The sequence below is a fragment of the Felis catus genome, chromosome C1 (genome assembly GCF_018350175.1).
Source record: "Felis catus isolate Fca126 chromosome C1, F.catus_Fca126_mat1.0, whole genome shotgun sequence".
Classification (NCBI taxonomy): Eukaryota; Metazoa; Chordata; class Mammalia; order Carnivora; family Felidae; genus Felis; species Felis catus.
The window spans coordinates 141744990-141862778 of NC_058375.1; the positions used below are offsets into that span (position 1 = coordinate 141744990).

At 38.7% G+C, this 117789-nt stretch overlaps 2 protein-coding genes across 8 annotated transcripts; both read right to left on the minus strand.

Annotated features, from left to right (window-relative positions):
* Positions 1–53216: 53216 nt before the first annotated feature.
* RBM43 (RNA binding motif protein 43) lies at positions 53217–64239 on the minus strand. Of its 2 annotated transcripts, none has more exons than XM_011285285.4 (4): positions 64072–64239; positions 57941–58157; positions 55163–55251; positions 53217–54380 (listed from the first exon to the last, which is right to left on the minus strand). In XM_011285285.4, exons 1-4 carry the CDS (start codon positions 64237–64239, stop codon positions 53631–53633), a joined length of 1224 nt encoding a protein of 407 aa, XP_011283587.2. In that variant the 3' UTR covers positions 53217–53630. The 2 variants fall into 2 exon arrangements, with proteins under 2 accessions (XP_011283587.2, XP_019693657.2); XM_019838098.3 differs by lacking the exon at positions 64072–64239 and adding an exon at positions 60662–61456.
* Positions 64240–64523: 284 nt separating this feature from the next.
* Positions 64524–87954, minus strand: NMI (N-myc and STAT interactor). 6 transcript variants are annotated; one of them, XM_045033762.1, is made up of 10 exons: positions 87769–87954; positions 87099–87166; positions 81705–81793; positions 80896–80991; positions 78074–78236; positions 74130–74236; positions 73844–74042; positions 71156–71262; positions 70253–70406; positions 64524–64674 (listed from the first exon to the last, which is right to left on the minus strand). In XM_045033762.1, exons 3-10 carry the CDS (start codon positions 81786–81788, stop codon positions 64526–64528), a joined length of 1059 nt encoding a protein of 352 aa, XP_044889697.1. In that variant the 5' UTR covers positions 81789–81793; positions 87099–87166; positions 87769–87954; the 3' UTR covers positions 64524–64525. The 6 variants fall into 6 exon arrangements, with proteins under 6 accessions (XP_044889697.1, XP_044889698.1, XP_044889699.1 ...); XM_045033763.1 differs by having other exon boundaries at positions 87095–87166; XM_045033764.1 differs by lacking the exons at positions 87099–87166; positions 87769–87954 and adding an exon at positions 83609–83662.
* Positions 87955–117789: the final 29835 nt, after the last annotated feature.

Sequence of the window (117789 nt, forward strand, 5' to 3'; positions counted from 1 at the left end):
CGTTATTCCTCCAATGCCAAAGACTGGCAATGCTTTCTTGGGCATTTCTTTTTCTTCAGTGATTTTACTCCACAGAATTGCTCATGACTACAGACATCACTCCTTAATTAAGCCCCAGTAGAACTGAGTTTAAGCGATCACCTGAGAAAATACATTCCACCATTACTCAAGAATGCAGTTTGCCACTGCTGGGCATGAATTGTTTAGCTCTATTAAATATGTAAGTTTCCCCAAAGTTCTGTGCCATTTTTTGCCTTCGTAAATGCACATGTGTCCTTAGTAGTTAGCATTTGAATATGAATAGAGAAATTCATGATTTGGTGGTGTTTTCAAAGATGGACACTCACATTTTTGTTTTTTAAAATTGCACTACCAGATGCAAATTTAGCAATCATTAAGCAGACTCTTCTCATTTAACTAAAAAAAAAGGAGACTCAGGCCTTTTCATTTGTTCAAACCATGCAGCCATCTAGGGTAGAACAAGGGCCCAAATCCAACTTCCCTACTTCCTTATGCCTCCGTTCAAAGGAACAGAGGAAGTACATGATAAGAAATGCAGATTCTCCCAGAAAACATGTCCTTGCAGGTGACTCCTAGGGGCCTGTCAAAAGCTGCCAAAGAAACCAGTCATCTTTCCATCTGAAAGGAAGGGGACAACTTAAAAAATGAAAGATTCAGCGGCACCTGGGTGGCTCAGTCAGTAAGTGTCTGACTCTTGATTTCAGCTCAGGTCATGATCTCACAGTTCATGGTATAAAGCCCCGTGTCAGGCTCCATGCTGACAGTGAAGAGCCTGCTTGGGATTCTCTCTCGCCCTTTCTCTCTGCCCCAGCCCTGCTCACATGCTCATGAGAGCTCTCTCTCTCGCTCGCTCTCTCTCTCTCTCTCTCTCTCTCTCAAAATAAGTAAAATTAAAAAAAAAAACATTTAAAACCATGAAAGATTCATGAAAGACTCCTGCTCAAGTCCCAGCCCCCCATAAAATTAAGGTTTTTTTTTAGTTTTATAGGCATATATTACTTTAAAGAGAATGTGAAACATAAACTCCAAGTATGTAAGTCTGATAAATCAGGAGGCATAGCTTATTTTGAAAAAATACATATATATTTTTTGAAATCTTTGCTTTACTAAGCTTTTCACTACAGTTTTCTCTGAAATAATGACCTCCCTTATGATTAATAAATATTCTATTCAGGTGCAACTTTCAGGGCCATTTCTACTGCATTAAGCAAAGTACGCCTCTGTACTGTTGACTCCCCTGCATTTTAACTTCCTAATTGTAATTAGGAGCACAACACAAAGTGAGAGACCCCCATAGAGAGTGGTGAGCTGGTGCCAGCACACAGCAGCTCACAAGAAGCCATCATGGGCATCTCTGTCCAACTCCGCTCCCAGTGGTTAGGGAATCTGATAGTTGATCCTAAGTGGACAGATGCAGGAGGACATGGGGAAGGCACAAAGACAAACTTGTTTAGGTTCTACCAGTTGCTTAGAACAAAAAATAAAGGATCACACAGAAAAGGCCCAGGGCTTTTATGGGATTCGCCTGGATCCTGGGCCTGAATGGCTTAACCCTCTACAAAGAAAAAGGAAAGGAAAGGACATCCCACTTTGGAACTGAAGTTTAGGGAAGCCATTCCAATGTCTCCAGTTCTACGCCCAGGCAACGCACAGTACCAACAGGGCAGTGATGGTGATACAGGGGAGCCAAGACTGCAGGACACTGGATGCTGGGGCTCAGTGTCCCCATGCACACCCATAAAAGAAGGGTGACTAGGGCAGTCTCATAACTATCTTCCAGAAGTAAGAAAGTCTGTACGAATATATGGGAGAGGATCGATGGTAGGATCAACTAGGAAAAAATGGCACATCTTTATCCCTGAGCTGGTGTTATCAGGAGTTGTATCTGTTAAGTAGAACATAAAAGATGGGAATACATAAATGAATGCTGCTTCTTTGGCCTAACCATCCCAGACCTGTCCTCCTAACAATCAAATTTCGTTCAGCCTGAATGATTTCATCCAAAGCCTTCATGACAGAGCAAATAACTGAATCAAAAAACATGCATTGTCCACCGCCCACCTAGGGGTCACACAGAGACTATTTGTGGATGGGAGTAATCGCTGGGCTCACAGCATGTTAATGACAATATTAAACGAGGTTCATTATTTCACTGTAGCAAGGAATAGAAAGGATTTGTAATTAGCAGAGTCCATATTACAACCTCAATTGGTGCTTATGTGGGGAATAGCGCATTTAGGGTCTATTTAGCATCATTATATTCCTTAGGGGCTCCTTTGTGATCTTTATCCACCCAACCCATGGGTAAGGGTGGTATGAACCTACTGAGCATGACAATGGTCCATTTGTTATCCCTTGCTAAACATAACTGGCCTTGCATTAATTAAAGACCCAGCATGTGAGTTATCTAACATCCAAATCTATGGCCAAACCATCCTATTATTGTCCTAATGCAACTATGCCTTCCCAAAATTCAGAGGACACACACGAACAAGAACAGGTTAAAATCATGAGTGTATTCAAACTGACTTTCCAGCTGGACCAAAGAATTATAATTAGTCACGTACATGTGTGTGTGTGTAATACATCTGAATAGTCCATTTCATTCATGTAACCAAATATTTATTTTCTTATAACCCAATTCCTGAGGTATGAATAAAAGCTTTAACTGAGAAGAATTTGTTTATCTTTTCATTTTTGATATCTTTGGCTCTATTTGTATCATTGCGGTTAATGAAAATATTTGGGACAGGAAACATTTTTAAATTTTATGAGGTTTATTGGTCCAGTATTTTTTAAAAAATTATTATCTAATACATTTTATGTTAGGTTAATGGTGAAATATTTTGGCATTAAGAACAAAAGGAATTTTGCCTAAGGCTTTCCTCATTTGCAAAATGAACTAAAACATAAATCCCAACATTCTTCTTATTCTATTATCCCATTATGGGCTCAATCAGCCAATAAAAAGTACCCAGCTGAGTATAGGGATTGGGGTCCTATCTTAATTTATTCAGTTTGAGTCCTTCCAATTAATCACCTCAGCTCGATAATTTCCAACTCTTATTTCATCTTATCCTAGATAGATCCAGCCTAAATGACTGTTTTGGAAAAAAGTGGCTGTTCTACCAGTCCACTAAGAAATTTTCACTACAAGATAAAAGGCAAGCAGATTGAATATGGGCTTTACACAATTCCAACAGAATCTGTTGTGCCCTGCAATAATTTAGTTTTACACCTGAGCCCCATCTAGGCAGGATCAATCACCAGTCACTGAACAAAATACCAAAGTCTCTCACTCTCTATATACATACATTGCAATTCGTTTGGATCAATTTTTTTAATTTTTATATTATTATTTTTTAAATAACACATGTTTATTGCAGATAATTCAGAAAGCATACAGAAGCAAAAAGAAAATGAAATCACTCATATTTCCCTTCTACTTCTCAGGGATTTTGTGAACATTGTGCTCTTTAATTTTTCAGTTCTCCCTGTGTATGTGTGTGTGTGTGTGTGTGTGTAATATTGTAGAGAGTGAGCATTAGAATACCTTGTCCACGTTACTCACTTTAGTAACCACAAGAACCTACTTATCTCCATCATGAAGGCCATATCTGGTCTCTGTCTTAGAAAGTTTTGGGCTTAGAATCCTATTTTGAGCTCTTGATCTTTGTTGCTTCTCATGTCCCATAAATGTTACTGACTTTCTTGCCTGGATTCTGACCACCTTATTTCTAACCTCTCTCTAGGCTTCTAGTTAACGTTTTGTTTCAACCTGTGAGACCTATCAAGCTTGCCTTCCCCCCCTGGACATCTGGTCCTCTTTTGGTATCACCCTCTGCCTCTGTTCCACCCTTTCCTCTGGTCTCCAAACTTCCAACCCCTCTGGGGCTTCCTGTCTACATTCTCTTTCATTCCATTTGGACATCTTTGTCTCTTGCTAGATCACCTAGCATTGCTATTTTCTTTATTGGACCTTCCCAAATCCGTCTTCCTAACATTCTGATGACAGCCCTGTTGATCTATCATACCCCTCCACTAAAAGAAACCCACTTCTGACTCTTGATATGTCTAGATAGTTTATTAAGGACTCTGTGCATTCAGCAATTGAAGCCTAAGAAGATTTCCTACCCCTGTCTTTCTGAGCTCAAAATGGTATCACTTTTGTAGAACAGTATTTTAAAGCAGTTACCTGCACATTCAATTATGCTAAACTTTATGCAGTTGTAAAACAAGCATAATTTTCATTCTTGGAAAGCAAAGCACAGATGCACATGTTCATCCCAAATAGGAATGACTGCTGAATGATTAACAAGTTCAGGGAGTTGTGATAATATCCTTCAATGTCAATGATGTTACAACAACTCACTGGACTTAGAAATAAAATAATTTTCAATAAGGCACTCTCAACCTTGTTCTGACATTGACCCCCTGGTCCTCTCATCCTGAATTCATGCCCCAGCTGCTTCCCCAACTCCAACACTAACAATTACCATTATGGGAGAAGTTCGCATTTTTGCATTTTATCACTATATAAACTTACCCATGACTATCTGTAAGCTTTTATTGCTTTCTCCTGGCTGAATATTGCTACTTTAAACTCACAAGATAAAGTTGTGAAAAATCTAGAAAGTGCAAAATTTGGACCTCTCAAAAGTTCTGATTTCGTCTCTGATCCTTAACTGCTCTGTTAACATTATTCAGAATGCCCAAAGCAGTAAGCAAGGAAAAGTAAACAAGGCAGGAGACTTTCAACTGAAAGGCAAAAGGTACAGGCAGGCAGACCGACAGAGCACTAGCCATAACCCCTCTTCCTGTTTAAGGAATCCCTCCAGCAATGCTCTCCCCCCTCATACATCAAATCTTCTCTCCCTAATGGGTCATTTCCATCACCCTGCAACTTGAAACGTAGAGTGATGATTTCAACTTCCATTCTCCCTGTAACAACTCTCCACTTTCAAAACAAATCCCCAACACACACACACACACACACACACACACACACACACACTCCGGTTAAAACTGTTCAGTGCACATCTAGCTAGTTGTAAGATAAAAAGAGTCAGGAGAGGATATGAAGATTTATTCTACGTTGCTATCCTTCTCTTCTTGATGACAAAATATACAATAAGTTGGGAAATCATACTAAAGAAAAAGAGTGAAAACCATATGTGAAATACCTCCCTTCCTACTGTAATCCCAAGGGGAGGGTGGGTGTCTGAAAGCATCTCCCCATAAGTGTAAGGGTGATTTTGGATGCAGGGGACTGCCAACCACTTCTATGGTGAGCAGGAGACCCAGGAGGATGCCAGGAGGGCCTAGGAAATGGGTCAGCAGGGAGAAGGAGAAGGAACAAGGTAAGGCAGGGTTAGGCAAGCATCACTTCTGGTTTCCTAAGCAGCAAGTCTGAGGAAGTGAGGATTTCTAGTTTTTTTGTTAACTTATAGTAGTCACTTGAAAGTATCTGGTGAGATGATTGAGATTGTTAGCCCCAAAAGAGACCAGCCAAAAGAATGAAGAGCTCTCTCCAGGCATCCTCGTGAGAGCGACATGATCTGTAAACCCTGTTTGGCAATCCCTGATGCACTGCCCTGATGCCCAGGGAACACAGGGCAACCTGGAAGTCCAACTACTTCCTTAAGATGTTGGCAATCCCCTCCATCCAAAATCACCCCTACACTTATGGGGAGATGCTTTCAGGCACCCACCCTCCCCTTGGGATTACAGTAGGAAGTAGGAAGGGAGGTATTTCACATATGGTTTTCACTCTTTTTCTTTAGTATGATTTCCCAACTTATTGTATATTTGGTCATCAAGAAGAGAAGGATAGCAACGTAGAATAAATCTTCATAACCTCTCCTGACTCTTTTTATCTTAAGGAAGTAGTTGGACTTCCAGGTCATTCTGTGTTCCCTAGGCATCAGGGCAGTGCATCAGGGATTGCCAAGCAGGGTTTAAAGATCATGTCACTCTCACGAGGATGCCTGGAGAGAGCTATTCATTCTTTTGTGGGGCGCCTGGGTGGCTCAGTCGGTTGAGCATCAGACTTCAGCTCAGGTCATGATCTCACACTCCGTGAGTTCGAGCCCTGCGTCGGGCTCCATGCTGACAGCTCAGAGACTGGAGCCTGCTTTGGATTCTGTGTCTCCCTCTCTCTCTGCCCCTCCCCTGCTCCTGCTCTGTCTCTCTCTGTCTCAAAAATAAATTAAAAAAAAAAACATTAAAAAAAAAAGCTAATCTAACTTTTGGATGATTATCCAAAATGCTTCATTGTGGGAGCAGACTAGGTGGGCTCCAAGCAGATGCAGCGGATCCACACGTGCCTCTGCGGGAGGGCTGTTGTGCTGATGGGCAAGAACACCATGATGCACAAGGCCATCTCAGGGCATCTGGAGAACAACTCAGCTCTGGAGAAACTGTTGCCTCACATCCAGGGGGATGTGGGCTTTGTAAGATCCAAGGAGGATCCAAGAAGATCAGAGACATGCTGCTGGCCAATAAGGTGCCAGCACCTACGGGAAAGACCAAAAGGGAAGCATTGCTGCCTCCTCGGGATTCCCTGCAATATGCTACAAAAGGCACTAGCTGGACACAGATGACATACATGACACACAAAGGAGCCAATGTTGGACGTCATCCATATCTAGACACTCAACTATGGACATCAATAGCTGGACTGCATTGGCATCTGGGTGAGAAATGAGACTGAGGGAGTGAACCAACCTCCATGCTGCCACACCATATACTATCCACATAAGCAAACTCCCTCTCTCCCCTCCACAGCCAGCTAATGGAACCTTGAGCCCAGTGAAACAGAAGTAGGACTGTAAGCAGGGGAAAGAGAAGACCAGAGAGTGAGCAGGGGCAGCTGAGAAAATAATACACAAACCTGACTGAATATTTACACAAAAGAAACATTTAAAATGCAGTTGACTAGAATACATAAAGGTGACAAGGTTGTTTTCCACTGCCAAGTGAGAACAGTGGCTTAAAAAGGAATGAAGTTCTATTAAAGAAATAAAACTTTGGGTTTTTTCTCCCCACCTAATTTGTAATCATTTGTGTAACTTCTGATGTCATATATCCACAGAAATCAGAAGGAAGAGAGCTGAGCCATTAAGAAGATGACTGAGAAATTAGATAATGAAGAAGATGAGATCACAATGACCATATCAGGCAGAGGGAATTAGCCCAATTTAAGATGAATTTTCTAGGTCCTTAGGTGAGGCCAAGAGCATGCTTTTATTTTTTCCTAGGGAAGTATACCTTTACACAGGAACACAGACTTCCAGAACATGATAAAAGGACAAGGAGGGTTTGATGCCTGCTTCCAACGTCTCAAATCCAATGGGAAAGAAAGGGAGTACCTCTGGCCTAAGAGGGGAGATAAATCTTTCTCAACACTCTAGGGAGGACATAATGATGATTGAGAAGTCAAGATGGGGGAGTAGGTGCAGCATGGCAGCCTCAGGTTCTCAGGAAACTGAATTTTTCATTGCCAGTCCAGCCAAAGGGCAGTCTTTCCATCAGCGGAACCCGGCAGATACAACGCAGCAGCACTGGTCAAGTATGCATCCTACCGTCCAATGCTGCTCAGAGAGAGAACATCAAGCCTCTCTTGCCATAAGGCAGCTGAGTTTAGTGTGACTTAGGAGGAGCGGTCAGGCAAACAGGGGGCATCCTAAACACACTGCGGGAAACCAGCTCCCCTAAGCAGATTGGGGATGGTCAGGCAGGCAGAAGCTAAAGTTTCTTAAGACATGGGGGGTTGAGGGAGCTTTTAAAATGCAAGATTACAAAAATTTGGATCAGGTCATGATCTCACGGTTCATGAGTTCGAGCCCTGCGTCAGGCTCACTGCTGTCAGGGCAGAGCCCTCTTTGGATCCTCTGTCTCCCTCTCTCTCTGCCCCTCTCCCGTTCCCACTCTCTCAAAAATAAATAAACATTTATTAAATAAATAAATAAATAAATAAATAAATAAATAAAATGCAAGACTCAAAGCCTATCATACTACCTTGCTTCAAAAATCAAAGTGAATTTTTTTAAGTAACTTGTACCATCTGACTTTATATTTAGGGCCTCTGGGCTTCTATTACAATGTAGAGAATGATCTGGAAGTTAAGAAATTAATAATAATCTCAAGTCTTTTTTTCATGTTTATTTACTTATTTTGAGAGAGAGAGAGAGAGACAGAGAGACAGAGAGCAAGCAGGGAAGGGGCAGAGAGAGATGGAGATAGAAAATCCCAAGCAGGCTCCATGCTATCAGTGCAGAACCCCACACGGGATTCAAACTTACCAATGGTGAGATCATGACCTGAGCCGAAACATAGAGTCAGACACTTAATTGACTGAGCCACCCGGCACCCCATCAATTCCTAATAGAACTTGCTTAGAAGGGCATCAGCCCCATGGAGATTTTCTTTTTAGACCAAGACTCCCTGCACTCTCTGCTCAATTTTTTAATGCTTCTTTACTGCATATTACAAAACTCTATCATAGTATGAAAGTACTGTTGAGGAAATGAGGCTCTTTGTGCCAATAGATATTTACATACAGAAATGAAACATTTTAAAATTTCTTCTAATTTATTTATAAAGATATTTCTGCCACTAATAAACCCAGTGTATACATCAAAATTCAAATGATAACATTTAGCCAAGTGTGTGGTCTGAACAAAGAAAGAAGCTCTAGAGATACTGAGAAGCCAAACAAATATCAGCATGAGGAATCTTAATATTTGTATTTTTTGTATGACTCCCCACTGCAGTTACAAAAGGGTTGAAAGATAACAAATTACTGAATCCTATTTTAAAATGACTTAGAATCTTAATCTCCATTGTAACTTGCCAAAATTTCTAAGAAGATATTTAACTACACTCCCACTTGGCCTCATTAAATTTCATATAAATGTGTTTACCATCACAATTATAACTTTGAAAATATTGCCTTACAAATATTTTATCAACAAGAAGTACTAGCACTCCCCCACCCACTGACTATGAGAGAGAACAAAACTGTCTTCCTCAAGTTGGATAGAAGAAAATTTTCCTTATATACCCACAAGTTTTGACATGTGGGGAATTTATCTTGAGTCATTCTGAATGGGAGCTTCTAAATTCTGAGAAGCCTGTGAAGGATGGTAGTTCCTCCTGAGCTTTTAGTATTGAAACCCAGCCTGTTATTTTGTGATACAAATCTTCATAATCTATAGATGATTCAGCTAATATATATGGAAAAGCTACAGAGATACTGGATTAAAAAAGATGTTTGTTAGAAATTGGATTTCCTCCTATAGTTAAGAACTTTAAAATATGATACCATTCTACTTTCCAACACACATGTAAAACCATCAGTAATTGTCTTTCTTATCTCATTTTGCATTTCAGGATTTAAAAGGACTTGAACTCCTCATGGTGTTAACTTACATGAAAATGAGAAAGGGGCATTATGACTTCTTTTAAGAGATAATACCTGTCTCTGCTCTACACCGAAATCTTTGAGCCATATTTCAAAGACTAAGTCAATGGTACATAAATATATGAATAGTCTTATGGCTGTAAATCGCTTTCTACCTCTAGAATCTTAAAAAAAAAAAGAAAGAAAGAAAGAAAGAAAGAAACATAATGATAATGGTTCAGAGGAAAATAAAATGTATGCCTGTTGAAGTGTTTTTTAAATCATTTCCAGAAATAACTGGCAAAATAATGCCTCTAAATGTTTAAACCAAATTAAATTGCCTACAAATGATCGGAAATCATGGTTGCCATGGTTTCTGGTGCCCAGAATATGGTGTATGGACTAAATAGTGCCTCGCAGCAAAAATGCCTGTGTATGAAGTACAAGCCACAAAAAAACTAATTATAGTGTTCTCAGGCATTTGAAATCTTTTAAAAATAACAATAATAATGATTAATAATAATTTTTTTAACTGTCAGCTGATCTTACCTGCTAGTGTGACAGCAATCACTTTTCCCTGTTCTCAGTTGTCAGGCTTATCCCTGCACTACAACCCAAACCCTCCACAGACGTCTAGGAGAGAACAAAATGGCCTTGTGATTATGATGAAGAAAGTCACACGCAGCCTCTGGTCCTACAGGTATTTTTTTTTAAGTTTAATATTTATGTATTCTGTATACCCAATGTGGGGCTAGAACTCACAACCTCAAGATCAAAACTCACATGCTCCACCAACCAAGCCAGTCAAGCGCCCCCTTACAGGTATTCTTCATGCTCAATGAGAAGCTTTAGGTTTGTTAAAAGTTGTTTAAAGTCACTTTCCCAAAAAATCTAAAACTTTATGGTGCAATTAATTTTTGTTCCAGTTTTTGTTTTCACTAAAGCAGATCTCTGTTTTCTCTTCCATTATTTCCTCCATCCCACTCCAATATGGAGCTTCTGTAGACTTCAAATCAGTCAGTGGATCAGTCAACATTTATTGAGCAATACTATGTCAGACACTATTCAGACACAGAGGTTACGAAGATAAATTAAGACATAATCTCTTCCTTTACAAAAGAGGTTGGCTTGTCAGTCCCTTGTTTACACTGACAAACAGTTATTTCTAATATCATGTAGTAAAGCTATGGTGAAAATATGGACCATATAGCATGCACAGAAGAGAACACCCTGGGGAATCAGGAAGAGCCAGGTATCTCCATAGGGTTTACCCTTGAGTGACAAGACAGTCAGAAGTGGGAATTAGCCAAGTGCCAGGGGAGCAGGAGAGAATTCTACTTAGAAGGAGAACAGAAGTCTTGACTTTGTGCATCCAAGGAATTATAACACTAAATGTCACAACAGAGCACAGTACGTCAGGTGAGGGGTAGCAAGAAATTAATTTGCAGCAATATGGGCAAAGAGCCTAGATCTTTATGTGTTAGCTGAGTTTAGGAGTGTGGACTTTATTCTGGAGGTAATACGGAATCACTGAATGTCTTTTAAGTAGTAGAGTCATGTGGTCTGATATGTCTTTTGGATAGATGTCTTTGGAGGACAGATTTGAGAGAAACAAAAATAAAACCAGAGAGGCCATTAGGGAAGCTATTTGTAATGGTTGATTTTATGTGTCAACTTGACTAGGCCATAAAGTGCCCAGAGAGTTGGTCAAATGGTTTTCTGGGTGTTTCTGTGAGGGCGTTTCAGGGTAAAAGTAACATTTAAATTGGTAGACTTGAGGAAAGCAGATTATTTCCATATTGTGTGAGGGCTTCATCAGTCAGTTGAAGGTCTGAAGAGGATAAAAAGGCCAATCCTTCCTTGAGCAGGAGAGAATTCTCCAGCCTACTTCCTTTGAACTTTATCTGCAACATTGCTTCATCCTACTTGACTGCCTCTGAACTAAAATATTGGCTCTTCCTACGTCTCCCACACCACCAGATACTGGGCTTACCAGCCTCTATAATGGCATAAGCCAATTCTTTATAATAAATCTATCTACCTACCTAGCTAGCTATCCATCCATCTTCTATTGGAGACATATAGGTACAGATGTACTTTATGTATATAAAATTCTATTTCTGTGGAGAACGCAAATACACTCTTGTTGTGGCTAAGAACCAAATAATGGGGACTCAAACTGGAGTAGTGATAATAAAGCTGGAAGTGAAAATGATTTAAGAAGGAAAGGTTGTCAGTGCTGGGTCTCCAGTGCCTGGAACAGTATCTGGTGCCCGGTCACAGTGGACGCTCGTAAGTATTCCTGCCTGTTTCTAATGCATCTGCTTCATTTTTCTCCCCACTACATTTATGATTTGGGGGGACATGGATGTGTCATACACCCCACAGGGCCTCTGTTTCCTCCTCTGTGGGCAACATGATCCCCTTTGGCTCTGACAGTCTGGGGTGCCTGTGGTCAAAGACAGGGCTGATGGCGAAAGGAGGCTCAGAAAGGGGTACCACCTGAGAAGGCCGTAGGGAAAAAGCGGTCGGCAGTGATGGTGGCTGAGGCGGAATGTTCCTGGAAGAACTGCTTGGGAGGTCAGGGTGGTGTGCAGCTGGCTCTGGAGCCAGACAGCAGGTTTCATTTCCAGTTCTAGTATTTCCTGGCTGCACCATCTTGGGCTGGTTACTGAGCCATGTGGGGCCTCAGTTTCCTCATCTGTACAATGGGGGCAGCAGTTAGTTGTACCTGCCTCACAGGGCTTTGAAACTGACATGAGTTGGGGCACCTGGGTGGCTCAGTGGGCTGAGTATCTGACTTCAGCTCAGGTCACGATCTCACAGTTCGTGAGTTCGAGTCCTGCGTTGGGCTCTGTGCTGACAGCTCAGAGCCTGGAGCCTGCTTCGGATTCTGTGTCTCCCTCTCTCTCTGCCCCTCCCCTGCTTGCTCTCTGTCTCTCTGTCTCTCTCTCAAAAATAAACAAACATGAAAAGAAAAAAAAAAAAAGAAGGAAAATCAGTGGTACTAGAGATAAAAATGTGGAGGTTTTATAGGAGGACAGAAGTCAAGGACATTACTAACAGAGGTAAAGAAGGAGGTGAGAACCCAGGCAGGTACAAGTAGTTAGTATGAAACATGTTAAGTTTGGGCACCAGAGTTGGATATATGATTCCAGAGCTCAAATGAGTTTTGAGGCCAGAAATGCAGATTTGGAAGGCATTCTCTATCATTTAGAACTACACACGAGACTAAGATCACCCAGGGAAAGGATGAGCAAAGAGAAAAGCAGTGAGCCAGAGGCATAACTTTGGAAAACACCCATAGTTAATGGATGGGCAAAGAAATTAGACCACAGAGAGTCTTATAAGAGAAATGTCAAGAACTGTGAAGACTCAGATTTTATCTAACTTGCAAACTAACATGTTAGCCTGCCACAGTTTCATGGGTGCTGGCAGAAGACAATGAGACTCCTAGGGTCAGCGATAAAGGACTTTATTACTGACAACAGCAGCAATAGACAGAATTAACAGCATGTTCTTGCACTGGTCTCCCCAGTACCAATTCCCACAGTGTGGTGCTATACTACACTTCTTTCTCCCCTAAGAAAAAGGTTGAAGAAAGGAAAGGGCCTGATCAAGTTGTGAAAAAAGTCATTATAGACACTGAAGCTAGAAAAACTGACAAAGGGAATAAGCGCACTCCAAGATGACCAGAGTCACTTCCTTCCACATACCACACCAAAGCCATGACATGCACCAAGCAAAGCGGTGACCTGTCAAACTATTAGTGGCTCTAGATCATTGAGAACAAACCAAAATCAAACCATTATGGGAAGACATCCTACATTTAGTTATAGCAACATCAAGGAATGGTGATAAATCTTAACCAGGAAAATTAAAGCTCTTATTTCCCTACAAATCAAATTATTTTCCCCACACTGAGATAACACCTCACGCCAGTCAGAGTGGCTAAAATGAACAAATCAGGAGACTATAGATGCTGGCAAGGGTGTGGAGAAACAGGAACGCTCCTGGACTGTTGGTGGGAATGCAAACTGGTGCAGCCGCTCTGGAAAACAGTGTGGAGGTTCCTCACAAAATTAAAAATAGTTCTACCCTATGACCCAGCAATAGCACTGATAGGAATTTACCCAAGGGATACAGGAGTGCTGATGCATAGGGGCACTTGTACCCCAACGTTTATAGCAGCACTCTCAACAATAGCCAAATTATGGAAAGAGCCTAAATGTCCATCAATTGATGAATGGATAAAGAAGTTGTTGGGGCACCTGGGTGGCTCAATCAGTTAAGCATCTGACTTCAGCCCAATCATGATTTCACAGTCCATGAGTTCGAGCCCCACGTCAGGCTCTGTGCTGACAGCTCAGAGCCTGGAATCTGCTTCAGATTCTGTGTCTCCCTCTCTCTCTGCCCCTCCCCCACTCGTACTCCATCTCTCTCAAAAATAAAAAACATAAAAAAAAAAGTTGTGGTTTATATATACAATGGAATACTACTTGGCAATGAGAAAGAATGAAATCTGGCCTTTTGTAACAACGTGGGTGGAACTGGAGAGTGTTATGCTAAGTGAAGTAGGTCACACAGAGAAAAACAGATACTATGTTTTCTCTCTTATGTGGATCCTGAGAAACTTAACAGAAGACCATAAGGGAGGGGAAGGGGGAAAAAAAAGTTACAGAGAGGGAAGAAAGCAAACCATAAGAGACTTAAAAACTGAGAATAAACTGAGGGTGGATACGGGGTGGGAGGGAGGGGAAGTGGGTGATGGGCATCGGGGAGGGCACCTGTTGGGATGAGCACTGGGTGTTATATGGAAACCAATTTGACAATAAATTTCATATAAAAAAAACTCTTATTTCCCTCACTTATAACTCACAGTATTCCCAAGCTCAAGTTCAACAATATATTCTCATCGTGGACAAAACAAACAAAGGATCAAATCTCTGTTGAGGAAAGCTAGTCATCAGGTATTTTGAGTTCAGTGGTGCGAATCACTGCTCTGTGAAGAACTGGCATAATCTTTCTTAGGCAAGTGGTTCTCTGGAAAAGTACTTACAAACTTGTTTGGGAGTTTCAAGCATGCTTTAACCCCGTAAGTACCTTTAATTACTTGAGCATATGTGTTTTATGGTTCACTAAGGAAGTTATAATCTCTGGACACTGGTTTATAAATTTGGGGCACCTCAAAGACCTTACTTTGTTGCAAAATAGGGCACCTCCATGGAGATCTAAACAGTTTTTTAAAAAACAGATGCCTAGGAGAAACAGAATCTAATTGTGAGTATATATAACATATGTATACTCCATTTATTTGTACATATGTATTTTTAATTATGTGAATTGTATTTATATCTTTTCAACAATGTAATAGTTATTAAGACAGAAAAATCACTCGAATACCATTTGGATCAGTTGTTATACAAACATGTGGTATATAAAGAAATAACTCATATTTTCATACCTCTTGTGAAAGAATGTAACCAGCCACACAAATCAATTTTAACAGTAGTTCCAACACCCGACACTTCAATTATGGGATTTTTACACGCATACAAGTCTCCCGTGATCCTTTTATGCCTATGCTTCATAATGGATTTATCCATCTCTCAAAACCTAGATCAGGATCCACCTGCCCTAACATCACACCCCACTCATCATTCCCACCCTAAGAGGGCTTGTCACTCTCTCCAGGAATGATCATAAGTCTGTCTATCATTGTTCTTACAATACTGTATGGTCATTTATTTGCTCAAGCATTTGTCTTCCCAACAGTCTTTCTAGCAGGCTGGGACTCTTATTATATAACTCTGAATGCAGAATCATTTTCAATCTTAATAATGCAAGTAAAGAAATTCCAGTGAAAAGGAGTTCTGACATGACAAAAAACAAAAAACAACAACAACAAAAAATGCTTTTAATGAGGTTTTTTCCTCCAATCATCATCATTGTTCCCTCTTATCTTGCCTCACTTTAAAATCTGTTTTTTGGGGGGGCGCCTGGGTGACTCAGTCGGTTGAGCGGCCGACTTCAGCTCAGGTCATGATCTCGCGGTCCGTGAGTTCGAGCCCTGCATCGTGCTCTGTGCTGACCGCTCAGAGCCTGGAGCCTGTTTCGATTCTGTGTCTCCCTCTCTCTGACCCTCCCCCATTCATGCTCTGTCTCTCTCTGTCTCAAAAATAAATAAACGTTAAAAAAAAATTTTTTTTTCTAAATCTGTTTTTTTTTGGGGGGGGGGGGGGGCGCCTGGGTGGCTCAGTCAGTTAAGCATCCGACTTCGGCTAAAGTCATGATCTTGCAGTCCGTGAGTTCGAGCCCCGCATCAGGCTCTGTGCTGACCGCTCAGAGCCTGGCCTGTTTCAGATTCTGTGTCTCCCTCTCTCTCTGACCCTCCCCCATTCATGCTCTGTCTCTCTCTCTCTCTCAAAAATAAATAAACGTTAAAAAAAAAGAAAAGAAAAACTAAATCTGTTTTTTTTGTTCATGTGTTTGGGATGGCATATCCCATAAATGCAAGCAAACAAGCATTAGATACTACAACCATATGCCAAGAGAAATAGATTAGAAGCTCAGGAATGGGTCCATTCACTTTGAAAATATAGTGAGACCATCAGTTAATTCAGTAGGACAGGTTGCTGCACATTCTGGGCCACAGAATTGGTAGCCAATCCAGACCTCCCAGAAGCAGGTAGGGAGGCCTCCTGTGTTTGTCTCAATGTGATTTCAGAAGCTTTGAAAAAAGACTGGAAAACCCAACAACCCACTGAATCACAAGTAAGAGGCTGATAGTCTGGAGGCAAAGGCAGAAAAGTCTTAGAAGTAATTAAGGTCTTTGTCAAAAAAGAAAAAAATAACTTATTGAATTTTTACTATCATTTCTTATAAGTCATTCAATTCCCATTAATACATATCAATTCTTACTAAACATTCTGTTAGATGCATATTGACTTACCTGTTAATAAGTAACTGAGTGTTAAAATGTAGAACAAGACTGGGGAACCTGGGGATCAGGTCACGATCTCACAGGTTCTTGAGTCTGAGCCCTGCTGTCAGCACAGAGCCCACTTCAGATCCTCTGTGCCCCTCTCTCTCTGCCCCTCCCCATCTCATGCTCTCTCTCTCTTTCTCAAAAATAAACATTTTAAAAACTGTTAAAGGAGCGTCTGGGTGACTCAGTCAGTTAAGCATCTGATTGTGCCTCAGGTCATGATCTTACGGTCATGAATTCGAACCCTGCTTACAGTGAGTTCGAGTCCCACCTTCGGGTGAGCCTCGCTTCTCTCTCTCCCTCTTTCTCTCTGCCCCTCATGGGATTCTCCCTTTCTCTCTGCTCCTCGCTCGCTTGCACCCTCTCTCTCTCGAAAAACAAATAAAATAAATTAAAATTTTAAATTTAAAAAAATTTTGATTGTAAAACAAGACTTCATACATAAAACAAAATAACAGTATCAGGCAGTAACTAATCAATGCTAAAACTGAACAGACTGAATATACAATATGGGATGACCACATGTCCAGAACAATCCAGGATTGTTCTGGTTTATGTCTTTTGTCCGTTCGTATGATAAATTATATGGTCCAGTGTCATTCACAAGCAAGGATCTTCCCCCTTTAAAGTAATAATATGCATTGTTAGTTCTTTACTAGGATAGAAGGAAAAGTAAGCCATCATTTTTTGCCTTTGGAAATGACACCTAGTAATCTGACATCATAGAAACTTTCCTGGGTTTTGTTTTGTTTTATTTTCTGTCTGTTGATCTGTCATTAGAATCTGGTGACTGATGACTAATTACTTTGGTTTTGTAAATACAGTTCAATCTTTTGAAGTAATCGGTGATATTCATGTCAATATTCATGTCTCACACTTAAAAAAGACAAAAAAGTACCTTGAGGCAAAAAGTAGAAATGAAAACAAGGGAATTTTACTGTGTAGTTTAGTCTTTTCTGTAATGTTTTAATTTTTTCCCATGTCAATGTACTGTCTTTATGGTAAAAGTAATAGTGTTTGCGGTTTTTTGTTGTGTGACTATATTATCTTTAATATAAATATTAAAATTTAATAATAAATTTAATAGAAATTTAAATTAATTTAATATAAAATTTAAATTAATTTAACGGAAATATTTCTATAATATAAATATTTAAAAAGCAAAGACAGAGTAAGGAATATAATCCATATAAATGTCGACTTGCTTTTAACATCTCTTTCAAATAAGAAAGCCAAAATCTAGACAAGACTGTCTAAAATGACTAACACATTTGGGACAAATTTTTAAAGGCCCTGACAAGCCTATAGTCATAACATGCGCAAGGCAACATGTGCGGCTGCAGTGGAAACGCTTTTATAGACTCTGTTTGTTGTTGTTTTATCTTCACTTTAAAACTCTCAGGAAAGCAGGGGGAGGGATTAAAGGTTCATAATAAATTTTTCAAGCCTGGGCAGTGAAGAAAAACTCCACAGCGTTATGAGGTGTTAAATAAATTGAATTGGCTAAACTTTCTGCCCCATTGTCGTGATGGCCTTTACACTTCTCACAATGTGGAGACAATTAGGTGTTAGCCTGGCTTGGAAAGATAAATGTCCAGCTTCCAGACAACAGTGCTGATTGAGCATGTGTTCTGGGGGCCACAAAATTATTGTTCTAATCAGTTCTGGCTTTCATGTTTGCCCAAATGCATATCAGTAAAAATAAAGAAGGGAACCAGATAGAAAGTGATGGCAAAACTTAATTCCAAATACAAATATTTTTATTTTCTCCTTCATTATTGAAGTTTTTCTTCAGGGATAGTCATAAAAGGACCCCAGAGGCAGTAAAGAACTGATACAGCTATTTACAAATATTACTAAGAAGCCAATCTTCTATGCATTTGAGGTGCAGACTCAAAATGGATACATAATGGATACATAATTTTAGCGCAAAATCATTTACCTATTTTTGCTATATAAGTTGGTTGACCCAAGTGGGCTTCTCCCCTGCGCATTATATACTCTCCTTATCACCTTATAACTTTATGCATTATGGAGAAGTTGACAGTAATAACTAAAGCAGGAGTCATCTTTTATGCTTGGGATCTTTGCAATTCCATCAAAGTCAGTTTGTTAAAGGCAAAACACCATTGACATTCTCATGGGATGGATCCTAAGACTTTTGAAAATCTGCAAATCTGTGAATACCACTATAGAATAAAGTTTCTCTACTACTAAAAAAAAAGAGAGATTAGAACAATTTAAGCAACCTGAAACTTTTATTTTTGTTGGGAAGCAGGACTTCTTTGGATGTTTTTTCCATCATCAATACATTTCCAGTCAAATTTTTTCCCACAAAGGATTAAGTTCTTTAAGTGGCTATTTGGTGTGTTATCTTGTTTATTAAAAATAGTAGAAATCACAAAATCAATCAAGTAAACTCAAAATTGGTTATTGGAGAAGACCAATAAAATAGACAAACTTTGGTAAGTTTAAATAAAAACAAAACACAAATAACATTAAAACAGGACCAAGAAAGAGAATATAAGATGTATATAAAGAATATTATTTTTTTATTTCAGGATAATATAGTACAATTTTATACTGGCAAATTTTAAAATCTAGGTATAAGTGACCGCCTAGGAAAATATAAATTAACAAAATTAACTCAAGAAGTCTTATTAAACTTAGATCAATAAATATAAAAGAAATTTTTTTAAGTAGTAAAAGATCTGTCCTATAGTAAGGATGCTAGACCAAGATGGTTTAATAAGAAAGTGTTACCAAGCTCTCAAGGAACAAATAATTTATATTTCATGTGAACCAATTAGCATTTTTCCCAGGAATACAAGAATGGTCAACATAGAAAATCTACACAGAAATCTACTGATGCAAATTACTACATTAAGAGATTAAAGGGAAAAAATGACAGTTTTATAAAGTGTTTGATAAATTTAACATTAATTCTCAATTTTTAAAATATCTTACTGAGCAAGGAATAGAAGGAAATTGCTTAAATTTGATAAATGAGCTATATCAGCAAGCAACGGAAAACGTCACACTGAATGATGAAATTTAAGAAACATTCACATTAAAGTTGTTCTGCTATTGTTCTACATTGTTCAGTTTAACCTTCCCAAGGTTAATGATTTGTCATGAGTCTTTGTTTTGAACAGTTAAAGCACTTTATATGATTGAAGGTATACAGTCCAAATCCATAAGATCACGGAGAAACTAATTAGAAAATTCAAACAAATAAATTTTCAAAAGAAATATTCAAAATTTAGTATCTAAATCTTTTGAAAATTATTTTTTGTAAACCTGCTGAAGAAGCTGTATGTACTCTAAATATAATTCTCTGCTATAAAGTCATTTCAAAATTAAAGAAAACACATTTCCCTACATATATTGATTGACAAGGGTAGGAGTCAAACGATAATCAGTACAGTAAGAGGCATTTTAATGGCTCAGGTTCTATAGCAGCTCAGGTTAACTACAACATAAATTCATCTCAACAGACCTAATTCAGGGGAAATGGCTTTACAGTAAGTGAATGGATCGTAAGCTCCACAGGCACTATGCTTTCCAAAGAATGGTTTTCACTGCTAACATTTCATTGCTGACTGCATTTATTTTAATAAAAGTCTGTGACTTGTGTACAAGTAGGAGAGCATTTTTTCAGTACATCAATTTCATCTGCTTTGGGATCTAGACTAAAGGCTATAGATTAGAAGAAAGACAATTGGAACATTCTGGGTCTTTGTGACACAGCATCTCTGAAATAAGTGTTACAAAAAGAAACACGCAACAAAATAAATATGGTACTATTGGGTTATAACCTAAACTATAAAATAAATATCCAGGAATTAATACTAACATAAATAAATTACCGAATTAATAAATGAGAAGGGAAAAGACAAACCTACCACACAGAACAATTTCAAATAATTTATATAGATACTCCACCCTCAGGGAGGTAGAGCCTAATTCCCACCCCATAAATGTAGGCTACAGACAGTGACTTCCTTGCAATGAGTACAGTAAAAAAAGCAGGGGGGGGGGGGGGAGCAGGGGTGACTTTACAATGGAGAAACCTGATAAACACTACTTTAGCCAAGTGACCAAGGTCAACATTAACAGTGATAAGTCATGTTAATACTATGTACCCTTGATACAGTGTGATGAGAACGGTACTTTACTTCTGTGGCCTTCCTTCCAAAAACCTATAATCCCAGTCTAATCATAAGAAAAACATCAGATAAATTCCAACTGAGACTCCTCAAAACTATCAAGATCATCAAAAACTAAGGAAAGCTTGTGAAAGGATCATAGCTATGAGAAGCCTAAGGACATGTGATGTCTAAATGTAACGTGGTATCCCGAACAGGATCCTAAATTAGAAAAAGGACATTAGGGACAAATGGAGGAAATCTGATAAAAGTAAGAACTTTAGTTAATAATAACATATCAACACTGGTTCACAAATTGTGACTAATGTGCCATACTAATATAGGATGCTAATGGCAAAGCCAACTAGGTGGGAGGTAATGGGAACTCTGTACTTTCTTTACAGTTTTCTGTAAATCTGAAATATGCAAGAAGCTTATTTAAAAACAACACAAAAAGGAAATACAGACAAGTGACCTATCTTCTTTTATGTTCATTTCTCTGACAGCACACAGCATATGAAATGATAAAGTAGAGACTTGGCCCTCACAAGTTTAATATTCATTAGATACATGATTAATAAATTAGCTGAGTATAGAATTTTAAATTGGAGATCATTTTCTTTTTTTTTTTTTTCAACGTTTATTTATTTTTGGGACAGAGAGAGACAGAGCATGAACGGGGGAGGGGCAGAGAGAGAGGGAGACACAGAATCGGAAACAGGCTCCAGGCTCCGAGCCATCAGCCCAGAGCCCAACGCGGGGCTCGAACTCACGGACCGCAAGATCATGACCTGGCTGAAGTCGGACGCTTAACCGACTGCGCCACCCAGGCGCCCCTGGAGATCATTTTCTATCAAAGTTTTGAAGACCTTTCTCCACTGTCTTCTAGCTTCCACACTGTTGTGATACTGACATCATTCTAATTTCTAAATCTCTTAACACTCTATAAATTACAAAGTGCTCTTACTGTCCTTGCTGTCCTGAGATATCATGATGGTGTGCCATTTTGCAAGGAACTAGAATGTGTCTTTCAACTGAAAAATTCACTCCCTTACATTCTGGGTAATTTTTGTATATTATTTTGTTGATTACCTCCCCTCCATTTTCTCTGTTCTATCTAGAACTGTTTTGTATTTTCGATTTTCTGACCTATTGACATAATTTTATCTTATTTCTCTCATTTTCCATCTTTTCTCTCATTTTCATCCATTTCTCTCATTTTTTTCTTCTCCACTTTCTGAGAAATATCCCCAGCTTGATATTTCCACCATTGAGTTTTCCTGAAATTTTTTTTTTGTTTTTTTTCATTGTTTTTACTGTTCTTTAAAAAAAAAATAGCTATTCTATTATTGCTTCCTGTGTTATATCTTCTATTCTCTGACATTTTAATTGATAGGTTTTAAAAAGTGACCTTATCTCTGAATAGTCTGATGGTTTTTTGTGTCTCTCAATCTTTCATGCAAGACACTTTCCTCTAATGCTTGGTAATTGTACATTCCTGCACATATTTAAGAGTGAAATGTTAAAAAATTATTAGAAACTGGAGTATTATTCAGACTTTAAAAAGGAGGAAATCTTGTCACATGCTACAACATGGATGAACCCTAAGGACATCATGTTAAGTGAAATAAGCCAGTCACCAAAAAAACAATACTGTAGGGGCGCCTGGGTGGCGCAGTCGGTTAAGCGTTCGACTTCAGCCAGGTCACGATCTCGCGGTCCGGGAGTTGGAGCCCCGCGTCAGGCTCTGGGCTGATGGCTCGGAGCCTGGAGCCTGTTTCCGATTCTGTGTCTCCCTCTCTCTCTGCCCCTCCCCCATTCATGCTCTGTCTCTCTCTGTCCCAAAAATAAATAAAAAAATAAAAAAAAAAACGTTGAAACAAAAAAAAACAATACTGTATGATTCCACTTCTAAGAAGTGTCTAAAGTAGTCAGACCCACAGGGGCAGAACAATGATGGTTGCCGGAGTCGTTCATAGGATATATTCAGTTTTGCAAGGTGAAAAAGTTCTGGGAATATATTGTACAACATCTGTGTGAATATTTAATGGTGCAGAGCTACATAAAATAGTTGAGATGGGAAATTTTATATGTTTTTTACAATTAATTTTTTTTAATTTTTAAATGTTGATTAGAAGCTCTGAGCACAGGTGGGTGGGGGCTAGTTTGCATGGGCTTCAGTACTTTAAATTTTTTTTTTTTAATGTTTATTTATTTTTTGAGAGACAGAGCACGAGCAGGGGAGGGGCAAAGAGAAAGGGAGACACAGAATCCGAAGCAGGCTCCAGGCTCCAAGCTGTCCACACAGAGCTCCATGTGGGGCTCAAACCCACAAACTGAGATCATGACCTAAACCTAAAGTCAGATGCTTAACCAACTGAGCCACCCAGGCACGTCACAAGGGCTTCAGTTCTGATGAAGTGAACCATTTCAGTAAAGAATCCCTAATGTTGAGGGGCACCTCGTTGGCTCAACTGGTTGAGGGTCTGACTTCAGCTCAGGTCATGAGCTCACAGTTTGTGGATTTGAGCCCCGCCTCGGGCTCTGTGCTGACAGCTCAGAGCCTGGATCCTGGTTTGGATTCTGTGTCCCCCTCTCTCTCGGCCCCTCCCCTACTCATGCTTGTGTGTCTCTCTCCTCTCTCTCTCTCTCTCTCTCTCTCTCTCTCAAAAATAGACATTTAAAATTTTTTTAAAAAATAAAAGAATCGCTGATGTTGTCATTAGATCTTTCCTCTTAGACAGCCTTGGGCTGCTCAGATCCCCAGAGAACATCACCCAAATTCCTCACCTACAGGTTAAGGACCTGGCTGCCAGCTTTCTGTGAGGTGTGGGGGGAAAGAGAGTCTGTGACTTCGCTATTTAGTATGCAAACTTTAACTCTTTCCTAAGCTTTCAGTATAGCCCCTGTCCTCAAATGTGCTTGGGATCCTCCATGACTTTATGCATCACCTTCTCCAGAGAATGTATATTCAGTCTTCCGGGATGTGAAAGAAGCAGGTCACTGTACAGCGCTGTGGAGTTGAATGTGGATCTGGGGAGCCTACCCCTTCAGAATCAGACCGCCCACCTTGAATTTACACAGCTCTCAGCTCTAAGTCTTGAGCCTTGATGATTCAACAGGGTAAATCAATTTGTTACTCAACTTTGTTGACCGCCAGTTTGGGATTCAGTTATCTTAAGTCTGCTTAGTCAATTATCTCTTTTCCATCTACTTATCACTTTCCCAAATTTTGTTGTTCCTCTCTTGCTCTCTTGTCCTCATGTATTTATGTCTTTAAAAAAACTACTGTTGGGGCACCTGGGTGGCTCAGTCGATTAAGCATCCAACTTTGGCTCAGGCCATGATCTCCCACTTTGTGAGTTCTAGCCCCATGCCGGGCTTTGTGCTGACAGCTCAGAGCCTGGAACCTGCTTCTAATTCTGTGTCTCCCTCTCTCCCTGCCCATCCCCTGCTCATGCTCTGTCTCTCTCTCTCTCTCAAAAATAAATAAATATTTTTTAAAAAATTAATAAGCAAAATTTAAAACCTACTATTGTTTTTAAAAGGTTTGGGGTTTGACAAAAGAGCGGTAGCTGTTGCACATACTCAATCCACCATCTTTACCCACAGAAAGTGGTTTGTTTTCCAGTTTCAGATTCAATTTCTTGTGTCAGAGATGATGCAGTAGAAAAAGTAGGAGATGTAGGTAAACCTGAAATTTAGATTTAAACTTTGGGTCTGGCACTTTCTTGGTGTGCAACTGTAGTTCACTAAATTTTCTTATTCACAGTTTTTCTTAAAAAATAAAGGTGCTGGGGTGCCTGGGTGGCTCAGTCGGTGGAGTGTCCGACTTCGGCTCAGGTCATGATCTTACGGCTCATGAGTTCAAGCCCCAAGTCGGGCTCTGTGCTGACAGCTCAGAGCCTGGAGCCTGCTTCATATTCTGGGTCTCTCTCTCTCTCTCTCTGCCCTCTCCTGCTCATGCTGTCTCTCTCTGTCTTTCAAAAATAAACAAACATTAAAAAATAATAATAATAAAGGTGCTAAGACATGGGATTATTCTGAGGATAATGTGAAAAAAAAACATGAAAGCCATATGTAAAATAATATATGGAAAGCTTATGTGAAACAAAAGACTTGCTTAATAAGTACTAATTCCCCTTCCTTGTCCAGATGAGTTGTTCAATTTACCCTCCACTATCAACTGTAACATTCTAGTAATAACCTCAATGTGAGCTTAGTTTCTATTATCATGCCTCAAATCACTTACTAGCCATCCTCTCCTGGCCGTCTTTGTCAACCTGAGATCCTCCCTCTGATTAGGACATTTAGTCTCAGCTAGGTACAATGTCATTTACTTGGAATAAGTGCAATTTTTAATTTTTTTACATTTTTATTAAAATCAATGCATTATTTTTTAGTCCTTTAATCAAATATAGTTTTACCTTATTGTGACACTAATATTTCCAAAATTTCCCTTAAAAAGTAAAATGGGTTTATGTTCCATATCAAGATCTGGAAGACAATGTCGAACTTTAACCATTTGAGCCCTTGGATTTTGTTCATTTCCTTGGAGGTGGAGCCCAGCTGGTTACTGTCCTCCCTGTAATTACATTTTCTCCCAACCACACAGTGATAACATACCAAAACCATCTGCAGTAAAAACATGCCAATGTTTAACAATGAACTAGAACTAAGCATTGCTTCCTACAGAGACAATCAAGAGATTTAAAAAACAGTGGCTTAGAGGTGCACCTAAGTGGCTTAGTCGGCTAAGGGTCCAACAGTTGATTTCGGCTCAGGTCATGATCTAACAGTTCGTGAGATGGAGGCCTGAGTTGGGCTCTGTGCTGACAGTGCGGAGTCTGCTTAGGATTCCTTCTCTCCTTCTCTCTCTGCTTCCCCCTCTTTCTCTCTCTCTCGGAATAAATAGACTTAAAAAAAACAGTGGCTTAGAAACTTTATTAATTAAATTCACAAGCATTTTTTGAGTACCTATTATGTTCCATGAATTATCCTAGGTACTTGGAATGCACAGTTCAAAAAAGCAGATGTAGGGGCGCCTGGGTGGCTCAGTCGGTTGGGCGTCTGACTTTGGCTCAAGTCATGATCTCACACTCCGTGAGTTTGAGCCCCGTGTCGGGCTCTGTGCTGACAGCTCAGAGCCTGGAGCCTGCTTCAGATTCTGTGTCTCCCTCTCTCTGACCCTCCCTCGTTCATGCTCTGTCTTTCTCTGTCTCAAAAATAAATAAACATTAAAAATTTTTTTTTAAAAAGCAGATTTAAGTAAAGAATTCTTGGGGCGCCTGGGTGGCTCAGTCAGTTAAGCATCCGACTTCAGCTCAGGTCATGGTCTCACCATTTGTGAGTTCAAGTTCAAGCTGCTGACAGCTCAGAGCCTAGAGCCTGCTTTGGATTCTGTGTCTCCCTCTCTCTCTGCCCCTCCCCCACTCTCACTCTGTCTCTCTGTCATTCTCTCTCTCTCAAAAATAAACATTTAAAAATAATAATAAATAATAATTCTTGTCCTCATAAAGCTTATATTCTAGAGGAGGAGACAGACAATAAACATAATTAATAAGCAAATCATTAAGTGTATTTTTGGGGGGTGCCCGGGTAGCTCAGTCGTTTGAGTGTCCAACTCTTGATTTCAGTTATGATCCCAGGGTCATGGGACTGAACCCCACATCAGGCTCTGCGCTGAGCAAGGAGCCTGCTTAAGTTTCTCTCTCTCTCTCTCTCTCTCTCTCTCTCTCTCTCTCTTTCTCCCACTCTGCACCTCCCCCATGCTCTCTCTCTTTCTCTCTCAAATAAAAAAATTTCAAAATAAATAAAGTCAGTATTTTTTTCAATAGAGCAGAGAAAGGAGGATCAGAAGAATGATTAGAAGGAGGAATGCAATTTAAACAGATTGAACATCTCTAATGTACTCTAGGGATCACCACTGAATCAGATACAATTTTTTGTGATAAAAGAAACCAACTCTAAACAGAAGATTAACATATTAAGTGGATATCAGAGAACACATAAATTTGACAGTAAGATTGGAGAAACAAGCTGGAAAAAAAAATCAAGAATTAGGGAAGCTCCCAGGCAAAGGGAAATAAACAGCATTCTCATCACAATACTATCACTGGAATGAATAATCTCCTACCATCTTGTAACCTTTCTGCATCACTCCAATCAATAACGGAAATTCCACAAGAATCTGATTAATTTAGCTGGAGTCACCTCCTAGGGGGTAGACAATCCCCTAAAGGCAGAAAATTTCTAGGGGGAGAGATAATTCTTCAAAAGGAAATAAGCTACATACTGTAAGATTCCAGCTCTGTGACATTCTGGAAAAGATAGAACTATGGAGACAATAAAAAGACTCGTGGTTGCCAGAGGTTGGAGGGAGGGAGGAAGAATAGGTGGAGCACAGATCTTTAGGGCAGTGAAAAAACTCCGTATGATGCCCTAATGATGGAGACATGTCCAAACCTAAGCGTGAACCATAATGTAAACTAGGGACTTTGGGTGACCAGAATGTGTCAATACAGGTTCATCAATTGTAACAAATGTACCACTCTGGTGGGGATGTTGATGAGGGAGGCTCTGCGTGCGTGGAGGCAAGGTGTATGTGGTATATGAGAAGTCTCTGTATTTTCCCCTTACTTCTGCTGTGAATCTAAAACTGCTCTAAAAAATTGATTTTAAAAAAAAAAAGACAACAAAAAAGGAATTAGTGTGCTTATGGTCATGTAGGGGGAACGAGTGACGGGCTACTGAAACACAATACAAGTCCATTATCACAAATGCCAGTCCAGAATTTCTCCATAGAAGTAGCAGTCTGGTTGAATGGAAGCAATGGTATTTTTCTTTATGCTGCATTTAGATAGCAATCACACTGCTTTAACTTAGATTGTATCTTTATTTGGGTAGTTTTGAAGGGTTGCTGAAGATTACTGACTAAATTAAACCTTTCCAAGCCACATGTTGGTCCCTCTTCTGACCACAACTCCAAAGACATTCCCCCGATTGCTATTATAGTTTGCTTGACCTTATTCTGGAATTTCCAGGATTAGTCAGTCTGGAGAGGCCCACCACATGGACTCATGGTAATACAGTGGCCTTTAGAAATAAATCCTAAAGTACATTCTAGACTGGACTAAACAGTAATCAGCCAACTGGATTACTCTTTACATATGTTTAATTCCCCAAGGAAATTTCAGAACTTTCAAAAGGGAATTCTGTGCTAGTACATACTGCTATGGAAACAGCAACACAGATCTGAATCCCCCCAAATCCCCACCTGAAACCAAACAAAACCAACTATATAACAAACCCCAAAAGGCAAAGACAATATTTACAAAAAAACTAAGGGTTTTCTGTGATCGCGCTGGCAGTGATTGTATTAGAATTATTATTCTGAGATGATTCTGTATATAATGGAGGATAGAGCAATCTTGTAATGATGACATTGTAATTTTCCCATCCCTTGTGTCCTGAACAACCATGATTCCCAATGTCAAAGGAGACACAGATTTAATATAGGAAAACATAAGTAAAAATCGTGTATTCCTGAATTTCAGTTGATAGTATCAGTGTGAATTCACACTGAGGTTTTTATCCTTAAATACATATAATACTTGTACATAGTAATACATATTAAATACATATACATATGTGTATATAAAGCATACATTTAATTTTTTGCTCTGTTAACTGAAAAGGCCTAGAAACACTTATCAATGCAATAGCAATGAGCATCCCTAACACTTGGAGGTGGCCTTGCAATCCTACTTCCCATAAGAGAAATTAGGACTTCTTGGAGAAATGGCTGATTCCAGGTTAGGAGCAGGAGATGTACGAGGTGAGTCTGGAAAATGTTGTCAATAGTAAGCAAGCTGCCAATGAATGCTAGAATCATATCAAAAGAACCTGGAAGACAACTTGAAGAAGCCCCCACTAGCAAAAAGGAGAGTGCTTAATAAGTATGGAATGAATAAATACACCAAGTTTCTGTGTTTATATGGATGTATTTCTGGGCTTTTAACCTTCTTCCAAAAGTCTATCTATCCTTGTATCTATAACTTATTTTAATTACTATACTTAATATATTAAAAGTTATTAACTCTTGATATGTGGTAGCAGGGCTAACATACATATTCTTCAAGTTTTTCTTGGCTCAGGATCCCAAGTTTCATTAAAAAGAAAATAACACTATTGGGGCGCCTGGGTGGCTCAGTCGGTTGAGCGACCGACTTCATCTCAGGTCATGATCTCACAGCTTGTGAGTTCGAGCCCCGTGTCAGGCTATGTGCTGACAGCTCAGAGCCTCGAGCCTGCTTCTGATTCTGTGTCTCCCTCTCTCTCTGTCCCTCCCCCACTCATTCTCTGTCTCTCTCTGTCTCAGAAATAAATAAACATTAAAAAAGAAAGAAAGAAAATAACACTATAGATATTTTCATTCAAATTCCATTGTTTATAAATTAATTTAGGGGTGGCTGTCATATGGTATTGGGTAACCTCATCCATAAACAGAGTGCTTCTCATTTATTTAGATTTTCCTTCATATTTGTCAATAAGGTTTTATAATTTCAGAAATGAGGTAGGTCTTGAGTGTCTTTTGTTAAATTTACTCCTAGATTCCTTATCATTTTTGTGGCCATTGTCCATGGGATCTCTATTCTAATTACATTATCGAATTGCTTTTTGTCTCTGAATAAAATGCCATTAGCTGTTTTATAATTTTATTGTATCTAGTAAAACTTACTGAATTTTCTTACAGGTTCTAATTCTCTTGGATTGTCTATAGAGACAATCATATAATCTATGAATGCCAGCCATTTGTTCTTGCTTTTCAATCCTTATACCTTTTATATTTCTTGCTTGTGGCATGCAACGGCAGAAGTCTCAGCATAATGTTTATATAGCAGCCATTATCTTGTTACATAAGTTAATAGTAATACCTCTGTTATGAATTTTTCCAGTGTATTATATGCATATGTGGATAAGATCTATATGAAATGTGCATATAATCAGATTAAAGGATGAATTTAAGTTGGAATACTCTAAAATATAAGCAGTCTGTCTTTGTCTAAATGTCAAAATCAAACACCTAGCTCTGATACCTGGAAGTGCTTGAATGAACTGTTTGACACCTAAGAATAAACTACCTGTGTAGATCACAGCTCTTCTAACAGAAACTGCAGTTTATCACTTAGTACAAAAGTTTTCAAATATATAGTTCTTTGAGATACAAAAGAGAACATTCTTCAGTTATCCTAAATAGACCCCAGACAAATAACGTGTTTGCCCAGCAGAGTGCAGTCTGTTTTCTTTTCAAATGTATCACCACTAAGCAGGATACATGCTGTGAGTTTGACATATTTTTTTTAAGCTTAGGGAGAGTTTCTGGTTTGCAAATACATTCTATCTAATGTTAATGTCTTTTATTCCTGGAGTAAAAGCAAATTAGATGGGATATATTTCATCATGATAAGCACTTGCAAGTTTTGTTTGCTGATATTTTAGTATTTTTATATCTGTGTTCATAATTTTCTTTCCCTGTATTGTCCAGGTACATTTTATTTTATAATCAAAGTTATACAAGTATCACAAAATAAGTTTGAGAGTAGAATATTCCTTTTTATTGATTACAATAATTTGTATATAGGTAATCTGTTTCTGGAGGGTTGTTGGAATTCACACTTACACCATCTGGGTCTGTGTTTTATACTTTTTTATATGGAATGTTTTATTTTACTCAATGCTGTTAATGAATCTTGATCTATTTCAGTATTCTATTTCTTCTTTAATCCAATTTGAAAACTCATTTTTTAGAAAATAGTTCCTTTAATATAAGTTTTCAAATGCATTGGTAGAAAATTATTCATGATAAACTCTGAACATTTGTTTAAATTTCCCTACCCTGTAGTTACATGTTCTCCCTATTGCCCTAATATTGTTTTATCCTTCATTCTCTATCTTCATGACATACATATATGATGTAGGATTTCTTTGTAATGTTACTGGAGAATTAAATTACCTGAGTCTTTCTTTGAAATTGTCTTTATTTCACACTCTCTTGAATGAAAGGTTAGCCCAATATAGAATTCTAGGTTGATAGCTTGTCTTAGCACTCTAAATGTATTGTTTCACTGTCTTTTGGCTTCTATTTGGTAATGTGAAATCTGTTGTCAATCGACCTATTGGTCCTTTGAAACTAATCTTTTTCTTTCAAGTTGCTTGGAAGATTTTTCTTTGTCTTTGATGATGTGCAGTTTTACAATAATATCTCTAAATGAAAGAGAAACTTAAAAATTAGAAAAATGAATTAAAAACAAAAAAATAAAAATTAGAAAAATGAAGGAATGAAGGAGTTATATTCAACTAAAACAAAGGCAGGAAAATTTCCAGAATTGATGAAAGGCATGTTTCCTTAGATTAAAAAATATACAACCATGTCATGAACAGAATAATTATAAACAAATCTACTACCCAGAATGTCTAAAAATACATGGATATCTAAAAGTAAATATGAATAACAAAAGAGCTTAGCAAGGTCATAAAATACAAGGTCGATATTTTTAAATCAATGATATTTCGGGGCGCCTGGGTGGCTCAGTCAGTTAAGCATCAGACTTTGGCTCAGGTCATGATCTCATGGTTCGTTCAAGCCCCACTTCAGGCTCTGTGCTATCAGTGCAGAACCTGCTTCAGATCCTCTGTCTCTCTCTGCCCCTCCCCCATGCGCATCCCTGCACTCTCCCTTTCTCTCAAAAATAAACATTTAAAAAAATAAAAATAAAATCAATATTTATCTATCTGAGCAATGAACTTCAGAAAAATATCATTTATACTAGCATCAAAAAACATCAAATGCCTAAAAATAAATGTAATAATAGATGGGTAAGACCTCCATGCAGGAAGTACCCATGTACATGCTTTAGAAGATGTGATATTAGAAAGATATCAATTCTCTCCAAATTGATCTATAGATTTAAGGTAAAACCAATCAAAATGCTAGCAGTTGGGGATAAGGTAAGGGGAAATTAAAAACCTGATTATAAAACAGCCAAGATCATACTCAAGAAAAGGAACAAAGTAGAAGGACTTCACTGCCAAATATCAATACATCCTACAAAGCTACAGAAATTAAAATGTGTGGGGAGCCTGGGTGACTCAGTTGGCTGAGCATCTGATTCTTGGTTTAGGCTCAGGTCATGATCCCAGGGTCGTGGGATCAAGCCCCACGCAGGGCTCTGTGATAAGAGTGGAGCTTGCTTAAGATTCTCTCTCTCTTAAAAAAAAAAAAAAAAAAAAAAGATGCTCGCTCTCTCTCTCTCTCTCTCTCTCTCTCTCTCTCGTTGCCTCTCTCCCCAACTCACACACTGTCTCCCTCTCTCAAAAAAGTAAAAAATAAAATAAAATGGTTAAAATCACATTTTAAAAAAGAAGAAATTAAAATGTGTTATTAGTATAAGAACAGACAAATAGACCAATGGAAAAACTGAATCTAGAAATAGAACTAGACACTTACAGTAACCCAATTTATAATAAAGGTATCACCATAATACTATAGAGAGAATGAGGTTATCAATAAATGATTCCAGATCAACAGAGGGAAAATGTCAATCTCCACCTCACACCATATATATACATAAACATTCATTCCAAATGAATCACAGACCTAAATGTGAAAGGCAACACACTAAACCTCCCATATGATTACATACAAAATGTGTTCCTGATCTTAGCTCAGGCAAAGATTTTTTTCAAAGAAACACAAAAAGTACTAAATATAAAGAAAAAGATCAATGAACCAGACTTCATTTAATTTTACAATTTCTGTTAATTAAGAGGTACCATTAAGAAAGGGAAAAGACCAGCAAACTTGGGGATTAGTTATTACCATAATAATTATTATTACTATTGCCTTGTCTTGTTATGTCTCTATGTCTCACTTTCCACTTTATATAAATAATTAAATTTCTTTCTGCTGTCTACTACTATGCCAAGTAAAAAATACCTGATCAGACTCATGAAATTTGCTGGACTTATGTTTGGAATCACCTGGACTTAAAAAAAAAAAAGAAAGAAAAAAAGAAAAGCTATATGATAGTGTTCATTAAATACGTTTGGGGAGAACCTGGAAAGCACAGCAAAAATACAGACTATAATTCTTAAAAACAGCTGAAACTGAAGCACAAGATACTAAGTTGCTTAATGGTCTGAAAAAAAACATATCATACATATTAAAATTCTTTGAACAGAAAAAATAAACTGTAGTTTTAAACATGGACCATAAATTAAAAGTCATAAAGGCAAACAGTATAAATAATACAGGCACTGGTTCATGATGGCACTGCTTGTCATGTGGGCAAACCCTACAAACTGTGCTCCAAGATGAGTAACAGCAGGGATTTATTCATTTGATGATGATTAAAGATGCTCCCTGGCTGAGATGAGTTTAACAGCTAGTAAGAAAAATTGAAAAGACACTTTGCATTGTTGTATTTTTTCTAAAATGTAGTTTTTTTATTATTCTAATTTTCCATAATCTATAGCAGTTCAGTTCGCTGTATCATATTTTGCTCACAGTGCATAAATCAGACATCAGTAGTTACCCCTAAGAGTCAATTTTTTTATTTTTCCATCTTAAGTGTTTCATAAATTTTACTGAAAAGGATACCCCAATGTAAATGGGTAAATGCCTTTGGTTAAAATTAATTATCACTTAATATCCATAATCACATAAAAGCAACATGTTGGCATTTCATTATAGTCAATATTTATATTCTTTGAAGGTTTGAGTATTTCTGGCTAAAGAAATATGTGGAAAAGTTCTATTAACTTGAGATTTCAAGACAGAGAAAAATGAATTACTTGAAATGAATCAAAACAGCTTTATGGAATAAATTTATACATGTATGTGTGTATATGTCCCATATATATACATTCCATATACAGTACTCTATATATATGGTTTGTATACTTAGGAATCAATTTCTATGTAAATAACTACACTGTCTACACAGGCTAACAGCCCTTTACACCATCTTGGGAGATCTGGGCAATAAATTCCTTCCAGGGAAGGTGCTACCACTAAGTTTACCTTGAAGCAAATCAATAAGTTCCTTCCTACTTCTCTTCCATAGCAACAGAAGCAAGAAACAAAATATGCTTAATGTACAAAGGTGTGCCTTCCTTTTAAATGTTACTAGTCAAGAAAAGAATCAATTTTATTTCAGTACTTTCAAGTCTTTAAACATTTTCTTGCAGTACTCTATATGGCAGTCTATGGTCTTCATAAATCATGTCTGCCAATTACCCCAGGTGAATATAAGCATACATCAACTGTTTCGCATAAAGATAAAAAATATACCTCAGGTCAGACCGCCTAGATTTAAATCTTAGCTTCATCAATGTTCAGTCTCTTGATTTTACATCCCCTAGTATACTCATCTATAAAATGAAGGCAATAATAATAATTGATAATAATATCATTCTCATAGGTACATTATTGAAAACTGACCTAAGCCAAATTGGCCATTCAGCAATCATCAGTTTCTTCTGGTAAATAACAAAAGCCTCTTTGATAAACTCCACAATTAACAATAAAAGGGACCATTTTCCCTTTATCCTCAATCTTCTTCTTGGTGGTGTGTTATAATGAAAACAGGTCTTTGGCAAAATTCCACCAGACGCGTCAACAATTACTAGCAACCAAACACAAAAAGCCACACAGTCTATTACTTTAAGTTTGAGAAATGCCCACCATCTATATTCAAGCCCCTCAAAAGTCACCTTGTATCTAAGGCTCACTCTGAGGCCAATGCAACAATTTCTAATGGTAGGATGCCAACCTTATCTGCTCAGGATAGACAGAGCCCTCCATAAACCAGAGGAATACCACAATAATACACAAAGCTAAGTCACTCTAGGCAACATATGCACTGCATACCACTTAGCATTTATCACAATGCTGAGAAAGTGTGGTTAAAAGATTATAAATTACAAGTCTTAAAACACAAGTGAGGAAAACCAGTTTTACAGTGGGTTATGGAATAGCTCCATACAGAATCCTCTATTCTTTATTCAGTAGATACCAAGTTGAGATTTGTTTTATGACACTGGAAGTGTAAGTTTTTAAAAGCCATGGACTAATAAAAGAAAACTCTGAATAAGGCAGTGACTGAGTATTTACTTGGCATTACCATGTGCTTAGCACCAAGCTAAGAGTTATTCAATATTCAAAAATTATTTCTCCTACTTTCAAATAATTTGTGATCAAAATGATGCAAAGAAAACATAAAGTGAAGTAATAAAATACTGATATTGTACATATAAACATAGATATAAAAGTTGTGTGCAAAATCCACAAATGCTTTAGAAGGTCATAAAGACAGAAACAAACAAACAAAGCAGGGTCACTGGAGTTAGTCTCAAATAAGAGGCAAAATGTGAGTGTGAACCTTGAATAATGAGTAGGATTTAGACAGTTTGAAGAACCGGCATCTCCAGTAAAAGAACACAAACAAGGGCACAACCGTTTAACTTTGCTGTATTTAGAGCAAAGTATAGCCTGATCATGACAGAGTTTAAATGCAAGGAAGAAGTTAAAATGAGAAAGAAGGGATGGTTCCAAATATAAAACCCTTTAAACAACATTAAAGTAAGTATGGATTTGATGTGGGAAAAAGTAGGAAGCCATTGAAGAGGTCTAACTGGAGCCCTTTTAGTTGGAAGGCTCAGTACGAATAAGTACGTGGTAAATTGAATAATGGCCCACCAAAGAAGTCCATCTCCTAATCCCTGGAACCTGTGTATCTGTTACCATACACTGCAAAGGGAACTTTGCATATGTGATTATGTTAAGGAAACTGAGGCATGAAATTACCCTGAATTATCCAGGAGGGCCTAATACAATCACAGGGGTCCTTTTAACAGGGAGGCAAGGGGGGGAGGAAAGGGGGGGCTGGCACCTGGGTGGCTTAGTCGGTTGAGCATCCAACTTCGGCTCAGGTCACAATCTCACGATTCCTGAGTTCCAACCCCGAGTTGGGCTTGTGCTGACAGCTCAGAGCCTGAAGCCTGCTTTGGATTCTGTGTCTCCCTCTCTCTCTGCCCCTCCCCTGTTCTCTCTCTCTCTCTCTCTCTCTCTCTCTCTCTCTCTCTCTCTCAAAAATAAACAAAGATTAAAAAAATTTTTTTTTTAAAGAGGGAGGCAAGGTGGTCTAAGCCAGATAAATAGTTATAACCGAAAAATAACAATCAGAGTGATTTGACCCCATTGGGCAAGGAATTCAGGCAGTCCCTAGAATCTGGAAATGGCAAGGAATGGATTCTCCCCTATTCCCCCCTAGATCTCCAGAAGGAAGCAGCCCTGCCAAGATCTTGGTTTTAGCCCTGGAAGACACATTGTGGGCTTCTTCTGACCTCCAGAACTATAATATATGTGTTGTTTTAAGCCACTAAGTTGCTGGTAATTCGTTACAGCAGCAATACAAAATTAATACAGGGTAAACACAGTGAAAGCCTAAATTCAGAAAGGCTAGTTGCAAGGCTTCTCCTATGTAATGTAGAGAAGATCCACTAACTGAGAATTAGCAAAGTCTTGTCCCACCAAACACACATGTAGTTATTTGTGCCTACCTCCTCTCTGAAGGACTGCATTCATGATTTATCCAGAGAATTCTGTAGCTATAAGAAAGCTACTATCTCAAGTTTACTTCTTGCCAGAAAACTCAAAATCCTGACACAAACCAACTAAAAATCCATATACATTTAGAATTCAAAATCTTGTTTACATAAATATCCTTTGGGAAGTTACAGATTATTTCAGAGAATTCTAAAGTGTCTAGCACTTAAGAGAAATTATGCATGCAGTCTATAATCATGCAAGAGACTTCAAACATGCAACCTTAAAATTTAATTACAAAATTACAAATGAGAGGATTTAATCTGTCTTTCATAGATCTCTCCCATCGTCTAAAAAAGAGTCTAAATTTTAGTTACACAAAACTACAAGAGTAGAACAGATTTTCATTGCTGAGCCCAGAACTTCAAAAAGACACCATATCACACATAAAATGAGAGCATGTTTGTAAATATCTTTATATATGATATGACATATAATATGACTTGTTTTTTTGCATATAACTGCTAGACTAATGGTCTTAACTGTCACTTTCATCATGTAATCAGAATTTAAAGATACAAACAGCATGACAAATCTCTCTTCTCATTTGGCCTCAACCCCACCAACAACGAGCCCAAAACTAAATTTAAAAAGAATGAGACCTGTCGGCACCTTCTAGAGAACAGTGGAACTTAGCAGGACAGAATACAATTGTTTGAATGGCAAGGTAGCTCAGTGTTCTAGAATTCAAACAACGGATCTCACTGACCCCCCATTCCATGCTGTAACATACTGTAGTTACATGTCAAGACCTGAGCAAAAGAAAATGGTGACCTGTTGTTGGATCTATTATTGCTGAGCTGTGATATAACATCCTAAGAAGGATCACTGGGCCTAGCATTGACTTAAGTCACATCTACTTCCTAAACCAGGCATATTGAAATGATTAAATAAGATGCTACATGTAAAATACTTAGTCCAGTGCTTGAAACAAAGCAAGTGTTCAATAAATAATAGCAATATGAAATTTGGTGATGACAATAACCATTGGCATGAAGACAGAAGACTGGGCCAGGGCTTTGAATAAACTAGACTTTCCTCCAACAACCTACCTCTAGAAGGAATGACCTAAGTGTAGAGGGAAACTTCCATGAAGGCCATTGGTCCCTGGAGCCCCATTGAGCTCTTTCCTAAGCTAAATGGCTGCACTAAATACTATGATAGTTGTACCACTACTATCCCAGGACAGGAGAAACTTCCAACTCAATATTCAAACGATGTAGGAACTATGGGCCTAATTTTTAATCTCTTCCACATTCACCATAACCCAATACTTGTGATAAGTACAACAATGCAGGATTCAGATTTCCCAATAAGGAAGAATTTCCTCCTGCGATCAGCAGACAGCATCCAAGGGTTGGCTCTTTCAGAGTGTGCCTCAGCTGCAGAAAGCTACTTCACTGTAGGCATTGTCTACTCAGTGAATGAATAAGGTGGGGGTATAAAACCTTGACCGTTCTGGCCCAACACAGGATAACTTTGATAGCAACTGGCCTGGAGTTAGCCAAGGTTTTATCAGACTTGCATCAAAGTCCAACTTTTTTCTTTGCCCATTCTTGCTTCCTTCCTTAGGTGTTAATCCCTAAAAATCTCTGCATCTCAATCTGATTTTCAATGTCTGAGTCAGGAGAACCCAACCTGAGACAGTTAAGATGCTCGGACAAGCAAAATAACAATCCCCCAGAGATGTACATGTTCTAGTCCTCAGAACATGTGAATACGTTAGCTTACATGGCAAAAGGGACTTTGCAGATATGATTAAATTAAGGATTTGAGGCAGAGAGATTATCACAGATTATATAGGTGGGACTAATGTGATCATAAGATCCTTATAAGTGAAAGAAGGAGATAGGAGAGTCAGTCACAGAAGAAGATGTGACAGTGGAAGCCAAGATTAGAGCAACATGGTTGCTGGAAGGGAGTTAAAAACTAAGGTATATGGAAAGCCTTTAGAAGCTGGAAAAATTATCGAATATAGTCTCTCCCGGAGTACAGAAAAAATGCAGCCCTGATGATCCTTCATTTTAGCCTAATGAGATATATTTTACACTCACCTCCAGAACTGTAAGATAATAAATATTGTTTTAACAACAAACATAGTGTTAGGCAATTTGTTACGATAGAAAATGAATGTAAATTTTGGTACCTGGAAGTCAGATGTAGCTGTTAAAAAAAAAAAAGTGGAAGTGGCTTTGAAATTGGGCAATGGAAGACTTATGAGGAGCACGACAGAAAAGCCTGGATCGCCTACAGACTGTTTATAGAAATATAAATGTTAATGATTCCACAAGTGAAGACTCAGAAGAAAGACAGCCAAGTACAGAAAACATATATATAGTCTCAGAGAATACCTAAGTTGTCACAAAGAAACTGTTGGTAGAAATATGTACATTAAAAGTGCTAATGAGAGCTCAGACAGAAACTGGGAACATGTCATCGAAAACTAGAGGAAAAGTGGTCCTTGTTATATAGTGACAAAAAGTGCACATGAATCATATCCTGCAGGTATGTGGAAAGCAAACTTACAAATCATAACTTGGATATAAAGCTGATACTTCCAAGCGAAGTGTTGAAAGTGTGGCCTGGTTTCTTCATGCTGCTTACAGTAAAACACCAGAGGGAAGAGACAGGTTGAAGGAAGAATCATTCAGCCAAAAAGAAATTAGGACTAGATGATTTGAAAAACTCTTAACCTATCCATATCTCAAAAGACACTAAAATTAGGAGAGTCACTGCTAGGAAATCATGCTCTGGAGAAAAAGCTGAGGGTGTAGATGAACAACCTTCACAGGGATCAAAAAGTTAGAACGTTCAGTCCCAGAGAGTTCTTTGTAGAGATTAGGCATGTAACTCATGGATCCTCTCAACTATCTCAGAAGTCAGGAATTGAGTACCAGAGATTGGGTTATCCAAGCAATCTCTGCAGAGAGCTTCTTATCTAATGGAGTAAATCCCCATGACATACACAGGAGATCCACAAGATTCTTGAGAATATTAAAGCAGTAGAAACACTGTCAGCTTGCACTAAAGGGGATAGAGAGACGATGAAATGAAAGTTGTCAGGCTCCCAAGATTCTGCAAGCAGGAAACAGATGGATAAAACTACTCATCTGCAAACACCTGCTCTCCTTCATGAGCAGGAAGGACGACCAAGGGCATAGTCTCCGGCCCAGAGGGTGAAGCTGCAAACCACAGAGGTTTGTTCCCCAGCCTTGAAACCTAATGTTTTCCCAGCTGGATTTTGAAGTTGCTTGCAACTGGTGGCTTCTTCACTCTTTCCATTTTCTCCCCTTTTGAACTAGAATGTCTATGTCTATTATCTTATGCCTATTCCACTATTGTATTTGGGGTGCTGGTAACTTGTTTCTTGAGTTCCACAGGTTCACAGATGGAAATTAATTGTGCTTCAGAATTACCCAGAGCCTCACCCACACCTGATGAGAAGTGGGATATTTGAGCTAATAAGATTTGGGACTTTGAGTTAATGCTATAACAGGTTGACACTTTTTGAGATGTTGAGATGGAGATGAATGTATTTTACCTCTGGACAGAAGTAAATCTTCGTGAGACAAAGGACAGACTATGTTAGATAGATAGAAAGATGTCTATATCCTAATCCCCAAAACTTGTGAACATGCTATTTTATTTTTCTTCTATCCAGAATACCAAAGCCATAATGGAGGGTAGAAAACAAAAGAAAGAAAAAAAGCTGAGTAAAGTAACTTTGCTTTTTCTTATAGCGCAGGAGAAAGACATGGCATTTATCTGGATTTTCTTTTTACTCTGAGCAGAAGGTCTTGGCAATAAACATCTGGAAGCTTGTCCACTATAAATTGTTTGGTCTCTTTCCCCCTGTTTCACGAGGCCATGGTGATATTATACTCTTGGAATTCCTCCTTTCATCTGCTTCCTTTCCACTGACAGTTTGTAAAGGATGGGCCACACTGGGAATGAAAACTAAGCAGCTGTTTCTCAAAATACCACAAGACTTTAGGCTCTATACAGCTAAAAGTAAATAACAGAAAGACAATTTGTTCTAGGTTGTAGTAGTTTCAGTTTCCTGGAGCTGCACCCAAATGCCCATGAGGTCCTGTGAGACCTGACCTAATAGCTTGGGAAGTCCTAGGGGAAGGGTTTAACAACCAGTTGGAAAAATTGCAAATGGACCTTATTTATTTATTTTTTTGCTTTTGTTAATCTTAGTAAAAATGGTTGCCATTTTTTGGTTCTATACAAAGGGCCAAACTCTCTTTGTATACCTTCTACATATATAGATATGTTTTAGATATTAATGCCTCTGCTTTATACATAAGAAAATCGAGGTTTAACAGCCTTAAAAAATAAAAAATGTGTACCTGATCCCTACTTAAAGAACACAGAGGCAAAATTAAAACACTGCTGCTGGGTGGCCGGGTGGGGCGCCTGGGTGGCTCAGTCAATTGAGTGTCCAACTTCAGCTCAGGTCATGATCTCATTGTTCATGAGTTCCAGTCCCACTTTGGGCTCTCTGCTGTCAGTACAGAACCAGCTTCAGATCCTCTGTCCCTCTCGCTCTCTGGCCCTCCCCCGTTCATGATCTCTCTCTCTCTCTCTCTCTCTCTCTCTCTCTCTCTCTCTCTCTCTCTCAAAAATGAATAAACATTTGTTTAAAAAAAAAAAAAAAACACTGGTCTATCTAAGCCCAGAACCCACATTCTTGATCACCATTCATTTACTACTGTTTCCCCCATTCATTTTTGTATGAAAAGCAAGTGATAAGTTTTGAATTTAACTTACTCTACAGGATAACATTTTATTATACTAATTGATTAAAATGTTTCTTCAAAATTCCTGTTAACCCTGACCCTTCTCTGCATCCAGAGTTCTGAAGGACTTTGGGCATGTTTATGCCATAAGCAATCATTATAGAAGACCCACCAGATCAGACAGAGACACAGCGGGCTTCAGGAAGAGATGTTTTGGATATTGTGGTATTTCCTTAAGAAGGTGACCTGTGTATGTCCCTCTCTTCTGAGTATATCCCAGATCCCCCAGATTTGTAAGGGAATTTGAAAGCAGAAGACACCCGTGTCTTTGTCCCCAAATACAGCCTAGGGAAGTGGCAAGTGTCCTAGAGAAATCCTCCAGCCCTCCCACATTTCCATGACAAATGTGACATATGAGGAAAGTAGAAATGGCTAAGTGGACAGGGCTGAAAAAGCCAGAGTGGGATAAGAAAACCTCTGGATGTCTCCCCCACTCCAAGAGAGGTTTGGCACTACTGAAGAGAGGCCTTGCAGATGCATGTTGGGCAACACGGCTGTCATTTGCCAGACAAACTGACAGGAGAGAAGATCAAAGTTGTCCTTCTAGACTTCTGACTAGAGAGATGACAACCACGGACCAGTTCCCACCTCACCACCACTACTTCCTACTCACTGGCTTTCATTACTAGATTTAGACCCTGCTGTGCCGATGGGGGTGGTAAAATCCAGAATGGACTAAGCTTATTGTGAATTAAATTTTTGACTTAGTGCAACGTGAGATTACTCTGAATTAAATGTTATTTAATTTCTGATATCTACTGGAATAGAAACTCAAAATATAAATTAAATTATGAGGAGGGAGCATAGGGGAAGAAAATTAATTTTCCACCTACCCTTCTGATTTCTTAGCTGGGAGTCCTGTAATAAAAGACAGATTAACAAGAGAAAAACAAACAGAAGTTTATTAACATGAGATCTATGAGCAATACCAGGAAAAAATAAGTAATCCTCAAGGTGGCTTAGAATCCAGGATTAAGTACCATATTAATCGTGAAACAAGAGGAGGCATGTAGACATTTCAGGGAAAAGTAAATTATTTTTAGGAAAGATAAAGGAGTCCTTAGAAGAAAATAAAGGAGGTATGATGATAGTTTGTGACAAGGTCCATCTGGGTATGATGACAACTTCTAGTCTTCTCTCTTGTGACAAGAGTCAATCTTCCCTGGCTGATAAAACTCCCAGGGTGGGGATTTATGACAATTGGATTTCTTTTGGAAAACATATCTTTAGGCAGATAGTGGAGTTCAGAGAAAGCCTGTCCCTGCATTTGGTGTTTTTAGGGTACCCTCAGCTCAAAATAATCAATATACCATAGCAGCATATTTGACGTGGAAAGTGTTGAACTCCAACAGTCACAGTCTGGAGTGGCATAATCTGCTACCCTTTAGGGGAAAAGATGATATTTTCTTGTATATCTGACTTTGTAATCTAAGAAATACACATTAACCATAAATGATCCAAAACTAGACCAGAAGTATAAATTATAAGAAAATACCATCTGTGCTTTTTTTTTACTTTTGAAAGGAAATTTCAAACACTCACAAAAGTAGAACAAGTAGTATACTGAACCTCACTTCCAGCAATTAGCAAGATGTCAACCTTGTTTCATCTATTAACACACACAGATACACGCACTTGCTTTATTGTAGAATATTTTGTAATGAATTATAGGCATCGTATAATTTCATACAAAATTTTTCCATGTGTACATTTAATAGCATTTAAAAGGAGTTTTTTAGCATTACCAAGATACCATCATCACACCTAATAAAATTAACAACAGTTCCATAATATAATGTTTAGCGGCTGTTCAAATTTCCCTAGTTGTTCCACAAACATCTTTTTAATGCTGGTTTGTTTGAATCAGGATCCAAACAAGGTCCATAGATTGTATTTAGATAATAGGTCTCATAAGGCCCTTCTAATGCCTAACCGTTGACTCTTTAAAATTTGTGGTTTTTTGAATTTCAGGTACACACATAATCATGTCTGTGGACTGAGATGAGCACTAAATCCACAAGTTTACAAACTGATCTATATGTGGTCAAAGGTTGTGCTCAATCCAGCTGGAGGACAAAGAAGAATTCATCAGAAAGGGGTCTGGCTCCCTCTAGTGCTTTTTCAGATAGCAGCTGTCTCTGAACTCAAACCAAGTAAAAACAGAAAAATAATCTTGATGTAAATAGTTCCATACTGTAATCTTGTAGCCACGTATTTCTTAAAACATACTATCCAACAGTAAAAGGGGAATTATTTTCTTCATTTTAATAATTAAAGATAACAGTTATTGAATGCCAAGATCCTCATGATATTTCCTATCGTGGAGGATGTCATTGTCCATCACTCAAAGTAGCATTACCGTCATTTACTCTAGAATATCTTGCTGCTGTTTCCAAGATATCCCTATTGTTTTAATAGCCCCTTTATTTCAAACTACTACTGTTACATATCATTCAGTATTCTATTTGGGGGGTAGCCAGGCATTTCTCTAAAAGCAATTCGATGTCTCATAGTTGCTTTTGTCATTGCATAGAAGGATGAATAATAGAACAGAAGAGAGAGATAAAATGAAAGGAATACATATACACAGATTACAAAAATTCTTAAGACTAAGACATAGCACCAGGTTCCAAGAAAAGGGGGGCATAGACACTATTATATATAATCTATATATATTAAATTAATATATTTGAAAATAATAATTGATTATACAAAATGCTAGATTGGTATTCTAGAAAAGAAAGTGGGGCAAGAAAAGATATACCTAATTAAGCAAGACTTATTTGCCTTGAATGATTTTCACATCTATGAGTATATGGATATGCATGCATTTCCTGCCAAAATGTTAAGCTTTAAAGATATTTTTGCAATTTATATTCAAAAATCCTTATTGTTGTGTGACAGGCCATTTTTAAAAATGCACTCCTGAAAGAAGTAAAGCTGAATTAAAGTGAAAAGGAGGCAGGGAATAAATCGAATCCCACCCCATCTCTTAAATACTGGGTGAACACCCCCAAAGTCACTCATACAGAAATTCTCAGGGTAGCAGTAACTTAGTTATTTAACACTGGTCTCTTTTACATGTGAGAAATCTTTTCAGCTGTGTCAAAAGAATACCGAATGTAGCAAAACATTGCCACCTTTGAATTTTTCACTAAAAGCTAAGGTTCAACAACAAAATCCAATACACTTTTGATTAAACATGAATTCATTCTCCAGCCCTGCTCAAACCTGACTTGACTGTGGTCAGTGTTGATTTACTCCTTACTCCCCAATGAAGCCTCAGGTTTTATTCTACGAATGATATAAACAGGACCTACAGAGAACTGTTTTTAGTGTTCATATCACTCTCTATCAGAGTGACCTTGGCTACAACTGGACAGCTCAGAGCTTAGGAAATGTACCAGTGTCAGATTGTTTTATATTTGCAATTATATGTTGGAGGGATGAGAACTAGACAGTAGATATCCCCACTACAAATCACTCTGAAGCCAGAATGAGGAATCTTCCGCCTATCTGCGGCCAAAGGAGAGACACCACAGGAGTAGGGCTGGTGGAAGGCTGCCTAAGAGAGGCAAGGGTGAGCTGCACCATGACATCCCTGGATTATTAACCGCCGGCCTCTTCCCCGCCCCCCCCCCCCACATCCCCACCACCCTACCCCAGCTAGTGGCAGTGTGATAAAGAAGCCAGAGACCCCTTCTCGGTGCCAGCCCCCTAGAGAACAGCAAGAGAGACAGGGCCTTGGAAACTAGGCAGTCTACTAGTCCTTCCAGATCTCACAGAAAGAATTTCTTTTCTTTAGTTTTTTGTTTGTTTGTTTATTTATTTATTTATTTATTTATTTAGAGAGAGAGAGCGAGAGAGAAGGCAGGAAGGGGCATTGAGACAGAGAGAATACCAAGCAGGCTCCGGGTTGTCAGCGCAGAGCCCCCTTTGGGGCTCGAACTCATCAACAGTGAGATCATGACCCGAGCCTAAACCAAGAGACCATTAACGGAAGGAGGAGCCACCCAGGCGCCCCCGGAAGGACAATTTCTGGCTCCTTCTTCCTGGCATCTTGGGCATATCTGAGGGCAATGGCTGTATCTACAGTCAATTCTCATTACTCACGGTGGTTATGTCTTACAAAGTCGCTGCGAACACCGATTAGTTAGTAATATGGAGTCATCGCCCTGAGGGGAAAGAACAGGGTTGGATTCCCCCCAAGCCTCTGGTCACAACATTTTCCTCAACCTCTCAATACGTAACCTTGTTTTATGTGGGTTTCCGCTTCCAGACGCATTATTTAATGTCTACAGCTGATTCATTAACACTGAATTCGTGTCCAACAGCACTGTAACTCACGCCCGAATGAAGTTTATCAGCGCAGTATTTTCTCGGTAAAGCACGGCGCAGCCTTGCTCACTTAGACACGCCAGACAGGACTCCGGCACTGCCCCCCGGGCCACTCCCAACAGCAAAATCGCTCAGTAACGTGAAAAACATGGCACCGAACACCGCACAAAGGACACCTGTTTACAGCGAGAGTGCTGAAATAAGAAGTGTCACCCCCTGTTCCGGAACACGCGTGGGAACATGTTGGGAACAAGCTAGTCACGCCACTCAATTTTTTTTACCTTTTGTGCATGTCCGGGAATGGGGCTACAAATACATTTTATCGAGTGGGTAAATTCACAAACCCAGAATCCATCAAATAAGGACAATAGGCTGTATCTGTGAGGAGAGACCTCTGTCCCTCCGAGGTGCATCCCTAGGGGCTGACCTACCTTGGCATAAGCACCGGTGAGTACAACACGGGCAGAGAGAGTCTTCCTTCTTCACCTGCAGAAACGACTACCAGATTAGCGATAGTCTCTGGGCTGGAGCGCCAGGAGGATACAAACCCCGCGGGTTCCATTTAAAATGGAACCTGAGGCTACGAAAGGACGAATCTCACGCATGCGCCCTCAGGGAAACGGAACTGAAGTGAAACGGAACTGAAGTGAAACTGATTTCCCGCCAATGCCTGATTTACAGAAGACCAAGACTTCTCCCCTGACCAATGAGCAGACACGAAAAATCTCTCCCCATCCTCAAGCCAATACGAATACTGTTTGAGCTCTGGCTGCACTTCCTCCTTTCTGCACTCCTTGCCTATAAATGCAGCCCACCCAAATCCACAAGGGACTAGCCTGCAGCCTCCTTAAGCATGCGTTTCCCAAATTGCAATTCCTCCACCTTTCCTGAATAAACTCAATTTCTGGTCACTTGCGCTTGTCTCAGTTTACCTCTTTTTTTAGGGTGGCACACTGAAATGACACCAGTAGAGGCAATCCTCAACCAGGATGGGTTCCCGTGGTAAACTGAGCAGGCTTACCAGGTTTCTTTCCTTCACTCCTGACCTCTCTGCCGAGTAAGTATTCCTGGGGCTTTTAGAATTAGAGAAAGAGAGGACCCCAGGACTCACAGTTGATGAATTTGAACCCTGCATTGGACTCCGCACTGACTGTACAGGGCCGGCTTGGGATTCTCTCTCTCTCTCTCTCTCTCTCTCTCTCTCTCTCTCTCTCTCGCCCCTTTCCCACTCGCACTTTGTCTCTCTCTCAAAACAAATAAATAAACTTTAAAAAAACAATAATAATGATAGAAGTCATTCATTTAAATATTTAAAAAGAGTGTAATCTTACCTTACACCCAATGTGATACAATAGAATAGTTAAAAGGGTTTAAAGAAATTTCCTGTGTGGCATGGTTTACAACATACAGCTAACTGCAGAAGTACACCCCATCACACTCCTGTCCCCCTGCCACAGGAAAAAAAAAAAATGAAAAGAATACATATACACGATTACAAGGGTGGAAGCTGAAAGCTACAAGAATCTAATCTAACCCAATCTAAGTCATCCTGGAGGCAGAAAGCTACAAAGTCAAGTGTCTCTTAACATAAAGCCAGAGCTCAGCCCTGTTGGGGATCAAGAGGTAGAGTCACCTATTGTCACAGCCTGGACAAAAATCACTCCCTCTTCCCCCAGACATAAAAAAAAAAAAAAAAAAAAAAAAAAAAAAAAAAAAACCACATCAAGACATAATTCTGATATCCCCTCCCAAAATTATGCAGTGAAACAATGAACCCTGCTTCAGTTCGACTTCTGTACACATGGGGAGACCAGAGGGCATTCTCTTTTAGAAGAGATGTTTTATAACATCAAGCAGTATCTTCCTTACCATGCGCCTCCTATTATTAATAAAGGCCTGAAGCAAAAGCAAATGTAAAGAATACTGTTCAAATCATCTTACTGTAGCTACTCTGAACTATGACTCCTTCTCCCCTAAGAATGACAGGGAATGGTAAGAATGGCTCCTGTTTGCTGCAAGGGGCCAAGCCCCAGGCTAAGGACCTCGTCTTATTATCACAAAATCTTGTAAGGTCATAGTTTTTATTCCCTTTTTATAGATGTGGAAACTGAAGGCCCAAAGTTGCAAGTCAGCAAATAGTGTTCCTAAAATTTAACCTTAGATCTACAAAACTACAAAACCCATGCTCTCAGTCTCTTTGCTGTATGACTGCCACATAAGCAGTGTTCTTCCCACACACAGTGCTGCCCATGAATAAGGGATGCTTACTAGCTTTAGTAAAAAAAAGGAAAACAGGCTCAATCAGTTGAGCACCTGACACTTGTTTTTGGCTCAGGTCATGATTTCACAGTTCATGGGATCAAGCCCCGTATTGGGCTCTGTGCTGACAGCTTGGGATTCTGTCTCCCCCCTCTCTCTGCTCCTCCCCTGCTCATGCTCTCTCTCTTTCTCAAAATAAATAAACTTTTTAAAAAAAAAGGGAAAAGACATTTTCTCATTTGAAAATTAGACATTAAAAAAACAAAATATTAGTTAATATATGATGCAATACTAATCTTTTATGAGCATGAGTAGGCTATACCTATCAGAAAACACATGCTGTAAATAGATAAGAAAGAACATAAGATTAAATGTTGCAAGTAATTTCAAGGTAGGACAATTAACACCAGCCAGACAGCACAAGCCTCCCAGATATCACTAATCATTTTAGATACATTAATCTGATAGTGGCGTATAGGATGAACTGAGTGAGGGCATGGGGGTGGGCAGAGCGGAGCCAGGAAGGCAAGTTAGGAGAATATTGCACCAACTCAGATATGAGCTAATTACAGAAGTGGCACACAGAATGGAGAAGAGGAAGCAAATACAAGGGATGGTATGGAGATAGAACCCAAAATGCTTGGTCATTTACAGAATGAGAGAAGGAAATTGTGGGGTTTTCAGTCTAAGAGGCACCTTGCCAGGGAGAAAGGAGGCTAAGGTGTCTACTTTGGTTGACATTTTTTATAAACTTTTAACAGTTAACCCATAAACATCTACCTTCTTCTGGAGCAAATTGTTCTTCCCAATATTCACGCACATCCCTAGAAAATGCTACCCTTTTTACATTTTATTTTTTTATTACCTTCTTGAAATCACATATGATTTTAAATTGGTTTTTCCCACAACAACAAAAAAAGCCATTTTTATATTCTATATCCCTCTTCCCTCCCCCAACTGCTGGAAGACCCTATTCTTGAAGTTAATACTCTTATAATATCTGAATCAATAAAATATTTGTTAGACTAATTTCTTCCAGGATTAAATTTCATAAAAAATCAAAAGGAAGCATATTCTGCTCCTATTGCTTTTCTCAGTACTGCTAGAAATACATTAACTGCAGGACAGTCTTGACACACATACATAGGCTATATAGTATTTTCTGCTAGTTAAATATTTTAATATATCAAGCACTAATGGGTAGACTGTTTATAGACATTGAGAACCACCACTCCCCCCCGTCCCCATTGACCTCCAGATACAAGAGTAGACAAACCCAGCAAAACTTCACAACTGTGTAATTAAATCACAAGGGACTTTTTGTCTCACTGGTGAAACCCAGTCAGGAACTATGCAAATGGAAAGAACCATCCCAAGTACTTTTAGGGAACATGCTTAGTGCCTTCCTGCCAGGAACAATTACTGACCAACTTGCATGAGAAGAATATAAAAGGGAGGGATAACTTATTTGAGTTTCTCTTGCCAGAATTTCCTACATTGAAGGAAATCATACAAGTAGGAAATGAGGACACATTCTAAAGGGGTAAGAGATTAATGTTAGTATTATGATATTGGCAAGTGGGAATACTGTATAAAAAGAAAATTCTTAGACCAAGGAACACACATTTATAAGATACTTATTTTAGTACAAAACCCTGTATAAATTCTGGGTGGAGCACAAAAATTGTTCATACATATCATAAGTGTTCGTGGAATTTCTACTATGTGCCAGTACTGTTATAAACAGAGGATAAATAACACAGAAAAAGACAAAATTCCTGGCCTCACGGAGGCCAATAGTGGGAAAGGAAGATAAGAAACCAACTAACTAAATGTACTGTGAAATACTGTCACAAGAAAGGTGAGTGTAGAGTACACAACAGGGACCCCCACACAAAACCAACTGCAAGATTCAGAGGCTCTCCGGAACTTATTTGAAAAAAGCCTTGTGTATTAGTTTCTTAGAGCCGCCATAACAAATTACCACAAAGTTGGTGGCTTAAAACAACAGAAATTTATTCTTTCACAATTCTGGAGACTAGAGGTCTAAAACCATGGTGATGGCAAGATCGTGATCCATTTGAAGACTCTAGGGAAGAATTCTTCCTTGCCTCTTCCGGTTCTTGGTGGTTCCCAGACATCTTTGGCATTCCTTGGCTTATAGCTATATCAGTAACCTCCATTGTCACATGAACATTTCCTCTGTCTCCTCTGAGTCTCTGTGTCCTCTCTCTTTCTTATAAGGACAACAGATAAGGCCTCACTCCAATCCAGTAAGATATCATCTTATCTAATCACATCTATAAAGACCCTATTTCCAAATAAGGTTACATTCTGAGGTTCCAGATAGACACGAACTTTGACGAGATACTATTCAACCCAGTCAACCAGGCAAGAAGTGACATAACCCTGATCTAAGGTAGTGGAGAGAAGGGGAAGAAGTCTAAACAACTCTTGGTTTTCTAGCTTGAGTCACATGTTGGCTCCAGCCCTGAGATGAGACATTCTAAGCAGAGGGAGCTTTCCTTGGGGTGTTGGTACTATCAAGTTCTTAGAATAATAACTACTATTTTTGAATATGTATTACTTGCTATGATTCCTAAAAACTCACAATAATAGCTGGTAACACAGAAGTTAATGGGGTAAGGAAATTTCCCAGAGTCACTCAGTTTGGAAGAAGTGAAAAATGAGAGAGAAGGGGTCAGTGGAGAGTATAGAACAGAGCCCACAGGAGTTGAAAGGGTTTTTAATTTCATAGGCCAGTATTTATACCAGGAAATGGCCTTAGAGTAGTGAAATTTAGGCAGGAGAGTTACGTTTCTTAAACTACTGTCTTTGGGAACTCCATACATTGTCACCAACATGGCTTATATGAAGAAATTCACAAAGGAAATTGGACATTTGTATGTATGACTCTCTAATGACAAATCAAGGAAATCTTGTCCATCAGATAAAATTTGTAAACACTAAGCTGTCAATTAAAGTATTTTAAGTTATTCTAAAAAAAAAACAAAAAATCCCAAAAAACTAAGTTGTCAAAAGTCAGGCATCCCTAAACTTGGTGTTCATCTACCAAACCAAGTGCTGTTTTGCCCTCCCTCCTCATCCCTTTGGCTACCACCCATCCATCAGCTCTTTGCCTCTGGGAAGCTTCTTCTGACCCTTATTAAAGAAAATTACTCAAAACACAGTAATAAGGCAAAAAATAATTATGTGACCCTTTAATGCCTTGCTAGACATGCTCCAATAAGCCCACTCGTGGGTCATCTCTTTTGGGGAACGTAACTTTGTTTCACTTAATTATCGCAATTGATTAGGGCACTGACACTTTACAACTCTGTACAGTTAGAATTTTAACTTCAAAAAAAAACATGATAAAGTGTGATTATTTTTCTGGCTAGCAGAGAAAACAACCCCTAAATCACAGTTTTATAACACTATTGAACATTGATCAGCTTTCCCATTTAGCAATCTTTATTAACACGCTACTGATTTTTAAATTCTATTACTCATATTCTTTTTGAAACAGTATTGTCATTATGTTAGTTCACTCCTCAATAATAAGGCAAATAAAGCTTTGACACATGCTCACTATCTTTTTTATGAAAATTATGCTAATAACTTGAAAATTATTAACATATCCCAGGAAAGAATTGACACCCCCTCTACCCTATCCCAGCTACTTCTATAGCAAGCACTAAGGTAATGGCTTGTTTGCCTTCTCTGTCAGACCAAGCAATAACTTCTAAGAAATTAGTGAACATAGCTGTCTTACATCCCACTGTTGTCTCCAGAACCCCGTAAAAGGATTGTCCCAGAGGATGAGCTCAATAAGAATTCCTGAATGCTTCTCTTACCCAAGTACCTCCGAACATTTTCTCCCATTCTTCTCCTTTGTCCATCTGGATCTGAAGCTTCTGGATAATGGCTCCGTTCACTACTGCAGCCTCTCTGAAAAGTATCAGCTTATTATCTACTTAAATGATAGGTTTTCCCCCCCGTGGAAGACATACAACAGAGTTTAGGCCTGACAACGAGATGGAATTCACACCATCTGCCTGGGCATCACTAACCTTCAAAAATAAATTTTAATAAGTCACTACTACCACTTTGGGAAAAAAATGTCAGTTTTTATTAAAGATAGAAATTGGTTACACAAAGTAGCATATTATAAGGAAAGTGCTGTTAAACTAACTCTAAAATACACAGCAATATGTAAAAAACGTCTGAAATACATAATCTCCTCAAGCAGAAGATGCCATATCCATACTTGTCAATCAAAGTCTATCAGAATATGGAATGAGCATCATTTTTGTAACCCAGTTCTTTGTTTAAAGACTATTGGTGATTAGGCACACAGCCTCTCCTCTGCTGTCCTGCCTGCAGCTCCCTTGCTCACCCTTGCGGTGGATTCAATAAACTTCTATTTCCTTAAAAAAAAAAAGACTATTCTATTGATTTTAAATTTGTCATAGTAATGAAAGCTTCAGTAGGTATCTCATTAAACTCTGCCAGTTATCAATTTATTGACTCTGCTTTCAATTCATCCTATGTGCCTTCTCTGTGAAAATGGATCTGGGACCCTTAAGTATTTTTCCTCTGTAGCTGATAGGATGTTGTTTTCTCAGTAGAGGGCGCTGGAGAGACACTGCAGGACAAAAGTCTTGTTCCTACTCCAACTTGCTCAGCTGGCAGGCTATTAGGGATCCGGTTTTTCTGCAGAAGAAACTTCCCCCGATACCCAACGTCTGCGGCACGGGCAGCTTCTCCAACATCAGGTTCATGCAGCATGGACAGTTGCTCCGGTGTCCAGCCACCAGCACACAAGGCCTTCCCAGGCCCTATAAGTGCATGGTGGCCATTAGCATCCAGTGACTAGCAGGTTACCCCAGCTACTCTAACGCATTTTGTAATGGAATGTCTCTGGTGAGACACTTCCTCTGAACAGATTCCTCCAGCAACCCAGAGGATGGATTTCCAGCAAGATCCCCTGGCACAAACCCTCCAGCAAGGTCTCAGTCCTGGGATGGGGGGTGAGGGGGACTCTTCCATGGTGTTCTACCTAAACTCTTCTTAAATCTGCTATTCCTATGTTTTTTAGAGTTCTCTTTATTTCTTCCTAGCCAATTCCTCATTATTCCAATCCCCTATTATAATTAACAATTTTTTATATTAAACTTTCCCTTTTCATATTACTGTGTGCCTTCTCTCTCCTGACTGAACCCAGACTGAGACAAACTTCTAGGAGCAAAACAAAAATGAAGCACTTTTTAAATTTAAAGACATCTTATTGGGCACTTGATGTAAAGAGCAATTTCTCATTGACAAAAACAACAATGAAATATTGTATCTTAAAATATGGAAATACAGGGTGCCTGGGTGGTTCAGTCAGTTAAGCCTCCGACTCTTGATTTCATCTCAGGCCATGATCTCAAGGTTTATAAGTTTGAGTCCCACACTGGGTCCCAAGTAGGCTCTGACAGTGTAGAGTCAAAATAAATAAACTTAAAAATGATTTTTTTAAATAAAAGATGGAAATACTTGGGATTTATATGGCTAAGAAAAATGAAAACATAGAGAGAGATTTGTCTTGTGATTTTCTTTTGATCTAAACAGTTCACATCATCACAATCACATTTGTTTAACTTTGAGATGAGCAAGATACATTCTAAGAATTTGGGGTTGCAGGGAAAGTGAGATTTCTTCAAAGTTTAATGAGATTTTTTTTTCAAAGTTTTAAGACTTAGATATTATCTTTGTAGTCAGATAGGCCAAGTTTAACCCCATTCTTTGCCTGCTCGATAACTCCGGACAAATGTTTTAACTTCTCCAAATTCTAGGTTCTTCCCCTAGAACACGAGGATAGCAATGCCTACAATGAAGGATGGTTGTAAGGATTAAATGACTAATGTGTGTAAAGCTAGCATCATACACAGCATCGCCTCTGCTCAGTAAGGGAGAGTGACTGCCACTATCACTATTGCTGAGATTTTATTACCTAACTTTTTAGCCTTATTAATTTCATGATCTCTTTTTTAAGCAAGTATGTGTCAGAAGAAGATCCTATAATATCAATGTGCGTCTCATAAAAATTAATCAGAACCTTAGGGTACCTCAAACTTACTTGTTCACAGGCCGACTTAATCCTTCTTTTATCTCTATTCTCCTTTCCTTTCAAAAGAAGTGTCTCTTTTTTAAGCTCAAAGTGAAGAGCAAGTGAATATTCCTCAATAAGTGCTTTCACAAGCTTTGCATTGTTTGGGTGAGAACATTGTTGAGCATTTCTTATACAGATTGTGGTGATTTCACCATCCACTCTCTCTTGACAGAAAACATGACATTTTTTCAATGTGCTTTCATAAAATCTGCTCTTTTTCAGATAAAGGAATACATCTGTATCGAGAACAAGTGTTTCTCCGCTCCTAGTGGTCTCAGGTACTGAGGACCCGGGTGACTCTGAGGAGTTACTGCCTCTCTGGAGATCCCTTTTGGGGCCCTGGCTGTTCCACTTCTCCTCACTGATAAAATTCCTATTTTTTTCTAAAAGAGAACTTGCTTTTAATCGCAAAATTTCTTTAAGCCTCAGGATATCCAGAAATGACCCTTGCACAGAGACTCTTCCATTGGGTTCCAGAGGACTGAAGGATAAAGTTGGGATTTTCCTTGTCAGGTCCGTTACCAGACTTTCTAGAATGACTTGACTCCGAAAAACAGAAAGATCGAGGATAGCTTTTACAGAGCTGAAGACCTAAAATTAAACAGAGAGAAATGAAAACAGCACTGTCTAGGGGAGTGGACAACATAAACACATTTTTTCCTGCCACTTTCTCCATCTCTACAGCAGTTGCCCTAAACCAAACCCCGCCTGCCTAGCACAGACTAGTTTCTCGCACCACAGCAGGGATCTCACAACCCCATCAAGGCCATAATGTTCAATTTGGGATTCCCGGTCCCTCAGTGCATTTCCCAAAAAGAGCTAGTCAAATATGTTTTAGAGGCAGAATGTTATTTGAACCAAAGTCTTAAGCAAAATCCATACACTGTTATGAGGTACAGATACACAATGTTCTGGTTCTTCTCTATGGACAGGAGTTCCCCTGAAGAGTCCTCCAACTTAAGGTCATCAGATGACGGCCCAGAACCCTGCGTTTCTCAGTGAATAGTTTCAGACCAATGAATTTTAACTTTTTCCTCTTAATTCTACCTTTCCTGCCTCTTTGAAGCTCCTTTTTAATGTTCATCCTACTTTTTTTTCTTCCTGAAAGTAAGTCTTTAGGTATCTACCTGACATCCTCCATATAAGCATAAAAACTCTGTGTCACTTTGAAAGCATCAAAAGGCACACATAGGAACATGAAACAGATGAGGCAATAAGCCAAAAATTTCAAGACACAGGCTTGGCGTTTAGCACTCAGGTTAGCAAGTTGGCATTTCCTTTTGTAGGAGTCGTGAGATGAGAGTGCTCTGTGTCTCCTGTGTAGGGAACACACAGAAGAAACAGGATCCAGGACTGTAGGCATCACACCTTACCTTTTCACCAAAATGGGAGACTGTAAATTGAGCAGCTCCAACCTTTTCTGCCTGACAGTGTTTCTGTTTTCTGCTGACATTCTTTGCACCTAAGTGGAAACACTGCCATCAGAAGTGTTTGCAGCCTGACACACTAATAATTAATTATTAATAATAGAAATGTTCAACTCTATTATTCAACATGCCTAAGATTTTTTTTCATTTTCCTCTAAATTCAACACTTAGGTTTCCCTTCGACTTTAACAGATTAAAGTTGATTTCATGTGTACATTTGATCCTAATCATATTTTTAAAACCACACAAGTGTGTGTGTGTATATATATATATATATATATATATATATATATGTGTGTGTGTGTATATATGAATGTATATATGAATAGAAAACAAAAACCTAAAAGTAAATCTTCCCTCTATTAATTATGGCCATAAGGAGACTTCACCTTCTTAAATTCAGAATACCACACTGTCTTTGTTCTCCTCTAATTCATGGTCTCCTTTGCTAATTCTCCTTCTCTTCTCATTCTCTAGATGTTAGCATGCCCCAGGCCTCAGGACTTATACCTCTTTGCAAACATACACCCAACCCCAGACTTATCTCAACAATCCCACCACTTTAGATACTATCACTAAATGCATCATTTCTGGGGCACCTGGGTGGCTCAGCTGGTTGAGCATCTGACTTCGGCTCAGGTCACGATCTCACGGTTTGTGAGTTCAAGCCCCACGTCAGGCTCTGTGTTGACAGCTCAGAGCCGGGATCCTGCTTCAGATTGCGTGTCTCCCTCTCTCTCTGCCCCTCCCCCACTCATGTTTTCTCTCTCTCTCTCTCTCTCTCTCTCTCTCTCTCTCTGTCTCAAAAATAAATAAACATTTAAAAAAGATTTTTTTAATGCATCATTTCCAAATTCTCTTTGGCCTCCACTTTCATCTGCCAGTGGAAATCTCTACTTTATTATCCTAATAAACATCTCAATGACCAAAATTCAAATCTTGATAACTATTCCCCTTCCAAAAGTACTCTTCCTCCAGTGTTCCACATCTCAGAAAATGACACCTAATCCATCAGCAAATCCTGAATGGCCACCAGTTCCCAGTCAACAGCCCTGTTACCACCCTAGTCAAAACCAGAGATGACCAGGAACTCGTGCTCTCCACGTGGCTGCCAGAGCCACCACCGAAGAAAGGGCAGTCACATTTCATCAGTCATCTGCTCAAAACCCACCGATGGTTTTCCATCTCACCCAGAATAAAATCCAGACACCTTGCCTTGACCTATAGGCTGTTTAACATAATCTGGTCCCCAGCTACCCATCTAACCACATCTCCTTTTCCTCTCTCCCTTGCTCACCCCGCTCCAGCCACTCAGGCTGCCTTGCTGTCTTTAAAATGCCCAGCATGCTACCCTCTCAGAAAATGTTTCCTAGTCCTTCCCTTAGCCTAGAATGTTCTTCCCCCTTATCTGCATGAGTCATTCCATTATTTCATTCAGGTCTCTGCTCAAATGTCACCTAAAGAGTACTTCCCCACCCACTCAATCTAATAAAGCAGTACTCTCCATCACATTGTATCCCTTTATTCTGTTTTATATTTTTCATAGCACTCATTACATGTTAATATATACAAATAAATGTATAAGCATAAAGATAAATATATAATGTATAAATATATAAATTAATCAAGCACCCAACATATTATATATTCATTTATTTGCTAGTTTATTATCTGTCCACCTGCATGGATGTAGGTTTCATGAAAGAAAACATTTTGCCTGCTTCACTCATTGCCGTATCCTGAAGGCCTAGAATGGTGCCAGGTAAATAATAAGCAGTCAAAAATATTTGTGAACAAATCAATGAATGAGCCTTCCCTTTCTCTCTTTGGTTCAATGTTACCAGTTGAACGTTTAAAATATTAACTTCCAAAAACACAACAATCCCCTGAAAGAAATAATAAGGAGCCCTTCACATGCTCCCTACCATAACATCCCCATTGAGAAGGAATGACTTAACTATGGTGACAGGTAAAGGTGCTATAATCTATAGTCTTAGGTTTCTCTCTAGGACCTATCTTCCCTCAGGAAAAGCAAGTTCTCTTCTGCTTCTAACCCCATATAGTATTTTACCTCCAAGACGCTGGCATGGAGACTCATCTTTCTTCAGCAATATATTTTGCCAGTTACTAAGCTGTAAAGAAGGCTGCCCCTCTCCATGAGGCTGGAGAGATGAATATCCCCTGCAGATCCAACCTCCTCACCTATGTCAGGGATGGGATAGGAACAGAATGGCTCAATCTGATCTCAGATCCAAGCTATTCATCCAATCCAACTTTACCGGTGATAAAGGTGATGCTATATTAGAATATCTTTTTGTAGGTTTGAACAAAGAGAAGCTAATGGTATGATTATATTGCTGAAGCCACTTGAAAATTCAGAGTTATCATATTTGTGAGATTATAGATTCTTGGGGGCTTCATTTTTTTTTCTGTATTTTACAAGTTTTCTACAATAAAATGTATCACTTTCATCCCAAGATCCAGACAGATTCTAAATATAGAAAGAAGTCTTCAAGAATTTGGCAGTTGCTAACAACTTTATCATGAGCCATTTTCACATGCATTCTTGTTAACACAATATTGTACCAATATATTCAGAATAGAATAATATTTTCAAAATGCTACTTTAAACTCTACCAATCCCATGAATCATTTTAATGAAATTCAATTCTTGATTTCATTACAGAAGTATTTCTAAAATTACAAAATTTGATTTGGAAATACCTTTTTTCTCTTTGAATGTCACATTTGCAACTCCCCTGCCCCTGATTCTTGTTGGATATATCACATGTTCAACAACTCCGCCTTTATTCTTAATATCTTGAAAGTGAGTCTTCACTACTGTGGTCAGTAATTGATCATTAAAAAGGCCAACCGGATGACCAGCAACTTCAACCATTCTTTCAGAAGCTTTGGAGTCCTTGCCTTTCAAAACTGATGCCTGTAAGAACAATAGTAGGATACTCTTTAAATACAAAAATAAGATTCTCCTTAATATAGCCATCATCACACACCAGTGGAAGAGAGGATATTTTATTCAATAAAGGTGCTAGTATAGCTGATCAGACACTTGAAAAAAAAAAAAAAGGACAGATCCTTGCCTCACGTCATATACCAACATAAACCCCACATGAATTTGAGGGGTACAGTGTAAAAAGTGAACTCAATTTTTTTTTATAAATGGAAAACATTAGTTAATATTTGCCTGATTTTAGAAAGGCCTAAAAGTAATAGCAGTCACAAAGGAAGAGATCAAGAAATACACATTGTAAAAATTTAAGTTTGAAAACAAGTCAAGCCAACCACAAAATATGGTAGTTTGGAGATGGCTAGATGTTTTCTTTATATATATAATGTATATATATTATATATATTATATATATTTATATTTATATTATATATATTGTATATTTATAAATTTATAAGTAAATTTATATTTATATATGTATATATTATATTTATATTATACATTATATATTTTTATATATTTATATATTATAATTATATATTTATTATATATAATTTATATATGTATAGTATTTATACATTATATATTATATATTTATATATTTATATATATATATACAATATATATATTATTTATCACCACATTGGTTTCCATACAATACTCAGTGCTCATCCCAACAGGTGCCCTCCTCAATGCCCATCACCCACTTCTCCCCCTCCTACCCCCTATCAACCCTCAGTTTATTCTCAGTTTTTAAGAGTTTCTTATGGTTTGCCTCCTTCCCTCTCTGTAACTTTCTTTACCCCTTCCTCTCCCCCATGGTCTTCTGTCAAGTTTCTTAGGATCCACACATGAGTGAAAACATATGGCATCTGTCTTTCTCTGCCTAACTTATTTCAATTAACATAATCCTCTCCAGTTCCATCCACGTTGCTACAAATGGCCAGATTTCATTCTTTCTCATTGCCAAGTAGTATTCCATTGTGTATATAAACCACATCTTCTTTATCCATTCGTCAGTTGATGGACATTTAGGCTCTTTCCATAATTTGGCTATTGTTGAAAGTGCTGCTATAAGCATTGGGATACAAATGCCTCTGCGCATCAGCATTCCTGTATCCCTTGGGTAAATTCCTAGCAATGCTATTGCTGGGTCATAAGGTAGATCTATTTTTAATTTTGTGAGGAACTTCCACACTGTTTTCCAGAGCAGCTGCACAAGTTTGCATTCCCACCAACAGTGCAAGAGGGTTCCCGTTTCTCCACATCCTCTCCAGCATCTATAGTCTCCTGATTTGTTCATTTTAGCCACTCTGACCGGTGTGAGGTGATATTTCAGTGTGGTTTTGATTTGTATTTCCCTGATGAGGAGTGACGTTGAGCATGTTTTCATGTGTCTGTTGGCCATCTGGATGTCTTCTTTAGAAAAGTGTCTATTTGTGTCTGGCTAGATGTTTTCTCAATTGTACAGTCCAAAGCACATAACCCACTACGAAACACATCCCCTACTTTTTTTGGTCAGAATTAGAAAAAAAGGGCCCCATAAAAAAAAATAAATAAAACCCTAGCCATAACGGTGGGGCTGCAATGAAGTAAATCCTGCCTTCAGGCACGTACGTGAGATAGAATTCAACAACTAAGAGCATATGCTATTGAAGACCCTGCCACTATGCTGAGCACAGAGCACCAACTGCAAGTAGACCCTTCCCTGAGCTCACTCTCTTCTAACTTCTTACATTATTCAGGTAAAGGGCTTCGGTTTCAATGTTTTGATTTGTTCCCCAGCCCATTTAGGGAAGTGGGCCTATCAGCTGTTCTCAGTGCTTACATAGGTAGTCCAGCCTGATTATAACACAGCTCAGACTTAATCTATCCTAAATTACCTCCAGGGAAGACAGGATATCTCATAAGGCTAACAGATCACAAAGATGTGTCGGGCTGTCAGTTCAGAGGACTCTGTACTCAGAATAGGATTTCGCTGGGTGTAAGCTAGCTATTTCTGACCTCCGGTCAAGAAGACAGTCTAAGTACACAGCATCCTGTCCATCCCAACAGCAAGTAAAACAATAAAAGTAAAGAATAAGAATAAAAAGGAGAATAAGCCCAGTTGACACATTTCTGGAAGACTGAAAATATACAGAAGTATGAGAAGGATAAGAGAGAGAAAAGGATCTAACCCTGAAAAAGGAAAGGGGGTTTCACGGGAAAGGTGACAACTGAAATGAAAAAGGGACCAAAACCAGAAAGATTAGTTGAAAAACTAGTGGCAAAACAACTTCTCCAGTTGTCTCTCCACATTCCTTACCCTCCCTGCATACACACACACACACACACACACACACACACACACACACGAGGATAGTGAAGGCAGCTGGGTGACAACCTTCAGCTGGGGTGGAAGGGGGGCCGGGGCAGATGACTTAAAGATTATTTTACCTTAAAAAAATAGCTAAATGAACACTTAGGGAGAATCTGACCTGCTAGTATGGGTGCTGGCACCTATAGCAAGTCTCCACTGCTTTCTGGCATTTGAAGGGACTCCAACCTAAAGATCATAAGCAAACTGAAGTGTGGCACGATTTGAATTAATTTATACAGTACCAAAAATTGCCAGTCCAGTTGACACTGCTGATGGGAACATTTGCCTGTCAAGTGGAAAAGGAAAAATACACATGACATTGGACTAAAAGGAGAAAAAGTAATCACAGCACGGTACTAGGCGCGGCTATAAACAGTATTTACTATTTGCATAATAATGTAAAAACTCCTATTGGTTTTTAAACCAACTTTAGACTAATTTTGTTAAGTCTCTGAAATACTAAGATTTAAGTATGACTACAGAATAAAATGGAAACATTCAACCCTGCCAATTTAAGAATAAAGACTGAACTAACAGAAGTTGAGAAAAAAATAATCTCCTCTTACACTACTGAAAAGCAGGTCATTCTATCAAAATTTTAAGAATATTATGGAAGCTACAAAAATATGCCATAGGAAATTTTTAAATAATATTAAAACTTTCAAACTTGGAAGGTAGGAAAAGGCAGATATTACTTAAGTGAAATCCTCATGTATCATAGTAGGAATTCAACAGAAAATGATGAAAGTCAATGATGCCTGCCCCAGGATATGTACTCTCTCAGCATCTCTTTGGTATTTCAGCTAGTAGTTGTCAAAATCAGGTGGCAAGGGGCGCCTGGGTGGTTCAGTCAGTTAAGAGTCCAACTTCAGCTCAGGTCATGATCTCATGGCTTGTGAGTTAGAGCCCCACATCCGGCTCCATGCTGACAGCTCAGAGCCTGGAGCCTGCTTTGGATTCTAGGTCTCTCTCTCTCTGCCCCTCCCCCACTCATGCTCTGCCTCTCTCTTCTCTTTCTCTCTCTCTCTCTCTCTCAAAAATAAATAATAAACATTTTTTTACAAAGTGTTGAGTAGTATGTTGCATGGTACTTAAAAATCATCTGTGTGTTCTAGTAATTCTTTCGTTAGGTGTTGATTCTTTCACTTGGTGATATTTGCACTTCATTTTATGGCATTTACGTTTTCTCAAAAAATTGGTGGATTTCGGTTGTAAATAATTAATTAATTAAAAAACTAAAAATAAAAAAAAAGTGTTAAAATCAGGTGGCAAAAATGCACCTGATGAAAAAGTGTTTTTAAGTTCACAGTGTACACTGAATTTCTTAGACTATAAAGTGTCTTGTCAATTAACAAATACAGTAATACAACTACAGTTAATATAATACAGTAATACAAAATACAGTTTATCAGTTAACAAATACAGTAATAACTAAGCATGTGTTCTATGTCTGGCAATATAATGGGTACCATAGATGACACATACAAAGAAATAAAACATACCCCGTGCCCTAAAATTTGGTTCCCCCATAAAAAATTTACTGAGCTTTATTATGTGGGGATAGCCTTGGATAGGCCTTAGGATTACCAATATTTAAAATAAAGGCCTCTACCTTATGGATGAGAGAGGGATGAGAGAGAAAGGCAGACACATAAACACATCATTTCAACAGAGCTTGGTAGGCACACAAAAGGAGACATATTTCTCTACACAGGAAAACAGACGATTTGAGAAGGATACAAGACCATCCAAAATAAAATGCTAAAATATACAATAGATACCATCCAGGATTAGGAAGCAAGATTGACTCTGGCTAAAGCAGTCAAAGAAAGCTTCATGAAAGAAAAGCCTTGAAGGCTGAGGTCAAATTTTAATTAATGGTCAAATGTAATTTAAAAATGCAAAAGAAGAGTTCACAACAATAGCAAAGGGACAGAGGAATAGGAGACGAAAATGGCTCATGTTGAGACATATAAAACAAAGTGTCTCCTAAAAATGAAACTCATAATAATCTATCAAGTATTTGTTACAAAAGATACTTCCAATGGAGGAAAACATCGTTTCTTCAAATATTCACAGCTAGATTGCATAGGAAATAGTAAAAATATATGTGTTCCTCCATCCTAGTCCCAACTGGTATGATATAATTATCCCAAAATAGTTCTTCCTAGCAGAGGAAAAAGAAACGACAAGAGATTTTTCAGGAATTCTACTTCACAGGAGATTTGTCTGTATACAACATCTGGCTCTAATGGTCCACACCAACCTCAATGGTTAAATGGCTAGTAAATTAGCTTCCTTTTTGCTTTTCATCAACGTCAAAGAAAAACTTTCAATAAATTTTAATTCAGGAAATCTTACTCCACCTGTGCCCTCATCAATACTAACACCATTATTTCTTTATTCAAGTGTCTGCATTTAATTTATCCTTGAAATTAAAGGAACTTCTCCCTGACAGCTATTAACCTCTTCTATCCAGCAATAAGAAAAAGAGATGTCTTGAAAATAGCTCTTGCAACAGTCACCACAGAGATACAGGATTTTGAAGCAAGACCAGCATTTTGGCCAAGAGCTATTAAGGTGATGACATTTTCCAGTATCAATGATATATTTTAAGACACTTCCAACCATAGTGTCAGAAAGCCAGAAGATATAAAGAAAAACTGTTAGTTTTGTTTTTGTAAGTAAGGCACTAGACAGAAATAATTAGATTCATTCCTTGCATCCATGTATATTTCTTTTTTAAAAAAAAATCAGTTATTTTCATTGACGTTGCCTTTACTGGTACCAATAAACAAAATCATACTGGAATCTAGCAACTGCTTTGGCATTTCCGGGACCCTAATAACTAAAGGCCCTGCCACTGCCTTCAAGCGCCTGATGGAAAGAACACAGAAGGCTCAATCTTGAACTTGCTAACTGTTCTTGCTAGCCAGCACAGATGGCGAAAACACAGAGCCCTTTGTGCCTGGAAAAAGAACTAAGGCCACCAGAGAGAATTCTCACTAATGCAGACAAGACATCAGGATGCCTTCCCAACTTGAGTCCTTGGCTCGAATCCTTCTTGCTGGCCCTTTTCAAAAGGAAACAGCGGCCTCTATTTCTGGGTAATTTTCTCCGCTCTTGTTCCCCAAGGAGTGGGAGGAGTGGGAGGCAACAGTTAAGCCCAAACACAGCCTGCGAAACTACTCCTCGACGAGACAGCTGTGTCCCTGACTACGAGACACTGGGTGAGGGAGGCGGCCGTGGCGTTCTGTCCCTTTGGAGTTGTGCCTGTCTCGCACAGCCTGCTATGAATTTCAAGCGCGCGCGACACTGCCACAGGAGCAGGTGCAGAAAAGTCAGGGCAAGGTTTGCCGGAGGGTTGGCCTCCGCGGCAGGTGGCTCTCCGCCAGCACCGGGCCTCCCCGCGCGCCGCGGGCGACAGCCTCTCACCCCCGCCCGCCCGGCTCCGCGCGCTCCTGTGGGACCGTGATAACGGGACGGGAAAGACCCTGACTGGTAAAAGCCAGAAGAAAAGTAACTTGCCATGGCGGAGAAGAGACGCGCCTTCCGCTGCCTGCAGGGCCCAAATCTAGCGGAGCACAGGCCACAAGGCTGGCCGGAAGAAGGTTTTGCTTTCAGTTCTTTGTTGACGCTAGCCTGGAGACGATGTGAAAAAAAAAAAAAAAACAAAAAACTGCCCCTCCACCGCATCCCGCTGCTCTGCCCCTCTTGGCCTCCGGGTGAAGCTCAGAGCTGGGATGGCGGCTGCCTCTGTAGTCCCATAACTTTTGAAACCACGCTGGAGAGGGGCCAGAAGAAATCCCCGGCAGTACTCCGGGGCTTCTCCCGCTGCTGTGTCTGTCCCGCGCTCAGTGGAATCTGGACCGTCCTTTCTGCGCCCCCACTCGTGGGACTCTTCACCACGCCACACCTGTTCCCCCCACCAGCCCAGGGCCAGTCGTGCACAGGGCACGGGTTGAAAAGCGCTCGGTCCCTGTCAACCTAGCTGACCTTGCACAAGCCATTCGGACTTCAGAGTCTGGCACCTAGGGGGACACGAGTAATCTACATACATGGCTTCAAAGTCAGACAGCAGGAAGAAGAAAGGCAAATGGCTGGCAAATACAAAGAAGTTCGGTTCCACTCCTAAGTAAAAAAATACAAATTGAAATTATAATGAGATCCCTTGTTTCCACCATGAGGTTGGTAACAATTAAAAAGTGCAGTAATACCCAGTGTTGGCCAGAGTGTGAGGAAGAATCCATACTGCTGCAAGCATTGACAGGTGCAAACATTTCTAAGGATTTTGACCCCTTTCAAAATGTAGTGAAAAGTGTGAAAATGCACATATCCTTACACTTAGCAGTTGCACTTTAAGAACTGAAGTTACAGTGCACAAGTGGATGTCTTCATCTCCTTATGAAGGCTCCCACATCACGTAAAATTTATATTAAATACATTTCTGTGCTTTTCTCCTGTTAATCTGGCGTTGTCAGTTTAATTTCCAGATCCAGCCAAGGACTCTAGGCGGGTTGTTTCCTCCCCTAAAGTGCCAAACAATCCTTGAGGAAGCCTGACTCCAAATGTGGCCAAAATAATTCTAGCAGCTTATTACTGAAACTGCATCCAAAAAAATATTTTAATCCCTTACAGCCCCAGTTATGGGGCCTCCCATCTCACTGTACTTTTCTCTGAATCATAGCTTAAGTAAAATCAAATTGGTTGACACTTTCCTGGATATTTTTGTGATACCAAAAAACAAAAACAAAACCCGTTATCGATATTTCACCTCTATCTTGTTAATTATCTAATTTCAAAAGATGTAGCATACATTGTGAAGATTTCTAAAAACAGCATAAAAAGAAAGTCACTTTTAAAGGAGTAGTACTCAATGCTGAAAGGGGAGCAACAAAATAGTCCTTATTACATTTTTAATAAAATATAGACCAATGCCTGCCTTTCTTGAAAGCAATTGTATCCATACACATCATGATCCTTAAAAGAATTTGTATCCTTCACCCTATGAACCTAGTAATTATCACCTTGAAATAGGATCAGAACTGCAGAAAAAGATTTATATTAAAAGATATAAAAGGATGTATACACATCATAGCACATATACATGTGAAAAACTAGAAACAATCTTAATATCCTACAATAGGGAAATAGTAACCCTAGAAATAGGGTATGTTCACAAAATAAAATGTGATATATGGTTAGGAAAAAAAATTGGAAAGGAGGACATAAAAATGTTACCATTATGTGGGTGTGAATTTTTGACAATTTGTATTATTTTCATTATATTTTGTGTATCTTTCAAGTATGAGCATCTTTTTTTTTTTCAATACCAACCAGATATCATTAATGCCATTTACTGTACAGTTTTGGCTTTCTGCCTTCCAAGCATATGATAGGATTGTACATCCAAGCTCCTTTACGGTTGGGTGGGGCCATATACCTAGTTCTGGTTGAGAATGAAAGGGTCATTCTGAACCAAGAATTTAATTACCACTTCAAGACCCTTCACAGCTCTTTTCCTCTGGTATGATATACATCAATAAAGATGGTGGCTGCCATTAGCTTGGGTCCCTGAGTGTTTACCATGAGCATTCTTTTTGTTGACCCATCATGGACATGTAGCATAAGCAAGGAGTAAAATTTTGTGTTTTGGTCTCTGAAATTTAGAGATAACTTGGCACATGAGTATCATGTAATCTATCCTGATTGATACAGAATTGGTATTCTGAAGCGGAGTATTGCTTTAGCCAAAAGCGGGGGGGGAGGGGGGGGGGGGGGAGGGGGGAGACAATCCACGACACAATCTAAAATACATGGCTTTGGTTTAGGGACAATTGGCAAGTGATTAGAAAATAATTATCAGAGATTAGAAGGATGGCTATCCATATTATATAGCGGAAAACATTTGGTAAAACTGTCACATGTGATAGCTTGGAAGGCAGATATGTACCTAATTAGCTTGTTGGTTTTTTTGAAACAGGGTGTGAAAAACAAAATTAGTAGCATATGTCTGTTCCTACTGAGTGCATTTGACAAAGTAATATAAAAAAGAAATGAGCTTAGAAAAGAATCAGCCATTTTGAATGCCAGAATGAAAGTAAATAGAGAAAGTCCAGAAATATGGGAACTTGTAGGATTGGAAGGAAAAATACTGCTCACTTCCAAATGATAACACCTTTGAGTAACAAAGACTGATTATAACTCTGCTTTATTGGGAGGCTCAAATCAATGATCAAATGAAGCTTTGGATCTCTGAACAGGTTAAGGTCCCTCAGAACAACAACAACAACAGCAACAACAAACAATTAATGTTCTGAATTCAATAACCCTTTCAACTAGACAAACTAGCTAAGGGAAAAGAAACTAAAAGTGGCCTGATACCTACAATTAAGTAAAGATAGGGAGAGAAAAGAACAGGGAAGAAAGTGGAGAATTACAGCAACTGTAAGAAGTCTAGAAAAAGCTGCCAGTGTGGCTGTTAGCACAGGTAAGCTCACCCCAAAAATTAGATAAGCCGCCTACCAAGTTTTTGAACTGTATCATCCAACTAGCCACCAGCCACAGTAAAGAGACTATAATGGTTCAAAACTTTAAAAACGTTGGTCCCAAACATTGATCACATTGATCACAGTGTACACAGTAAGCAAGCTTTTTAGCTTCCAAGAAGGATATATTCTATATATGGTAAAGGAGGATAATGGAAAAAGAAGAATGTCCAGCAACTATGAGGACAATGAGCAAGAGAAGAATTTCCAGAGTGGAATCATGGCCTAATCAAAATTCCACACCCAGGGTGTATGGAGTATATATCTACTCAGGGAGATGGCAGAATGGCTTTGGCCTAGAGGCCACTATATGTCTCCTATTGATCTCTTTCTCCAAATGAGAGAGTTTATTGCAGTCATCTTGTTCCAGTTCCACTACTGAATACCGGGGGGGGGGGGGGGGGGGGGTCTCTGGATAAAGAGGAGTAACATTCAGACTTGTTATAAAAACTACCACACACCGCCTAGAGTTCATGCACTTTTGAGTTTGATGCTATGACTTAGGGCAACTTTTTGGTGTGAGTGCATTTTGTGTATGAAGAAGAGTGATCCAAATATTGATGATCAGGGGCGCCTGAGTGGCTCAGTTGGTTGGGCATCCGACTTCAGCTCGGGTCATGATCGTGCAGTTCGCAAGTTCGAGACCCGTGTTGGGCTGTGTACTGACAGCTCAGAGCCTGAAGCCTACTTCGGATTCTGTGTCTCCCTATCTCTCAGCCCCTCCCCTGTTTGTGCAATGTCTCTGTCTCTGTCTGTCTGTCTCTCTCAGAAATAAACATTGAAAAAACTATAAGCAAACAAACAAAACAACAAATATTGATGATCACTAGGACAGGAAAAACGACATTCATTGATATTTTGGCTCAACTATATCTGGTTCTTCTCATTTTTACAAGATATAATTTTCTAGTTCCATTCTCTTTCAGTGAGGTCATATGACTATTTCTGGCCAATGAGATGTGAGACAAAATGACATCAGCACTTCTAAATTACCACATTTAATTGCTGGTGCAAGACTCTGCAGACTTCAATTTTCTCCACCTCCATGATTTGGGAAGCGTGTCTTGAGATGGGGCCTTAAGTGATTAGGACAAAAAGACTCCCCCTACCAACCTCTGTTGAACTTTCAACATGAATGAGAATTAAACTTTTGTTTCATTAAGCCTCAGAGATTTGGGAGGTTGTTAATACAACAGAACCTAAGCTATCCTGACTGATAAATCTACAAAGGGCAAGAGGGATTCATGATTTCACATAATTATCTTTCCTGACTTATATGCTGACAGTGTCTTTTCATACATTAAGTAGAGCTATCTCTTCCTAGACAATCTAAGGCTTCCTAACTTAATACGCAAGAGTCGATATCTTTTGGCAAATTCTCAAAGGAAACTTTCTTCCTGTAAAATCTCTAAAACTCTAAAAGTAGACAGGAGAGCCAATGGTTGATTTCTGAGATCTGGGCAGATCACACAAGGGTGGAATTGGTGAAAGGAGCCCAAGTCTGATTTTCTATGGTAAGTAACATTTATCAAAAACATTTATCAAAAAATTGTGACTATTTAGAATTGAATGAAATTATCTATTTTGCTGCTGAAAAAATGCTCCCAAAAGAAACAAAAGTGACTATTCCAAACCTTGCCTTAAATATGAAAACATTCTTTCTGATTGTCTGTCTGCCACAGGCTAAAAATCATACCTTTTGTGCCAATCAAAATTAAATAAGGTTCTTCAAATTTTTCTCAATATTTTGAGCTTGAAATAAGCTTACTATTCCCAAAGAACTGATATATGAGACATTTTTCCCCTAAAACAGTGAATATGAAGATTTATTATAAATTTCCAGTTTTTAGGCACCACCTCTCATTCTGAAGAGAAATGTGAAAGCAACGGGATCTTCTTTTAAGTTCATTTATTTTGAGAGAGAAGGAGAGAGACTGCGACCAGAGGAGGGGCAGAAAGAGAGAGACAGCATCCCAAGCAGGCTCCACACTGTCAGCACAGAGCCCGATTCAGGGCTCAAACTCACAAACCATGAGATGATGACCTGAGCTGAAATCAGGAGTCAGATGCTTAACCGGCTCAGCCACCCAGGTGCCCCTTTCCTTTATTTTAGATGGCAGGCAGCATGAGTTAAGTTTAGGCATAGAATCTTTTTCTAAAGCTTTTTATTTCTGCCAGCATTTTAATATAAACTTCCTTCTGCCATTGGCTCCTTATGAAACATACCATATTAGGATAAAAGCTGTTCACATGTTCTTTACTAAAAAGAATTTTACCTTCTCTCAATAGAAACCTTGCACTTTACTGTTTCGTTTCTACAACTTAAAAACAATGGGATGCTAAGGAACTGGGTCTCTCTCAAACTCAAAGGCACGTATGTGCTTTCATCTTCAGGCACTCCCCTGCATCCAGCATGATAAGTGAGGAGTCCCTAGCTTTGCATTCACCTCTCCCTTTATTCTAAGGATGTCATTCCCTTAAGCTTATTCTTCCCCTTACAAGTGTAAAGGAAAGACAATTATGGCCTCTACAAGTTCTATTTGACGAAGGTGTCTTGGAAAGAATCAGGGGACCCTTGACACTCTGGGAGAAGAAAATGTTAAATAAAAAGACCACACTCAGCTCTGAAAAATATCTTTGGGGCTCTGGAGTAATGCTATACAATGGGAAAGAGGGAAATGATCACCCCTGAAGTTCCTTGAAATTCAAAGTCTACAGAAATCACAAACAGCTGAATATAACAGTTCTTTGGGAAATGTTGAGTGAAGTCTGCATGTTGGTGGACCTGGGGCCAAAAGAGAATTGGCCCACATGCCCACGACAGAATGAGCCAACATAGCAGGGGGACAATTGCATCACTTATGATTGATTTCAATGGACATGGCACCTGTCCACATCATTTATGAACAAACAAAACTTTTTAATACAGTACATTTACTGCACTTGCAAGCATGCAGCAGAGTTTGAAACAAGAATTCAAAAACATGGAAATATATTTTTGTATCTAAGAATAAATGGACACTTAAGAATTCAAGTTTTCATTTTTTAAAGGAAAGGGATATTCATTTTTGTCACACATGGACAGTGCTTTGGGCTCAGAAGCTCTAATATTCATCTAATTCCATGCCTCTATTCTTCAAAGTATGCTATGCAAGCCTGACCTAGAGAACATTTGACCACTTCTACTTCTCCACCTCCATTCGTCTCCCGTTGAAAGTAAATGTTAACTAAATCCTCTAAAATTTCTTCATCCATCATCTGAAGATCTTCCATTCCAGTGAGAAGCACTGTCCTCCTAGATATTCCTGAAAATGCCTAAAAGGAAAATACAAAAGATAAATAGAAACTTTTCTAAGACATTTGAATTGCAAAACTTTATAAGCTCTGCTTAATACTTCAGACCTTATCTTAGAAGAGACAAGGAGCCTCAGAACGACTTTTCAAGCAACAGAATATCTAAGTCGGATCTGAGTTTCAGAAAGATAACTCAGGCAGCATTATGACAAATGGAGGAAAGAAGGGCATCCCTATGGACAGAAGGACCATAGTGACAGAAGTAGTCAGAGGTGGAAGTAACAAGACTGAATGACCAAATGAATGTTGGAGGTGAAGCAAAATGAGGAATTAAGCATGAGCTGTAGCTTTCAGGTTGGTGGACGATGTAAGACTGTGGTGCCATTTAGTACCTAAGTAGGAACAGAAAAAAGGAGGTTGGGGTACGGATAATGAGTTCAGAGAAAATGAGCAGGAAGAATCATTTTTAATGCCCAATGACAGTAGACACATGAAAGATATGTAGCTATGTCTCCATATACAAAAATATTATGTCATTACCTGAGTACTTTCAGTTTTTAAAAAGAGTGTAATAAATTAAATAAGGTATAATTTCACACTAAAATATTTTTTAAAAAAGACACACTTATTTTGCACCAAGCAGATCTGAAGAAACTATTTTGATATTGCTCACTAATAAGTCTCAAACAGTAACAGACACAACTTCTTTATTTCTTGTGAGGTGGGGTTAAGCAATAAGTCCTCAAAATGAAGGAAAGAGATGACTTTACCTGAAAATTTTTCAAGTCTGTTTCTATGTATGGAGAAACAATAACTCTATAGCAGTTTTGATTTATACAAAGCGGATATTCTTTCTTTTTCAAAATCTTGTCAGCAACTAGAAGTAAATTTAAAAAAAATTATTTTCTTTTTAATATCATAAACATTTTTAACCAAAGTTAAAACTTTCTTCAAATGAAACATCACAGTAAATAGCGAATTTAGTGATTACATTTTTAAAAATTCTACAAAATATTCAACAGTCCACTTTAAAGACTTTGCAGTACATAATTTTGGAAAATATAAGACCAAACAATAATGGGGTTTAAATAGATCTTCTGTCTTGAACTATCCACTGCAATCAGTCAATGCAGAAGTTTGTGATGTCCTCAGACAGATCTACTTTGAGCTCCATAAAATGCAATAACCATATGCAAAAAGTAGCCCACCCATCCTAACAAGACTGAGTTTCCCAGTTTCTCAAAAAGTATAATTGAAAACTATGATTACTGTATACAGGGGCGCCTAGGTGACTCCCCTAGGTTAAGCATCCAACACTTGATTTAGGCTCAGATCATGATCTCACAGTTCATGAGTTTGAGCCCTGTGGGGGATTTTCTCTCTTTCCCTCTCTGTCCCTCACCTGCTTGTACACACTCACTCTCTCTCTCTCAAAATAGAAGAAACTTAAAAAAAAAGAATACTGTATATATACATTTTACAATATACATGTATACACACATATATAATTACTATATTACTACAATACATAAAATTTTATATAAAATTACTTAGTTGTCCTATAACTAATACATGATATTTTTCAGTAAGCTGATATAATGATGTTAACCAAGGGAGGGGAGGGATTTGATCATTATCTAGAAACTGAAGGCAAATAACAAAAATTCATCAGTTTTCTCCAGCACAAAGAATAATCAGATTTATTTTGAGCAGCATTTTTCTCCTGGAGGGGAAAAAAATAATGTTTCAGATTGCATCAACTTTAACAGAAACAGTACTTAAGAATATCGTATCACTATGTATGCTTTTTCGCCTCTCACCAGTCCATGTTGGATGGGCAATACGGTGCAATGGTTAAGAGGCCAGGCCCCTGCTGGCAAGGATGTGGAGAAATTGAAACCCTGGTACAGTGCTGGTAAGAATATAAAATGGTAGAGCCACTGTGGAAAATAGTATGTCATCTCAAAACATTAAACATAGAATCACCATATGATCCAGGATTTCCAGAAAGATCTAGAAAGCCACTCAAGTAACCATAACTAACTAAATAGTAGGAGAAAGGCAAGTTTAAGGAAATGTCTCCAGTTTTACTAGGTTAATGCTGTTCTTTTTTTTTTTTTTTTTTTTTTTTAAGTAAATCTCTACACTCAACAGGGGGCTCGATCCCACAACCCCAAGATCAAGAGTTGCACATTCCACCAACTGAGCGAGACAGGAGCCCCTGCTCTTTATTATCAAGTTTCTTTAAAAAGCATGTATTACTTTGTTATGAAATAAACAATCAATCAATGTTTTTTTAAATTGTATACCTGGCTTTCTTTTACATATGCCAACCCAGGAGAAACCCTAAGAACTGGATTAACTAGAGCAAGATATTTTTACATTGAGAATCACTTGAACATATTAACAAAAGCAGCTGCTGTAGAATTGTGTATTTTTTTTTAATGTTTAGTTTTTGAGAGAGAGAGAGACCGCGTGCATGGGAGAGGGGCAGAGAGAGAGGGAGACACAGAATCTGAAGCAGGTTCCAGGCTCCATGGCGTCAGCACAGAGCCACATGCAGAGCTCGAACCCACGAATGTGAGATCATGACCTGAGCCAAAGTCAGATGCTTAACCAACTGAGCCGCCCAGGCATCCCAAATTGTATATATTTAATCATAAGAATGTAAAGCCCCCTCAGATGATTTGGTAAAAACTCCATTTCTACCTAAAAAGAGAACACATGTCTCACTGTTCTTTCCATTCATGCCTTGCCTTCCCTGGAATCTACTCCCTCCAACTAAGAGACCGTTGTCCATCTTAATAGGTGGGATAGGAAGTGACAGTTTATACATATGTATTTCTAAATTTCTCTGCCACATACTCACTATAATTTGGGGTTCATTATTTACCCTCCCTAGGACTCAGTTTCCACATCAATAAAATGGGTACGACACCTGTCTCCAGAACTGTGCTATGGATAAGAGGAGACACGTATAGAACACCTGGCTCTTTGCCTGGCATGTGCTGAGAATGCACAAAGTTGATGTGCTTGAAATATTATTCTCAGTAGCATTCACAGAAATCATTCTCAGGACTCCACCATTTTAAAAGGTTTTTTAAAAATCTATTATTATTCTACTTAATAAATTCCAAATAGAAGAAGTAGCAAAGGAATACTTTCAGAAATGGCAGAACATAGAGGCGCCTGGGTGGCTCAGTCGGTTAAGTGTCCACCTTGGGTTCAGGTCATGATCTCGCAGTCTGTGGGATTGAGCCCCACATCGGGCTCTGTGCTGATAGCGCAGAGCCTGGAGCCTGCCTCAGATTCTGTGTCTTCATCCCTCTCTCTACCCCTCCCCCACTCATGCTCTGTCTCTCTCCATCTCTCAAAAAACGAATAAACGTTTAAAAAAATTTTTTTTAAAGAAATGGCAAACATAAATATAAATGGTAGAGTATTTTTTAACTTCCTACATGTGTGAATACCTCCAGTTTCCAAAAATGTAATCACAGCACTCCGCGACTGCTTATCATACTGCACGCATAGCACTTCTCCACCTCCGTTTCGGGACTTAGAAAAGCTCAGTTCTAGCTTGTCTCTCATCTGATCTTCAGGCAATTCATCAGGAATTTCAGTAACATTGATCTTCACCTTAGACACTTCTACATGAACCTGGGAAATCATTTCATATTCAGAAATATGGATGAGAAAAGTGCTCACATCTAACAGAATTCTAAAAAGCTTTAATCAACGTGTTACCTGGAATCTGACTCCCGAATTTAATGGAACTGGCTTGGCCATAACCTCCACATCTACATCCTCTATCTGCACGTGATGTTTCCCCATTCTGATGACATTTTGGGCAACTGAAAAATAATTTGGGAGTATTAATTTCCAATATTTCAATAAATTTTTTCACTTCTGGTTAAGAACAAATTATCCTAAATATTTAAAATTTTCTTGAATTCTAAAGGATCTAGGGGCGACTGGGTGGCTCAGTCAGTTGAATGTTCGACTTTGGCTCAGGTCATGATCTCGCAGTTCACGAGTTTGAGCCCAGCATCAGGCTCAGTGCTCACAGCTCGGAGCCTGGAGCCTGTTTCAGATTCTGTGTCTCCCTCTCTCTTTGCCCCTCCCCCGCTCATGCTCTGTCTCTCTTTCTCTCGACAATAAATAAGACATTTTAAAATTAAAATAAAATAAAATAAAGGATTTATTTTTTTTTAATTTTCTTAGGGCTTCTAAGTGATAACGGTCTTGCCACCAAAGCGACAAATATATTAACATTAAAATATCAAAATACATCAGCAAAAATGACAAAACTTCCAGTTATAAGATGAAGGAGTACCAGGGATGCCATGTACAACATGGTGACTACAGCGAACACTGCTGTGCAGTATACAGGAAAGAGGTTAAGAGAGTAGAGCCTAAGTGTTCTCATGACAAGCAAAAAAAAAATCCTTTTTCCTTTTTTTTTTTTTTTTTTGTTGTAGCTATAGAAATTCTTTTCATTGCACATAAATGAGAAGATGGATGTTGGCTGCACCTACTGTGGTCATCATTTCACAGTACATGTAGATCAATGTATCATGCTGTACACCTTAAACTTACATAGTGATATGCATCAATTATTTCTCAGTAAAACTGGAAACAAATGATAGTGTAGAAATTCTCATCGGGGCGCCTGGGTGGCTCGGTCGGTTGGGCTTCCGACTTCGGCTCAGGTCATGATCTTACAGTCCGTGAGCTCGAGCCCCGCATCAGGCTCTGTGCTGACAGCTCGGAGCCTGGAGCCTGTTTCAGATTCTGTGTCTCCCTCTCTCTCTGCCCCTCTCCTGCTCATGCTCTGTCTCTCTCTGTCTCAAAAATAAATAAAAACATTAAAAAAAAATTAAAATTAAAAAAAAAGAAATTCTCATCAAGTTCTAGATTCAGCTCTTAAGAGATAAGCCTGGTGATTCTTTAGAAATTCATATATTATTTCAGCACAGACACACACCCTTCCTCTCCACGGTTCACAGAATGACCAGAGAATTCCCTTAGTGCATTAAGGCACAGCCAGAAACTTCTTCCACGTTAAGTAAGCTGGAAAAACTTTTGTGTCAGTGTCATTCTGACAATCTTATTTATCATTTGTCACTTCTCTTTAATATGTCAAAAACCAAAGAAATAAATTCTCATTTTTGTCTTTCTTAAGGTTTCCATATTAAAGACCACACGGGCTTGAATATCAAAGTGCAAATCTTTTTTTTTTTTTTTTTTTGCCATATTTAATGAGGAATTTTACTTTTGCTAAAACGCCCTGGAGATCATTCATTAAAAAGATGATAGCTTATACCAATCACAAAACTATCAAATCTAATTTATTTGTGTAAATGGGAGAGGCTCAGTAATATAATTATGCCAAAAATTAAAACTCCAGACAGCAACTGTAGTTCAGTTTAAAATGCATGTGGGTGTGTATTTATTTTTAATTATGTGATAGGAGAGTTTGTAACACCTCAACTGTTAATACAGAGCTGCTTAACCTAATTTGTCACAAAGATAAGAGATGCCCACTCCCAGTCCTATAAATCTCACATGTGTTTATGACAACTGAACAGCATACACACCACAGATGAAGGAAGAGGGAAACAGGCTAAAAGGCAGGGCGTTGTCTTGTGGGAATTCACACTCATTGTACTGAGATATGACTGGATAACTTGAATTACAACTTACGTTCTTGTTAGTGGCAACAGGCAACAATAACAGAAAATGTCAATGAAGTAACAGTTAGATGATGTTCTTTCCCTTCCACACCCCCACCCCCCACCCAAACTCCAACATCTGGTGATCTGACGCAGCTGAAAGGGACCACTTGCGTTTCAGCTTTTGTGACTCTGACTATCAAAAGCCAACTTCTGTTTAATTGTGTATGAGCCCAAAGTTGTCCCAAGGGAGCAAGACCTCAGAGCTGGGCCAAGAGTGGAAACAGCAATGCAGCTGTTTCTGAAGAGAACCCTATTCCCAGCATTCCCAGGTAATTCCTGCACAGAATCCCTGCCTCCCAAATCCTCGCTTTTGATTATATCCCCATCACCATTGCCGACTGCCAACACAGGGCTCTTGGCACCCTCATCTGTAGAAGCAGACCCAGGGTGGACCCATGGTGAACGAACAGTATGTGCCTATGCTAACCTGCTAGAATGTCTTTCCTTTTAACATTTATTTGCAGACTATGGTGATGGACCAGGTGTACGGAGACACGAGTTATAACCATAGATTCTCAGAACCTGAGCACCGGAAGGGCTTAAGACCATCTGGCCCCACCCCATAATGTGACAAATACAAGAACGAAGGCCCAGCATAGTGGCCTGCTCCGAGGACTGCTGGTCTAGGAGAAAGGACGTGGGTCCTCAGGGTTTGGCTCTCAGCTTTGCAATTTTTGACAGTATGAACCTTGAGCGAGTTCTTCATCTTTCCTTATTTGGAAAATTCCCAACAAGTAGCAATAATGACAGCTAACATTTATGAAGTGTTTATTATGTGTCAGATACCATGCTAAGTATTTTACCAACATTTCTCATTTAATACTCAACGCAAATCCCATGAGATAGGTACTACCACTGCCATAAAAATCTGAGATTTAGGAAGAACCCAACTAAAATCACACTTCTAGAAATGGGAAAATCTGGCATACAAAGCCAGATTCTCCTCACTAAGGAGAATAGAGTCCTACACCATGGCAGACTTAGCAAACATCAGGTCCCATTCCTAAACCTCAGACTCTTGGACTCTTTCCATTCACTGGTCATGTGCCCTTAGGTAAGTCACTTAAACACCTGAGAATCTGTTTTCTTGGTTATAAGATGCAAAGAGTAATTCTCCTATCATATTGCTTTCACAGAGTCAAGTAAGTATAAAATGAGATGTCTTTAAGAACTCTGAGAACCATGTAGAGCTCTACTACCTTAAAATATTATTACTAGTTAAAAAGGGGGGGAGCTTCTGGGGGTTTAGTTGGATAGGTGTCCTATCCTTGATTTCAGCTCCTACCCTGAGTCAGGTCATAATCCCAGGGTCGTGGGATCAAGCCCTGCATCAGGCTCCTCACTGAGCATAGAGACTACTTGGAATTCTCTCTCCCTCTCTCTCTCCCTCTCTCTCTCTCTCAAAAATAAAGTATTACTAGTAGTATTTGGAGGTGGCAGATGGAGTAAAAACACTAGTTTTGGACATCACAACACCTTGAGTCCCAGAGTCATGTTCTGAACAAATGATCATACTCAACGCTCTTTTTTTTTTTTTAATTTTTTTTAACATTTATTTATTTATTTTTGAGAGACAGAGAGAGACAGAGCACAAGCGGGGGATGGGCAGAGAGAGAAGGAGACACAGAATCCGAAGCAGGCTCCAGGCTCTGAGCTGTCACCACAGAGCCTGACGTGGGGCTCGAACTCACAAACCGCGACATCATGACCTGAGCTGAAGTCGAACGCCCAACCGACTGAGCCACCCAGGTGCCCCACTCAACACTCTTAATGTCTGAGTTTTCTCATCAAAAAATGGGGACAATCCTACCTGCCCCAAGGTGTTACTATGAGATGAGATGAAATGACAAATATTAAAATTATAAAGCAATAGCCAAATATCTATGAAAGCTCTTTGAAAGTGCCTGTGCTTTCCAAAAGTAACATGATTGAATTTCTGAACATTACTCATACCTTCTTCTTTTTCAAAGGTGATAAGTGCTTGTCCTTTCTGTAGCTCATAAAGAACTTGCGAGCTCACTTGAAATGAACAGGAGACATTTAAAAACTGGCTGTCATTCTCAGGATTCTCTAAAGATGTGAATTTCATCTCTGTTTCAGGAATATCCTCTTTAATCTAATTTAAACAGAAATGTTTGATTAAAATCAAGACAAGAAATAACTTAAGCCCTTCCCGTGATAATGTGATTTGATCATCCAATAATTCATTCTCCACTGATTTCAGAACCCCACAGAATGCTAAGTGTGGTCTTAGTGAATATCTTTAGTAATTACTTCTTCCCAGGTAAGTACTCAGTAAAGTAATCAGATGCTGATCCTTTAATATTATTTCCCAGATGAAATTATAAGTATATAATCTCTCATTTTATCTAATCAATGTTTAAACTAGCCAATATTGGATGGTGTTCGATTCTAAAGTCTACATCATTCATGTAGATAAGTACCTTTTAAACAACTATACCAATAATAGGGTATCCTACAAGGGAATCATAAGACAATATGTTTATTCTCATTGCAAAGTGTTATAAATTAGAGTTGCATATATACTAAGTTTATTTTAATAGCCAACCCAGATAATTTCATCCAAAAAGAAAGCCTCCCAAATTATATGATTTAATAATTGTCAAATTTAAATTCCCCCTTCCCCAACACCTGCCCATCAACTTTTTAAAAAAAATTTTTTTTAACGTTTATTTATTTTTGAGAGAGACAGAGCTTGAGTGGGGGAGGGGCAGAGAGAAGGGAGATACAGAATCCGAAGCAGGCTCCAGACTCTGAGCTGTCAGCACAGAGCCCGATGCGGGGCTCAAACCCACGGACCGTGAGATCATGACCTGAGCGAAGTCAGACTGTGCCCATCAACTTTTTAACCATTACCAAACTTAGATTTATAAAAATGTGAAGGGACACTATCAACAAGATTCATAATCTGAAAGATAAAATTAAGTGGTTATACTTATCTGTTTAAAATCATTGGGATTAACAGACATATACAACTACACATAAATGCACAAATGAATCTGTTGTTTGCATTTCTATTTCCCATGATTATTTTACATGCTGTAAGAAAATTTGTGTGTTATTGCAAAGGGGTTAGAAATATTCAATGAGTTATTTGACCTAATTTCACATTTGTTCTATATCTTCACATGTAACTTCAGTAGAATCTCTGATTTCCATAAGTCCAGTTTCAAAACAATTGGCAGTGTCTGAGAATAGGCGGAGTGTTTCCCAATAATGTGGAAATACCCAATATACCCTGAAAAGTCGAGAGCTTTCTGGAATGAAAGTGCCTGATTCTGGTCTTAGGCACACTTGGCCAGGAGCAACTCATGTATGCTCTCTGGACCATAGTTTCAGTCCTCTGTAAACTGTATCAGCTGAGCTGGCTGGGTTCCCAAGATCCTTTGAGTGACAGGACTGGCTGATTTCATCTCCAGTCTGAGAAGTAACTACAATTGTAACAGTGTCCCATAAGTCCCATAAACATGGGGAACTCCACTTCCTGATATTCAATATCCTATCCCCCATTTCAGAAACAAAATATGACAATGCTTTAAGCATTTTAACTGTTTAAAGGAACAGTATGAGTTGTCATGGAGAAAAAGGAGTGAAAGTTATGTCTAATTCAAATACAGGAAAATTTAGGAGAGGATTTAAATAGTGAAGATATATGTCCAATTTTTTTAAACTGTGAAATCCATTTAAGTTACTTGAAGAAAATAATAAAGGCACTTAGTGAGAAGACGAAGAATTTGATCCCCAAGTGATTGATAATGACCATTGTTTTGTTTTGCATTACCATATACATAAATAAAAATTTAAAAACATACACATAAATATAAAAAAACGTATTATCAGAAACGTACAGTCAGATGAAATTTTACAAAACGATCACACACATGTGACCAGCACCCAGATCAATAAACAGAACATGACCAACACCCAGAAGCCCTTGGGTTCTCTTCCAGTTCCTACCTGCCGCCAAGGGCAACCAGGATGCTAACTTTTAACATCCTGCTGTTATGCGTTATTTAAATGGAAGCATATGGGGGAACCTGAGTGGCTTAGTGGGTTAAGCACCTGACTTCAGCTAAGGTCATGATCTCGCAGTTCATGCGTTTGAGCCCCACGTCAGGCTCTGTGCTGACAGCTCAGAGTCTGGAGCCTGCTTTGGATTCTGTGTCTCCCTCTCTCTCCCTGCCCCTCCCCCACTTGTGCTCTGTCTCTGTCTCTCACAAATGAATAAACGTTAAAAAAATGTTTTAATAAAAATAAAAATAAATGGAAGCACTTGGTATATCCTCTTTTATGTTTTTTGCTTCAACGTTGTGTTTACGAAATCCATCCATGTGGCTGCATATAGCTGTGACCTGTTCATTCTCATTGCTGTATGGTATTCCATTGTGTGAATACACCCCAAATTAATAATTCAGTCTAGTGGGGAGGGACAGTTGAGTTGTTTTCAGTTTGGGGCTATTACAAACAATGGTGCCATCAATGTTTACAGTGTTTTAAAAGTGAATTCTGACGATCTCGCAGTCTGTGAGTTCGAGCCCCGCATCAGGCTCTGGGCTGATGGCTCGGAGCCTGGAGCCTGTTTCCGATTCTGTGTCTCCCTCTCTCTCTGCCCCTCCCCCGTTCATGCTCTGTCTCTCTCTGTCCCAAAAATAAATAAAAAACTTAAAAAAAAAAAAGTGAATTCTGTGTAACTAAATTGTTTTTTCGGAAAAATGGTGTCCGTTAAGAATGTGATATACAAAATAAAGAGGTACCTGGGAGTTTATGGTGGACTCTTGTAACTTGGCCTCAAGCCTTTGGATCTCCTCCTTTAACTGAGTATTCTCCTTTGCAATTTTATCAATTAATCTCTAAAAAATATCAAACAGCACCAAAAAATTAAACAGCTCCTGACTTCATTTTTCTAAACAAATTAAAGAAGCTAAATTTCTATCATCTTGATAAAGGCAAAGAAAGACATCATCGTTATCACCTAATAATTCTCCTACCACTGACAAGTAGTATTATCTCCATCATGCAAACAAGGAAACTACCTTTCACACTAGACCAAGGTCACAGACATTTTTATAGTGGGGCAAGGATTGAGACCCAGAGCTGAATCTTATTTCAGTGTAACTCCTTGCCTGGCTATTTGTGACAACAATATGACTTTTAAATTGCACTGTAATTGTGGACATATGTTACTCAAAGGCAATTTAAAAAATTTTTGCTATGATTCCCACAGTACAGCTGCCTTGACATGCCAGACATATGGCCCTGGGTAAGTGGCTTAAGCTACCTGAACCCCCATCCCCTCACGGGTCTCATCAGATAATTGCTAAGAAAGCTCTTAACTTCTGGGTGCAAATCAAAAAAAGGAGGAAGGGAGTGAAAGAAAACAGCTAATGTTGTAAGCCTTGTAAGAGAAAGAACAGAAATACGATTCTTTTTGTAAGGTTCGAATAATGGAAATAAAATTTTTGAAAAAAATTCAAAGTAATGTTGGACAAAAACATACAAAACATGCCTCACTGCAAAACTAATAGGTATAAATTAATTTTTAATAGTACCCAGTAATTTTTACCTCTCTTTGTTCATCTTTCATAAATTCTTCCTCTAACCAAAGCTCCTCGTGAACTTGGCTTTTGTTATTTCCACTGTCTGCCATGATTCCTAATTATTACAAAAAAGTAAATATTTTAAAAATCATACATATACACAAATTCAAGAAGAAATAACTTTTATCCTTTTACAAAAGAAGAAATGTATTTTTGTTATATTTTTTCCCTATCATCAAAGTTTTTATTATCATGTGGCTTATATTTGAACAATGCCTGTATTTCAAATAACATTCATACCTATACAGACATAAAAGGGGTCTAGAAATCCTTTGCTTCTCAACACAATGATAGAAAATAACAGGGGTGCCTGGGTGGCTCAGTCAGTTAAGCATCTGAATCTTGATTTTTGGCTCAGGTCATGATTTCATGGTAGTAGGCCGAGCTCTGCATCAGGCTCTACACTCACAGCTCTCTCTCCCTCTCTCTCTGCTCCTCCCCTGCTCATGTGTGTGCTCAATCTCTCTCTCTCTCTCTAAAAAACAAATAAATAAACTTAAAAGAAAAAAACACAAGTCTAAAATTTTTTTAAAAAGGAAAGAAAATAACAGGTATTAATATTCCTTTGAGGTTCACATCTTAATCATAACATGGTGCCCCATATTAAAAGATTACTATTTTGGTCTTTTCAAAGATTTTGATTTATCTAATTCTTCCTATTGTACTCCCCAAATGTAAATGGAGTAGAAAGGCCCCAAACACCCTTCCTCTGCATGTACGGAAATTCTTATCAGAATTTTCACAAATCCTCCCCTGTCCAGACACCTGAATAGGAAAAAAATTACATCTTTACTTCTTTTTTTTTCTTAACATTTATTTATATTTTGAAAGACAGAGAGAGACAGAGCACGAGCAGGGGAGGGGCAGAGACAGAGGGAGACACAGAATCTGAAGCAGACTCCAGGGTCTGAGCTGTCAGCACAGAGCCCGATGCGGGACTCAAACTCACGAACCGTGAGATCGTGACCTGAGCTAAAGTCAGTCACTTAACTGACTTAGCCAGTCAGTTAAGTGCCCCCAAAATTACATCTTTACTTCTAACAACCTCTCACTGAAACATCTCTCTTCAGATATGAACATAAGGCAACAAGCCACACAGTATTTGCAGCACCTGGACAAAAGTCACCAAGAGGACACAAATATTTTCATAAAATATTGTAACTGTTGCAGAAGTCCTGAAATATGTTTGTGTTTAACCTTGTTTCAAAATGATGGCAGCTACTAAACTCATTACTAGGTATTGTGATATGCTGTAATATATATTGATGTATATTACTATATCAAAAATTTGCTTTTTTAAATATTTTGATAATCATATTTCAATATAATTGGTTTCCTTTGTAATTGTCTATATATTATTTTATACATTAAAAAAAAATTTAAAGGCCTATAGGCTTTATCAGACTGGCAAGGAATCCATGGCACAAAAAAAGTAAACATTTGCCTGCATATGAATTTACCAGATGTAAGTCCCAGATCAAAATTGAGACAAGGAATAATATAACAACTATTTTTATTGCTTTAAAAACATATTAAAAACCAGTTTGTGATATAATATAATCCTCTAAAATTTCAAGAGCTAAATTCTCACTACTCCTGTAGAAGAAACAGGAAAAATATTTATCCCTCCTTAAAAATAAAACAGAAGATTGGGGGGCCTAGGCAGCCCAGTCAGTTGGCCATCTAACTCTTGGTATCAGCTCAAATCATAATCTCATGGTTCGTGAGTTTGAGCCTCACATCGGGCTCTGCCCTAACAGGGAGCCTGCCACAGATTCTCTTTCCCTCTCTCTTTGCCCCTCCCCTGCTCCTGCTCCCTCTCTCTCAACATAAATAAATAAACATTTTAAAATTAATTAATTAGGGGCACCTGGGTGGCTGAGTCGGTTAAGCGTCTGACTTTGGTTCAGGTCATGATCTTGCGGTTTGTGAGTTCCAGCCCACATCGGGCTCTGTGCTGACAGCTCAGAGCCTGGATCCTGCTTCAGATTCTGTGTCTCCTTCTCTCTCTGTCCCTCCCCTGCTCACGCTCTGTCTCTCTCTGTCTCTCAATAATAAATAAATGTTAAAATTTTTTTAAAAAATTAAAAATTTAAAAAATTAAAATTAATTAATTAAATAAACTAGAAGACTGGCAAAAAAAATAGTGTGAACACTAGCAGTTTCCAAAAACAGAGGGAATCACGTAGCACCTGGATCTTGGTTTCTAATCTATTCTCCAATAAACAGAACCAGGGCTCCTTGGAACAATGGCTGATTCTACCTATGGGACAAGAAATATACAAGATAAGCCTGGAGCTTCCAATGGTCAAACATACATAAAGGGGGTTTTTCAAGTAAGTAAATATACAGAAGATAAAAGGAGCCAGGTTTTTCATTGCCAGGGAAGGTAATTATAAATATAGAAAGAAAACTAGAATGAATGCTATGGATTAGAAATGGAGATATCAGTGTAATCTCATGATATCCATAGGCAGAATGACAGAAAGATACATACATGCTGTACATATCTATCTGTATATATACACCTAGCTCTGTCTTCTGAGAGGGCCTGGAAGAAAAGACAATAGCAAGGAGTACACCTAGCCCCCAGAATTTGGTTTCTGATACCATCTTCCACTACAAGGAACCAAGGATTTTCAGAGAAATGGTTGATACCAGGACTGGGACAGGAAAAATACAAAATAAGCACCTAATGTTGCCAGAAAGCAAAGAAGTGCTCAAAGAATGATGAGGGCATGTCGAAAAGACATGAAACCCAGCTTGAGGAGGTTCTCACTGGCCAAATCTGGGACTAAATAAAGCATAAAAATAAATAATGACACTGAGTATCGTTATGAATTAAGCATAAAAAAATGTCCACTGAGTAAATTAAAAATCTATGAGTCCATACCAACATACATACATACATACATACATAAATTGAAATTTTGGTAAGAAAAAGACCATCCAGTTAGTTTCAAAATACTTCCACACAACCGGGGCACCTGGGTGTCTCAGTCGGTTAAGTGTCCGACTTCAGCTCATGATCTCACGGTTTGTGAGTTCAGGCCCCGCGTCGGGCTCTGTGCTGACAGCTCAGAGCCTGGAGCCTGCTTAAGATTCTGTCTCCCTCTCTCTCTGCCCCTCCCCCCCTCTGTCAATAATAAAGGTTAAAAAAATTAAAAAATACTTCCATACAACATATTAATTTCAAAGGGTAAAAAGTAGCTTTACATTGAAGAAGCCAGGCAGATGCCACCATAATAAAATAAACAAAGTAAATAATGAAATAAGCCAAAATCATCTGCCATCTGATAGGGTGCACTTAGAACACAGCATGACTTCTATGATATTCCTGCCAAAGATACGTAATCTGAATCTCAGTATGAGGAAACATTAGATAAACTGGCCTGTTCTCTCCAAAAGTGTTAAGCTCATGAAAGCCAGTGAAAGGCTGAGAAACTCTTCCAGACAGAAGGAGACTAAAGGGACATCACAACTAAATGCAGTACATGACTCTGAATCGGGCCTTTTTGCTACACAGGATATTATTAGTACAACTGTCAAAATGTGAATGGGATCCAAGGATTTGATGGCAGTAATGTATCAATATTAATTTGATTTTGATGACTGAATTTTAGTTAGGTAGAGAATATGTTTTGTGTAGGAAATATATATTCAAGAATTCCAGAGCAACGGGTCTTGAAGTTAAAATTTTATTCTCAAATAATTCAGGAAAAAGGAAAGTTGTTTGTTTTGTACTTGCAACTTTTCTGTAAGTATGAGATGGTTTCAAAATATATTAGTAGCTCCCTATTGTACCAACTACAGAATCCTTTTAATGAGACTCAACAGTCATCTGAGGTCTTACACAATCTAACCAAAACTTACTTTCTAGTCTTATTCAGACAACTTCTACACTAAGCACCCTAACCATACTGAACACTTGAAGGTCCCTCCTTTCCCTCCTGTCCCTCAATATGTCATATACTTCCTCTCCTCTCAACCTTAATGAAATTCTACTGTTCTTCAAGGTCCATCCCAAATTTCCCCCAAGTTTTTAAAGCCTTTTCTGATTCCCCTAAAGGACATTACTTCTCCCTCTTTTATCTCTTTTGGAGAGCTTTAATTATTTGTATGCCTGTGTCATTTTCCTTGACTAGATGTTTATGACCTTGAGGCCAAGGACCATGTCCACTCCTCCTTGCATCCATTCAGAGCACAATATAAGAATACACACTGACAACTGTGGTATCTTAACTAGTATTTGTTCTGCTCAGGACATTCCATACATGTGAAGTTCTCTTATTACATTTCCAGAAAGCAGAAATGGCAACATTATTTGTTTGATTGCTTTTTTTTAAATCAATATTTTTAAGAGTTTGTAATAAAGACTCTCAATATATTTAACTCATATAAATGGTCTACTACATAATACTCCCAGAACTTTTTTTGGTATATTTAGTGTCTGGATACTTCCCCTTTTTGCTTAGTGGGATGTACAGTAATAGGCTTCCTTTTATACCATCAGATAGTAGGCAAAATAACGACCCTGTCAAAGTTGCCCATGCCTAATCCCCAGAATCTATGAATATGTCAGATTACAATTAAGGTTGTAGATTGGATCAAGGTCACTAATCAGACGACTTTAAAACATGAAAATCATTCTGGATTATCCATGGGGCCAATATAATCATGAGGGCCCTTAAAAGTAAAAGAGGAAAGCCAAAGAGCAGAGTCAGAGTGAGATGTGACAACAGAATAATGTTCAGAGAGATGCAGTGATGCTGCCTTTAAAGATGGAGAAAGAACATCACTAAGCCAAGGAAGGAGGGCAGCATACAGAAACTGGGGGAAAAAAAAAAGAAAACAGGTTCACCCCAGAAGCCTCCAGAAAGAAAAGCAACTCTGCAGACACCTTGATTTTAGCCCAATGGGATCCAGGTTGGCCTTCTAACCTGTAGACTTTATTTTTTTTTTAATATATATGAAATTTATTGTCACATTGGTTTCCATACAACACCCAGTGCTCATACCAACAGGTGCCCTCTTCAATGCCCATCACCCACTTTCCCCGCCCCCCCCCCACCCCCCATCAACCCTCAGTTTATTCTCAGTTTTTAAGAGTTTCTTATGGTTTGGCTCCCTCCCTCCCTCTTTTTTTCCCCCTCCCCCATGGTCTTCTGTTAAGTTTCTCAGGATCCACATAAGAGTGAAAACATATGGTATCTGTCTTTCTCCGTATGACTTATTTCACTTAGCACAATAACCTACAGACTTTCAAGATAATAAATTTGCGATTTTTAAGCCACTAAGTCTATGGTAATTCTTATGACCACGAATGAAAAATCCAATGCAAATCATCACCACTCACCTACCACCTATTTTCCTAATATACTCATATCACTTTGTGCCAGGCCTGATAGAATGGAATCCTTCCATACGCCTGCCCCGCAGCAAACGACAGGAAATGAGGGGAAGGAAGAAAGGAAGTGGTTTTTAATACAATGGCGGTACACATATATAGTTTAAAACAAAACAAAACAAAACAAAACAAAACAAAACAAACTCATGCATGTTCTAGAGACAGAAAAACAGCGTGCTTTGCTTTGGATCTCTTTCAAGAAAATCCTTGCATATTCCAAAAAGTGAGGCACAACTGCCAAACCCTGCACCTGACAAGGAGAGTAAATCTTAAGGAATCCAGTTCCCCTAAGAACTACATCGAGAGACTCTCACAGGAACACTGAGGAAACACCAACCATTTTAAGTTTCAATTTCCCAAATTAAGCAAACCAAGAGGACGGGGTCAGAGGCCAGAGCGGGGGAGGGGATGGTGGAGAGACAGACGCGGCCCGCTTCACCCCCGCCCTGCACGCACCCTGGCGGCTGTGTCACCGTAGCGACCCCTCGGCTCGCTGCCGGCCGCCTCCCCCCTTGCCGCCCCGGGACCCGCGGAACCCGCCTCCCTCCCCATCCAGGGCCTCTCTAGGAGCAGGGATGGGGATGGGATGGGGATGGGGGGGTGGGGGGCAGGGCGCCACTCACCCGCCTCTCCGGTGGGACGCGGCTCCCAGCGAGGGCGCCCTTCCGGAAACTTCACCGGGCTGAGCGCGGAAGGAGCGTCGCCAGAAGTCCCGGGGTCGCACGCAAGGGCTGCCTTATTCCCAAATGCTCGTAGTTCGTAGTTCGGATCAACAGCTTGGTTGCTAAAACCAAAAACAACCACCCCCCCACCCCGCCGTCACCCCCCCCCCGCAAAAAAAAAAAAAAGGAGAAGACCTTAAAAGGGAAAGGGAGGGAAGGAGAAGAGAAGGAAAAGACAGACGAAATTGTTGCTCATACGGAGATTTTCTTTAAAAGTAACCACTGTACCCACAGCTCTTTCTGCCCCTGGGTCCTGTCCCCCGAGCCTTAATAAAATCACCTTTTTTCACCCGAAGAAAAACAAAAACAAAGAGAAACCAAAAATAAATAAATAAATAAACTAACCACTGTTGGAATACCAAATGTGGTGTCTCCAATGATAAATTACTCACAAGTTGTAAGTGTTTTCAGTTTCGATTTTTAAGACGTGGTTCTTTTGATACAGAAAATAAACTGTCAGGTACCAAAGCACAGAGGGGTTGGGTGAAGTAGGTCAAGGGGATTAACATGTACAAACTTCCAATTATAAAATAAATAAGTCACAGGGATATAACGTACAGCACAAGAAATATAGTAAATAATATCGTTAATAACTTTGTATGGTGACAGGTGGTAACTAGGCTTATCACAGGGATCATTTCCTGGTAATGTATACAATTATCAAATCACTGTCATGTACACCTGAACCTAATAGGATATAGTAGGTCAACTATACTTCAATTTTTAAAAAAGTGGCTGTTTTGCTTTTGTTTGAAAGGAGTCTGTCTGCAAAGTGTTCCTGAAGTTTGCATAAGCACTAATTTCAGGATGTATTTTTAAAAATAACCCTTGTTATGTGTATATTCCTGGACATGTTGGAAAAGTAGATAGAAACCAAATAAGGTCAAAGTGGAAGTCTCTCTTCAAGATAGTAACTCTCACGATAAGTCATTGGTCATTATAATCTCAATCTATAAATATTTACAGCCAGCACAAGGTCAATTTTTGTGTGTCTTTTGCAATGTCCTCTAGGCTATGAAGTTGGGAAAAAGCTGTGGTGTTCGCTTGGTTTCTGTGACCCATGTCCCTTGAAAGCTTTCTTACAATCTTTTGTTTTGTTGTGAAACTTGTAAATAAATGCTTCACTAAGTGTGATCTTTTCCTTTGAAAATAAAAACATCTGGCTTATTTCAAGAACTGCCGTATTTCTTAATCCTACACAAAGAACCACCCCACAGCTGCACTTGCTCATAAATAGAGGTCAAGGAGGAGATGTATCAAAATGATTTCCAGGCATACAGTCTAGGTTATATAGCACTATACAGTCATATATAACAATCGACACAGTGGTCAAAAATAACAGATGTACAAAAACCAAATTCATTTATGTCAAGAATACAGTGGGAATAAAGTTGCTTTAGTGCATGACAAGGACTTTTGTGCTCATTAGCCCAGCTAGAAAGTACAAAAACTCCATCTGTCGCAGCTTGAGAATTATTTCTGTTCCACCTTAGAATTTTAGAGAGTGTGAACTCTAGAGGTTATTGAGTTCAACCATTTCTTCTTTGATCTTATCTTAGTTTTTCATAAGAAGATGATAAGCAGAGTAAGACTGATCTAATATTGACTCATCCTGCTAAAGGGCAAAGGATACAAGTAGTAGGGAAGCCTTTGGGCCACCTGCATACTAAAGCTGAGTCATGTGTAACAGTCTTCAGATCCAGTCCCCTGCAAAGTGATGGGACTTCGAACGATGAATATAGTCAGCTCGTGGACATATTACTATTAACAATCATAACTGCTAACATCTACAGAGAACTCCTGGACATTTTATAACCCTTTTTATTTTGCCAATAATATGAGATACGGGTATTACCCGCATGTGCAGATGAGGGCACTAAGGCTTAAAGAGGTGATGAAAATCAAGCAACTAATATGTGATGACATCGATATCATATTTTACTCTCAGCCATGAAATCAAGTGTCTCCACACTGTGTTCTATGGTGCCTGGAGAAGAAAGAATTCTATGGCCAAATATGACTGAAAAATGTTGCATACTGGATTCACTTTTGGAGATTCACAATGCACATCAGCACATTAAGAGTTTTAAGAAGTATTGGGACACCTGGGTGGCTCAGTCGGTTAAGTGTACGACTTCAGCTCAGGTCATGATCTCGCGGTCAGTGAGTTCGAGCCCCACGTCTGGCTCTGTGCAGCCAGGAGCCTGCTATAGATTCTGTGTCTCCCTCTCTCTCTGTCCCTCCTCCACTCACACTCTGTCTCTCAAAAATGAGTAAATGTTAAAAAAAAATTAAGAGTTTTAAGTATTGCAGGAAGAAATTAAACTACAAATTAAAAAGTTTAACTTTATTCAACCTTGAATTTATCAAACTTATTTGACCACTAAATCCTTTTTTTTTTTTTTTCATGAAGCAGCTATTAAAATCTCAAAGAGTTTCTAATGGTACAATTTGAGTGATGCTTTTTTAATGATGGGGTTCAGGACATGCTACCTCAAAATATGACACTGAGTATTTTAAAATGAAGGAGTTTGAAAAATGAGTAGAAGCAAGAAGGTCATTGTGACCTTTTCCCCTACACCGCTCTTCTCCTCTGAAACAGGTCATGAACCCTCCTGTGTGAGGTGCCTTCCCAATACCTGAAGGAAAGGAGAATTCTTATCGCTGAAGACAAAGGGACACAGAGAAGAATCTTAACAAGCAGGACTTGCTAAGTTTCCCCCAGTTCATGATTGCCTCATACTCTCTCATCTGACATATTTCTACATGACTGTCCAGTGTTCATTAAACCTAGCATAAAAATACCCAGGCCTGTTTCCTTGGGTCTTCACTTCCTTATGAAGTCTCCCATGTCGCATAAAACTTGTATTAAATACATCTGTAGGCTTTTCTCCTGTTAATCTGTCAATTTAATTTTCAGACCCAGTTAGACCCTAAGGACACACAAGAAAACTTTTTCCTTCCCTACACTAAATTTCCATCTCCTAATATAATAACTACTGCGTGTCTATAACACATTTGATGAATATTGTGTCATACATGAGATGTCTTGGACATCTTAGGTAAATCTGTACTGCCATGATATGAGATGTACTTTGTGTTACATATCTATCTCCCCCATCAGATAGCAAGGAACTCCTCTAGACTTTCCTGTAAATTCACACAAACACACACACCAGTGTTACCTACAATATAATGTGTGCTATGAAGAGGTGAGGGACAGGGAAGGAGCAAAATACAAAGGAGGGAGTAGTCCCCTCTATCTTAGGAGATAAGTTTTCTCTACAGAAGAGCTGGAGATAAAGTTGACACCTAAAGTTACAGGAGGTAGACTGAAACCAAGGGTCAGGTGAAAACTTCCAGGGGCATAAAACAAGTAGAGAGGCACCAAGAATTTTCTGGGTATGCAAATGAGGAAACTATCTGAAATCCATTATACATTATACTCTTCCTTTTAGAAAAGGCCATGTACCTCAAGCTTATGCTGCTATTGCCAAGATTTTGGTGACCTGGTTTTCAGTTCCCCCCTGGGGAAATTGGAACACTTATAATGATGCCAGTATTGTGCAAGATCCTGGGGGATACAAAGGAATTATGTAACATCATTCTAGTTTTCAAGAGGTTTGCAATTGGAATATATAAAAGTAAAGGAATGCTGTTAAGGAAGTGGATCTTAAATGTTCTCACCACCAAAAAGAAATGGTCATATGTGATGTGATGAAGGTGTTGACTAAAACACTGTGGCGGTAATCATTTTGCAATATATAAGTGTATCAAATCAATAAGTTGTATACCTAAAATTTACACAATGTTATATGTCAATTATATCTCAATAAAGCTGGAAAAAATAGCAGGTGGCAGATTTTTTTTTTAAATAAAGCAAAATAAGTACCCCACCCTTATTCTCTACCAAGCAAGCAATACTACACAGCTAGGAGTACAATTTGGTATCAGATGAAGGCTTAAGTACCCATTTGAAGTTACTGAAGTATCCCACCCTTGGTTTCCTCATCTGTAAAATGGAGCTGTTGTGAATGAGATACACGCTACATGTTAAGGGCTCAGCACAGTGTCCGTCCCACCAGAGCTAAGCTCAATACACGGTAGCTGTCCCTATTTTAAACATTGCTGAGATTTTTTTTTTCCATTTTTTTCTTACACATTTCTTCTGCTTTGTCTTCCTAGAGAAGTAGTTTTAAGACAAAGATCATTTTCGGGGCGCCTGGGTGGCGCAGTCGGTTAAGCGTCCGACTTCAGCCAGGTCACGATCTCGCGGTCCAGGAGTTCGAGCCCCGCGTCAGGCTCTGGGCTGATGGCTCAGAGCCTGGAGCCTGTTTCCGTATCTGTGTCTCCCTCTCTCTCTGCCCCTCCCCCGTTCATGCTGTGTCTCTCTCTGTTCCAAAAATTAATAAATGTTGAAAAAAAAAAAGACAAAGATCATTTTTAAATTTCTTTTGTGTCACCTAGGGTTACTAATCCGGTAACAATACCTAGTACACCCTACACAACTACTTATTTCTTGTATTTATTTACTCGTTTATTTTTTAAAGTTTCTTAACGTTTACTTATTTTGAGAGAGAGATAGAATGTGAGTTGGGGAGGGGCAGACAGAGAGGGAGACACAGAATCCAAAGCAGGCTCCAGGCTCTGAGTTGTCAGCACAGAGCCAGACGCGGGGCTCGAACTCAGGAGCTGAGAGATCACAACCTGAGCTGAAGTCAGATGCTTAACTGACTGAGCCACCCAGGCGCCCCGTACAACTACTTATTTCTAACGGGTGGTTAGATGCAAGAGTAGGAGTCAAATGCTCTGGACCCAATGTTATATATAACCCCTTTGTATGGGTTTTTGTATTAATGTGTATGAACAAGTTTGTACATGTGAATAAAATATTGTGAGATAGATCAAACATTTAAAAATAAAAGTTAATCCAAGGAAAATAATAATAATAATAATAATAATAATAATAATAATAATAATAAAAGAATAAAGGATGTTGTCTTCTTGAATCTTCCCTGGGCCACTCATTTATCATGTAAATGTAACTGATCAGTCAGAAAATTCTGTTTTGTTAAAGTATTCAGAAAATGAAGCATTGTCTTTGACAGTGCTGTTAAAGGGAACAATTGACTGTTTTGCTCATGAACTAGAGGCTCAAAAATAAATGTCAATCCTTAATATCCAAGCCTGGAAGATAGCAAGCAGTAAACCTCAAGAGTATATTAAGGAAATTATTTTAAGGAAATCTGGGAATGTTACTAATGTTTTCTTGCTTTGCTTGTCATTACAAACTGAATACTGCTTCTGACAGAATGCTCTTAGGCTGAACTTATGGAAGGATAAACCAAACTCTTAGGCTTGAACTTAAAAAAAAAAAATCACAGGAGAGAAAAAACAAAAAAGATCTTGAGGGGCACCTGGGTGGCTCCATCAGTTAAGCATCTGACTCTTGGTTTGGGCTCAGGTCATGATCTGGTGGTTTTGTGAGTTCGAGCCCCACATTGCGCTCTGTGCTGATAGTGCAGAGCCTGCTTGGGATTCTCTGTCTCCCTCTCTCTCTCTGCCCCTCCCCACACTGTCTCTATCTCTCTCAAGGTAAATAAATAAACTTTAAAAAAAATCTTGAGATTCTCAGGGTGTTTAAAATGAACAAAGGGGCGCCTGGGTGGCTCAGTTGGTTAAGAGTCCAACTCTTGGTTTCAGCTCAGGTCATCTCACGGTGTGTGAGTTCGAGCCCCGCATCAGGCTCCGTGCTGACAGCACAGAGCCTGCGTGGGATTCTCTCTCTCTCTCCCTCTCTCTGCCCCTCCCCCACTCACTCTCTCTGTCTCTCTCTCAAAAATAAATAAATAAAACTTAAAAAAATTTTTTTAAATAAAATAAAATGAACATAACCTTAGAATGTTGGGAAAATTGAAATGTTAAATTCTGATTGTGTTATCACAAAATCCCCCAATGAGAAACAATCATGCCAAATGGATCCAAATGGATCTATGCAGCCTCTCAGGGAGGTCAGCTGTTAAGAGAATATGCTTAAACATAATGAAAACAGCTTAAAAAAATGTTAGAAGAAATTTGTTTTGCTTACTATCTTTGTTTTCTGATTTGGGGATTTCTAGTTTGTTTTTGCCTGAAGGGCTGTATGAGGAGTTCTAGAAATCACCAAAAAGCAAAATGTGGGTTGTTGCTTGAATAAGTTGTTTCTGATTATTTCCTTGGTTTAAACAGTAATCCACAAAAGGTGGCAAATCATTGCAACAAGGGAGTTCACTGATCCATTTGGTGTACTAAAAACATATCAGGCAAAAGAGCTCAACTTCTTATTCTAAGTTAAGTTTTTTGTTTTTTTTTTTTGGTATTAGTGAACCTAGTTATATGTAAGAATATAATTTCCACTAAGATATCTCTCAGTATAGTATATGATTTTTGCTTATTTTCCTTGCAGCGTGTGCCAAAGTTACAAGAAAGAGAAATCAAGTTTGTGGGCAAAAGGACGTCCTGTAGACCAGTATTTCTCAAACTTTAATGTCCATTTGGATTTGGGGATCTTGATAACCATGCAGATCCTAATTCCACAGGTTTGGGGTAGAGGTTCTGTATTTCAGACATTGCTAGGTGATACTGATGATGCTGGTTCTTGAACTATACTTTGAGTGGTGAGCCTGTAGACTAACCAGTTCGCTAAAAGAGCAGTGACCATAAAGTGTCATTCCAGTGTAAGGATACCGTGTGGCTCTCCTTGTCCTGGCTTAGTCAGTGAGCATAGGACCCTCTTCCTGTTTGCCATCCTGGTGGGTGGGTCCATGGATGGAAGACAAGGCATTTCCAGGCGACCATGGTAGAAAGGGCAACAGCTATTCCTGTCTTCCATGCCACCTCCTTCAGAGAACAATGGCTCCTTATCTGCAGCTAATAAGCCATCACAGCTATTCTAAAATGGAAAGGAAGGAATAAACCATGAGGGTGAACAGGTCAAGATGGTGCAAAATGGAAAGAGGAAGTAAGGAGAAGCCAGGAAAAAAAAAAAAAAGAAAGAAAGAAAGAAAGAAAGAAAGAAAGAAAGAACGAACAAGACTAGTGTATCTGGGAAATTTGAAAGAAACATTCTTTCCCCTTCATCAATTATTCATTTCAATTTATTCTAAGTAGTCTTCTGTAATATACAATGTAACAAGATACAATGCTCTCACACACACCATTCATTTTAAATATATAATATCTACTGGGGCATTCTGGTGATGTTGGTTGGATACATAAAATCAAAGGTAAATTCATCCCTTCAGCACTTACACTCCTCCAGAGAAATTATAATATAAAAATAGGTTTCATCCCCAATCAAAATAAAACAAAAAAGTGTCCTCTGGATCTTATTGCTTGGTGACTTTATGAATTGGAATGGAAACATTACTGCCTTTTGGGAGGTTGACCTCAGCTGTTATTCAACTATTTGAAGAATAAAAACTCTAGCTTTGATGCCAATACTCAAAACAAAGTTTTCTCAGGTGGATGAACAATGGCTGGTAGATTGGCTTGTCACCACCTTAAAATCACCAAGAGAACCAGGCTGAATCTGTGCTGACCCTTACTAGCTCTGCAAACTCGGGCATATGTAATGGGTCTGGCCTGTAATAGTTGCTCAGAAAACGTGAGCTCTGATTGTATTCCCCTTTAACTCTCTGGGACACTGTTTCTCAGTTTCTTCAAATGCGAAACAAAGATAATAATGTTTACCTAATAATTATAGGGTGTTTTGTGAGGATTAAATGAACTAACATAGATAAAAATATTTTTAAACAGTAAATGCAAAGTAAAATAATATTATTAATATTGCCTTCTGGTCTTAAGCTCCAATTTGAAGAGCTAATTTTCAGGGGTGATCGTGGGATAGGAGAAAATAACTAGATAATTTAAATAAAATGTAAGATCTCATGGTATCACCAAGGTAATTGCATATAACCATACTGGAAGTTCACTGTACAATGTCTCCCAGTGTTTCCTAGGATTGTGCAATGTGTGCTAGAGAGGGATTCTGGGCAGTCAGGACTTGATTCATTGCTGGCCTAGAATTGGATGGAATAAGTAAGACCAAGTCAATCAAATAATAAGTCTAAGATCCATTCATTCTCTCTGTGTCTCAACTATGTTTGTCTTATCATTTTATGAATGTTACATAACAAAGGTAATTGTTGAGCGGCATTTTTGTGATGTAGCCTCTATCCTTCTCCCCTGAAGATACCCCAAGCAACAATGCATTTTTCCCTGCTCTTCCCTTCGGTGGCCACTAACCTCATTGCCCTCCACCAAGGGACAATGTGATGAGATGGCCCAGGTTTCTTAAAACTCCTTTTCAAATATTCTTTATTCATGTGCCACAGCCAGTGTTTCTTTTCCTTCATACATTCTTGCATTAAAATTCACAGTTGATTGTCTCATTTCCACAAGACTTTTGAAGATGGATAATTTACAACTGCAATTTACCCTGCTAATGATTCCTTTGGTCCTTTCGTCCTGCACACCCCTGGCATGTTATTTTTCTAAATGTGTTACTTTCATCATGTCATTCCACACCTTAAAGCACATGCAAGTGACATCAAATATATACAGCCAAGCTCCAGAGCACAAGACTTACCCCCTTTTCCATGCTCCCCACCCCAAACTGTTTGCACAGCAAGCTGGCTGCAGCTTGTCTTTTTAACTTTTGTATTCACTACTCCCCTTCTCTGTGTCCAACTGATTACTCAGCTATCCAACTCCAGAATGTTCTTATCAGCAAACTGAGTTTCTTCTCCCTCTCATTATTTCCCCTTTATGAGATGTTTTCCCTCTCCTTCCTATTATTTCAGTCACACAGTTGTGCAAGTGAACTTCCAACAAACACATATTGCAACTTAAATGCAGTGGTGATACTCAAAATTTCAACAACTGATCAGTATGGACATTGAACCATGAGAAAGGTTCTAGGCAATGTACTAGAGCAGCATCTTAGAGGATTCTTTCTCAGCCAGGCATTAATCCTACAGTTATTGAATCCTAGGAAGGTGGGGGGGTAGAGGCAAAGTGTTGGGAATTCCTGATGGAGGGAATGATATGGCCAGGGCACTGGAGGCACTGAGGTGGGCATGGGAGAAGACTGAAATCAACTGGCATTAAAATATTTCATTATTTAGCATCTGAACACCCAGATCATACTGGCTGAATGCCAGTGTCGAGCTTTGCTCATTCATCTCCAGGATCAACTTAAGCTCCTGTCCAACAAACCAAAGGACAGTGATCCCTTTCCCCCCACCCCCATAAATTATTTTAGTATATTTTTCCCATTCCAATTACCAGGCACATTTATAGTTTTGCATTGTTAATTATCTTTCAAGGACTACTGTGCAATTCATCCCAAGAAGTTGGAAATCAAGAGTTGTACTATATCTTTGTCTCTTCCTTAATGTCAAATACAGTTAGACCATCACTTATCCTATGTTTATTAATGAAAACTGGCTGACTGAATAATTGAGAACTACATACATCATAATGCAGTCATTTCAAACCACTTAGCGAGTGAGAGAGTGACAGACATCTTCAAGACTCTGATAAGAGCTAGAGTCTCTCTTCCCAGAAACATACATAGCCACACAAAATTGTGCATTCAGTTTCAGATATCTGATGTATCCCCCAAGTCCATCATAGATTCCTGGGAGTCCATGGAACATAGCTTAAGGACTGTGTTTTAAATGAAATTTTAGGGGTGCCTGGGTGGCTCAGTCCATTGAGCATCCAACTTTGGCTCAGGTCATGATCTTACAGTCTGTGAGTTCGAGCCCCTCATCGGGCTCTGTGCTGACAGCTCGGAGCCTGGAGCCTTCTTCAGATTCTGTGTCTCCCTCTCTCTCTGCCCCTCCCCTCCTCATGCTCTGTCTCTCTCTGTCTCAAAAATAAATAAAAACATTAAGACAAAAATTTTTCAATGGAATTTTAAATGAAACTGGAACACTAACCTGAAGATTTAACTGTGTGGGGGGCGCCTGGGCAGCTCAGCTGGTTAAGCACCTGACTTTGGCTCAAGTCATGATTTCACAGTTCGTGAGTTTGAGCCCCGCATCGGGCTCTGTGCTGACAGCTCAGAGCCTGGAGCCTGCTTTGGATTCTGTGTCTCCTCTCTCTTTGCCCTTCCCCTCCTTGCACTCTGTCTCTCTCTCTCAAAAATAAAATAAAACATTTTTTAAAAATTAAAAAAAGAATTTTTTTTGCATCTGACAGTTTACACTTAATCATAAAGGAAACAGCACTTGTACATACAAGTGTACAGCAATGTTCCATGTTCCTATCTGACAGCGCTTGCCTAAATTTATAGCTAGACTGACATTTCATCTGATCTGCACTCCAAGTAAAGCTGTTCATGATGACCAGGAGCAAGACCAGGACTCAAAGTTTTCAAAGCTTTACTTCGTTTATCAGTATTCTCCACTTTGTAAATTATGAAGACCATCAGTGCCATTCCTAGACAAATCTCCAGGTAAACTTGAGTATAGTAGGGCTTCATGAAGGATCCAAACCTTTTTAATAAGCATCCTGGCACAGGAAAAATGGCTTAGGCCACACCAATATCCCCCAGCCAACTACTAAAGACTTAACTTTGATGTCATGTTGGTATTCCAGTAAGGGAGAGACTTGAGGGGAGCTCCTCCTTTTCCAACCCTTGTGCCACAGTATCTAAGTGCTTATCTCCTTCCCTCTCTCTGGGAGGCAGAAGAGCAGCAGAACCCACACAGTTGGCAGTTGTGGTCTAGTGTCCTCCAGAAGTGTTCTACTGCCAACTGAGGGCTTCAGCGAACGTGCACTTATTACCAGTTATACTCGTAGATGTCAAAGAACAAGTTCCAGTAACAATCTAAAGTGAGAGCATCTTTGGTTGAACTAATTAACAAGTACCACATGCCAAATTATGAAGAGTGTGATTCATGTCTAACTGGAGGGGAAAAGGGACATACGAAAATGCAAGAGCAACTTCGTCTTAGACAGGACTTTGTTCATCAGGGAAAGCAACTGTGGTACATAAATTAAAGTGTAGACATGAGGCATAAAATAGTGAGGTCATCATCACTGAAACCCTGTGTGGAATTGACTCCCACTGAGTTACGCACCATGACTCAAAGAGATGGGACTTCCATCAATTCCCTAAGGTAGTTAACTAGCTTCTTTGTAATAAAATTCTCTCTGGAAGAAAGAAGAGAACTTATTTACAAGGGAAGTTCCCTGCTATGGTAGACACATGAAAGTCTAGAAAAATTACACTTCCTCATATTTCATGCTGAATTCCTTCACTTCTTGGGAAAAAGTATAAAATCTTCTACATACTACTAAACTTTGGATTGGTTTCTATTGTCTGTAACTTCTTGGAGCACACTACTACTACAAAGATGTTAGACATGGATAGCGACAAGAACCCAAGAAGAAACTAATAAGGAAAAACTAGTCCCATAAATGCTCATTAAAATTAGAGCCAACCTATGCTTTTATGGCCATAAACCAAAGTAATATTACTGGGAAACACCAAAAAGTCACTGTTTTCCAAAAAGTCTTTGGAGAAATTACATCAGTTTTCTGGACTCATGTAGGAGAGAGGGTGTGCGACTGAGGAGGCTGTGACTCAGCAGCAGCCCTATTTTTCATCTGCTTTGACAACTGTGATAACATGTGAAAGTGTCTGAAAGGACAAAATTAAATCTTGATACATCATTCTGTATAGTGCTGTGCCTGCCCAACATATGGATAGATCCTTACCGAAAATACCATGATGGTAATGCAAGATTCAAGGGAATTCACAGAGCACTAGGAAAGAGCATTAGAAGAAGCAATCACCCTCGTCCTCCTCTGCAGCTAATTTACAGTATGCTCTCGGAACCAGGCTATCCGAAGTGGGGTTTGGGGAAAGCAACGAGTTACTTGACCATCTTCAGCTGGTTCTTGATTTATGGCAATACCTGTGTGCAAGTGAAATGCACAGCTTCTCTCCAATATCTATCTTGGCTATGCCGTGCAGAACTTAAGAGTATTAAGCCTACTGTTTTAACACTTATGTCCACTCTCTCCACCAAACAGGCATCTGGCCACTGTGGGAAGAGTGATTGCCAGAGTGACTAAGGCAGTACCTTCTACAGAGGAGTGACCTGAGAATACTTGTGGAATAAGGGAATATGAACCAACTTATGGCCCTGACCACTCTGTTTTCCTATTTACACCACAGCCCTGGCCCTAACATGCCTTACTTCCTGGGAGAACAGCAATTATGTCTGAGTTAAAAAACATCCCAAAGAATTTTAGGCTGTCAAGTAAAATCTAGAAATGTTTGGAAACTTTCTTTTTGTTTTTTTTTAAGTTTATTTATTTATTTTGGGGAGCAGGGGTGGGAGCCTGAGATGCAGCAGAGAGAGGGGGAGAATCCCAAGCAAGCTCCATGCTGCCAGCACAGAACCTGATACAGGGCTCGATCCCATGAACCTCGAGATTGTGACCTGAGCCAAAATCAAGACTCAGATGCTTAACTGACTGAGCCATTCAGGTGCCCCTGGAAATGTTAGGAAACTTTCAAGTGGGGTGATGGTAACTCTTCCAGTTCCCAAAAGCAGGATGATGTGATCCTATGGATTATAGGATTATCATTCAAAAATTTCTAGTGAGATGAATGAATAAACAAAATTCAGTATAAATACACACACACACACACACACACACACACACACACACACATGCACACACACTGGAATATTATTTAAGTCTAAAAAGGAAGTAAATTCTGGCATAGGCTATAACACGAATAAACCTTGAAGACATTATGGCAAGTGAAATAAACTGATGAAAAACGAACAAATACTGTATGATTCCACTTTTGTGAGGTACCTAGAGTAGCCAAATTCTTAGAGACAGAAAGTAAAACCATGTTTGCCAGGGGTTGGGAGTTGGGGAGAATGAAGACTTATTGTTTGATGGATACAGAGTTTCAGCTTGGGAAGATGAACTGGTTTCTCAGGACGGATGGTGGTGATGGTTGCACAAGAATGAGAATGTACTTAACACCACTAAGCTGTATACTTAAAAATGGTTAATGGTAAATTCTACTTATGAGTATTTTACCACAGTTAAAAATAAAAGTAAAAATTTTACTCAGTCCGATTTGCACATGAGAATGAAGTAGGTAAAATCAGTCATTGTTTTTTTGAAGAGTTAGTGTTTTCAGAGTGACGGGCAAAGAGGACACAGATTTATCTCACATGGAACTTCCCCTCATTATTTGGGAAGTGAGCTCCAGTCATTTCAGATGGGAATTCAAGAAAGAGGAGACTCAGAAAGTTGAGAGAACTTGATCATTCTGTATAAAAGTGAAGAAAAGAGGAAGAGGAAAGAGAGAAGAGGAAGGAGGAAGGACAAGAGGAAGAGAAAATTCTTGACCTTGGCACTCTTCTTTTATGCAGATCTGTTCCCACAAGTTTCCTCCAATGCACACTTACACACCCAGCCTTGGATCCAAGACACAAATGCAACTGGTTTGAGTCTGAATTTCCAATCTAACTTCTTACAATTCCTTCAGTCCTTTCAGTTTACAAATGCCTGTCTCCTGCCCTCAGTCACAGACTCTCAGAGCTGGGGAATTCAGAGGACATCTAGTCCAACTGCTGGTCAGATGCTTGAGTCCTCTCTACAGGATTGTTCCATACGTTGGACTGACATCTTACTTAGCTGATTTCTCACTCATTTTTTTCCAGGGGGGGCCCATAGAATAATTAAAAAAAAAAAAGCTATTTTCAAGGAAAAGAGAAAAGAGGAAGTAAACATATTCTAATTTAAAATAAAAGTTAGGGGGACACCTGGGTGGCTTAGTCAGTTAAGCGTCTGACTCTTGGTTTCCTCTCAGGTTATGATCTCACAGTTCGTGGGTTCCAGCCCCTTGGTGGACTCTGGGCTGACAGTGCAGAGCCTGCCTGAGATTCCTTCTCTCTTTCTCTCTCTCAAAATAAATAAATAAACTTAAAAAAAAAAGATTAGTTTAAAAAATAAAAGTTAGGGGCTCCTAGGTGGCTCAGTTTATTAAGCATCCAACTCTTGATTTTGGCGTAGGTCATGATCTCAGTGTTGTGGGATGTGGCCCCATCTCAGGCTCTGTGCTGAGTGTGAAACCTGCTTAGGACTCACTTTCTCCTTCTGCCCCTCTCCTCTGCTTACACTCTCTCAATCTCTCTAAAATAAAAAAATAAATTCTTAAAAAAAAGTTAAAGTTATTCTTAATTATTGATTATATTTTGAAATAGTATTTAAATCTAATTCAGAATATTAAGTCTGCAGGGATCCCATTTTGGTCCCCTCCCAAATGTGCATGTGTGAGTTTGTGTGTGTGTGTGTGTGTGTGTGTGTGTGTGTGTGTGTACAGGAGAAAAGTCTCTACAAAAATATAAAGTTCCTTTGTAAATAAAGTCATCTCTTTATTTTCTACCTTTGTTTATTTGTATTTTCTAATTTTTGTTCAATTAAGGGTTATGATTTCTTCAATAAATGAAGAAAGTATTTATAAAGTATGTTTATTTACATATATGAACAGAATTGAGGTGGAGACTGTCATCAGATACAAAACGTGCAACAGAACAAAAAACACGAATATTAAAATTAATTTGGGGAATTGAGTTTCATCAAGCAAATGGAGTGAAGAAATTGATACTGATCTCATGTTTCCAAGGAAAGAGAGATTATCATTAATGGGATAAAAGCCAAACCTTAATACACAAACTTGATGTTGAAGATACAGAGCACAAAGGGCTCGGTACAGTCCAAGACTATTGTCATTTTTCTCTCTGCTTGAGCTATTCATTCAACACATGTTGAACCTTAGGGTTTATTGTATGTTGAGTGTAGTGCTAAACCTGAAGTAAGAATTCAAAGATGACGAAGACATGACTCTTGCCCTTAAGGCACTCATGCTTTTCCTGTTTGGCTAAAAAAGTAATTTGGTAGATAACTTGATGCTTCTCTTAAGAGGTATTTTCAAAAATACTTCAGTGGAGTGCCTAGGTGACTCAATCAATTAAGTGTCCAGCTCTTGATTTTGGCTCAGGTCATGATCTCTCAGTTGTGAGACTGAACCCCACATTGGGCTCCATGCTGAGTGTGGAGCCTGCTTGAGATCCTCTCTCTCTCTCCCTCTGCCCCTCTCTCCAGTTCATGCTCTTTCTCTCAAATTAAAAAAAAAAATCATTAATTAGCCATGTCCCTTTGTCTGTCATGTTGGCATCTTCAACTTCTGATATTGCTGGCACGTGTAGATTCTATGCATCTTCTTCTGGTCTGTATTAGTATCTTCCCTGGGCATATTAAGTACTGGTAGACAGGGCACTCCCTTCATCAAGGGAATACTCAGTGTTTCCACAGACAACTTCCATCCAAGGACATACTCTTCTCCACCTTCGCATTCTACTCAATTGCTACAAACAAGATCTTTGAATCTTCTTCTACACCATTTTCTTTCTTGACAAACTCTTACTCAGCTGGTAACAAAGGTGAATAAAGGACTTAGACTCATTCAATTATCCTTGAAAGCTCATATCTCTTAATTCTGCTTATCAAGTTCAAGAGGAAACCTTCAAAATATTCCCCAAATCAATACACTGCTTCCCCTTCTCCATTTTTACCACCACTGTCCATGCCCCATCCCATCTCCTCTTCCTGGAAAACTGTATCAGCCTCCTTACATGACTCCCTGCTTTCTCTCTTAACTCACCATAAGTTATTCTCTGAATAAACTTCAAAGGGATCTTTTAAAAGCATAAATTAAATTGATATCATGATTTAATATCTCCTGCTTAAAAACCAATAGCTTCTGGGGCACCTGGGTGGCTCAGTCAGTTAAGCATCTGACTCTTGATCTCTCAGCTCAGGTCTTGATCTCAGGGTCATGGGTTCAAGCCCAGCAATGGACTCTGTACTGGGTGTGAAGCCTACTTAAAAAAATTAAAAAATAAAATAAAATAGAAGAAAGAAAAGAAAAACCAATAGCTTCTGACCACAGGTAGACTAAACTCCATACTCCTCAAATGACTTACAGAACCACACAGTACTGGCCATGGCCTGATTTTCCTTCTCATTAGCTCCATCTTCTTAGTCTGTTTCTGTCACTGAAAACAGACCAACTTCATTCTTGCCCTGTAAATTTTATTCCAGTCTTCTCATTTGTCTGGTAAGCTTGGCCACTGATCTTTGCAAGGCTGTCTCCTTCACATCATTTTGATCTAAGCTTAAAGATTGCCTTGTCAGAGAGATCTTTCCTGATCTTCTTTTCTAGTAGCTCCCCGGTCTTTCCCTAACATATCTTCCCACAGTGAGGCTCTGAAACGCATTTATCATTATCTGATAATATGTATTTGTTGCTTTATTATCTGTCACTGCCACTAGAATGTAAACCCCATGAAATCATGGACTTTTTATGTCCTATTCAGGCCATGTTGGGAATAGGCATGAAGCAAATAACTGATGAATAAATTTTCTATATGTGCAAAAGAGGATGGTTGTCATTCCAGAATTGGTGAACTTAATCTTGTGTCCATGACACAGGCTCATTTATACAATCACTTACTCAAAATTTCTTATTGAATTTCTATTATATACCAGGTGATATTTTGGAAACAAACCCTAATGTAACTAAACCCTTACCCTCCTGATACTTGGGTTTCCTCTGCTCCAAAGTGGGGAATACAGTCAAGAAAAGATTTATGATATGATGCACTGAGTGTTACATTAGAGATGTGCAGGGGATGTCCCAACAACATATAGGCATTGAATCCCCATAAGGAAGGGAGGGAAAGAATAAGACAGAAGAGGTATGTGAGGAATTAGTGGTCAAGAATTTTCAAAGAAGCTTCCAAGTTGAACACTTGGAGGTGCAGGGAGAGTGCTTTACCTGGGGAGGGCATGGGAGCTCCATGCACCTTCCCACATATTTTCCCTGTGCATCTCTTCCAGCTGGCTATTCCTGAGTTATAGCCTTCTATAATAAACCAGTAAACTAATTACTCTGACAATGATTGGCTGAGGAGACAAAACTCTAACTTGGTTGGAAAGATTGTTTTCTGCAGGCTTTCCACTCCTTGGCATTTCTTTCTTTGCATTCTTGGCTCAGATTTTGCATTAAAGGACAAGAAAAGCACCTCCAGAAACCCTGGAGAAAAGCTGTCAGCTTCATTCAGAGCTGTGTTTTCCAACCTGTGAATGCAAAAGTTATTCCATGTATTTCTTGTATCCATTTAGGCACCAAGTCCTATCTACATGTGGAACCAATAATACATCTTACACATATCTAGACTACTTGCTCTCAGGAGACTGGAGGTACTCTTGTCATGAATAAAGCTCAAGTTTATTTAAAATCCTTTTAAAAAGGTTTTCTAATATTAATTTAAAAAAAAACAGATCCAAGAAGGTCAATAAAACTTAACAGTATAAACACAAAGAAAACACACCTAAGAACATTTACAGTCCAACTGCTGAAAACTAAAAATAGGAAAATCTTAAAAACAAACTAAAAAAGACATACACACAGGGAAATAAAAATGTGAATTATGAATGATTTCTTATCAAAAACAATAAAGGGCAGAAGACAAACGGATAACATCTTTAAAATGCTAGGAGAAAGAAGCCCCTCAACCCAGAATTCAAAATATACAAAAAACAATTTTCAAAAATGAAGTCAAAATGAAGACATTTTCAGGCAAAGACTAAGAGAATTTCTTTGCAACAGATCTGCACTACAAGAAATGCTAAGAGAAATTTTCCAAGCTAAAAGCTGAGGAAAATGTTATCAGATGAAATACTGGATCTCCAGGATAGAATATAGAGGACCAGAAACAGTAAATATTTAGATAAATATGAGATATCATTTTAAATTAAATATATTGCTATCATGCTTGCTATAAATCATATCTATAACCCATCATACATTACTATTCTTTTTCCTTTAAATATACTCTATGGGTATTTAAATATATTTATAACAAAGATGTATAGCAGCATATTGTAGAAGTAACATGACAAGAGCACAAAATGCAGGGGGAGTAAATAGAAGTACACAGTTGTAGAGTCTTACATTGTTTAATAGGATAATATTATTTGAAGTTAGTGATAAAGATGGATATTGTAATCACTAGAGCAACTGCTAAAAAATAACACTAAAGAGATGTAGCTAAAAATGTTAATAGATGAAATAGAATGAAATTTTAACATATTTTCTTTAATCTATTTACTTTGAAAGAGAGTGTGCACACGTACATGAGTAGGGGAGGGGCAGAGGGAGAAAAGAGAGAGAATCCCAAGCAGTCTCCACACTGTCATCACAGATCCCAACACAGGGCTTGAACTCATAAACCCCAAGATCGTGACCTGAGCTGAAATCAAGAGTCAGATGTTTAACCGACTGAGCCACCCAGGAGCCCTAGAATACAATTTTAAATAGTGGTTGATCTTGCCCAAAAAAATTTCAAGAAAAAAGAAACATGAAAGAACAAGTGGAACAAATAAAAAAAAAAAAAACATGATGAAAGGATAGAGTTAAATCCAACCAACGCAATAATTATATTAAGTTCAAATGGACTGAACATTCCAGTTAAAAGGTAAAGATTGTCAGACTGGGCATGGACATGCTATTTTCAGGAAACATATTTTAAGTAAAACAAGTTGCAAAAAAAGACCACAAGAATGTTCATAGAAGTCTTATTTTTGTAATAGTCAAGAAATTGGAAGCAACCCAAATGTCTATTTCAATAGTTATCTGCTGCTGCATTAAAAAAAGAAATACCCAAAACCTTAATGGACTAAAACAATATTCATTATCTCATAGTTTCTGTGAGTCAAGAATCTCAACAAAAAGAAGCAGTCTCTTCTCTCACAAGACTTCAGTGAAGCTGTTGATTGGGGTTGCAGTCATCTCAAGGCTCACCTTGGGGAAGATTCTATTTCTAAGCTTACTCCCATGGTTGTTTGCAAGATTCAGTTCCTCACAGGATGCTGGAATGATGGCTTGAGTTCCTCACTGGCTATTGGTTGGAGGTCTCCCTCAGTTCCTTGCCATGTGGACCTCTCCATAGGGTAGCTCACAACATGGCAGCTTGCCTCATCAGAACAAGCAAACAAGAACCAGAGAGAGAGAGAGAGAGAGAGAGAGAGAGAACAAGAGAGAAGGAGATGGAAGTCAAGTCTTCTATATCCAAACCTTGGAATCAACATTCCATCATATTTGCCACATTTTATTCATTAAAGGAAAGTCATGAGGTCCATCTCATGCTCAAAGGGAGGGGATTCCTCAAGGGTATGAATAGCAAGATGTGGTGAGGATCACTGGGAAGCATGACAGAAGCTGCCTACCATAATTATCCACTGGAAAAATAGATTTAAAAACTAGTATTTTCATACAATGGAATACTACTCAGTAATTCTTTAAAAAAAGTATAAACCATGAATACACATAGAAACAAAGATGAATCTCAGGTAGTTTTACTGAATTATAATGAGCTAAGGAAAGTAATACAATACCAACATTCTGAACTCTTAGCCAATGTTAAATACAACATACTAGTCTAACATCATCTTCTTCCAACCCAAGAACCTAGACATGCTAAAGCCATAAATGAGAAAGATGTTGAATCACCAGAGAAAAGCTGTATTTTAAAATTCAATCAATCTGCATGATATCATGTCTGACTAAAATGTGATGTAAGAAATCATTCCATTTTTCACTAGTAACAAAAAATAAACCCAAGATCAGTCAACTACCAAGTGGCACATAATGTTATTTTTCTCCAACATTTTCATATTTTAAAAAATCAAAGTTATATGATATATAGAAGATCTTTTTTGAAAGCGTTCCGAAAGCAGAATAAAAATTTTTCCACTCTAAATCTTAAATAAAGGGTGTTTTGTTTTTATGAAATATAAAATTTCTCAGGGCACCTGGCTGGCTCAGTTGATAGAGCATGACTCTTGATATTAGGGCTGTGAGTTCAAGCCCCACGTTAGGTGTAGAGATTACTTAAAAAAAATCTTGGGGTACCTGGGTGGCTCAGTTGCTTAAGTGTTTGAACTGGCTAAGTGTTTGACTCTTGATATCAGCTCAGATCATGATCCCAGGGTCATGAGATGGAGCCCCACATCAGGCTCCATGCTGGGTGTGGATGCTGCTTAAGATCTCTCTCTCTCCCTCTGCCCCTCTCCCCTGTTGGTGCTCTCGCTCGCCCTTTCAAAAATTAAAATTAAAATTAAAATTAAAAATTTAATTTAATTTAAAAATCTTTAAAAAAAGAAATATAAAGTGACTCAAAGGAAAAGGTTATTCTTCATAAATTCTCTTTCCTTTTTTTCCTTTCTTTTTCACCCTTCCTCTTTATGACTATTCTCATATCCTTGACTTCCTTAACAAAATACTGTTGTTGGGGCACCTGGGTGGTTCAGTTGGTTAAGCATCTGACTTTGGCTCAGGTCATAATCTCACATCCATGAGTTCGAGTCTGTTTCAGATTCTGTATCTCCCTCTTTCCCTGCCCCTCCCCTGCTCACTCCCTATCTCTCTCTGTCTCTCAAAAATAAAATTTTTTTAAATTTTAAAAAATAATTAAAAAACAAAATATTGTTGTTTATTATGTAAGAAACTGGTTTAGTGGCACTAAACCAACCAAACAAAAAGCAGTATGAGAAATTTTCACAAAATAGACATTAAAGTTAATTTCTCTCAAACATCACTTTCTAAGCATAAGGATGTGACAGCACCACAGTGTCAAAGATTCGGATTTTCTATCTTGTTGCTCTGCCATCTCTAGAGTGCATCCTTCACCCACGTTGTCCATGACTATGGTCCAGGTAGCAGAATTAGCATCAATCAATTCTTTATGTTCCATTGGCCAGGAATTAGAGGCGAACAATTAGCAGGCTGTGCCACAGATGTCTTCTGGCATCCTCAGAATATAGGTGCTTGATCATTTGGAAGCAGTCATCGTTTATATTTACTAAATTAGAATACAAAAATACAAATATGAAAAAGTAAAACACCTGTTTACCACCGTCATTACTCAAATCTTCACTGAAATGACAGTAAAAAAAAAAAATTTTTTTCAAGAAAACCTAAAAAAATCCACAAGCAAACGGACAGTCGATCATAGCAGGCAAGGGATGTCACCACAACAGACAGGACAACTGACTTAGCAGACCAGAGAAAAGTGAAATGAAATTTCGGCAGTAGGGGTGTGGGCGGAGGATACCAAGAAGCAAGCTGATTGTTGCCAAACCCTGCAAAACCCAGAAATTAGAGTCATAAGCTGTCTCAGAATGCAGGAAGCAGATGAGACTGAAAACAAAAGGACTGGTTGATGGCTGGCATAGCGGCAGTTCAAGCACCAGATCTCACTGCCCCGCCCATACACAGCCAGGTAACTAACTGTCCCTCCTCTGCAGAGGGCTTGGGGAGCGATGCCTCCAAGCAAATTTGGATAGTTTAGTTAATATGCTTACCTATAGTGAAAGCAATTTTAGAATTTTATGGGAAGTTTGGAGCTGAAATAGCAAGAAATAGAGAAAACTAAGCACATTTTTAAAAGGCAACTATTATCTTCAGAGAAAAACAAAGACTTTACAAGAATGGACACTGGGGCATCTGGGTGGCTCAGTCAGTTAACTGTCTAACTCTTGATTTCGGCTCAGGTCATGATCTCACAGTCATGGGATCGAGCCCCAAGTCAGGCTCTGTCCTGAGCATGCAGCCTGCTTAAGATTCTCTCTCCCTCGGGGCACCTGAGTGGCTCAGTCAGTTAAGCATCTGACTCTTGATTTCTGCTCAGGTCATGATTTCATGGTTTGTGAGTTTGAGCCTTGCATTGGGCTCTGTGCTGACAGTGTGGAACCTGCTTGGAATTCTCTCTCTCCTCTCTCTGCCCCTCCCCTGCTCGCTCTCTCTCTCTCTTAAAATAAATTAACTAAAATAAAAAATTTTAATTAAAAAAAAAAGATTCTCTCTCCCTCTCTCTGCCCCTCTCCCCTGCTCATGTGTGCTCTCTCTTTCTTCTCTCTCAAAATGAATAAATAAACATTTAAAAAAAGAATGGATATTTAACCATAGCAAATTACCTGGTTCAGCAAATAAGGGTATTGACATAGTCATAAGAAAATAAGAACTCAAATATTTGTCTCCATTTCTGATATTACTATATTGGGAGGATGGATTTAGGGAAGTGTGAAGGGGTAGGAAGGAAATAGCAGAGCTAAATCCTTACCCTTTTTGGTAGAAAGCCAACCCATAATAACTGAACGTGGACAACCTAAGAAATAGCAATATAAGCCTATTATAATAGAAATACAGAGTTAGGGGCGCCTGGGTGGCGCAGTCGTTTAAGCGTCCGACTTCAACCAGGTCACGATCTCGCGGTCCGTGAGTTCGAGCCCCGCATCAGGCTCTGGGCTGATGGCTCAGAGCCTGGAGCCTGTTTCCAGTTCTGTGTCTCCCTCTCTCTCTGCCCCTCCCCCGTTCATGCTCTGTCTCTCTCTGTCCCAAAAATAAATAAACGTTGAAAAAAAAAATTAAAAAAAAAAAAAAGAAAGAAATACAGAGTTAATACCTAAAGAAATTACTGAAGGAATCTAAAATCTTGACTCGGGAAATAGGAATTGGAGATGGGGATAGAGCATGTTTAAGAGAGGTCAGACAAGAAGCCGCTATATTTTAAGTCTTATACAACTGCCTGTTTTTTAACTCTGATAAATATTTAAAATTAAATTAAAAAAAAATAATGTTGACATGAGTGTTTCCTTTCCAAGAAGGAACTTTTCTGAATATGAAGCTGACTTGAAGATACATACAATAATTTTTCATTAATTGACTTTCCTGCTAAAAATTGAACAGCACTTCCCTCAATGTGCCTAGTGTTTTTTTTTCCTTTAATTAAACTTTTAATTTTGATAAAATTATAGGTTCATATGCAAATTGTAAGAAATAATACAGGAAGATTGGATGTGTCCTATACCCAGTTTCCATCAATGGTAACATCTTACAAAACTATAGTACAATGTCATAACCAGGATACTGACATTGATACAGTCAAGACACAGACCATTCCTTCACAAGAAAGATTTCCAGCCCTTGGACAGCCATACCTCCCTCCCTCTGCTTCCCCCCACTCCATCCCTGACCTCTGGCAACCACTAATCTGTTCTCCGTTTCTATAATTGTTTCATTATAGACTACATTATAAATGAATCGCTTCTCGGCCTTTTGGCTAAGATCAAGGGTAGAATACTTTATAAATGAAATCACATAGTATGTGAATTTGGGGGATTAGCTTTATTCACTCAGTGTAATCCCCTGGAGATTCATCCAAGTTGTCAGGCGTATCAATAATACATTCTTTTTTATTCCTGAGTAGTACGCTAAGGTATGGATGAATCACAGCTTGTTTAACCATTCACACATTGAAGGACTTAGGGTTGGTTTTTTGTTTTTGGCTGTTAAAAATAGAACTTTTATGAACATTTGTGTACAGGTTTTTAAGTGACATACATCTTCCATTTTTCTAAGATGAATGCCCGAGAGTACAATTTTTGAGTTATAGAGTAGTTGCATGTTTAGGTATTTTTTTGTGACAGTTTTATCCAAATATAATTAACCTATTTAAATTCAATGGTTTTTAATATATTCACAGACTTGGGTAACCATTACTACAATTAATTTTAAAACATTTTTGTCACCTCAAAAAGATACCCGAAACCCCTGAGCTATCACTCCCCATTCTCCCAACACTCCAATCCTAAACAAACAACCAGTAACATAATTTGTCTTTTTACATTTGCCTTTTCTGGACATTTCATATAAATTTAATCATACAATATGTGGTTTCTATGCCTGGCTTCTTTCACTGAGCATGATGTTCTCAAGGTTCATTCATGTTCTAACATATATCATTACTTTGTTTCTTCTTATGGCTGAAAAATATTCCATTATATTGGTATATCACATTCATCAGTTGGTAGACATTTGGGTTGCTTCCACCTTTTGCTTTTTGAATAACGCTGCTATGAATATTCATGTCCAAGTTTTGTGTGGGCATCTTAGGAACATATGACACTAGAACTGCTGGATCATACGGTAACTCCATGTTTAAATTTTTGAGAAATTTCCAGACTGTTTTCCAAATGGCTGTACCATTTGACATTCCTACCAGCAATGTATGGAGGTTTTGATTTCTCCACATCCTTATCAATATGTGTTATTACCTGTTTTTTTGTTTCTAGCCATTCTGGTGGATATGAAGCGGTATCTCATTGTAGTTTGGGTTTGTATTTCCCTGTTCACTAAGGATATTGAGCATCTTTCCAGGTGCTTATTGGCCATTTGTATATTTTCTTTGGAAAAATGCCTATTCACATCTTTTTCTCAGTTTTTAAACTGGGTTGTCTTTTTATTGATGACTTGTAGGAATTCTGTATATTTTTTGGATATTAGACCCTTAACAAATACATGATTTGCAAATATTTTCTCCTATTGAGGATTGTCTTTTGCATGTTTAGTTTTATAAGAAACTACCATTCTGTGTACCATTTTATATGCCTGCTAGTAATGTATAAGTGTTCCAGTTTATCCGCATTCTCATCAGCATCTGGTGTTGTCATTATTTTTAATTTTAGCCATTCTGATAGTTGTACAGTGATTGTATGGTTTTAATTTTGCATTCTCTAATGGCTAAGGATGCTGAGCATCTTTTTGATGTGCTTATTTGCCAACTGTGTACTTTATTCAGTGAATCATACATTCTGTTTATGTATTTACCCCCATGTTCTAGCTGGATTATTTGGTTTTTTACTGTTGAGTTTTGAGAGTTCTTTATATAGTCTAGATATTAGTCCTTTGTCAGATCTATGGGTTTCAAGTTTTCTCCAAGTTTTTCATCCTACAAACAGAATCTTTTTTTTTTCTTTTTTTAAAGAGAGAGAGTACACATGAGCAAGTGAGAGGGGATGGGTGGGGAGAGAGAGAGAGAGAGAGAGAGAATCCCAAGAAGGTTCCACGTTCATCATGGAGCCTGACTTAGGGCCTGATCCCATGACCTTGGGATCATGACCTGAGCTGAAATAGTCAGATGCCCAACTGACTGAGCTCCTCAGGTGCCCCAAAACAGAATTTTTCATAGAGCAAAGTTTTTTTTTTTCATTTTGGTGATGTCCAATTTATTAATTTTTCCTTTTATGAATAGTGTTTTCGGGTCCTAGTCTAAGACCCAGTCTTTCATTCCTGAAGTCTTTGCCTAGTCCTAGATTTTAAAGATTTTCTCTTTTATTTCTTTCTAAAAGTTTTAGTGTTACATTGTACCTTGAGTACATGACCCATTTTCAGTTATTTTTAAATTGGACATGAGGTTTAAGCCTTGGTTCAGATTTTAGCCTATGGATGTCAAATTTCTCCAGCACCACTTGATGAAAGTCTGTTCCCATTTTTCCTTAATTGAATTACTGTTTCATGTTTGTCAAAAATTAGTTGGATTTGTGTGGGTCTATTTTTGGCACCTTTATCTATTTGATTGATCTCTGTGTCTATTCTTCTGGCAGGGCCATGTTGTCTCAATCAGTATAGCTCTACAGTGGGCCCTCATATCAGGTAGAGTTATTCCTCCTACTTTATTCATCTTTTTCAAAACCATTTTAGCTACTCTAGGACCTGTGCCTTTCCATATAAATTTTAAAATAAATTTTTCTATGTCTACAAATATGCTTCTTTTAAATTAATTCAATGCATATAATTTAATAGAGCTATCTAGAGAATGTTAAATTAGTTCAGTAATTTATTTGTCTTTTTAAATTATTTTGAGATATATAGTATAAATTAGATTGATGGATATGGCTGGCATTGTTGACTTCTTGGCACTGTAATTTTAAAAGCTGAGCAAGCCATTAGGCTTTTATATTGCTTCAATTAAAGAAAATGGGGGTAAAGAGGTGAGATTCCCATTTGTTTATAGACTTCTACTGCATAGAATGAAAATAGTTTACTATGAACATGCTATTCAAGCAAATCAATAAAAAAGAGATAACCAACCCAACAGAAAAGTGGACAGATAGTATAACAGGCAATTTCACAACAAAGCCATGAGGAAAGATGCTCAAATGGTCTAGTAAGCTTAGAAATACAAATTAAGGTCATAGGAAACTTTTTGTGGTGCAGGATCATTCATGTTAAACATGCACAGTCATTAACCAACAATTCTACTTCTGGGAATAATTTATAATACATTTATAATGCATTATTTAAATGCATATAGAAATATATAACACAGGACGTCCACATTAGCATTGTTTAAAATAGAGAAAAATCCAAACAACCTATGTTCATAAATGTGGGACACACCAAGTTGTGTTTAACACCATATTGTATAATACCATGTAGTCTCTAAAAAGGATGAAGGAGATCTATATGTGTCAACATGAAAAGATCTCTAATATTGGACAAATGAAAAAAGCATGTCTACAAATATATAGAAATGCAGATCTATAAATGTGTGTAGAGATATGTAGGAAAAAAAGTCATTGCTAGGTTGGGAAGAACACAGACATCTGTTAACAGAGGTTATATATGGGGAAGGAATGGCATTGGGGATAGATTGGGGAGGATAAAGTTTAGAGAAGAAGCCTTATAGGTTTCACTTTATACCTATATATATTACTTATTTACTTTTTTTTTAATTTTAGAGAGAGCTCAAGTGGGGAAGAGGGAGAAAGGGAGAAAGAGAGAGAGGGAGAGAGAGAGGGAGAGGGAAAGGGAGAGAGAATCTTAAGCAGGCTCTGCTCAGCGCAGAGCTCAATGTGGCACTTGATCCCATGACCCTGGGGGATTATGACCTGAGCCAAAACCAAGAGTTGGACACTCAACCCACTGAGCCACCCAGGTGCCCTTCACTTCATATTTCTGTATTATTTGCAATTAGTTTACAGTAAGTATGTTTCAGACATCTTCTGTAGTACTTACGATATTTTAAGATATGTTTTGTGTGGGTGTTAGATCGCTAAAAACATCATATAACTCCTGCCATAAGTGAAATCAAATCTACATATTTATCTGATTATATAGAAATTATATAATATTGACAGCCTGAAAATCAATTTAATTTCCCACCTAATTTATTAGTCTCTTTTAGATTTGTGCTGTTTTTTTCAGGGATTGCTCCCAAATATTACTGAGCAACTCCCTTAGCATTTTAGACAAAGGCAAATCTGGTGCTCATTAGTGAGTCATTCCCTTTGGCTCTGATTAAACAAACATGGGATTTCAGAGCAACAGAAGTAAGCATTGACCTACTCATAGACTATAAGCAGCAGAGATTCTAAGAAGTCCACCATTGTTTTCACTGAGAGAGGATACTGGTAATCCATTCCAAATGGGTCAACCATTTTAAATTTATTTTCTGAAGACTGGTTGAATTTGTATCTATACATTCTAGCTGCCCAGCCTCCTATGGCACTTACAAATTGCCTTCGTATGTTTGCTGTGTTTATCAGTCAGAGCTCTTATTTGCAAGCAACTGAAACATCACTGGCTATCTTAAGCAAAAGACCAGTTTATTAGAAGGTCATCAGGGCTGACTGAATTGATGAGAGGCCAGATGGCCAGGCTTGAGAAATGGGAATAATCTCAGGGAGGACTGTATAACCAGGTTGAGCAACAGAAACCCGGCAACGGTCACTCCACAAGACAAGGTCTCTGCCTCTATGATAAATCTGGCCTACATCTGTTTCTACAACCTTGCATGACAAAGTACAGGGCAGAATGTCCAATAGGAGGGTCCAAAGTCATATGTCTTCTGAATCTGTCAAGGTCAAGGTGGCTACCTCCTCCCACTGGAAATACATGCATTAAAAAATTACTCAATGGGTAAATGAGAATGCTAAAACAAAATGCCAATTTGCTTGGTGGCCATGACCAAGGGCAAAATTATCTAGCCCAACTATGGACTCATTATTAACTTGTTAAAATGGTGCTTTAATAGCAGTATTATAGCATAGTTTTCGTGTTACCTCTGATTTTTCACAAGAAAAATTTTTCACAAGGAAAATGTCCCTCGAAGAATAATATATCTTAGCGATCTCAACAATTATAAAGTGGTCTTGTTTCATCAGCAATCAATAAGAAGCCAAATGTTAGAGAAGGGAGTGCTTCAGTGTATAGAGAAGTGCATAACAAATGAACAAACAAAAACAAAAACAGCTCATAACTACAAGGAACAAACTGGTAGTCGCTGTGAGGAGGGGAGGGTGTTGGCAAAATAGATGAAGGGGATTAAGAGATACAAATTACCAGTTTTAAAATAAGGCAGTTAGGGGCGCCTGGGTGGCTCAGTCCATTAAGCGTCTGACTTCAGCTCAGGTCATGATCTCAAGTTTGCGAGTTCGAGCCCTGTGTTGGGCTCTGTGCTGACAGCTCAGAACCTGGAGCCTGCTTCGGATTCTGTGTCTCCCTCTCTCTTTGCCCCTCCCCCACTCATGCTCTGTCTCTCTCTCTTTCTCTCTCTCTCTCTCTCTCTCTCTGTCTCTCTGTCTGTCTCTCTCCCAAAAATAAATAAAAATACTTAGAAAGAAAGAAAATAAGAAAGAAAGAAGGAAAGAAAGAAAGAAAGAAAGAAAGAAAGAAAGAAAGAAAGAGCTAAATCCTATCCTAGTAGTGAGGGAATCTGAGAAGTAGTAATCACATTGTAGAGAAAAAAGAAAAAAACTCAGGAATTGATAGTACCATACACTTGTAAATGTGGGGAAAATGTGAGAGGATTGATTGAAAGTATGTTGAGGAATCATCATAACTCCCAGATCCATGCCCTAATCCTGATCAATTTGGACACTGCTCTTTCCCTCCCCCTACAGAAGACTGGAATGTGTTTTTGTTTGTTTGTTTGTTTGTTTTCTTTGAAGGGGGCAGAACAGAGGATCTCTGGACAGGACAAAATCAGTTATAATGGAGAGTGGAAGCAATGTACTAAAGACAGGGGATTAAGTGGATACTTCCATAATTAATGATGAGGCCCTGGCTTTCTCTCCCCATACAGCCCCCAGATATGGCAGCCAGGCTATACCTTCCAGACAAGTCATCAGAAGATCCTTATCTGGAAAACAGGACCAATCTAAGAGCACAGGCCTAAAGACATTGACCTTGATGGATTTCCCAATAATACACCTCAGCCAGATTGTGACCTACAAGACTCACACATGCACTCAGGGCTTCCATTCATGTTTTTACTTCCAGTGTTTAAATAGGGCAAATGTTCAAGGGTTGCCAGAAATTGAGGAGGTAATTGATATTAAAAACAATGATGAAAACAAATAACAAAAGGAACTTGGAAGAAACAGACACCAAGCAGGGAAAAGAAAACTTCAAAATCCAACATAACCAATATCCTCACACAGTTTAAAGGAGTTATTATATCCATGAAATATAAATACTTAGTTTTAAAATGGTTTATTCCAGGGGAAAAAAATGACCTTGGAAATTAAAAAAAAAAAAAAATGATGGTAGAAATGGAAAAACTCAGTAGAAGTGCTGAAAGATAAAGTGAGGTAAATTGTTCAGAAAGTAAATAAAATAGACAAAAAAATGAAAAGGACAAAAGATCAGGAAAACTATAGGGTAAAACAAGGAGTTCCAACATCTAATCCACAGTAATATGAATGCTAGAAAGAGAGAACTTGGGAAACACAGAGGAGAAAATCAGCAACAAAATAATCAAAAAAAATTCCCAAGGGCACCTGGGTGGCTCAGTCGGCTGAGCATCTGACTCTTGGTTTCGTTCGGCTCAAGTCATGATCTCACAGCCCCACACTGGCTTTGCACTGATGGTGGCATGGAGCCTGCTTGGGCTTCTCTCTCTCTCTCTCTCTCTCTCTCTCTCT

Bases quoted from the DNA above. Each gene is read 5' to 3' on its own strand.
- RBM43 (XM_011285285.4), bottom strand. From the start codon at position 64,239: ATGCGGTGGAGGGGCAGTTTTTTGTTTTTTTTTTTTTTTTCACATCGT. The intron at 58,158-64,071 runs GCAAGTTACTTT...TTGTTCTTACAG, and splicing joins CGCGTCTCTTCTCCGCCATG to GCATCAGTTTTGAAAGGCAA. The intron at 55,252-57,940 runs GTATTTCCAAAT...GTTTCCACTTAG, and splicing joins GACATTCAAAGAGAAAAAAG to GTGCAAAGAATGTCAGCAGA.
- NMI (XM_045033762.1), bottom strand. From the start codon at position 81,788: ATGGCAGACAGTGGAAATAACAAAAGCCAAGTTCACGAGGAGCTTTGG. The intron at 80,992-81,704 runs GTAAAAATTACT...GATATTTTTTAG, and splicing joins TGAAAGATGAACAAAGAGAG to AGATTAATTGATAAAATTGC. The intron at 74,237-78,073 runs GTATGAGTAATG...ATTATTTTTCAG, and splicing joins CACCTTTGAAAAAGAAGAAG to TTGCCCAAAATGTCATCAGA.